Source organism: Salvelinus alpinus, chromosome 5, assembly GCF_045679555.1.
Source record: "Salvelinus alpinus chromosome 5, SLU_Salpinus.1, whole genome shotgun sequence".
Classification (NCBI taxonomy): domain Eukaryota; kingdom Metazoa; phylum Chordata; class Actinopteri; order Salmoniformes; family Salmonidae; genus Salvelinus; species Salvelinus alpinus.
Genome location: NC_092090.1, coordinates 71,951,083 through 72,058,898, shown reverse-complemented (window position 1 = coordinate 72,058,898; position 107,816 = coordinate 71,951,083). Strand labels below are relative to the sequence as shown.

At 41.5% G+C, this 107,816-nt stretch overlaps 2 protein-coding genes across 4 annotated transcripts; one reads left to right on the top strand and one right to left on the bottom strand.

Moving 5' to 3' along the window:
• Window positions 1-9,655: 9,655 nt before the first annotated feature.
• On the bottom strand, window positions 9,656-44,543 carry LOC139576702 (LIM domain kinase 2-like). 2 transcript variants are annotated; one of them, XM_071403049.1, is made up of 16 exons: window positions 44,203-44,543; window positions 35,109-35,205; window positions 29,040-29,175; window positions 23,367-23,476; window positions 22,728-22,916; window positions 22,187-22,292; window positions 21,484-21,698; window positions 21,155-21,341; window positions 18,671-18,757; window positions 17,755-17,886; window positions 16,926-16,982; window positions 13,847-13,912; window positions 12,903-13,080; window positions 12,729-12,784; window positions 12,363-12,520; window positions 9,656-12,131 (listed from the first exon to the last, which is right to left on the bottom strand). In XM_071403049.1, the coding sequence occupies exons 1-16, from the start codon at window positions 44,216-44,218 to the stop codon at window positions 11,927-11,929; spliced, it is 1,995 nt and encodes a 664-aa protein (XP_071259150.1). In that variant the 5' UTR covers window positions 44,219-44,543; the 3' UTR covers window positions 9,656-11,926. The 2 variants fall into 2 exon arrangements, with proteins under 2 accessions (XP_071259150.1, XP_071259151.1); XM_071403050.1 differs by lacking the exon at window positions 44,203-44,543 and adding an exon at window positions 33,892-33,972.
• A 4,681-nt stretch (window positions 44,544-49,224) lies between these two features.
• Window positions 49,225-107,498, top strand: LOC139576701 (sodium- and chloride-dependent GABA transporter ine-like). Of its 2 annotated transcripts, XM_071403045.1 has the most exons (13): window positions 49,225-50,012; window positions 54,012-54,146; window positions 74,771-74,981; window positions 80,521-80,653; window positions 84,401-84,535; window positions 85,513-85,616; window positions 87,781-87,905; window positions 92,686-92,798; window positions 93,176-93,316; window positions 95,949-96,048; window positions 97,348-97,448; window positions 97,650-97,820; window positions 104,389-107,498. In XM_071403045.1, the coding sequence occupies exons 1-13, from the start codon at window positions 49,772-49,774 to the stop codon at window positions 104,503-104,505; spliced, it is 1,827 nt and encodes a 608-aa protein (XP_071259146.1). In that variant the 5' UTR covers window positions 49,225-49,771; the 3' UTR covers window positions 104,506-107,498. The 2 variants fall into 2 exon arrangements, with proteins under 2 accessions (XP_071259146.1, XP_071259147.1); XM_071403046.1 differs by lacking the exons at window positions 49,225-50,012; window positions 54,012-54,146 and adding an exon at window positions 65,303-66,643.
• The last annotated feature ends 318 nt before the right edge of the window (window positions 107,499-107,816 follow it).

Below are 107,816 nucleotides of genomic sequence, written 5' to 3'. Positions count from 1 at the left end.
TGAATGTCAGGGATGCTCATTGAGAAATAGTGCATTTGATATCCAAGAAAACATGATCATGGGCTGACCCCCTGCTATAGCAATGGGATGTGTATCATTCAACGTTAATGAGAAGGGTGATTTTATGAGCTTTGGGTGAAGAGAGTAAGAGTCTGCTTGGAAAGGGGGAATTCATAGCCTTTTCTTATTTTCTGCTTTCTTTTTCATATTGAAGTGCGGCAGTTGGGTGTTAAGGGCTTACCAGAGAAAACAATGCTACTCATGTCCCCTGACCCTTTGGCTGTGCTAGGTCAGGTATGGGAGGGCATCTAGTATACAGTAGATGTATAGGATAGCCCTGTTAGACATCTGTGTTTCTCTGTCTGAAAGACAGTGTTGGAACAGATGTGTGGAGTAATGAATTAGCTTCAGAGAAAATTCATATGAGGTCTAAATCAGATCTGCAAAAGAAAAGGCAACATCTCCCGCTCGCTGAAGCTGTGGCGTTGCCTTAGCATGATGCATCTGAATGTATTGCATGGTTCCCCTGGTGACCTTTCTGTTTAACTCATCTTAAGTCTGTGTGACAGAAGCCAATATACAGTAACTACAAACATCAGCCATTCGTTGGCTTTACATGAGACAGACTGTATCGTTCCTCAGGTTAAGGAGTGACAGGAAAAGGGAAGCCTCTTTTGAAAATCGAAGAGACAGTTTGTTCTCAGGACAAAATGCAGCAGCACTGGCGTGAAACAGAATACCGCTCAGTCTGTTGTCTGGCTAGAACCAGACAGATCCTGTTGAATGACGCCTGGACAGAACAGAACAGTCTTTTGTTAAGGGTTGATGCCTGTGACATTAGATTGAATTTAGACCATTGAATTATGTGTCCCAAATGTTTGGGCAAGCAGTGGAGCAAAGTAAAAGAGTGTAAAGAGGATATATAAGTCCAAACCTTTTGAGGTAACCTAAGATATGTACAGGATGGTTTAACTGCTTAATAAGTAGTCTGTCACATTTTGAAATAGGATGCTGAAAGTAATGCCACAGAGTTGGTTAGAAAATGTAACGTATCATCAGAGTCATTGATTTCAGCACAATCTCTTTTGTTGGGATGAAATGTAATATCTTTCTGCTTTACATGGTTGCTCTATTGTTCTGCTAATGCAACCTTGCATCACTCCAAATGGTATTTTGTGATGAGACTATTCATCTTTCAAATGGTTGAAAATCATTCTGCATCACTGGTTACTTCTCAATCATTGTGGTTCCTTAATTTTAGTGCAGTGTTTTGTAAATATAATTTTCTTCACTTTTGCAATGCATCAAAGTACTGTTGCTCCTCATTGGAGGTTAGTACTTGTATTTGTATGTTTGGCAGATTTTTACTGCTGTGACTGAAATAAAACTGATTTTCAAAAAGATGAACTGCATTCTAATTCCTCACCCTTAAAGGGGCAATCCGGATTTGAAACAATAACAAAGTGGATTCCCCCCACCTCTGTGGGGATGGGCCTGGAGAAATGTAACCACTCTCGAATTCATAGACAGAGCTATCATGCAAGGACTGACCAAGATATACAAATTATGGGCCAATAGAAACCAAGATTGGCCACTAGATTATAGCCAGATGATCTCTCCTTAAACCATCAATATGCTCTAAAATCCCCCACACAGTTGATCTCAGTTGCAACCATCATCCACCACCGATTTACCACTTCACAACACGGATATCGGCGTTATCTTGTCCTGATTGCTACCAACATCAATTACGCCCTCTGGTGGGTATTATCAGAACAATTTGATTTTGCTATTTTAACTGACTAAGTGCTGTTTATCTATTTGACAATAATTCTGTACACTGAAATAAAGTATTTAATTTCGTCGTTTACCACAACAAATCTTTATGAATGGAAAAGTCATGGTGTAGGATTCATTTTTCATTTCAAATGTATGTAATCCATTAATGGTAATTTCTTATCAAGAAGGGAAAAGCCAGGAAATATTCCTGAACTGTAGGCTACACATTTGACATTTGAAACTAAATTGTGATTTAGTTGTATTTGGAATCAAATTATATTGCATTGTAATATTGTGCGGATAGTGGAGATTATTTAATTAAGTTATGTGTAGAACAATGTGATAACACTCAATAGTGAACCTTCATAATTTCGTTTAGGGCTACTGTACGAAATAGTATTTAGGCCAGTAGGCCTAATGTAGCATATTGTAGCCTACTTCATTGAAGAAACAATGTCTGAAATATGGTAGGGAGAGTAATTTCTTATTATATGGAAGTCGTTATCCAAAGAAACAGATGCAAAGAGCTTTGTTTTAAAATTATATTTAAATTGTCTATCACACCCGTTGCTGCAATCCATATCACTTTCATTTACAATGTAATTTATTAAAAGTTGGTCTTCAATAACTTTATTTTCGCAGTCATAATCATCGTAATTGACAGGCTACATTTTCCAATATTATTTCAGTTATATGTCACAATATTCCATTTATCTTTTTCATTTTCAATTTCGTTGTTCCTGATGCACTACATGACCAAAAGTATGTGGACACCTGCTCGTCGAACAGCTCAATCCAAAATTATGGGCATTAATATGGAGTTGGTCCCCCCTTTGCTACTATAACAGCCTCCAGTCAAGTTCTTCCACACCGATCTCGACAAACCAATTCTGTGTGGACCTTGATTTATGCACGGGAAACAGGAAAGGGCCTTCCCTAAACTGTTGCCACAAAGTTGGAAGCACAGAATTGTCTAGAATGTCATTGTATGCTGTAGCGTTAAGATTTCCCATCACTGGAACTAATGGGCCTAGCCCGAACCATGAAAAACCACCCCAGACCATTATTCCTCCATCACCAAACTTTACAGTTGGCACTATACATTGGGGCAGGTATCGTTCTCCTGGCATCCCCCAAACCCAGATTCATCCGTTGGACTGCCAGCTGGTGAAGCGTGGTTCATCACTCCAGAGAACGCGTATCCACTGCTCCAGAGTCCAATGGTGGCGAGCTTTACACCACTCCAGCCGACGCTTGGCATTGCGCACGGTGATCTTAGGATTGTGTGCGGCTGCTCGGCCATGGAAACCCATATCATGAAGCTTACTTGTTGGAAAGGTGGCATCCTATCTGAGAGAGATTGCATGGAGATTGCATGGTTGTGTGCTCGATTTTATACACCTGTCAGCAACGGGTGTGGGTGAAATAGTCAAATCCACTAATTTGAAGGGGTGTCCACATACCTTTGTATATATAGTGTAGGATGTTTCTTCATTGGGGTGAGAATACTGAAGGCAGACAATGACCATTTCCGCTGTCAGAGAGGAAGAGCAGCAGAAAATCTGTTTCTGTCCAGCAGATGGCATTTTTCCATTGCTTCGCCCACCAAGCAAGGAGACCAATGAGTGTCGAATTTGGTCAACAAAACAATAAATGGCTTATTTGCCATGTGAGGTTTATTTGATCAAATTTCGTAATTTCAAGTTTCGTAATGCTTAAGTTGTGTACTGACATAAGTAGGACACGTGGCATCCCGGCAACTTTGAGAAAAAACACTTTATATCAGAGTTGTCTGATGCATATTCATGCATTGAGGCTTGTAGATAGCAGATAGAACAATGAGACAGAACAATGAGACAGATATTTCAATCGGATGTATATATATGAAGCATCCGTTTGGCGTTTCCACCCACTACCAAATATGGTGGTGAGAAGAAGCGCAGTGGCCGGCAGCGGGAGGATATTAATTTTGGCTGACATTCTGCACATTTTCTCATCGATGAAACATTTGATTTTAATACAGTTTTTTGTTTCCAAAACTAGAATCTGTTAAGAACAGAGTGGACAAAATATTATTGTTAAGGAGTGCAATAGCGAATTAAGCTATTGCACACGCGCACATCAGAGGAGTGGCGCAGCGGTCTAAGGCACTGCAGCTCTGTGCTAGAGGTGTCATTACAGACACCCTGGTTCGAATCCAGGCTGTATCACAACCAGCCGTGATTGGGAGTACCATAAGGCGGCACACAATTGGCACAGCGTCGTCCGGGTTTGGCCGGTGTAGGCCGTCATTGTAAATAAGAATTTGTTCTTAACTGACTTGCCTAGTTAAATAAACAAACGATTGTCTGTTTTGGGTTAGTTATACAAATCTTTGGCATCTCTCTCCATTGAATACAGGCGGTTGACGTCAACAACCTTCATCGAATATTTAAAAAAGGATTACAATAATGAGATGTATCCACTAATGCAAAGAAAAGATAGGCGAGAGCTAAAGCAGCAGGTTAGGTGAATTAACACAGCAGGTTAGGTGAATTAACGCAGCAGGTTAAGAGAATTAGGTTAAAGGTAGTAAAAGGGTTAGCGACAATGTTACAGTTGTCAACAACTGTTGTCCCCAACGCGACCACTAGATGGAGCGGTAGGCCTACTCTATATCGCCACAGCGGTAGAAATATATACAAATCATCTGTGGAGACAAATCATTAGTATTGTAGCGACCCAGATGGTTGTGTTGTACCTACCAGTACCCAGTGTTCGCGGGGTCCGACATGTCAATCAACCTGCTATCTGCCAATCACGGGAATGCCTGGAATGTTCTGATGCCGGGCATCCTGGCGGTTGGCGGAGTGGCGTGGAGGGGGGTTGGGCAGGGGGATGGAGCATTGGAAGTTAAGACCAGGTTTAGCCTTTGTTCTCTCTCTTTACGTCTGGGCTTCACAAGAGAAGGTCACGATTGGCTTGTGGGTTATCTTTCATTTATTTGGCGTGGGCTACGGCCAAACTGTAGCCTGTGTAAAGTTGGTTTAATAAACCGTCCATTCGTAAACTCAATCCTCTGGACAGTTGTTCTTTTATGATCTAGTCAGGTCATTACAGTATCATAACACCGGTTTTACACAATGGGTAACTGCGTACGTGAAGTGTCTGAAAGTGGGCGTTGCGGAACAAGTGGGGTTATTGAAACATAACAGCTGAGCTAATTGGGCAGATTTTGTTTGGCTGCTTCCTTGTAGCGTTTTAGCTAAACCGGTTAGGATAACTAATGTATCAGGTTAGGAGAATGAACGTGGCAGGTTAGGAGAATGAACGTGGCAGGTTAGGATAATTAACGTGGCAGCTTAGGATAATTAACGTAGCAGGTTAGGATAACTAATGTATCAGGTTAGGAGAACTAAACTAGCAGGTTATGAGGTCGAGGTTAAGGTTAGGAAAAGGGTTAGGCTTAGCTAAAACGCTACATGAAAGCAGCAAGCAGCCACGCAAAATGGTCTTGAGTGGCAACCAATCTGCCCAATTAGCTTTTAGGTTTCCATATACCCACTTATGTTGATCCTCCCACTTATTTTGCAACCGCCACTTTCAGAAGCACTCCACATAAGCAATTACCCATGACTCGCTTGACACCGTTACAGCATCAGATCAGCAGAGTATACTATGAAGCAGAGGCGATTTCAGCATTTAAATCTTGGTGGGGCAAAAAATACAAAACACATTCATTGCACTATAACGGTGACAAACGGTGCCCACAAACTGTTAGGGCCTACATAAAGCTATCCTAACAGCAGTCCCAACATCTTACCACTGCTACACCTGGCTATCAGCGGAGCCTTGTCTGGCAGCGAAACAGTTTATTCAGCCTCATTTACTGTCTTTAAAAAAAACATAGCTGATATGGCTGACTTGCTTAAACAAATGTGGTTTCTAATGACAATTGAGATGTACAAACTATGGAATAAAGGGACGACAAGCAGATAAGAGGCAATCCGTAATTTCGATTAAGACATTAATGAGCGAGCTAGGACGGACATAGGTCACTATAACTATTTGTTTAGCACTTTTGAAATGTACAACGACAGAATTCAGAACATGGGCCGTTCTTACAGTGTTCTCCCTGTACACCAAGTCAGAACCGTAGGATAAATAAAGTGGGCATATAAGCAGACAATGAAAGCTCTTACAATATTCGATGATTACATTTCTCTAAAACAGGTTAAAGGCTACATGTGCACCACCAAGTCAGAACAGTAGGTGAAATTAAGAGGGGTAAATTGACCAAATTATTAGGGTGAGGCACATGGGCTACTAACATTGTTCTACACAATATACACTTAGTATTACTTTCTTAGCTACAGTATACATATCTCCCTACATAATTTATGCAGCAGCAATAGCATACAATACATTTTTGGACTCACCTTGTTGTGCTGTGCCCACTTGAATAAGAAGGTGGCGCGGCGATCCTTCGTGGGCAAATTTTGTCATCAAAGTCTGGCATTCTCTGGATTTATGGTGCTTCAAAACAACTGGGAACTCTGAAAAAAACAAGGTCGAATCATGATGACGTCATTGATCTTCAGGTCGTAGCTTTAGAAAGAGGCCGGATTTACAATTCCGATTTGGATGACCGTTGAAAACATATTTTCTCAGTTGGAGCTCGTTTATTCCCGACTGCTCAGGTGTCTTGAACTCATTGAAGTCAAGTTTTCGCAATTCCGGGTTAACAGTTGTTTTGAGCGTGGCACAAATCATGCTTCATTGACAGCATGGCCAATGTTGAATGTTTATCATTTTAAACTTGGAAAAGAGCCAAATAATCCCAGATTTGAGACTACACAGCCACTCCACTGAATAGCAGGCTAGTGATTGCTTTGCAATGCTTGCAGTTAGCCACTGTCAGTGATTCCTTCCAAACCACTCATTGTTGAATTTGCGATTTCAAACTTGTTGTGTAATGTTTTAGTCCAATGGCCGATGCGCATCGATACGTTTTATCTATAATTTCTCTTCATTATTTCTCTTCATATGACAAGGATTAAAAATGATTTGCCAGTAGATTGTCGACTTGATTCATGATGATGATGACTGCTAGCTAAGATTTTGAAAGTATGATATTGACATGATCTGTCCAATCAAAGCTACTGTACATATAACGTGATTTGACGTCATTTTATCTGTGGTCTTCTTGTATGGGCACTTCTAATGTAACTCTATGGCAGCACCCAAGGGGTTAGAATTTTCTAGCTCTACCCTTAGACTTGGCGGTGACGTAGTGTCCCCATGAGTGACAGAACACTGAGCCAATCATGGTGCAACGCTCTGTATTTTCTGCTGGCTTGCCCCACCACCACAGAAAGCACTGAGCTAGGCTGAAACACCTGCATTTTGGAGCTGCCTTACTCAAGAAAACAAAAAAGAGACCATGTTTGTATGCGGCTTAATTAACTCAATAATATATATATTTTTTACATTGTTTGCAAACTGATGTGTGACACGTATTAATGCCAAAATAACATACAAAACAGGCAAGCCCCCCCAATTTTTCCCCCTTTTTTAATATTTTTGGGCGGTTGCAAAAAATGTGATGCTCGTCTGCCCTGAATGACGGGTCAGACATGCAACACATGATACATTTCTGAAATCCTCAAGATGTTTCCTGATCACAAACAAATGATGTCGATATCGTATTCACAGGAGTCATAAAAATACGTCAACCAAGTCAAGGATCAGTAGGATAGTCAGTTTTATGAGGGAATGTTTGGCAGCATGAGTGGAGGAGGCTTTGTTTGCGAAATAGGAAGCCGATTCTAGATTTAATTTTGGATTGGAGATGCTTAATGCGAGTCTGGAAGGAGAGTTTACAGTCTAACCAGATACCTAGGTATTTGTAGTTGTCCACATATTCTAAATCAGAACCGTCCAGAGTAGTGATGCTAGATGGGCGGGCGGGTAGCGATCGTTTGAAGAGCATACATTTAGTTTTACTTGCATTTAAGAGCAGTTGGAGGCCACGGAAGAAGTGTTGTATGGCATTGAAGCTTGTCTAGAGGTTTGTTAACACAGAGTCCAAAGGGCCAGAAGTATACAGAATGGTGTTGTCTGCGTAGAGGTGGATCAGAGAATCACCAGCAGCAAGAGCGACATCATTGATGTTTACAGAGAAAAGAGTCGGCCCGAGAATTGAACCTTGTGGCACCCCCATAGAGACTGCCAGAGGTCCGGACAACAGGCCCTCCGATTTGACACGCTGAACTCTGAGAAGTAGTTGGTGAACCAGGAGAGGCAGTCATTTGAGAAACCAAGGCTGTTGAGTCTGCCGGTAAGAATGCTGTGATTGACAGAGTCGAAAGCCTTGGCCAGGTCGATGAAGACGGCTGCACAGTATTGTCTTTTGTCAATGGCGGTTATATTGTTTAGGACTTTGAGCGTGGCTGAGGTGCAACCATGACCAGCTCGGAAACCAGATTGCATAGCAGAGAAGGTACGGTGGGATTTCAAATGGTCGGTGATCTGTTTGTTAACTTGGCTTTCGAAGACTTATGTCTGCCCATAACAAACCCCACCACCACCATTGGGCACTCTGTTCACAACGGTGACATCAGCAAACCACTCGACCACATGACGCCACTGACTGGAATAGTTGAAACCAGGAATCATCCGTGAAGAGCACATTTCTCCATTGTGCCAGTGACCATCGAAGGTGAGTACTTTCCCACTGATGTCGGTTACAACGCCAAACTGCAGTCTGGGCAATACACTGGTGAGGACGACGACAGTTTGGGTTTGCACAACTAAAGAATTTCTGCACAGTTTCATCCGCTGTATGGGTGGCTGGTCTCAGACCATCCTACAAGTGAAGAAGCCGGAGGTCCTGGGCTGGTGTGGTTACATGTGATATGCGGTTGTGAAGCCGGTTGGACGTAATGCCAAATTCTCCTGAAACGTTAATTTCTCTTATAGTAGAGAAATTAACATTCAATTCTCTGGCAACAGTGGACATTTCTGCAGTCAGCATGCCAATTGCACACTCCCTCAACTTGAGACATCTGTGGTATTGTTTTGTGTGACAAAACTGCACATTTTAGAGTGGCCTTTTGTCCCCAGCACAAGGTGCACCTGTGTAATGATCATGCTGTTTCATCAGCTTCTTGATATGCCACACCTGTCAGGTGGATGGATTATCTTGGCAAAGGACATATTTTCACTAACAGGGATGTCAACAAATTTGTGCAAAAACATTTCAAGAAATAAGCTTTTGTGCATATGAAACATTTCTATGATCTTTTATTTCAGCTCATGAAACATGGGATCAACACTTTACATGTTGCTTTTATATTTTTGTTCGGTATATAATGAAAGGCTTATTCAACTTTAAGGAAATGTCATTAAAAGAAATTGCCGTTCCTTCACCTAAAACAAAATTGCACTACACCACCTTGTACCACGGAAAATGTTAAACTTGTAAAAACTGTAGGTACAGATCTTTTGTTTTGTCTCATGGGTTTCATAACTACGTCTTTAAAAACAATTCAATAATGATGAGACGGAATACAGAAATTCAGTTCAAACATTTATATAGAACGTGATCATCTAAACACATACATCCCCCATGATGCTCTGCTGCACAATCCCAATTCACCACAACTCTCTCAATTTAAAACGTAATTTAGCTGAAACCTGCTATTCCTGTTAAGAGAATGAGTCATGCTCACTGGGAATTAAATTAGACCATCGGAGACGCAAAGTTACACACTACCACCCTCTAGTGGTCATCTACCTCCATTTACAAGGGGAGGGTAGGATTCCAATGTGTGCCACTGAAGTAAATAATGTTGTTTGTAAAGTTAGCACTTTAGGCAAAAAAATAAGAAACTGCTTTCAAAATAGTATTGTTTAATTCATTCAACACTATGGTGATATAAATGATAGTGGTTACAATTTGTACAAGTCAGTACCATAGAAAGATTATGCTATCAAACAAACCTCCCAAAGTTTTTATTAAATCTTCATATTGTACAAAATGTCTAAACAAAATATATAAACCCTTGATTCTCAGATAGATATATACATTTCTTACAGCAAACATCACAAAAACAAATAAATCCAGTTTTTTTTTATTTATACAAGTCACTTTTTAGTAAGTTGTACAATGCCTTTGAGAGCAGAGCTCCATTTACTACACATGTTCAGTGTCTAATCAGCAGCTGAGATTCTGAAGCACATACAGAGCTGTGTTGAGTAGTTATTAAAGCCAAGTGCAGTCCAAATTCTGTTTTTCCTGTGTTTTAAATAATTGTCCTACAGCTGCTGAAATGAACACAGGAAGTGTGAAAAAATTTGATCAATATTATTTCCTGATAGTTGCTGGTTGAAAATACAATCTACACAGAACCTTCTAATCAGCAGGTTTGCATGGGTGAGAGTTTCAGCTTTCCATGTTGACGTCATGCAGTAAATTGGTTAAATGAGTTCCAAACCTCTGCCAATAACAGCTAGTTTCTCTCCCCACTCAGACCACTCCCAGACAGTTCTAGTAAAATTCTTGCTTGAGAAATAGTTTAGCTAAAAAGCAATCTTTGCCCATTTTAATGGAATTATATTACAGTAAGGTATTTAATTGTTACCCAGAAATGATTTGATATAGAAACGGCTGCATTGGACCCTTAACAACAAGCACCAGGTACCGGTCCGATTCTGAAAGTGTGCTGGCTTAGCTACATGTGAAAACACTATTCATTTCATTCTATAAACGCCAAATCAGTCAATAGCTCTAAAAATCCCCAAATCACAATTCAATTAAAATCTGTCCATGACTGCACATGAACAGATAAACAAAGTCATATGTAGTTAATAAAGTGGAATGAAAACATTTAGTTAATGGTAAGAAAATCTATACACTACCATTACTACCCTCTACAGTAACTTGAAGTCAGTAGATGCCCCATAAACCCTCCACTGACAAAGGCATCAGCATGCTTTAGCTTGGCTGGTGGCTAGTCGAAGTCGGCTAGGCGAACCGAATAAGTGTGCTCGCATACTCCCTTAAAAAGACCTTCGCTTGAAAAACAAGAAAAAAGCGGCAATAGTACCGCTTGTCCATTTTGAGATGCCGTAGACAGTATGCACTTCATCAAAATAGTTAGAATGAATCTAAGGTAACTCAAGAAATCTGTCATTAATTTTGATGTTTTTGCTTAGGAGATCTTAGTTGCACAATTTGACATCTAACTAAGATGTTTGGAGCTGTATTTCTTAATGACAAAATTTGCATGAAAACGCGTCGTCTCTCATTGAATGACAACAAAGACTTTGACTACATTTGACCAATCACATCCGAACACCTGAAAAAACCCTCACCAAAGTGCAAAACAAAAACGTCACAAAATGTCATAATATATATGCACAAACTCTTCCGAAATGTTTTGGCTGGAAAGCATGCGGACGCCTTAAGACTAAAGGATGAGTGCACATGATTACACTTAACGGTTGTAGAGTGGATCTGAGCCCATCAGTGAAGCTTGAAAGTTCCCTCTAAAATCAAGGACCTCAGAGTCCCACCTCAAGGTGAAGCACTGTTCGACAACTATTTTTCTGGTCGGTGAGCTCATAACATTCATTTGACACAGCTCCACATATTTCTCTGACTGATGTGACTTGGCCTCCTCAGAGAGAGTGTTCGTTTCGTCCTTAGACGTGTCCTCCTGATGGTTAACAAACTTCACTCCAAACGCCCTGCCTTGCGTTAACGCTGAGCCAGTCATCAATCAAGCCAGTCTGTCACACATCTCTGTTTTCTCTGCTGCTGCCTGCCTGCTGAAGGAGTCTTCTCATGGGCTGGGTCTCATCTCTACATTCCACACTCAGCAAACTTCAACTTCAGACCAACCCCAAAAAAACAACCCAGTGAAAAACACAACAGCTTACACGTGGGGATTGATATTAAATGCTGTGGAGAGATTACTCTCAATATGATTCCTCCTTTTACAGAGACAGTGAACCACATAACATGTTCTGGTAGTATGGTAAAAATAGATGTGTACCCTGCATGTTTGGGTTTTTTGTCCAGTTCCCAGATGGCACGAGTTAGGTCCGTCTTCCCCACTCCTCATCCAGTGCAGCAGTCCAGACGGTGGTCCTGGAAGGTGGGCTAGGTGCTGTTGTCAGCCAGGCTGGGATTCTCAGCAGGGGCTGGCGTTGGGGGTGTGGACTGGGACGGAGAGGAGCTGTCTTTGGGGGGGTGGAGTCGACACAGTCTCTGGTGCAGCTCTTCCAGTTCGGCTGGCAGAGGGATGCCCATCTCCTGGTTGAGGTACAGGGCTTCGAAACAGTCCTCCAGCTTCTGGGAGGCAGGCCTGGGGAGGGAGTGGGGGGAGACACAGGGGGGGTTAGAGGTTACAACCAGGAATGTAGCTAGGCAGGCAGGTCAGGATGAGGGAGTGTCCCTGGGAAGGCAGCCTGAGCCTTCAATTATAGAATGTTTTGTAAACATGCCTACTATAGCTGTTGTCACTAGCATACAAATAAAATCTAGATAATACAACAGACTCAGCGTCAAAAGCCATAAGATACTGTATAAAACTCACCGGTTTTCGGGGATGAGGTCACAACAAGCCACAGCCAATGCAAAGAAAGCTTGTGGGCAGTCAGCAGGGAGGAACTTCTCCATGAACTTGTCTACATTGAGGCCAAAGTCATAGGTCCTTGGAAGGCACTCTGGGTCGGCATTCACCTGCCCAATAATCTACAACAGAGAGAGTTAAGAATGGATCCACACTCCAGATTACATTATCTGACTAACACTGTGGACAAATCAAACTGATGAAAATGATACTGAAACTATATTAGCTTAACTTTGAAGCACAAAATGTATCCTTCAATTCAACATACAGCTACCTCAAAGCCTAATACTGTCAATATAAAAAGCAAAACTTTAAAAATGGCATTCTTACCTCACAAAGCACAATTCCAAAGGAGAAAATGTCCACCTTTTCATCATAGCGTTTACCTGAGGATGACAAAATGGAAAGTTGATTAACAGACCAGCATAGAGTGAATAAAGACGTGTTGAAGTGACTGATCTGTGTGATCCACAGCTCCAAGCTGGGTCGTCCTGCTCTGCTCACCGTTCAGCATCTCTGGAGCCATCCAGTAGGGGTTCCCCACCACTGTGTAGCGCTTCTTACGGTCAATGCGCCTGAACACTCTCTTCTTATTGGCCAGCTTCTCAGGGGGAGGGTGCTTGACCTTCTCCTCCACCATGAGCCGGGATAGGCCGAAGTCTGCCACCACCACTGTGTTGTCCTAAGGGAGGACAGGGGTTAGAAGTCAGAGGTTAAGAGCATATGAAGTGGCAATGTAACAGTGGTGGGTGTTTTGTTCATACCTCAATCAATATGGGTCAACAACAAAATATAATATTGTTCAATGGATTTTGCTTGTTGTGTGTAAAGTCATTGACAAATCCCCCCCCCCCAAAAACACAATGCAATATGACCAGAAATGTGTATCAAATTTAAACAATGAGTTGTCTTCCTGTATATAACGACACTGAACTGAGACAATTATACAGATGCCACCTCATTGGAAATAACAGACAAGACTCATTACACCTCATTGAGTGTTGCCATACAGTGAAAGATCTGTGAAGATCTATATAAGCCTGTACTTTACTACTTACACAACATGTTGTTGTAAATTGTGTTCGGCTGCTACAATAGAACCTAGCTCTACCGGACCCTGGCCTGTATCGACAAGACCGCCCTGGCTCAGTAACAGACTCCTGTCACAACAACAAAACATGCTCCAGAACACCCTGCCCCCAGGCTCATCGGAAAAATAACCTACAGTACGCCCAAGGTACATCTAGCTTTAACTGTTTAGGAGCCAAACACTTTGGTATAAGAGAGAAACAATGACTTCATGATTCATTTGAGATAATGAGGCTGGATTAGTATCTTTATGGTGTTTCTGTAAATGAAAATCAGGAAAAATTTAAAGGGATCTCTGCTCCTCTATATATCTATCTCTGAGTCTGCATGCAATGTACAATTCAGGACAGGTCACCTACCAGTTTCACCAGGCAGTTGTGAGAGTTAAGATCTCTATGGATGATGCTCATTGAATGCAAGTAGGCCTGAAATAAAGAAGAAATATGAGTCAAACAAACCAATCATCCACAAGGGGAAGCAAACACACCATATTAGAGACCGAAACTTCATCATTTGACAATTCCTTAAGTGGGAAAATATAAACATGTTTTTGTTGCCCCACATAGTTGTGTTTCTGTGGAAAAGGAAAAGGAATTAGGATTACTATCAGCATTGAGCTGGTCTACAGGGAAACATGCAGGCCAGGCCTGCCACTGTTGGCTAAGACAGACAGTAAGGTCTCTGGAGCATATGGTTGGTCACTGCCCAGCCCCAACCACTCCAGTATGACCCATGAGCAAGGGCAATCCCTGCCTCAAGTAGGCAGATTTTAAAATATTGATGTCACAAATGTATCATTTGCACAGTTCTTTATTAAAATATGTAATTATTTATCACCTTGACTGTGTAAAGGTGGGATATACACTACCGTTCAAAAGTTTGGGGTCACTTAGAAATGTCCTTGTTTTTGAGGGACAAGCAATTTTTTTGTGTCCATTAAAATAACATCAAATTGATCAGAAATACAGTGTAGACATTGTTAATGTTGTAAATGACTATTGTAGCTGGAAACAGCTGGTTTTTAATGGAATATCTACATAGGCGTACAGAGGCCCATTATCAGCAACCATCACTCCTGTGTTCCAATGGCATGTTGTGTAAACTAATCCAGGTTTATAATTTTAAAAGGCTAATTGATCATTAGAAAACCATTTTGCAATTATGTTAGCACAAATGGACAAAATGTTTAGCTTTTCTTTCAAAAACAATGACATTTCTAATTGACCCCAAACCTTTGAACGGATATGTATAGTATTTTACAACAAAACATGATTATTTGTCTCCGAAATTAAAACGTCAAGGGCTAGATTCCAAACAAATACAGTGCCTTCAGAAAGTATTCACACCTCTTGACTTTTTTCACATTTTGTTGTGCTGCAGCCTGAATTTAAAATGTATTAAATTGAAATGTTGCGTCACTGGCCTACACACACAACACCCTAAGTCATATGGAATTATGTTAAGACATTCTTTTATAAAAAATAAATAAAAAGCTAAAAGTATTCAACCCATTTGTTATGGCAAGCCTAAATAAGTTCAGGAGTAAACATTTGCTTAACAAGTCACATAATAAGTTGCATGGACTCACTCTGTGCAACAATAGTGTTTAAAATTATTTTCTAATGACTACCTCATCTCTGTACCCCACACAATTATCTGTAAGGTCCCTCAGTCGAGCAGTGAATTTCAAACACAAGATTCAACCACAAAGACCAGGGAGGTTTTCCAATGCCTCACAAAGAAGGGTGCCTATTGGTAGATGGGTAACAATAAAAAGCAAACATTAAATATCCCTTTGAGCATGGTGACGTTATTAATTACACGTTGGGTGGTGTATAAATACACCCAGTCACAACAAATATACAGGTGTCCTTCCTAACTCAGTTGCTCGAGAGGAAGGAAAACGCTCATGGATTCACCATGAGGCCAATGGTGACTTTAAAACAGTTACAGAGTTTAAAGACTATGATCAGAGAAAACTGAGGCTGGATCAACAACATTGTAGTTATTCCACAATACTAACCTAAATGACAGAGTGAAAAGAAGGAAGCCTGTAGAACAGGGATCATCAACTAGATTCAGCCACGGGACAATTTTTGTTCTTGAGCGGATGGTCAGGGGCGTGTGAATAACGTAAACTCACTCACTTTTGTACATCGCCTTGGTCTGTACAATTTACCTTATTTTAGCGCCCCAAAAACGTAATACTTCCAGATCAACTGTAATGTCAATACCATTGTACAGCACAATTTCTCCCCTTTCCAACAGAATCAATTACATGCCCCCACGCTGCCCATTTCTGCATGATTCAAGAAGGCAATGAGCCCCGTCGGGTCTTTTTAAAAATGGCGGGTGGGGAAGCGAAACTAATGCGTGATAGTGAGAAGGAGAGATGTTGTGTGGGAAAATTGCTTTTTTTCACTCGATCTATCCAACTTATCACCTTATCGCCTCTAAAATGTAAATAAAACACCATAAAGAGTTTATATAATGTGTCATTACATACTTATTTGAAGGTTTGTGTCGAATTTGAATCGGGTTTTTAGGGCGGTGCTAAAGTGATCTTAGAAGTAAACAGCGGCTTTGAGAATGATGAGCGCATGCAATGATGACGCAAAAAATGACTAGGTATCCCCCCTTACCCCCGTCACTGTCCATTTCTTGTTTTTAAAGGATGAGAGAAGTGCTACACCTGGTGGAGAGAGATTGTAAGACAGAAATAGTTGCTTTATGCGTGCTGTACGTTAAGGCATGACACGTCACGATGTAACGGAGGGGTTCGTTTTTTCAACTTTTCTCCAATACTATAGAGCCATTACCATGTCAATCAAAGCTTGAATAGAAACGTAGTTCACACCCCCGATTTTGAAGTCAACACAGTCGCTACAGTCCCATTACTTTTCTTTGTACCCTCGTTTGAATGTTGCGGTTACGCATATTTGTACGGAATGGGGTGAGTTTACGTTACTTATGTAAATGAGATATTTCTGCATTTCATTTACAATAAATTTGCCAAAATTTCTAAAACATGTTTTCACTGTCATTATGGGGTGTTGTGGGTAGATGGGGGAGGAAAGAAAATCAATTTAATACATTTTGAATTTAGGCTCTAACAACAAAATGTGGAATAGGTCAAGGGGTATGAAAACTTTCTGAAGGCACTGTACATGTCTGTTATTTAACAACCTCATTCCATGATTAGATTGGGGGGGGGGGGGGGGGAACTACACTTTCATAACTTCTTTAAACAAACATTTCTGTAAATGGATACATAGCATTTTGGAATGAAACACTTCAGGTACTGTACCTTTAAATGCATTGTGTTAAACTACCACCATACATATTGGAGGCTAGTCCAGCTGAACAAAAAGCAGCCAGTGTCTATATGGACAGTGTTTTACCGCTAATGGTAAATATCCCTGGAAGGCGCCAACTCACCATTCCAGAAGCAATACCTTTAGCGAAGCTGACCCTCTGCTCCCATGGAAACTGGTCCTATAACAACCCAAAGAAGAAAGAACTAAATGAATAGGTCTGCTGGTTGACATGCCAGCCAGCCCACCACTGAGCCAACAGCCTTTATATGAGGTCAAGCGAGTCCCAGTCCCAAACAGCACAGGCCCTTAAAGGATACGTATTTTTTTTTTAACAACCAAATCTCAATTTTTTATGTAAATGGGATTTTAGGGTCCAAACACCTTTTCTTTGCAATATCACTTGTTTTTGAGAAACTTACCCCAAACAGTGACTCACTTCCTCACCCTCGTTGTGCAGTATGGGGGCCCTGAAATACGTCCTACTAGAAACAGCAAAACTCTCGTTATAGTGATGCAGGTCTTAAGATGTTGTATGGAATATATGTTGCGGATAAAGTTAGGAATGACACCATTTCATGTGTATAACATCTAAAAGACCCGCATCAATATACTGAGAGCTTAGCTGTTTCCAAAAGGACGTATTTGGGTGTTTTTGGAGCCCATGTTAATATTTTTACAGGCCCCTATACTGCACAACAAGAATGAGGAAGTGATTCGCTGTTTGGGGTAAGTAAAAAAAAAAAAAAAAAAAAAAAAAGTGAAATCACCAAAAAGGTGTCTTGACCCTTCTATAACATACCATTTATATAAAATATTTAGATTTGGTTGTAAAAAATTACTTTTCCTTTAAGGAAAACACTAACAGCAGACCCAAGGCCAACATTAATGCTATTTTGGAGCAGTGGGAGAGCATAGAGAGAGTGAAGTGAATTTAACTAGTTGAAACACACCATGTCTCTAATGAAATCCTTCAGTGTGCCTCCCTCGATAAACTCGGTTATTAAATTCAGCCTCTTGTCCTTATATAGCACGCCGATGAACTTCAACACGTGGGGATGTTCCAGACTCCTCATCACTTTGACCTGGAGAGAGAGAGGTATGTTTGCAAAATGCATCATACAGGGAGGATTTCTGTATTTTGAAAGTTACATATCTTGAAAACTTGATTGCTGACAAGCAAAACATTTTGGGACCATGTCAATGAACTAATGAAACAAATACCAAAATATAGTTTTTAGGTGGAGTTTTCCTTTAAAGCCCCCACCATGCAGTCTTTGTAATTTTATTTTCAAATCATCACTGTATGTCTATTAAAATCACTGTGTGTTTATTTAATGAATATAACTCCGAAATATATTTTTTTCATTTAGAGCCTCCTTTGGCCCTTGAAATGCTCAGTCTGATCGTGTGGGCAACAGGAAAGAAATGTGAAGATATTTACATACACATCCCTGATTGGTTGATAGGATGGTCTAGAGCCCACCCCCTTACCCATATGTACAGGCATTGGTCTTTTATAAGCAGATCAAATTGTGAAGACATGATGTGGGTCAAAAGTTCCATCCCACCAGAACATAATGAAACTGCAATTTTTTTCTTCTTCCAAACAGCTCTTACACAAGGGCATTATCATAAACACAATGTAATGGTGAAAATTATCACCACAGAAATCAGTTTCCACATTGGAGATATTTTATCTTTGCAAAAAAAATCTGAAAATCTGAGGACTAGAGCAAATGCATACAAAAATAATAAGGTTGGCCTAAAGGAATCCATCTATGAAGCAAATACAGGGACATTTGGCAAGCTCTCATTTGTGGGTATAATAAATCACGGCCCAATGTATAACCAGATTAGTCTACTGACCTCCTTTAGAAAGGTCTTCTGGGTCTCCTCATCACAGCGAATCAGCTCCTTCATCACCATCACCTCACCAGTGGCTTTGTGGGTCACCTGTCAAAATGGAGAAAAACATTCAAATTTAAAATACAAACAATGCAACAAAAAAATACAACAAAAAAATGTGTGTGTTAGAGTGTGTGTGTAGAATAAGGCTGTAATGTAACAAAATGTGGAAAAAGTCAAGGGATCTGAATACTTTCTGAATGCACTGTATCTGCTGCTGTTAGAGAAGCTTCCGATGGAGAACACTCTGGGTTCTATTAGAGAACTCTCCAACCACGGGATGGCAGGTAAAGCCATAGCAAGTGAGTTTCTTCAATAACAATTTATGATCATTAACATCAAAGGCTGCACTGAAATCTAACAGAGCTCCAACTATCAATTTCTTTTAACTATGGCTGACCCCATATAGTCGACTGGTCGATTGTTTGGTCGATAGGCTGTTGATTGAGATTTCTTTTGTCGAGCAGTCACAAAAAAACTAAATCATGGCACACCTGTCTCAGTGGATGAATCCATTGCGGAAGCCACGGGAATGGAATGGTCCATCACTAAGACAGGCATCGGTAACATAAGGCATGCGTGCCGCGAGGCTATTTATTTGCCTTGGCACACCAAGCAAATTTAGAAAATAAGTGAAATTGCATTGGTTTTCCATAATTGGCTACTCCTTTGAACCTGACACCGTTTGTGAGAGTATTCCTTAGGCCTAGAGTATTGTGTCTTGGGTAGGCCTATAATTTAAAATGTTGAGTCAAGAAGGGGAGTGTGGCTTAGATGCACAAGGCGCGTCTCTCTCCAGATTGAACTATCCCACCAATTCATGTACATTCAATGTTTCATAACTTGTTTGTGTCTATCAATTCACCATTACATATAACACCAGTAGTACATTCACCGTTAATTCCCATAATTTCTAATCTACAATGTTTGTTTGGTTACGGTAATTTCTGTTAATGCATTCAATACATTATTATTACAGTCGTTTACCGTTCTCATTGTCGGAGTGGACACCTTGTTTGCAGAGCTCACAACCTATGCTACACTTGCAAGACAGAACTTTTGGTTTATTTCATTCTATTTACGAGTTTTGTCAATTTTATTCATTGTATTTTGTTTGGAGCACTCCTGTCAATGTTGAGTAAGGACACACACCTGATTATGCAGAAGGCCTAGCCTGCGCGTAAAATGTATAAATGTACCCATTTGGGGATCTCTGATTCTCAACTCACTACCATTAATGAGCTGTGTAGCTTCTTAAAGTATGTTTTTCTACACCTCAAACAGCAAGTAAACAAAGTTTATTTTACATCAAATTAGAATGACAATAGTTCGTCAATTTATTAGAAAAATCTTTCCAGCGCTCTCCCTTTCAATCACGACAAGCCTCAGCGTGAAAGGGAGAAATGTCAAGCTCTGACCCAGTGGAAACTTCATAAAATACCTGATTACTTCTTATACGTTGTGCAAATACTGCTCTCTGTCCAGAGGTCACTGGCATGGGAAACTGAGTGCCCAGAATAGTTTATACAATGTTGCAAGTTTGCTAGCGCGAGCTGCCGGGCCATACCCAGGTGATAGTTGATACTAACTTTCACTTTCATTGCAGACAGGCAGGCAGAGTAGAGAGATTCATGCGATTGAAGAACATGAACAAACCTGCATGCGTAGCCAATTTGATTTAGTGGCTATTTATTTATATCAGGATATTTTCTACCTGCAATATTTGTATTGTTTAAAAAAAATTGTATTGGTGTTACCTAGTTAGCAAAATAACAAAAACACATTATTATAACTGAAATTAAACGGTTCCACGAAAATTAGCATATGAAAATCATAACTGGCACGCAGATCAGAAAAAATTGTGAGGGGGGGCTCTTGATCTCTGGCTCCCTCAAGTCATTTGTGTCTTAATCATTTCATCAAACAGTGTGCTTAAAGCATCAGACAAGCGCAGTGCATAGTTGAATTTATTAAAACACACAGGGTGTGAATGTATGGAAAAATGCACATTTAAAAATGTAGACCAATCGATTGAGTCGAAAGAACAGACGACTCTCAATTGACCAATACTTTTTTTAGGTCGGGACAGCTTTACTTTTAACCAATCAGCTGTTATCAGAGTCAGTGCAGTACACGTTGAGTGCCCTTCTCTATAAGCATGCTGAAATTCAGTAGTTAACTTGTTCTCTGAAAAATAGCATTGTATTTGGTCAAACAATTCTCTCCATCAGTTTACTAAGAACAGGCAGCCAACTGATTGGGCGGTTGTTAGATCCAGCAAAGGGTGCTTTACTATTTTTAGGCAGTGGAATTACTTTAGCTTCCTTCTACGCCTGTGGACACATGCACTCCTTTAGGCTTTGGTTAAAGTTATAGCAAATAGGTATGGAAATACAGATTGAGATGTGTGTGGAAAAGATGTTGATTTTTGAGTGAAAAGCTGACCTTGATAGCCTGGCCAAAGAAGCCCTTGCCCAGCACCTCTCCATGGATGAGGTCACAGGGGCGGAATATGCGATGAGAGCAGCTGCTGGAGGAGCGCAGGGATTCAGAGCGCCCGATGTCCCGGGTCAAGATAGGGTGTTCCTTAGGGGAGGCTGGCCCAGGGGACTTACAGATGCTGTTGCTACGCCTTCCATTAACAGAGAGGAACAAAGGTCAGTAAGACATTGATCAGGTTCTACTGGAACAAATTATAAATAATTTTGTATCTCTCAATTTTTCCCCCAATGCTTAGACTCTCTCTCTCCCAAGGTTGGCTGGTTAAGCTGTACCTTAGAGACCTCCTCTTTAGGGTGGCATCATCCACCAGATCTGTCCTCTCCAGGACACTGTCAGAGGGCGAAGACAGGCGCATGCGGGAGGTGGCGGGGACCCCCAAGCGGTTGTGCGAGGACCCAAGTCTGAGCCTTTCCAACCGCTGCCTGACTGGATCATACTCTATGAGCAGATGCAGCGTCTGACTGGTCCGATGAATGAGGTCCTCCACCTGAAACACAAATCAATCAGAATACATAATCTGCTAGGCCAAAGTCCTCTCTGACATAGTAACATGAGCAAGCAACACTAATGAGAGAGGTATTGGTGTAAGGCCTATACAGAACACGGGATGGAATTAGAACTAGGCAGGGTTCCAATGAGAAAATGATCTTGATTCCTGACAACGCGAAGAGCTATCAAACTGACATGACTTGAATGAAGCCAAATCATTTTAATTGGAATGCACCTTCTTGCAAACAGGAAAGGTGGGAACTAAAATGTAATTAGTGAATGCACCATTGGAATGAACATGGTTGAGTGAGGTGTGTGGTGAGATTGTGTGTTCGAGTCCTTTCAGATGCCATCCTCTCCCAGCTAAAGAATGTTTAAATGAAGGCAGAATGAATGGAATGCAAAGATCACATGTTCCGAAATCTATTTTAGAGTAACAGTAACAAATACTTATGTAATAGGTCACATTTTATACATGCAACTCACCTCTTCCTCCATCAGTGTCCCCACTGGAAGACCATTGATCTCCAGGATGCGGTCACCAACATGGATGGCATTCCGAACTTCCGGGCTGATATGCATTCCTCTGACCCTAAGACAAATACAGCACATAGACATGTCAGTTTGGAGCACCAGTATCAGAATGAACTATGACTCCATATAGGTCTGTCAAAGGAGAGCTGGTTCTGTTGACCAATCAGCAGTAAGCACCTGGACAATACAGAGGTGGGTGTGTCCGTCTGTCCACGACATCTAGTACATCTATCAGCTAATGAGAGACTCCTTTGGCTGACCTGGATCAAGACTATAATAAACACCAACGTAAAGAGATGTGGGATTTAACTATTCAATCCAAATGACATAATCTTATTGGTAATGTACACATATCTGTACCAGGGACTAATGCCCTGTTATTTCAGCAAACCTATAATCAGTTACAGAACACGACTCACCCTGTCCCACTCAGGCCTAGATAGTCAAGGGTGTACAGATTCACTAGTTGTGAGTCACAGTTAAATCCACTCACTCTTTGACTTGAACGCTAGCGGAGCCGCTGGCAACGTCTCTTAGGACAGAGACAGAGAAGCCCCTCTTGCTGTTGGTGGCAGAGGGCATGGAGATGAGGGTGACCGTGTGGGGCAGAGAGTCCAGGGCCGAGTCGGCCGAACGCTTCTCCAACACGGGCGCCAGGACTACCTGCTTATAGCACTTCCCACTACACCGAGAGGAGGAGAGAGGAAACAAGGAATAAGGGGTATTGTTGTGGATAATTACATTTTTTTAAGTATTCAAAAGTGTTCATCAGTGTTTAAACATCAAAATATTCTACTTTCTTCCAACTTCCAACTTCCTTTACCTACATCTGAGTACTTTTCTGCAAAATAATTTCCCTTTGGGGAACAACAACGTTTTATTGGAGAAAAATATGAAGAGAAGGAGAGAGCAGGAAGGAGGGGTATGGAGAGAGTCAGACTGTAGAGGGGACTCAGGTGTGACAGACGCACCAGATTCCTAAAAGATCAAGCCGAAAGAGTGATGTTGACTGTTTGCAATAACATCACATTCCCTAGTTGCCTCTATCAACATCTGACTTAACACCATACTTACAGACTCTAAACAAATAAAACCAACAACTCTGAGCAGTAGATAGTAAAACAACCCTCACCAGTACAGCTTGGATCGCTCCACCAAGGCGTAGGTGTCTCTGTCCTCGATGACCACCTTGCAGCTCAGACATACAAAGCATTCTGGGTGATACTTGTATTCTCCAGCCACCTGGAAGAACAGATAAAGGTGAGTTTGTCTCCTGGCTTTGATCTTTCCCATGGTGTTCCAGGTCCAAGCAGAGAATTCTTCAGGGTGATCCTGCTGTGCTGAGCTGTACACTGTGTGGTGTTCTGTGTTGTCCCGTGTTGTGTGCTAGATGGTGTTGTGTGTACTGTCCTCTCTTTGTCACAGTAACAGCTGCTCCACTCTCAGCCTGTCTGGAATCTGCTATGATGTCATCTACCTCCCAGCTCCCAAGCCCTGCCTTTTCCAATCACAGCACACCTCTTGCTGACACTCACCTCACCTCACACCCTCACTAACTTTCCTCACACCCTCGCTTACTCATTCCCTTTCTATCTACAACTTACACACTCCCAATCTGTTGGTCCTGCGCTCATGCTAAATTAAACAACTTATCCACTATGGCTGTGAATTGCCACGGACTTCACGATACGATATGTATTGTGCTTCTATACGTTTCACAATTTATCATGAATCTATATGTATTGCGATTCGATACAGCGATTGAATTGCGATTCAATGTTCCAAACATAGTGCTCACTATACTGTATGTCTCCTCTGCAGAGGGACAAACGAAAGTCATAATAAAAATGAGTTTTGATAAGTCATGGGGATTTTTATTTTTTTAAGTGCTGAAAACATGTTAGCTCAGCATTTAAGAAGAAGATTGAGGCCAAGATATAGGAGGAGAAATACTGAAGTTTTAGCGCAGGTACAGCCGACTTGCTAACGTCAACGACCTAGCAAAAACGACCCTTTTTTGAGGGGAGAATCAATATAATATCGTCAAAAATAAAAAAATGTTTTTGCTAAACTCTACTGTATAGATTTTTTACCCGATCCCCAGTATCCACCCCCTAAAGCAAGGGACAAGCACAAACAGGGCCTGTGCCATAGCAGAGGTTCCTGTGGTTATACGGAAAGTATTCAGACTTTACTTTTTCCACATTTTGCTACGTTACAGCCTTATTTCTAAAATTGATTAAATTAATCAAACATCCTCATCAATCTACACACAACACCCCATAATGACAAAGCACAAACAGGTTTTTAGAAATCTTTGCAAATGTATTACAAATAACAAACAGAAATAACTTATATACATAAGTATTCAGACCCTTTGCTATGAGACTCGAAATTGAGCTCAGGTGCACCCTGTTTCCATTGATCATCCTTGAGTTGTTTCTACAACTTGATTGGAGTCCACCTGTAGTAAATTCAATTGATTGGACATGATTTGGAAAGGCACACACCTGTCTATATAAGGTCCCACAGTTGACAGTGCATGTCAGAGCAAAAACCAAACTATGAGGTCAAAGGAATTGTCCATGGTGCTCCGAGACAGGAATGTGTCAAGGCACAGATCTGGGAAGGGTACCAAAAAATGTCTGCAGCATTGAAGGTCCAAGAACACAGTGGCCTCCATCATTCTTAAAATGGAAGACGTTTGGAACCACCAAGACTCTTCCTAAATCTGGCTGCCGGCCAAACTGAGCAATCGGGGGAGAAGGGCCTTGGTCAGGGAGGTGACCAAGAACCCGATGGTCACTCTGACAGAGCTCCTCTGTGGAGATGGGAGAACCTTCCAGAAGGACAACCATCTTTGCAGCACTCTACCAATCAGGCCTTTATGGTAGAGTTTCCAGACTGAAGCCACTCCTCAGTAAAAGGCACATGACGGCCCGCTTGGAGTTTGCCAAAAGGCACCTAAAGGACTCAGACCATGAGAAAGAAGATGATCTGGTCTGATGAAACCAAGATGGAACTATTTCACCTGAATGGTGGTGGCAGCATCCTGCTGTGGGGAAGTTTTTCGGAGGCAGGGACTGGGAGACTAGTCAGGATCGAGGGAAGGATGAACGGTACAAAATACAGAGAGCTCCTTGATGAAAACCTGCTCCGGAGTGTTCAGGACCTCAGACTGGGGCGAAGGTTCACCTTCCAACAGGACAATGACCCAAAACACACAGCCAAGACAATGCAGGAGTTGCTTCGGGACAAGTCTCTGAATGCCCATGAGTGGCCAGCCAGAGAGCGGACTTGAACCCCATCGAACATCTCTGGAGAGACCTTAAAATAGCTGTGCAGCGACACTCCCCATCCAACCTGAGCCCTTGAGAGGATCTGCAGAAGAATGGGAGAAATTCCCCAAATACAGGTGTGCCAAGCATGTAGGGTCATACTCAAGAAGACTTGGGGCTGTAAACGCTGCCAAAGGTGCTTCAATGGGCCTCCCGGGTGGCAAAGTATTCTAGGGCACTGCATCGCAGCGCTAGCTGTGCCACCAGAGACTCGGGGTTCGCGCCCAGGCTCTGTCGCAGCCGGCCGCGACCGGGAGGTCCATTGGGCGACGCACAATTGGCCTAGCGTCGTCCGGGTTAGGGAGGGTTTGGCCGGTAGGGATATCCTTGTCTCATCGCGCACCAGCGACTCCTGTGGCGGGGCCGGGCGCAGCGCGCGCTAACCAAGGTCGCCAGGTGCACGGTGTTTCCTCCGACACATTGGTGCGGCTGGCTTCCGGGTTGGATGCGCGCTGTGTTAAGAAGCAGTGCGGCTAGGTTGGGTTGTGTTTCGGAGGACGCATGGCTTTCGACCTTCGTCTCTCCCGAGCCCGTATGGGAGTTGTAGCGATGAGACAAGATAGTAACTACTAACAATTGGATACCACAAAATTGGGGAGAAAAGGGGTGGTAAATAAAAAAAATAAAAATAAATAAAAGGTGCTTCAATGAAGTACTGAGTAAGGGGTCTGAATACTTATGTAAATGTGATCAGTTTTTTATTTTTAATACATTTACAAACATGTCTAAAAACCTGTTTTTGCTTTGTCATTATAGGGTATTTTGTGTAGATTGAGGGGGGGGAAACAATTGAATCCATATAAGCCTGTAACATAACAAAAAACGTGGAAAAAGTCAAGGGGTCTGAATATTTCCCAAATGCACTGTAGCGTTTGGCCAGTAACTGAAAGATCGCTCGTTGGAATACCCAAGTCGACAAGGTGAAAAATCTGTTGATGTGCCCTTATGCAAGGCACTTATCCCTAATTTGCTCCAGGGGCACTGTGCTACTTTGGCTGACCCTGTAAAACAACACATTTCACTGCACTTTTCTGGTGTATGTGACAATAAAACCTCAACCTCTCCCTCAATTCTTTCTTTTTAAGGCTGGGCGGGCAGCTGGAAAACCTAAATATGAGGCCTGGAGAGTGTGGGAAGATAATCTACAGTATTTAAACTAGTCAGTGTTAACAGACTGCAGTTTCATGGGAGTATTAAGAGTTCCAGGGGAGTCTTAAGACTGTTGTGCCAAGACACAAGCTCTTCCCCAGATGAATTCAAACAGGGATAACTTATAAGGAATGTGAAGATATTCATGAAAACCTGTAGTCTTTGAAGTAGGATAACCTTTTCCATTACCCCCCTGCTGTTCATTGTATGCTGCTATGAGTAAGAGTGTTGGGAAAGGATATTGTTGCTGTTGCAGGCTGCAGTGAGATTAGGCTGGGTGACGTAAGCCATGTGTGCATCTGTGGCTGTGCCTCCCACCCTCCAGGCTGGAGCATTACCACACTGACCCCAGTCAGAAACAGCCTGAAGGAGCCACAGCTAGACACACATGGCTGCGTCATAGTCCATAGGTGGCTGTGTGTGTGCAGGCTCTCTCAGAGGGGAGGCTAGGCTAGTGTGCGTTTGTGTGTGTATGACCTACATGACTCCAGAGGAAATGTCTCATACACAACACACGAGTTCATTTTCCCATCTCATCAAAATAAAAGGGAACAAAAGAAGGATCTTCAAAAGTGATCTAATTTGAGAGGATTTACAACGTGTCAGAACTGTAAAACCGAGAAGAAAAAAAATGGCATGACACAATCTCCTAATTAGGAGAACAAAATGCAGTTGTGTGCCGTAGCCTGCCCATCAAACACACAACGGTCATAAGTAGCTGTCTGCTCCACACTGCTCTCCTCTCCTGAGAGACCCAACATCCATCCGATTTTACGCCGTGTTGGTTCGGCTGCTATCTAAGAGAAGCCTGCCAATTCAACTCTGCCAGAAATACTTGGCATCTCGCTTTCAGAGCCAATGTGGCCAAGAACAAATAGAAAGGCCCATTGTGTGTTTTGCTTACTGGCAAACTTCTTGCTCTAAAAAAAGAATCATTTTGGGACCCCCCCTTTAATCCAGTTGAAGAGAAAGCATCTTTTTGTGACCAGCAATTGTTTGTGCCAGCAGCAGTTTAATTTAGACCTGAATTAAATTGGGCCAATAACACTGTTAAAATGAAGTTCCCCAGCACTCCAACCCCATGCATGAGGCATGGGCATTCCATAGCACTGATGAAACAACAAGAAAGCTAACCGATATCCAGCCTTCAGTAACTCTTCCATAGCATAACCATGAGCTCATGGTCTAATCCTGGAAGATAAACATAGATTTGACAAACGCAGTCGAGCTTAACCATTCGAACCTTCCCTTAATAACAGATAGTCGATCTTTCAAAAACCATCCCCAGTAAACAGTGTGGTGGTCTGGTGGTGCACTGTGCATAGTATCCATTGCCTTTCCACCGCAGTGGACCGAATCAGGTGATGGACTAGCTCCATGTTCTCTGCTTTCACCCCAAAAGTTGTGCTGGGGGAAGTGAACTGTGGAGACTGTACAAAGAACAGAGCAGGGCCATGATGGGGGACCTAACTAATACACACAATGTGATGGGGAACCTAACTTCCACAGATACAGAGAGGTCCAGTCGGCTATCATCCAAAGCAACCAGGATGCAAAGTATGGCTGCTCTGTGTGGGTGATTACTTGTTGAGCCATAGCCCAGCCCCCATGACCTCTTCTGTACATAAGTATTGACCTCAATCACCAAGGAGATGTTTGTTACAACACAGATGAGGGGCAGGGGACAGGGGTAAAGCTGACAGTTCCCTAAATTTGTGTACATTAGAGGAAAAACAGATCCTATTAGTCCACAACCCCCTGAACTCACATCAGAAGAACAGTGATTCACTGTGAACTGGTGTTATTTGAGTATGGCCCTACACATCTAACCTCTGAATACAATGGTAACCCTGACAGTGAATTATTATTCAAATAGTATATAATGTACAGCTTTGTCATTGCCTGGACACAACCCTTAGCCGTGGTATATTGGCCATATACCACAAACCCCCGAGGTGCCTTATTGCTATTATAAACTGGTTACCAATGTAATTAGAGCAGTAAAAATAAATGTTTTGTCATACCGGTGGTATACGGTCTGATATACCACGGCTGCCAGCCAATCAGCATTCAGGGCTGGAACCACACAGTTAAACACTGTCCTCTTCATGTTCCATGAGATTTAAGTGGCCCAAGCTAGAAGCCTACTGCATCATAATACCTGATACTCTGGATCCTGGGCAAACCAGGGTTCATCTTGATTTCACACAGAGATAGCGCGGATCAGACTGAGATTATATGTGTGTGTGGAAATGACAAACCTTAGTGTCAGCGTTTACTGACAAGTGAGGTGAGGAGGATGGAGCGGGGCAACTTACCATGGCAGGTCCAATCATGAGCAGAGAACAGCCGTGACACAGCTCCCCAAACTTCTCCCAGTAGTGTTTACGGCAGTACAGTTTGCCGTTCTTCTCATAGTACCAGTTGGTCAGGTGGTCACAGCACTCCGAGCACCTGTGGATGGGAAAACACTTCATGACCTCTGCAGGAAATGAAGGGAGTAGAGTGGACAAACAAATCCTTTCAGCGGAGACCATATCAAGCGCAAAGCAATCTGTTTCAAGGCGAATCAAAGGAGACTCACTACAAAGCCTGGGTGCATCATTTCAAAGACAAGTTGACAATCTCAAAGGCTTGTGTTAGATTCCTGAAAGATTCCAATTGAGCAGAGAGTCCACTCTCAAACAATGGAGGAGTCTGTGAGCGTTCACGTATTGACTGAGCTGAGAGATTTGACATACACCTATAGAAACAAATAAACAAGACACAAAGCTAGAGCAGAAATACCTAGCAAAAGACCCTGAAAGAAAACAGCATTTGACAAAGACAAATATGCTTAGTGTGCGATCGAAGTCAGGTAACATTGGAAATAGTTTAACCAACGCCCAAACAGTTAACCAGACTTGTCTGTACACTTTCCCTCAACCAAACCTCAACCAACAAAGTGAGTGTGGAGGTGAAAGTATCCTTTAATGAGAGGAACTGGCACATTAGACACAGTGCAGCAGAAGCCATTCATCGTGTGAGAAATTACACTGGTGAACATAATACTTTCCACTCCCATGTTGCACTGGAGTGCAGCGGTTGCTTCAGGCCTTTCTTTAGAATGACGGTATGTACTCGTCTCTGATCGTCAGGTACGATGAAGAAGTAGGCTACCTTGTTCCTGAGACATGTCACGTCTCATTGGTGTGCTCCAGCACAAGGTGGGCAACACTGAGAACAGTGTCTACCTGAAGGATGTGGTTTCAGAGAAGAATGAAGCGATAAGCAGGAGACGTTGGGAAACGATGGTCATTAACCTGGTACTAAATACCAGCAACCAACACCAAACACTGCCCTCAGCCCTCCCCCTCCACAACCACATTCCAGCATCTTAATGTGTTCCAGATGTTTCTGGAGAGGCTGCAGCACCTTTCTGACAGAAACCCTGACAACCATCTACAGCCCGGTGAAGGGGTATCAACTTCAATTGTGGTTAATACAATGATTAGACCAATTATCCTGCCATGCCACTACTCAAGAGCGGATTGATCCACATCCTTGACTGGAGTGAAACTTGGCAAAATCAGGCAGAAAAGTAGGAATGTTAGTTAGGAATGCTGAAGTTGCAGAGAGAGCACCTTCAGGCTATGAGCGCACCTTCCGAAAGTTTCACAGGTTATGCAAAATGGTGGCACCAGGTTAAGCTGTGTCAGGCACACAATCAATTCTACACCTCTGTCAAAGAGATGAAGCCACTAAACTGGCAACCCACTTACACAGACAGCTCCCTGTGAAGAAGAGGTTGCCAGTTCTGCATACTGACTGATATTTATATGGAGAACAGTCGGTACACTGGCAACAGACAAACACTGAGGTAACAGTCTTAACAAATATGCTAACCACCTGCCGGTCTGGGGATTTTCTGTAGTTTTGCCCACTGCTGGCCTGGGTCTGTGGATCACAGTGATCTCTGAACCCTGCAATAGCGCTAATCCCAATTGATCAGCCTTTGGAGAGACAATCCACTCCTGGAGATTAGGAAAGTCAATTCCCTTTTACAATGGTTCATTCTTTAACACATTGTTTATTACTGGGTAAACCTTACAGAGGTGGTTAATAGCTTCTGGTACATTGTGTGAGGAAATGCAGCCGACACACATAAAGGAAAGCAAGAATAGGTAAGCAGGAAAAGAGTGAAAAAGAGGTTTCCGGGCCTTCCTGTGCACAGAGGGATGATGTGGAAAAGCAGGGGTGGTCTGAAAGGCTGTCCAGATAAAGATCAACATTCTGACAGAATGTTGACGAGACCATACACCCCAGTTACAAAACCAGACTAAACAAGTGACAAAAAAGGAACTGCATTTTAAAAACACTAGTCTTTTTCCTCCTCTGTACGCTCCTCTGTGAGCAACAGTTTAGTCTGCTAGCCAATCTGTGGTCAGTAGTAGTGTCCTACTGTATGTGATAGTAAACCTGAATATTGCCTGTGTACTGTACTCACTGTATGTGAGTATTTGTGAACAGCCCCTCTGCAATCATTGTGAGTGTTTTTATAACAGTCACGGAAACAAACAGAAACAGGAGGCAATGCCAAAATACACTGACAAACACACACGCGACAAGTGTGAAGAATGTCTTGCCTCAGACAGACGAGTCTCACAGGGGCTCCAGGTATGCTGCAGGGAAACCAACTTTCACTGTAAAACTGAACAAAGTAACCTTGGCTGGTCCCTGTTGAGTCACTGCGTCCTCCCTCCCTGTCATTCCAAAACAACCCAATACCTCATGAGAAACATTGGTTTGTCAATCTCAGTGTAGGGAATGACAGATGACTGTGTAATCTTCAGTTATGTCCCTGAAGAAATAATCTTTGTTTTGGTCTTTAGACTATCTGACCTTACAAACATCTCAATCGGCAGAGTAAACAACACTGGTGCCATTTCTTATCCAAGGGGAAAAAAAAAGAGAAAAATCTGTCTCAGGTGAGAGGAAGGACTGGTCCTCCAACAATGCTATGAACAAACACCAATGGGCAAACATTACTTATTCCATTTCCTCAATTCCACTATACCTGTGGAAGGCCAACTTTAATACCTTTTGTTGGAGTGTACTAGAATCCATACTTTAGTTTCTATGATGAAAACTGACACTAAGCACTAGGACTATGGGGAAGCAGTGTCGTAGTAATGCAAACAAGAAACACTAGTTCAAGATGCCATAACACGGAACTTAACCTGAAACCTCTCAAACTTGATCATATCTATTAATGGACTGCATGTACAACTTCAATGTTAGCCAACTAAGATCCGATTTAATAAGAGCATATCAAGAACACAATAGCACACATTGCACTCATGGTTGGTATTGGTCAATGCAGGTCTGGCTGATATCAAGGGACTCATGAGTAACCAAACCAAAGCAAACCAGCCAGAGCAGTGGCCACCAGATCATTGGCTAAGTGAAAGCACATTTTCATTTCAGAAGGCAACCAATGTGAACAGAGTGTAACAGTTCAAGTCAAACACATCAACGTTACATTATTGGACCCCACAGACAATTAACAAGGAGAAAGTACTATCATTATGACTTGAGCCAGAAGGCTTCACCTCTTTTAGAGGACTAACATCGACTCATAAAGGACAGTCCTTTGGGACAACCCAAAATCCAGTTTTCCCTGGGAAAAACAAAGGACTTTGTGCAGTGTCGGGAGCAGCGGGCCCACGACTCTGAATCGCTGTCTAGGAATGCGGCAGCGGGGCACATACTGTCTAGTCTTTACCTATACATTTGTCTGAATGTCAGCTTTACTGGAACAGGGATAACGTCAGCCTTTCACAATGCTGCACAACTTGGGGGAGGTGCAGGACTGTGTGTGCACAATAGAACGGAGCAGGGGGTAACATGGAAAAGGAAACTACTGTAGTTGCTTTAAAGTTTCACAATGTCCCACACGGAGAGTGAAAGGAATTCTGTACTCCATGGACAAAATTTGAGTACAACATTTTACAAAAACAGGATTTTTTTTGTCTCAAATTACCAGAAAACGGGCAGATTTGGGGCCAGGGGGTCTGACTGCTGAGGGCTAAACTCCAGCACACTTGGCTGAGCGTCAGTACGGTAGTCTGGCTCGATGGAGGTTTATCCCAAAGCAGATGCTCCATCTAAAGAGTTAATTTCACAGAAAATGACTGAGGTGGTCTTGGGCAGAAACAGAGAAGGAGGAGGGGGAGAGAGAGACAAAGGGGCAATTCCACGGTAACAGAATGACTCAGACTGATTTTTCTATTTAAAAGGTTTGGACATCACAGTACAGCAGAGCACAGTACAGCACAGCAGAGTACATAACAGTAGAGTAAAGTATCGTTCAGTACAGTAAAATATACTGTACTCGTGTGCTCTACTGTACTAAACTCTACAGTATTGTACTGACCGATACTCTACTCTTCACTGTACTATACTCTACTTTTCTTTACTGTACTGTCCAAACTTGTGAAACAGACATCTATGACTGGTTAAAATTTGGACTGACCAAATTGCAACTTTTCAACGTCCATGGACGTCCGGTGTCGGTCAGTGCTCAGCGGGTGAGAGGGCTGGTTACAGTAAATGGAAAGAGGGGGCTCATGGGTAGGTGTCAGTGATATTAATGAGAGAGAGGAGATGAGAGGGAGAGAGAGAGTTACCGATTTAGTAACAGAATGACTAATTTTAAATCATAAACCAAATTTTATCAGTAAAATCAATAACAAATTAGTAGGTCTACCTTGTTACTTCTGTGAACTTCCATTATCCTCCCTTTTCATGAGGGAGAGAAATGTGAAATTTGACTTTGTGCTAGATGTTCTCTCAGACCCCTTTTCCATATGTTAGACCAGAAATCAAAGCCTTTACATAATCAAGATTTTTAGGATGGAAAATGGTATGGATGTTCTCCTATGAACTTCGCATGTTAAGTTCTCATGGGGCTTTTTACATGGAAATTCCCAGACACAGACTGACAGCCAGAGAGCGAGAATTGCACAGCTCTATCAAGGACTTGGCTTTTGAACTGACACAAGGTTCCGTGGTTCTATAAAAGAGCCATTATAGAAACATAGAAAGAGACCCAAATCCTGGGTTATATAAGGACACTGTTGCTGAAAAGCTTTGTTTGAAATTTGAGTGCTTGGGCTAAGGAACACTCACAGATTTCAAGCCCCTTCTACCCAAGGGAGACGTACTCGGAAATGATATGACGTGAATTTGGCGTTCTCTTAGGATTTATTCCTTAAAAAAAAAGAAAAAAAGAAGACTAAATTAATTTATTATATTCAGGGGGAATTCAGAGCTCTAGAAAAACAGCTCTACTTTATTCAGTTCCATTCATCAGTTCTATTCTTTAATTTGTGTTACGTCACATTGTGTGCTGGATGGGCACAGTGAGTGTCAGAAATACACTCCCTCTCCTCATTATATGAACAGAGCTGCTGTGACTCTGCCCTCAATCCCAACTTCCCATTCCACAAAAACGCTGTGGGGCGCATCATCATCTAGACCATGACTCTTGGACTGCTTATCTAACTGAAGCTCCATCATATCTATACATTCTCTTCTGGGAAAAGAAAACCTGAGTGATCGTATTTCACAAAGAGAGCTTTGGGAGCTAAATGTTTTTGTTTGTTTGAGCGTCTGTACATAGGTCCTATCGTATTGACCTCTGTTCAGCCCAAGTCTAGAGGGTTATCACTGGAGGCCAGGGACCGGAGAATGCGAGACACTCTCAATCCTGACAATGACTAAGCCACAGGACGAAGAGAAACTGCCAGGGCCAAAGTCCACAAGGCCGGAGAGAGAGGTGGTGGGATCCTCTGTGTCCCTGTGACCCATGCAAATTCATGTGCGAGTAATGCCTCATGTCTATTATTTTCCACCTTTAAAAAGGCAAAAGGATAACAAATATCTACCACCTCAAAGTTGTTAACTTGTTGTACTAACTTCTAACTACAATGGTTTGAAGAAAAAAAAGTAGAATGGTGGTATCAGCAAATGGGATTTCAGTGACTAGATTTTCAATAAGTACTGTAATGGAGTTCTGCGTTACTGTAGAATAGTTTGAACACTGAACAGAGACATTCCTGCCGAAAATGATGATAAAACATTCCACAGGACAGGTAGAATTCTGTAGGGCTACCCACAAGTCCATTTCTAAACATGTGCATACAGTTTTTCACCCCAAAGAGTCCCTGAAATTGTCAAAAGCTGTATGTTGACCAGCAAAACAGTCCATTGTTGACTTCAATGCTGCTTATTTAATGTCAAAACAGTTCTAATGCGTAGTGCAGACAGCATGTGATTTCTACAATAAATTGTCAATTAAATAAAAGTGAATATAACTGAAATCCACATTTAAAAGTATGACTTACTGAAAACAGGTATTGTGCCAAGTTCCTTGCAGAACCTTCACATTGAATGCATCTTGAATTGCTCCTCCGCAACCCGCACAGTGGCATCCATGTGTACCTGTAGGGTTCAAGGATTTCATTAAAGGAAAAGCATACTCCATCCATCCATAAAACTAAAATCACTGTAGCAACGAATTTCTGAATATGTTTTGTTGACTGAACAAAGGTGTGACTCATACATGTGAGTCATGATGTTGATGTGAGCCATTTCCCCTCAGGAGGCTGAAAATAATTGTCATGGGCCCTCAGATCCTCAAAAAGTTCTACAGCTGCACCATTGAGAGCATCTTGACTGGCTGCATCACCGCTTGGTATGGCAACTGCTTGATATTTGACTGCAAGGCACTACAGAGGGTAGTGCATACGGCACAGTACATCACTGGGGCAGCGCTCCCTGCCATCCAGGACCTCTATACCAGGTGGTTTCAGAGGAAGGCCCTTAAAAATGGTCAAACACTCTAGCCAACCAAGTCATAGACTGTTTTGCTACTACACAGCAAGCAGTACTGATGAAGTCTGGAACCAAAAGGACTCCTGAACCCCCAAGCAATAAAACTTAAATAGTTAGCCAAATAGTCCGTGTAGCTATCTGCATTGACAATTTTTACACTATTCTGACTCATCACATACGCTGCTGCTACTGTTTATTATCTATCCTGTTGCCTAGTCACTTTACCCCTACCTACGCTACATGGCCAAAAGTATGTGGACACATGCTCGTCGAACATCTCATTTCGAAATCATGGACATTAATATGGAGTTGGTCTCCCATTTGCTGCTATAACAACTTCCACTCTTCTGGGAAGGCTTGACACTAGATGTTGGAACATTGCTGCGGGTACTTGTTTCAATTCAGCCAAAAGACCATTAATGAGGTCGGGCACTGATGTCAGGCGATTAGGCCTGGCTCGCAGTCGGCATTCTAATTCATCCCAAAGGTGTTCGATGGGGTTGAGGTCAGGGCTTTGTGCAGGCCAGTCAAGGCCAGAAATTGGACAAACTGACTAGTTGCAAAAGTGGCATTCTATGACGGTGCCACGTTTAAAGTTACTGAGCTCTTCATTTATGGCCATTCTACTGCCAGTGTTTGTCTATTGAGATTGCATGGGTGTGTGCTCGATTTCATACACCTGTCAGCAACGGGTGTGGCTGAAATAGCAACATTCACTAATTTGAAGGTTGGTCCACATACATTGATCATATAGTGTTTATGTACAGTTGAAGTCAGAAGTTTATATACACTTAGGTTGGAGTCATTAAAACTCGTTTTTCAACCACTCCACAAATTTCTTGTTCACAAACTATAGTTTTGGCAAGTCGGTTAGAACATCTACTTTGTGCATGACACAAGTCATTTTTCCAACAATTGTTTACAGACAGATTATTTCACTGTATCACAATTCCAGTGGGTCAGAAGTTTACATGCACTAAGTTCACTGTGCCTTTAAACAACTTGGAAAATTCCAGAAATTTGTGTCATGGCTTTAGAAGCCTCTAATAGGCTAATTGACATAATTTGAGTCAGTTGGAGGTGTACCTGTGGATGTATTTCAAGGCCTACCTTCAAACTCAGTGCCTCTTTGCTTGACATCATGGGAAAATCAAAAAGAAAAATCAGCCAAGACCTCAGAAAAATAATTGTAGACCTCAACAAGTCTGGTTCATCCTTGGGAGCAATTTCCAAATACCTGAAGGTACCACATTAATCTGTACAAACAATAGTATGCAAGTATAAACACCATGTAACCACCCAGCAGTCATACCGCTCAGGAAGGAGACACGTCATCTAGAGATGAACGTACTTTGGTGCGAAAAGTGCAAATCAATCCCAGAACAACAGCAAAGGACCTTGAAGATGCTGGAGGAAACAGGTACAAAAGTATCTATATCCACAGTAAAACGAGTCCTATATCGACATAACCTGAAAGGTCGCTCAGCAAGGAAGAAGCCACTGCTCCAAAATCGGCATAAAAAAAGCCAGACTACGGTTTGCAACTGCACATGGGGACAAAGCTCGTACTTTTTGGAGAAATGTCCTCTGGTCTGATGAAACAAAAATGGAACTGTTTGGCCATAATGACTATCATTATGTTTGGAGGAAAAAGGGGGAGGCTTGCAAGCCGAAGAACACCATTCCAACCGGAAAGCACGGGGGTGGCAGCATCATGTTGTGGGGGTGCATTGCTGCAGCAGGGACTGGTGCACTTCACAAAATAGATGGCATCATGAGGAAAGAAAATGATGTGGATATATTGAAGCAACATCTCAAGACATCAGTCAGGAAGTTAAAGCTTGGTCGCAAATGGGTCTTCCAAATGGACAAAGACCCCAAGCATACTTCCAAAGTTGTGGCAAAATGGCTTAAGGACAACAAAGTCAAGGTATTGGAGTGGCCATCACAAAAAGCCCTGACCTCAATCCCATAGAAAATTTGTGGGTAGAACTGAAAAAGCGTGTGCGAGCAAGGAGGCCTACGAACAAACCTGACTCAGTTACATCAGCTCTGTCAGGAGGAATGGGCCAAAATTCACCCAACTTATTGTGGGAAGCTTGTGGAAGGCTATCCGAAACATTTGACCCAAGTTAAACAATTTAAAGGCAATGCTACCAAATACTAATTGAGTTTGTAAACTTCTGACCCACTGGGAATGTGATGAAAGAAATAAAAGCTGAAATAAAAATCACTATTATTCTGACATTTCACATTCTTAAAATAAAGTGGTGATCCTAACTGACCTAAGACAGGGAATTTTTACTAGGATTAAAATGTCAGGAATTGTGAAAAACTGAGTTTAAATGTAATTGGCTAAGGTGTATGTAAACTTCTGACTTCAACTGTACATACATACCACCCTCAATTACCTTGTACATCGACTCGTACTGGTACCCCGTGTTTATAGCCAAGCTATCGGTACTCATTGTGTATTTATTTATCATGCTATTATTTTTCTTTGCATTGTTGGGAAGGGCCTGTAAGTAAGCATCTCACTTAGTCCACACCTGTTGTTTACGAAGCATGTGACAAATAACATTTTATCTACTCTTTTTGCATAGTCACATTTTTCTTAAGAAGATAGGGAAATACCTGCAATTCGAAGTAATTGCAAATACCATGGTTATAGGGGTACAGTTTTTTTTTGTCGCTGTGTTTTTCTAATCCACAATGTACAGAAAGTATTCACACCACTTGACTCTTTCCACATTTTGTTGTGTTAGACTGAATTTAAAATTGATCAAATGTTGATTTTGTGTCACTGGCCTGCCTACACACACACATGCTTTTAGAAATTATGCTTTTAGAAATTTTTTACAAAGCTGAAATGTCGAGTCAATAAGTATTCAACCCCTTTGCTATGGCAAGCCTAAATAAGTTCAGGAGTAAACATTTGCTTAACAAGTCATAAAAAGTTGCCTGGACTCACTCTGTGTGCAATAATAGTGTTTAACATGATTTTTGTATGACTACCTCATCTCTGTACCCCACACATACAACTAATCTGTATGGTCCCTCAATCAAGCAGTGAAAAGAAGGGCCCCTATTGGTAGATGGGTAAAAATAAAAACGCATATATTGAATATCCCTTTGAGCATGGTGAACTTATTAATTACACTTTGGATGGTGTATCAATACACCCAGTCACTACGAAGATACAGATGTCCTTCCCAACTTAGTTGCCGGAGAGGAAGGAAACAGCTCGGGGATTTCACCAGGAGGCCAATAGTGACTTTAAAACATTTAAAATAGTTTAATGGCTGTGATAGGAGAAAACTGATAATGGATCAACAACATTGTAGTTACTCCACAATACTATCCTAAATGACAGAGTGAAAAGAAGGAAGCCTGTAGAACAGGGATCATCAACTAGATTCAACCGTGGGCCTATTTTTTTCTTGAGTGGATGGTCAGGAACATAATTACAAATCATTTGTAGACTGGAAATTGACTGCAAGAAGTCCAAACATTTATAATATTTGACATTTTATTTGAAAATGTCTTACATTTGTTTACGATCACATCTCTCTCTTATGCGTGGGAATACTTGGGAACAGAATCCTTAAATTAAAATAACTTGGAGCTGATTTCCTGGTGTTTTTACAGTCTTATGTCCCCCCTCCCCCCAAAAAATAAAATAAATAATAATAATTAAAACTTGGGGTGCCAAATACTAGCACAAAATTGGGGAACCCTGCTGCAGAGAATAAAAATATTACAAAACATGCATCCTGATTTTAATAAAGCATTGAAGTAAAACTGCAAAAAAATGTGGCAAAGAAATTTACTTTATGTCCTTTAGACAAAGTATTATGTTTGGGACAAATCCAACACAACACATCACTGAGTACCACTCTTCATATTTTCAACCATGGTGGTGGTTGCATCATGTTATGGGTATACTTGTCATCGGCAAGAACTAGAGAGTTATTTAGGATAAAAAGTAATGGAATAGAGCTAAGCACATGCAAAATCCTAGAGGAAAACCTGCTTTCCGTCTGCTTTCCAACAGACACTGGGAGACAAATTCACCTTCCAGCAGGACAATAACCTAAAACTCAATGACAAATGTACACTGGAGTTGCTGTTCCTGAGTGGCCCAATTACAGTTGACTTAAATCTGCTTCAATGTCTACAGCAAGACTTGAAAACGTCTGTGTAGCAAGGATCAACAACCAACTTGACAGAACTTTAATATTTTTTGTTTTTATAATGTGCAAAAGGCTCACAGCTATAATTGCTGCCAAAGGTGATTCTAACTTGTATTCTCAAGGGCGTGAAATCTTATGCAAATTAGATATTTCTTAAAATAAGTTTTCACTTTCTCATTATGGGGTATTGTCTGTAGATGTGAGAATAATAATATATATATATTTTTTAAATGTAGGTAGTAACAACAAAATGCAGACTGTACCTCCGACTACATCGTGTCGCAGTCAGTCGATACTTGCAAAAATGTGAATTCTTAAAACGCTTACCGTGTACCTATGTCTGTCCTGTGTAAAGACGTGCTTTTCTTTGTTTGCTGAAATCCGTAGTTTGGGATTTCTTTTATGTGATCTGTCAAACTATGCCCCATAATCCACTGTTTTCCAATGGAGTAGGAAGTTACGACTTCAAGCGGGCAATACCTCTTGTAGTCTTTACTGAAGACTAATCTCTTCAGTAGGTCCTACGATTGAGTGTAGTCTGGCCCAGGGTAGCGTAGGTGAACGGCAAGGCACTGGAGCGACGAACTGCCCTTGCTGTCTCTGCCTGGCCGGCTCCCCTCTCTCCACTGGGATTCTCTGCCTCTGACCCTATTACGGGTCACTGGCTTACTAGTGCTCTAGTCACTTGAGTGGGTTGAGTCACAGACGGTTTTGCGCCCCCTTGAGCTTGTGCGGTGGAGGAGATATTTTTGGGCTATACTCAGCCTCGTCTCAGGGCAGTAAACTGGTGGTCTGTTGATATTCCTCTAGTGGTGTGGGGCTGTGCTTTGGCAAAGTGGGTGGAGTTATATCCTGCCCGGTTGGCCCTGTCCGGGGGTATCGTCGGACGGGGCCAGTGTCCCCTGAACCACCCGTCTCAGTCTCCAGTATCTATGCTGCAATAATCTATGTGCCGGGGGGCAAGGGTTAGTCTGTTACATCTGGTGTAATTCTCCTGTCTTCTCTGGTGTCCTGTATGAATTGAAGTATGCTTCCTAGGATTATGCCTCAGGAATACCTGGCCTGATGACTCCTGGCTGTCCCCAGTCCACTTGGTCGTGCAGCTGCTCCAGTTTCAACTGTTCTGCCTGCGGCTAGGGAACCCTGACCTGTTCACCGGACATGCTACCTTGTCCCAAACCTGCTATTTTCGACTCTCTGCCGCACCTGCTGTCTCGAACTCTGAATGCTCGGCTATAAAAAGCCAACTGATATTTACTCGTGAGGTACTGACCTGTTGCACCCTCTACAACCACAGTGATTATTTGACCCTGCTGGTCATCTATGAATGTTTGAACATCTTGATAACAATCTGGCCTTAATGGCCATGTACTCTAATAATCTCCACCCGGCACAGCCGGAAGAGGACTGGCCACCCCTCAGAGCCTGGTTCCTCTCTAGGTTTCTTCCTAGGTTCCTGCCGTTCTAGGGAGTTTTTACTAGCCACCGTGCTTCTACATCTGCATTGCTTGCTGTTTGGGGTTTTAGGCTGGGTTTCTGTATAGCACTTTGTGACATCTGCGGATGTAAAAAGGGCATTATAAATACATTTGAATGATTGATTGATACTTGTACCCGTGCTTGCCCTGATTGTTAGAGTTGTCAGTTGGAATTGGCAGAGATCCTGAAAATGGAACCTTGGCAGAGGTTCAGAAAATTCTACTTTTATCAAAAACTACAAATTTCAGTAAACAAAGAAAGGTGCCCTTTACACTGGACAAACATTCGACAGCGACTCGATGTAGTTGGGGGGTACAGTTCGCCCAGACTCGTCGCACCTCACCTCCATTGATGTGATGTTCATCGTGGAGTTGAGAAACTCTGCTACTGTTTTTGTAGAACATAGGGTGACACAGGCTGTTTACATTATAAAGTTATAAAGTTAGGGCTATAAGTGATTCTCAAGTAACAAGGAAAACTTTCAGACAAGCCTGCGCATCATTCTTAAACAAGATCTTTCATTGAGCTATTCCCAAAGTTTTGTTCTCACAAAAGCCTGCACCCACGACGCTTCCATTCCAATAGAGAGCAATAGTAATGTCGTCTTTTTGTAGGCACTAACTCCGCCATGGCTCGCTGGCCAAAGCTTATGGTGAAATTAATCCTTTTTGGGGGGATAAACGCCAAAAATAAGGTTTGTGGTAAACACAGGCTTAGGAGATCTTATATGTTTTGTTCTAGGAGATAATCTTCATCAGCTGAAGTAAAATGTTCATAATTTTGAAGCATTTATATAAACAAAACAAGCACATAAAGGCTTCATAATTCATAAAGGTAAAGTTAACTTACTGAAGAGATCTCCTAAGCCTGTGTTAACCTCAGACCCTATTAATTTCCCCCATAGGAATGGCTGAACAAACCAGGGGTAACTCGTTTCCGTTTTTTAGGACTACAAGCTGGGATGAAAACATTACAACCGTTTACTCATAAAAAAAAAAAAAAATCTAATTTAGCAGATGCTCTTATCCAGAGCGACTTACAGTGGCGCTTGCAACGCCAGGGTTGTGAGTGCATACATTGTCACACTTTTTCATACTGGTCCCCCATGGGAATCATACCCACAACCCTGGTGTTGCAAGTGCCATGCTCTACCAACCGAGCCACACGGGACCTACTTCAAATGTAAAACACAAACAAGAGTTTCTATTGAACAAATTCAGGTAGGTCCCTCCCTGTTTCCTCTGTTTGCTTCTTAAAAATGTTTCTGTAATGAATACACCCCTAGCAAGCTCTATGTAATGAATATGGTGGGAAAACTTAGGGATTTAGAATTGAGTGGGCGCGTTCGAGCAGCTCACTTTTGTCAAGTCGGTGACCTTTCAAAGTGTGTTGCATTATGGGGATGAAAATTGTCTGACTTGCGCCTAAATGTCGACTGCATGAACTTTACAACAACCATGTGATCAATGGTCATGAGGTCGACTGCAATTTTCTGCAGTTGCCCCTCACCAGCTGCAACTTGCAGCCATCACCTGCATTGTGGGAGGCAATAACTGTCAACCAATCATTAAAGTGTTTTTGTCTGACCCACGCGATCAGGACGTGACTGAAACAGGAAGCAACTTTGCCGCAATGTATACAGTGTACAAATGATTGACATTTGAGTCCCTCTCTCCCTAATTGATAGTACAATGTACACACATATTTATAGTGTGTGATATGGAGACATGTTTATTTCAACATTACAAAGAAAAGCTTATCAACAATGGCAACACTGCCATGTTGCACTGAGCCTTGCTGTTGGAAAACCAATCAGTGTCTGACTTTCGGCTGTCACAGATGTACCTCCCTCAACTTCCCTCCTCGACTTTCATCTGAAGTAGGTTGCTTCCAATTAGGTATATAAAACCTGGATTGCTGATGCTATGTATTGGCCATTGAGATACTTTGAAGCCACCGGTTGGCAATAATGGCACTCCCCAGTAGAAGCAGTACTCCATAGGAATTAAAGGAATTATACAGTATTTCAAAGAAATGCTTCAAGGACAAATTACATGAATTTAAAAAAAACAATTGTAGTGAGGACAGTGACATTAGTAATCTCAAAAAAATATACTTTAAGGAAAATGTTTACATATTTTGTATTTTTAGCTCACATAATATAATTTAAAAGTATGCATTAAGGTGTCTAATAGAATAAATGTGGCAAAAACAAATGTAGATATTAATAAATGCATTTCTATAGCTTCCAAAATATTTTTTACAACGGTGGGGGAGTGCCAAGATGGAGGCAAGGTGGCTTCAACACAGCGCCCCCATCAGTAATTCTAGTGTATATATAAATTATTGGTTGCTTCAGCTTTACCACTCAAACAAGCCCAATGAATCCAAGAAGCTAAATTTAAGTTTGAGTAAAATCTTATTTCTTCATATTTCAACAGTTTACAGCAGGTATAAAACGTGCAGCAAAATTCTAGCTCCCTCAACAATGCAGTAACCTACATTAATCAATAACAGTAAAGTCCAAAATAACAAGTAATAGGGGTAGTATTCATAGTAATAATTGACTATATTTACAAATATAAAGTGGGTAGTGAATTGGACTCGCAGTAGAATACATAGTATAATTCATCATAATCAGCTTTACTTTGATGGCAGAATCATTGCCGTAGTTAGAAAGTAACTATGCATGTCATGATGATCAGATACATTGTAGCAAATTCTCATTTGACGTAAACACTACCAGGTCGAAAATTGACCAAGTCCAGAAAATAGTGCGTCCCCCCTACTGGATGTAACTATGGCTTCCCTTTACACACCAAGTATTTTTTTTTATATACCAACAATATATTTTTTTAAATCCACATTGTTATCCACATGTAGGCTAAGCTAATTGACAATTTAATGGGGGAAAAAAGTTTAGACCGCTCACCTTCCAGTTCCTCCATATAGCTAATTTCTGTGTGTCGTCGATTTTTTTTCTTCTCAGAAAGTTCTCATCGTGATCCAGCATGAGTTACAATGGGGTGTTTTCATTCTACGCATCCAAAAATCTTAAAATCCAGTTCTAGGGAAATTGTCCGCTAAATCCCGTCACATTTTCCAAGGAAGGTTAATATCACAGCTCTGTTTTGCAGTAGCCTAACTTTGTTAGCAGGATAAATGACGTCATGCAGTTGAAATTCCTGTACGGAGACCGGAAGGAATCAAACAGCAACACCTGGAACAGGAGAAAATAATTGGAGAGCCCACAGGCCAATATCCCCTACTACACTGAAACGGGAGCACCATCTACTGTCAAAAAGTAGGGATCTCAATTTATTTCTCCACACAGGATAGCTACTATTCTACGGTTTGGTGGAGTGGATACATATACACTACCTTTCAAAAGTTTTAGAACACCTACTCATTCAAGGGGTTTTCTTTATTTGTACTATTTTCTACATTGTAGAAATGATAGTGAAGACATCAAAACTATGAAATAACACATATGGAATTATGTAGTAACCAAAAAAGTGTTAAACAATCAAAATATTTTTTATATTTGAGATTCTTCAAATAGCCACCCTTTGCTTTGATGACAGCTTTGCACACTCTTGGCATTCTCTCAACCCAAGCAAGTCTCTACATGATTCCATATGTGTTATTTCATACAATGTCGAAAATAGTACAAACATAGAAAACCCCTTGAATGAGTAGGTGTTCTAAAACTTTTGACCTGCGCCCAGTTTTTCATAAGTTATCTTAAGTTAGGCCCTAATCTATGGATTTCATGACTGGGCATGGGCGCAGCCATAGGTGGGCCTAGTCCCACACACTTGGGAACCAGGCCCAGGCCCAGCCAATCAGATTTAGTTTTTTTCCCCACAAAAGGGCTTTATTACAGACAGAAATATGCCTCAGCTCCCCCTCAGACGATCCCGGAGGTGAAGAAGCTGGATGTGGAGGTCCTGGGGCTGGCGTGGTTACACGTGTTCTGCGGTTGTGAGGCCTGTTGGATGTACTGCCAAATTCTCTAAATCGACGTAGAGAAACGAACGTTCAATTCTTTGGCAACAGCTCTGGTGGACATTCCTGCAGTCAGCATGCCAATTGCACACTCCCTCAAAACTTGAGACATCTGTGGTATTGTGTTGTGTGACAAAACTACACATTTTAAAGTGGCCTTTTATTATCCCCGGCATAAGGTGCAACTGTGTAATGATCATGCTGTTTAAATCAGCTTCTTGATATGCCACACCTGTCCGGTGGATGGATTATCTTGGCAAAGGAAATGCTCACTAACAGGGATGTAAACATTTGAAAAAAATAAGCTTTTTATACATAAAGAACATTTCTGGGATATTTTATTTCAGTTCATGAAACATGGGACCAACACTTTACATGTTGCGTTCATATTTTTGTTCAGTATATCTGGATTTCACCTATCAGATAGGATTAAAGGCATAGAAATAGAATGAATAGAACAGGAGTCCCCATTCAAGTAAATTATCTGTCCGTTCTGTTCATAATTTTTTTAATGCATTTATTCCTCTAGATAGACATAACTTTTGAAAAACTGGGCCAAAACACAACTGACACTAGCCAACCAAAATGGTTAACAATCACACTGAATACCTTGTAACTCCAAACCAAGCCGCTAGAAGAAGCCATTGTGAGTCTGTGGCACTTTTTGGTAGATCGCTATATAACAATAAAAATCAATCTACCCCTACCCAAGTGATGTTTGTTTCAATTAATTAAGGTCTTATCAACATTTTTATAATGAAACTAGTTAATTTATTATTCAAATCAAAGTTTTGGTCACATACAGTACACAGATTTGCAGATGCTATTTCAGGTGCAGCTAATTGCTTGTGTTTCTAATTGTGTTGTATTACTGAATGAAACTGAGGAGATGCACTCAAACCAGCCTTTGTGATTTAACTTACGTTATGTTAACTACATTACTTTAGTTGACTGCTTTGAGCAAAACTTGAATATAATCTAACATATTCTAGAAGCCTATTGTTTGTGTATGACTTTTATTTATTGTTCACTTGTTTTTCAACAATGTCAGGTACAGACAGGGACGAATGGGGTAAGACACAGGGGGTAAGAAATAATTTGAACATCACAGGTATAAATTCCCACTGTGACCATGATAAAATGCAATGTGAATTGTGATGTACTACTGAATGAAACTGAGGAGATGCACTCACACCAGCCTTTGTGATTTAACTTATGTTAACTACATTACTTTAGTTGGCTGCTTTGAGCAAAACCTGTATGTAATATAATCTATTCTGGGAGCCTAGTGTGTGTGGAATATTTTTGGACCATTGGCTTCCCTGAAAACAGGTACTGACAAGAGGAGCAATACGAGTCTGTCAGAGGTCGTCATGCTGATGGGGATGGTGATGTTGGCTTTGGTGGTCCACACAACGAAGAAGCAGGTGTCCCTTCCAGTGATGTGGAACTGACCTTCGACCAGTAAGAATCGTCTTCACGGAGGCTGTAAGACCCTTTCTCCTTGAAATAGAAATTCTTCGACTTGACTGCCTCTTCAAATGGTAAGGTCCCTTGCGCCATTGGGACACATGACCTCCACCACGGCTGTGGTGCCCACCAGACCATCCAGTGAGGCACCCAGGATCCCAGATCTCGTGACCTAAAGCCCTAACTCCTGCACACCCATCCCTGTAGCCATTTGCCTTGATGCCTCACTGGATGGTCTGGTGCCCTCCTCGTCATTATCTGTGCCCCACTATACAGACACCCCATCCAACGACTGATCTGAGGACCCTTTTTAGCAACGAAGGAGTAACACGCTTGGCCCTAACCACTGCTCCATAATTGCTGGCCGTCAACCTCCCTCTTCTCATGGTTGGGGGTTGGTGCGCGGTCCAACTGTTGCCTGCCGTATAGCCTTCTGTGCTCCACCAACAGCGCCATCCCAGCCAGGATGCCTGCATACTCCAGGTGCCCTTGTTTTTTAACAATGTCTGGTACAGACAGGGATGACAGAGAGGGTAGCGGTTTTTCCTGGTTCAGGTTCAAGGATAATTTGAAGTGTTTGTAAAATGAACTATGTGAAAAATGAATGGTGGAAAGACAATTGGAACCATTTCCGTGTTTGACCACTATGTTTTCAAATCAAATCAAATTTTATTTGTCACGTACACATGGTTAGCAGACGTTAATGCGAGTGTAGTGAAATGCTTGTGCTTTTAGTTCCGACCATGCAGTAATATCTAACAAGTAATCTAACAATTTCACAACAACTACCTTATACACAAGTGTAAAGGAATTAATAAGAATATGTACATAAAAATATATGGATGAGCGAAGGCCGAACGGCATAGGCAAAATGCAGTAGATGGTATAGAGTACAGTATATACATATGAGATGAGTAATGTAGGGTATGTAAACATTATAAAGTGGCATTGTTTAAAGTGGCTAGTGATACATTTATTACATCCAATTTTTAATTATTAAAGTGGCTAGAGATTTGACTCAGTATGTTGGCAGCAGCCACTCAATGTTAGTGATGGCTGTTTAACAGTCTGATGGCCTTGAGATATAAGCTGTTTTTCAGTCTCTCGGTCCCAGCTTTGACGCACTTGTACTGACCTCGCCTTCTGGATGATAGCGGAGTGAACAGGCAGTGGCTCTGGTGGTTGTTGATTAATAAACAATGCCATGCTGGTGGGTGGTACCAATCAAATAAAACCCAGCCTTCAATTAAACATAAGCGGGAAATTATTTATACGAAATTTCATAAGACACGCCATTGGCACAAATTTGCATGAAGCAGGCAGTTCGGTTACAACTCTGACTTATTGACTTGCATCATTGTGCAACATCATGGGTAAACTCTGGCCATCTTTCAACTCGAAAAAGTGGATTTCTAATGGTGTGGACGGTTAACCTGTCCCAGTTAATATATCCCACTCTTTCTGAATTCACCCTATATTGAAATCTAAAACCATAAGATCTCTTTGTTTCTGGGTATTACTGATAATTGATTTCCTTAGATAGTGAGGCTTGTTCCTCCAAATAAAATTATTAAGAATCGCATCTAAATCCTTTACAAATCAAGCGATAATGAAAGATAATCCACTGAAAAGGTTTGATTTGAGTGTTTACACAGGCAGCCCAATTCTGTTATTTTTTTTCACTAATTGGTCTTTTGACCAAACACATGCAATCTTTTCAAGTCTGCGCTTTTCAGAGCTGATCTGATTTATTAAAAGACCAATTAGTGAAAAAAATGGGTCTGCCTGTGTGAACGCAGCATTTAAAACAGTGACGTCAGACATCGCACCAATGGTTTATATATACACTTGATGATTTATAAGGGGCACTGTTTTGAAGCCCCCGCGCCTCCATCTTGGCACTCCCTCACTATCGTAAAACACATTTTGGAGCTATAGAAATGCATTTATTAATGTCTCAATTCGTTTCTGCCACGTTTATTATATAAAAGACCCCTTAATGCAACTTTTAAATTATATAATGTGAGCTAAACATACAAACAAAACCTGAAAAAATATATTAAAAAAACATTTTCCCTAAAGTATAATTATTAGAGACTACTAATGTTACGGTCGTCTCCACTACAACAAAATAAAAATAGAATGTAATTTTGTAAATACATGTGACACTTAATTGAAATACTGTGGAATGTCATTCATTTTAAGGAGGACTGTGCCTACGGGGTAGAGCCAATATGGCCGACCCGTGGCTCCAGAGCCTGTCAATGGCCAATACATAGCATCAGCAATCCAGGGATTATATACATAATTGCATCACACTCGACTCAGACCAAATCTTAACTTTAACCACACTGCTAAACTTATGCCTAACCCTAACCTTAAATTAAGACCATTTTTGTGTTCATTAATTTTGACTGCCAATTTGTAGTTTGTGGCTGTGGTAACTAGTGGAAACCCACAACAAGGGCTTCGCTAGGAAACTACGGCACGTTGGGGCGGGATCCCGATTTTTTTTTATGACGGTACATAAGCAGGTAGAATGACATTTTTTAGGTCAATGTTTCGGTGGGTTCATTGAGATATAATAAGAACGGGTAGGTTACCGGGAGTTTAGTGCATATTATCCTGCATGTGAATTGATGGTAAATCGGGGCATTAGTTGTGATATGTCAGGCAGTCGTCGAATGAGGTGTCATCTGATGCCTACAGTAAGATAGCGCACGTTGTAGGCTAAAGCTAGTATACCAATATAATTGTGTTTCATAAGGGAATTGAGTTGTCCAGATTGTCTGTAGCCTATTTGGTTTAGACATTTTAGTCGTGCGGCTATTATATATTTCCTGCTATAGGCTTTGTTCATAATATTCAGTATTATCCTACTGATTTATTCTGTTATAAAGATTCTCGTCACACTTAGCCTATTGATTAAGCTGAACATTCGACTGTTATCTGTTAGTAAGTGGCATAATAGCCCATAACTTAATTGAAATTGTTGGTGAGAGTTAAGACTATTACACTTTACAATGGGAGTGGGGTCCGAAAAGACATCATCCACCACCAAGGCGGTCTACAAAGAGGAGACTGATATTGCTTTGAAAGCACCCTTAAACGTAGATGCTATGTTATCAAAGAAAGTGGGGCACGCGACAGCAGAAAGAGCCACCTGGGGTTGCCGCATTGAGTTCGTCCTCGCGTCAGTGGGGTACGCGGTGGGACTTGGGAACGTGTGGCGCTTTCCATACCTCTGCTACAGGAGCGGTGGAGGTAAGCATGTATATGTGGAAGTATAAATCCAGAAAGATTTTTCGGTTTGTTTAATTTAGAAATGAGTTTAATTACTGAGCACAGTCACATGAAGTTTGCAATCCTGTTTGTTGCAATTTTTTATTGCAACATACACATGATCAGTGCAGTGAAATGTGTTGTTTTACGGTGTCAGCCATAGTAGTATAGAACCCCTGGAGCAAATTACGGTTAAGTGCCTTGCTCAAGGGCACATCAACAGACTTTTCACTTTGTAGGCTTGGGTATTCAAACTGGTGACCTTCGGTTACTGGACCAACATTCTAACTGCTAGTCTACCTGCCAACAGGTATGAGCAATCTATGATGTAGCCTACATAAACTTTACTTGTGGTGTATTTGCCTTTTGGTTGAACAATAGCCTTACTAATTTAAAAAGGAGAAGCCTTTTCACTATGCAATAACAAGGTTGCTTTCAGAATAAAGATAATGTGTTAATTTATGTTGGATGTTTGTTTCTTGAAGATGTATGACATTTTGCTTACTTGCTGATTTTAATCTTACTTGCATGCCTTTTATAGAATATAGGATTGAGCCAAATGCTGCCATATGGATTCTGTTTTTAATAAAATGTTGAAACTTGGATCTCAGGGATTCTATCTGCCCCATCCTCTGAAATGCACCGCAAAGGAAGACTTTCAGGTTGAGATTAAGGTCAAGATGATATTAATATAAACTGGACTTCTTGAAGGAGCCAGGAGACACACGACTAATTTTGCTGGGACTGTCTTGGAGTGGTCTAAGTGGGGAGGGGAAAACTGAAAACGAGCTGTTATTGGCAGAGGTTTGGAACTCTTGTTTGTATTGTTCTATTAACGAATTATCACCAGGCAGGCAAAAACTCTATCCCAAACTCTATCTTTTCGAACAGATCTTACACTAAAATTATATGATAATTTTCACAGTATTATTCAAACCACATAGGTGGAAATATATATATATATTTTTTTGTATTTATTTTATTTAACCTTTTTTTAACTAGGCAAGTCTAACGAGGAAATACAACAGAACACAATCATCACAATCATCAGTGTCTGTTGTTTGGGAAGGTCTGATGTTTTGCCGTGTCACACATGCCTAGATCTCAGCTGTGCCAGATGTAAGCCAAGGCAATGCAAAGTCATGATGATGATGATGCAACAGTAAAGGACCAGTGCAGTCAAAAACGTGACTTTTCTATGATATATATATATATATATATATCATAGAAAAATCACGTTTTTGGTTCAATTCAATTGAAATTGTTTTTGATTCAATTGAAATTGAAATCCTTTACTGTAAAGGACCAGTGCAGTCAAAAACGTGATGGTCCTTTACTGTTGCATCATCATCATGACTTTGCATTGCCTTGGCTTACATCTGGCACAGCTGAGATCTAGGCATGTGTGACTTGGCAAAACATCAGACCTTCCCAAACAACAGACACTGATGATTGTGATGATTGTGTGACTTGGCAAAACATCAGACCTTCCCAAACAACAGACACTGATGATTGTGATGATTGTGTTCTGTTGTATTTCCTCGTTAGACTTGCCTAGTTAAAAAAAGGTTAAATAAAATAAATACAAATAGTTTACTTCTTCTCCTGCTTTGCCAGGGACCTCACTGTATAACAAAAATGTGCTACCTTGACAGATACCATCACACTGGTTTGCTCAGGCACTTAGAAGGCACTAAATTAATCTGGCATTCATTCACATCCCTGGTTTATGTAGCAGACATAAATTGGATTTATAATCTCGTGGGGGAATTGCCTCTTGGTCTAATGGTCAAGATGTATGTTTCTCCTGTGAGGAACCAGGGTTCAGATCCTGTCTGTGACAACTACAATAAGGGGTCTGTATCTCATTCCCTCACCCGAGAGCTTAAAACAAGTATAAGGACATTTCTAGTTGTAGTATAGGGAATTAAGACTGTCTGTCTTGGTTTTATTACAGTAAGACATACCATGTGTTGCCTATTCATCCTCCTTGGTGTTAAGCTATCTGTCATGGTAATTACCATATATGACCGTTTCCTGGGCTAGCAGTCCAGACCTCTATCCAGTTACTGAGATAGGGTGGATCTGCTCTGTAAACGGAGATGCTGTATTAGTGGTAGTAGTAGACAATAGTTGATGGTGCACTGCCTGGGTCGAGTTTCAATTGAATTGAACCAACATTGAGAGTTCATTGTTTCTTGTATTTGAGTGCTAGCAAAGCAACTTCTCTAAACCCATGATCACTACTGAGTAGGGCTGGGAATTGCCAGGGACCTCACGATACGATATTATCACAGTATTTAGGTGCAGGTATGATTTATGTATTGCGATTTTCACGATTCTATATGTATTGAGAATTGATGTTCCAAACATATTGCTCACTATATGTCTGCTGCAGAAAAGACAAGAGAGCATGAGATCTGTCATGGAAATAAGTGCTGAAAACATGTTGGCTTACTATTTAAAAAGAAAATGGAGAACAAGCTATAGGATGAAAAATACCAGAGTTTTGGCACAAGTATAGCAGACTAGCGCCAGCTAACGCTACCTACAGTAGCAAAAACAGAAATCGATAATTGGAGTCAAATATCAATGTAATATCATCCCAAAATTATATTGCGATATGTAACTATATCGATTTCCCCCCCTCCCCACACCAGTGCCATGGATCTGGGGGGGGGCTTGGGCCTCAGGCCTTGAAAAATACAAAATTCAACTGATTGAAAGTATAAGGGGATATCAGTGAGAAATGCCGTGGTCAAGGCTACGACGGCGCCAGTGCAATGAGTGGAGCTTACTCAGGTGTTCAAAAGCGCATATCACGGGCCTCCTTTGCTCTGACATGCACTGCCAACTGTGGCACCTTATATAAACCGATGCCTTTCCAAATCATGTCCAATCAATTGAATTTACCACAGGTAGATTCCAAGTTGTAGAAATATCTCAAGGATGATCAATGGAAACAGGATGTACCTGAGCTCAATTTCAAGACTCATAGCAAAATACTTAAATATGGTAAATAAGGTATTTGTTTTTATTTTTGTATAAATTTGCAAAAATGTCTAAACCTGTTTTCACTTTGTCATTATGGGGTACTGTGTGTAGATTGAGGGGGGAAAAATTATTGAATCCATTTTAGAATAAGGCTGTAAGGTAACAAAATGTGGAAAAAGAGAATGGGTCTTAATATTTTCCAAAGCCGCTGTATCTTGGCACGCATCATTCAAGACTAAGTTTAAGTTGTGTGCAGCGCAATGGACCTACAGGCCGTAGTGAAAACATTTGCACACAAAAAAGGAGGACTTCAGGAGACCGGGGAGTCTCTCTTGTTGGATTTGATTTCATTTCATTTACCTTGAATATTGCAGCCCATTTGTGTAGGCGATAAGCCAGACAAAATCCGCTGAGTTCAACAATAAATAATGGCTGAATTTATCCTCAAGCCGACTACTTTTTTTTCTCTCATTGTTTGGCTATGTGTTTCATGTGTCATTTAAAAAAAGTGTATAAATAGCAGCCAAATACAGTATATAGCTATAGATTGTACACTGCAGAATGAAACAATCCCCACTAAGCTAGTGATTTGAGGGTGGACTGACTGTATTATTTGGCATTAATAGACTGGTTTCACAACAACTTTCTATCCAAGCTGGGAGGTAGCGTGAGGACGGCTCATGTCATGCAGGTTCAAGTAGCCTATACAGGACAGTTGTATATTAAAATAAAAATATATATTGGTAGTTGATTAGTATGTTGCATCAAACATTTATTTTACAATCAGCAATGTTTGAATTTCCAACATACGTTATTGCCACCAGCCAGCAATTTGTGACACTGTATAGCTTTGTGAAATGTTAGGCTTAACAAACTCCGACCTTGCGGGGATCCAGAGAAACTGCAAATAAAACAAGACATTTATTGTTTATCTTGAACACTTCTTGTGTTACTAATCTATTTGGCTCCATATCTCCCTTCGTTTAGGTGCCTTTCTCATTCCTTACTTTCTGATGCTGTTTCTGTGTGGCATCCCCCTTCTCTTCATGGAGTTTGCTATTGGGCAGTACACCCGTCTGGGACCGGTGCATGCTCTAGCCACAATCTGCCCCTTGTTCAAAGGTGAGTGATATCCACAGGCCTATGGTTCCCAAGACCTCACACATGTTTAACCTTTATCCACCATTTTCTGTTGGTTTTAGTCAACCTGGAAGAGTCCAGCAAAGAGACAATGATATTTGAATGAGCGCATATGTACAGTTGGCCTACTTGGCACAGGTAAAGGGATTAACATGTGGAGGTTCAGGTTGCTCCTTTGTTCAAAAGGGGAAGGGTTTAATAAACTGTTATCAGGTTCCGGTGTTACTCGACAATGTCATATGACTCAAAATTGGCTTTAAACAATAGTCTACATCTTTGTTGACATGTTATCAATTATTTAGACATTACACATGAATAGCCTATTGGGTTTATACTAGGTGTTCACAGAATAAAATAATAATAGAAAGATTTATGCAATTAACTGCCACTCATAAGTATTTACACTATACCACCCATGCAATAATTTTGCACCATTACTTTCACCCTTAAGTGTTCTTCACTAATTAACTTTTTTTTCGAAAACAAGGTGCACCCTGTTGTTTAGCTCTAATTTAAGCTCTCCTTCCCACGTTAGAGATTCCTGCCCATGTGCTACAAGTTATAAAAGGAATGGCCTTTGTACAAACAGTCCTTTATAAATAAGATGTTTCTTAAAAGCTGTGCTTGTTCACAGCTTGTTTTTTTTTTTCATCTGTCACATGTTCAGTTTCATACCTACTGTTCATGGGTAACACTTCATGTGTTATACATAAGCTTTCCAGTACACATAGTGTCTGATGGATTATTTTTAAATGAACTATTTCCAAATATCATTATTAGTATGGATAAAGCCTAAATCATTGTTGTAACTTGTTATGGACGTTTATCACACATCATAATGTTTTACGTTTTCTTTTGCGTTAACGTTGATCTGAAAGGCTTATTGATGCCACTAGAAATTAAACGTTACCAATAATGTACATAGTATTATGTAACAGACCCATCCTTATAGACCAACTAAGGAGAAATGTGATGAATTGTATCAAGTAATTCTTTAAAGTTTCAGTTTATTTTGGTTAGATGGGTTTGCACCTGTTATTTTCTGAAGTGAATAAAATCATATTCCTTCTTAACCTCATGTTCAATGTTTTATGTTTCAGGCCCCTCTGAAAAGAACAGGTGCCAATGTGAAGTAATACAGAGTAAAATCCACATTTGTGAGATTTTTTTTTATCCGTGACAATTAACTGTTGGCCAGTCTTCTTTCCATCTAGTTAAATAGTACACTGACATGATGTTTGCCCATTTTGGCTTCACTTCACAGTGAAAGGAGTGATCCTACAATGTGGGCCTAATTAGTTCAAGAGGAAACCTGTCGTGTGAGTGTACTTATGCCCAGTTTGGTTTGGTATTATAAGGTGATGTGCTGATAAACAGGAATCCAAGTGCACAGGTTAAAAAACATAGACTTAACCTTCCCACTGGGCACAAACTGCCCAAACTATACGTTGACAAACTTAATTTGTCAACGTATAGTGATGTGGAAAATACATTGGATTTGAAAAAAGTAATCAACTGTTTTGAGGGTGACATTTTAACCACTGGATTATGTCATCATGGTAATCAAGTTTCTACAAAGACAAACCTTGTATAAAATATGTTGAATCTGTACCTTAAAACAATGTACTGGAGAATTGATTTGTCTACAGCTACCCTCTGGTCTTCTATCAAGGGTTTTAACCAAGCCCAGCCCTGCTTAGCTAGGATATTTTTCACTGACTATTACCAATGTGCTATTTTGACAATGACTGTTGTGAAATCTCCACATAAAAACTAAATAGATTCACAGTCATTCCAAGGAGTAGGTCTAACAGAGCAAATTAATCATCAATGATGCCATTTAGGCCTATATAACCTTTGCAAAGTCATCAACAGCTATTGTTTGAATTCAACCCAGTATTCAACAAACAAAAGGCCTAGCGAAATGTAATGATATTTAGGGCTCAATTCAATCTAAATATCAGGTATCACTGAAGCGTTACAGATTTCCCAATTTGATATTTCCAATGGAGCCTACTTACAGTGCCTTCAGAAAGTAACATTCACTGTCTTCTTGGTTAGCAACTCCAGTGTAGATTTGGCCTTGTATTTTGGGTCTCCAGTGTCTGGTGGAAAGCAGACGGAACCAGATATTTGGTTTCTTTTTTTATCCTGAAAAATTATTACAAGCATGCCCATAACGTGATGCAGCCACCACTATGCTTGAAAATATGGAGAGTGGTCCTCAGTAATGTGTTGTATTGGATTTGCCCCCAAACATAACACTTTGTATTCAGGACAAAAAGTAAATTGCCTTGCCACATTTTTTGCAGTATTACATTATTGCCTTGTTGCAAACAGGATGCTTGTTTTGGAATATTTTTATTCTGTACAGGAGTACCTACAATGTTGATCCATCCTCAATTTTCTCCCTCATGGTGAAATCCCTGAGCGGTTTCCTTCCTCTCCGGCAATTGAGTTAGGAAGGATGCCTGTATCTTTTGTAGTGACTGGGTGTATTGATACGCCATCCAAAGTGTAATGAATAACTTCACCATCCTCAAAGGGATATTCAATGTCTGCTTTTTTAAAATATATTTTTTTACCCATCTACCAATAGGTGCCCTTCTCTGCAAGGCATTGGATAACCTCTGTGGTCTTTGTGATTGAATCAGTTTTTGACATTCACTGCTTGACTGAGGGATCTTACAATTATCTGTATGTATGAGGTACAGAGATGAGGTAGTCATTAAAAAATCATGTTAAACACTATTGCACACAGAGTGAGTCCATACAACTTATTACGTGACTTGTTAAGCACATTTTTACTCCTGAACTTTAGGCTTGCCATAATAAAGGGATTGCAAATGTATTGACTCAGGACATTTCAGCTTTTAATTTTTAATTAATTTGTATACATTTTGAAAAACATTTCCACTTTGACATTATGAGGTATTGTATGTAGGCCAGTGACCCAAAAAATCAAAATGTAATCAATTTTAAATTCAGGCTGTAACTGTAACTTTTTCCACTCAAAATGTGGAAAAAGAAAAGTGGTGTGAATACTTCCTGAAGGCTCTGAATGCAGCATTCACTGTGAATGTGGTCTCCGCTAACAAGGGAACATAGCCTTTAAATTCCGATCAACTGAAGTTCAGCATTACAGCGTGATGTTGCGTTGATGTCAACACAACCAAATATCAACATTTGAAGGAGATCCCACCCAGGGATGTACTGTAACTACGCCTTGGATAGTTCCATCTGTGCCACTGACAGTCTGCCATAATCCAATTTATAAATTATTAATTTGCAGAAAAAATTTAATTAATGTCTCCATCTCAACCAAACATCTATGTTAAAGAATGTAAAGTGCATTTAAAATTTGATTTGATTTAGTCCTATTCTTTAACTTAGATTTTTGGTTGAGATGGAGACGTGCAAAAATAACAAAATATCTTACGTTGTATTCTCATTTTAACCTTATGCTTTTAAGTGGTTGAAAGCGCATTGATAGGCAGTTGGATGACAACTAAACCAAACATCTGACATTGTCAGAGTTGAAAAGAAAAAGCCACATCTCAGACTGGCCAATAAAAATAAAATATTAAAATGGGCAAAAGAACACAGACACTGGACAGAGGAACTCTGTGGACAAAAAATTGGCTTTTCTTTCAAAAACAAGGACATTTCTGTGACCCCAACTTTTGAACGGTAGTGTAGGTTGCAATCTCATTGATCAACGTCTCAACCAAATATTACCCAATTATCCACTTTGAAATGACATATTGTGCCCAGTGGATTGTCCTTAAATTCAGGTTAAGAAGTTGGGATGTAAGTTAATGTTTGCTATATCAACAGTACATTTTATGGCATTGGCATCAGTATCATCAATTATTAGAACAATGTCAATAGAAGTAACACCAATGCAGTGGTTTTCTTCGAGGGGTAAGTTGTTTAAACATGTTGCACAAAGCACCACACAAGCAGTTTGCTGTTTAGGGTGACAATGTACAAACAAATAAGACCAACCTCAAATTGTTTCAGATTAATAAACACAAAGTTTATTAATAGTGAATAATAATTTAGCACAACATTTTCAGGTTATACTGTAGTTCCACTTCACTTTGAACTATTTGTCATGATATAAATTTCATGGTGCAATTCAATAGAATTGTTCATGCAAGTTTGTGGCAAATGACATTTTTCTGTTACCTTGACACATCCACACTATGTTATCCAACCTAATCGCTGAATGTGTATTAACATTATTTTATTATATTATTATTTTATGAGCTGACAAACTGTTATTAATGGTAATTACAGGTGCCATGTTTTCCATATTTCTTACACTTGCTTCATGGCAGATAATTGAAGTGAAGTGTTTGTATATGTTCATAGTAGTTATAGTAGGTTGGCTTCTGTCAAACTATCTTTCACATCTCGTTGATTGATTGATTGAATAGGGGGATGGGACTTCCGCCATGATTTGAGGGGGCCGTGTCCAGTTGTAATTAAATGAGAAGCAAGTGGTTTCACCCATGATTTGGGAGGTTGGTAATTAGGTTTTGTTATGTTTAATTAAGACTCTATAATTAGGTTTGTGTGGGTGTTGTCTGTGATTTAATGTCTGTTTATATCATCTGACGTAATGCTAGGTAGAACTTGACCCGGGAGTCGTGATTTATGACTCCAGATGTCAAATCTGGGATTAGGGACTGATTTCTATAGAAGGATGTTTGTACTCACAAAAAGATAGTTACACATGTTAACATATGTAACATTTAAAATATTATTACATTTGTAAGATAATTGAAGATCTCTTGCCCATATGAATATAATTCTATCCACTGACGCTGCAGACAACAGTTTTCAAGAAGTTACATTGGTGATGGAAAATGTCTGATGTTCAAAGATCTACATCATCACACGGGATACATTAGATCACCCGCATAAGCCTTTGCGAGGGTTAAATCTGCATAAACATTGTTGATTCGCTGTTACCTTAAGACAAGACAGGCCCTCTCCCCCTCTGTAAATAAGGGGTGGTGTGTCTTGACTTGTAGCTGTAGCCTGGTTGTGAGTTTGGGTGGTAGATGTAAATAGGGAGAAAGGGGGTGACAGGTGAAAGTAGATATTGTCTGATAGTACCAATTTGATAACCTTAAAGTCTGGTTTCACAGAATTGATTGATGTACTATAAACATATTACATTTAAAATATTATTCGATCAGATTTTTAAGATGACAAAGGATCTCTCACACACACAATTATATCCACTGATGTAGCATACATCCATTTTCTAGAATTATGGTTTACATTTTTACATCCCATACACTAATACTAGTAGATCGGGGGGGGGGGGGGGGGGTAGATCAGCTTTAATATTGCAGATTGTGGCTTCTATCAATTCAATTGTCTGCATAATTCACAAGTGCAAATCAATACACACTTAGGTTGGCGTCATTAACTCGTTTTTCAACCACTCCACAAATTTCTTGTTCACAAACTATAGTTTTGGTCAGTTAGGACTTTGGTTAGACAAACTATAGTTTTGGTCGTTTATCTACTTTGTGCATGACACGTAATTTTTCCAACAATTGTTTGCAGACAGATTATTTCACTTATAACTCACTGTATCACAATTCCAGTGGGTCAGACGTTTACATACACTAAATTGATTGTGCCTTGGAAAATTCTGTAAAATGATGTCATGGCTTTAGAAGCTTCTGATAGGCTAATTGACATAATTTGAGTCAATTGGAGGTGTACCTGTGGATGTATTTCAAGGCCTACCTTCAAACTCAGTGCCTCTTTGCATGACATCATGGTAAAATCAAAAGAAATCAGCCAAGACCTCAGAAAAAATTTTGTAGACCTCAACATGTCTGGTTCATCCTTGGGAGCAATTTCCAAATGCCTGAAGGTACCACGTTCATCTGTACAAACAATAGGACGCAAGTATAAACACCATGGGACCACGCAGCCATCATACCGCTCAAGAAAAAGACGCATTCTGTCTCCTAGAGATGAACGTACTTTGGTGCGAAAAGTGCAAATCAATCCCAGAACAACAGCAAAGGACATTGTGAAGATGCTGGAGGAAACGGGTACAAAAGTATCTATATCCACAGTAAAACGAGTCCTATATCGACATAACCTGAAAGGCCCCTCGGCAAGGAAGAAGCCACTGCTCCAAAACCGCCATAAAAAAAAGCCAGATTACAATTTGCAACTGCACATGGAGACAAAGATCATACTATTTGGAGAAATGTCCTCCGGTCTGATGAAACAAAAATAGAACTGTTTGGCCATAATGACCATCGTTATGTTTGGAGGAAGAGGAGAGGCTTGCAAGCCGAAGAACACCATTCCAACCGTGAAGCATGGGGGTGGCAGCATCATGTTGTGGGGGTGCTTTGCTGCAGTAGGGACTGGTGCACTTCACAAAATAGATGGCAGGAAAATTATGTGTGTATATTGAAGCAAGATCTCAAGACATCAGTCAGGAAGTTAAAGCTTGGTCGCAAATGGGTCTTCCAAATGGACAATGACCCCAAGCATACTTCCAAAGTTGTGGCAAAATGGCTTAAGGACAACAAAATCAAGGTATTGGAGTGGCCATCACAAAAAGCCCTGACCTCAATCCCATTGAAAATGTGTGGGCAAAACTGAAAAAAGCGTGTGCAAGCAAGAAGGCCTACAAACCTGACTCAGTTACACCAGCGCTGTCAGGAGGAATGGGCCAAAATTCACCCAACTTATTGTGGGAAGCTTGTGGAAGGCTACCCAAAATGTTTGACCCAAGTTAAACAATTTAAAGGCAGTACTCTCAATTAGTATTTGGTAGCATGTAAACTTCTGACCCACTGGGAATGTGATGAAAGAAATAAAAGCTGAAATAAATAATTCTCTCTCCTATTATTCTGACATTTCACATTCTTAAAATAAAGTGGTGAACCTAACTGACCTAAGACAGGGAATTTTTACTAGGATTAAATATCAGGAATTGTGAAACACTTTAGCCAAATACATTTAAACTCAGTTTATGTAAACTTCCGACTTCAACTATATAAATTATATATATATCATTTTTTAAATAGCTAACATTTCGATAGCCATAATAAATAGGTTTGCTGACAGTGGACAACCTTGTTTTACTCCACTAGACAGTTGTTAATACTTTCTGAGAAGCAGCCATTATTTACTATTTTACAACTAGGGTTACTATACATAACTTTAACCCATTGTATAAGAGATTGTCCAGGCCCTTTATATATAAATTCCAGTCGTACTTTATCAAAGGCCTTTTCAAGGTCGGCTATGAATACCAGACCTGGTTCCTCAAATGTGTTCTATTGTTTCTAGTACTTGTCTTATATTATCTCCAATGTATCGTCCATGTTAAAAGCTGTATGACTAGGATAAATCATATCCGACAATACCTTTTTTAATTCTATGCACTATGCATTTTGCTCGAATTTTGGCATCACAACAAGTGTAAGGGGTCTCCAGTTTTTTACCATTTTTATTGGAGTAGTAATAACATCTTAATAATGGTAGTTTGAGTACAATGAAAAAATGTGTTATGCCTCAACTGGTATACCATCAAGCCCTGCAGTTTTCCCGGACTATAAGTCTTTAATTGCATCTAGAAGTTCATCCTCTGTAATTAGGCCTTCACATGAGTCTGTACCTTAGTTAAGTGCAATATATGTTCTAATACCGTATCCAAACCGTCCACGCACCATTGTGCCCAAATAGATTTTTGTCCCCCCACACCAAACACGATCACGACACGCAGGTAGAAATATCAAAACAAACTCTGAACCAATTGTTATTTTGGGGAAGGGTCGAAAAGCATTAAACATTTATGTCAATTTAGTTAGCTAGCTTGCAGTTGCTAGCTAATTTGTCCTATTTAGCTAGCATGCTGTTTCTAGATAATTTGTTCTGGGATATAAACGTTGAGTTGTTATTTTACCTTAAATGCACAAGGTCCTCTACTCTGACAATTAATCCACACATAAAACGGTCAACCGAATCGTTTCAAGTCATCTCCTCCTTCCAGTCTTTTTCTTCTTTGGACTTTATATGGCGATTGGCATCTAACTTTCCTAGTTACCACGACGACCGACCGAACTCAGTTCATCTTTCAATCACCCACGTGGTATAACCAATGAGGAGATGGCACGTGGGTATCTGCTTCTATAAACCAATGAGGAGATGGGAGAGGCAGGACTTGCACCGCTTTCAGTGTCACAAATAGAACTGACTTCTACTTAAGCGCTTGGCAACGCAGACGCTCAATGGCGCGTGCGAGCAGTGTTGGTGCAATAATTTAATAACATGTAACACGCAATGTGAGCGGTGTGGTCAGCATGTTAAGGTAAGCTTTAGTGTAGCTTAACTTCTTCCAGCGTGAAGTACAGTACCAGTCAAAAGTTTGGACACACCTACTCATTCAAGGGTTTTTCTTTATTTTTACTATTTTCTTCATTGTAGACTAATAGTGAAGACATCAAAACTATGAAATAATACACATGGAATCATGTAGTAACCAAAAAAAGTGTTAAGGATCTCAAATATAAAATATATTTTGATTTGCTTCAAAGTAGCCACCCTTTGCCTTGATGACAGCTTTGCACACTCTTGGAATTCTCATTGACGGTCCTCATGAGAGCCAGTTTCATCAGAGCGCTTGATGGTTTTTGCAACTGCACTTGAAAAACTTTAAAAGTTCTTGAAATTTTCCATATTGACTGACCTTCATGTCTTAAAGTTAAGATGGATTGTTGTTTCTCTTTGCTTATTTGAGCTGTTCTTGCCATAATATGGACTTGGCCTTTTACCAAATAGGGCTATCTTCTGTATTCCACCCCTGCCTTGTTACAACACAAATGATTGGCTTTAACGCATTAAGGAGGAAAGAAATTCCACAAATTAACTTAAGGCACACCTGTTCATTGAAATGCATTCCAGTTGACTACCTCATGAAGCTAGTTGAGAGAATGCCAAGAGTGTACAAAGCTGTCATCAAGATTCTACTTTGAAGAATCTCAAATATAAAATATATTTTGATTTGTTTAACACATTTTTGGGTACTACTTGATTCCATATGTGTTATTTCAAAGTTTTGATGTCCTCACTATTATTTTACAATGTAGAAAATAGTAAAAATAGAGAGAAAAACCTTGAATGAGTACGTGTGTCCAAACTTTTGACTGGTACTGTAATTGGTAGCTTGGTAAAATATATGTTCAGAGTACTTTTCTCCTAACACTGTGTCACGATCGTCGTAACTTTGTAGAGAGGACCAAGGCGCAGCGTGAGAGAAATACATCTTCTTTAATGAAGACAAACAAAACACTTACAAACGAACATGAAGCTAAACAAACTACGTGCACACATGCAACATAGACATAGACAATTACCCACAATAGCCTAATGCCTATGGCTGCCTTAAATATGGCTCCCAATCAGAGACAATGAATGACAGCTGTCTCTGATTGAGAACCATTCAGGCAACCATAGACATACCTAGACACCTACACTCAACACAAACCCATGCACTCTACCCATAACCCCCTATACCATACAACCACCCAAGACGAGACAAATACACAAACATCCCCCCTGTCACACCCTGACCTAACCAAAATATTACAGAAAATAAAGATAACTAAGGCCAGGGCGTGACACACTGACTATATACAGTATATAACATGACTATCTTACAGACCTTCTCAAAGGCTCTCAACTTAGCATACATACCTAATTGTCTGTTGATGGGCCCCCAAATTGTATTCAAACTGGTTGGGTATATTTAAGCCCTAGAGCACTTGTTTTTGATTTATCATTATGAGGTATTGTAATTGACTTAACTAACTAACGTTAGATTGAAAAGTTGTTCACTACATCCAAACTACTTTGACAAATTATCACATCTAAGTCTGAAATGTCGTAGACTACAAATAGCAAGAACAGATCACTCTGGAGTCCAGTGTAAATTTAGCAGCTCTGATGCCGAAAGATAAAGGACATTCTTTCCCACTTCACACATTTTATTTTAGCGACAAATAAAATAGTGTATAGCTTCAGTAGTTATCTACACCGCTACGTGGGGGAAAAAGTCATTAACTACTGAAAACACTACCAAAATTTGAATTTAGTTCAACTACCACCAAGCTACTGCAAACTGTATTTAAATGACTAATATTAGTGTATGGGATGTAAAATAATCCTTAATTCATGAAAACAGATGTATGCAGCATCGGTGGATATAGTTGTGTGAGAGAGATCCTTTGTGATCTCAAATCTGATCTAATAATATTTTAAATGTAATATGTTAAATGTGTGTACACATACCCTTATATGCATTTGACCTTTTGAGGTTACGTCATTAATCAATTCTATGTGAACCCAGACTTTGAGGTTATCAAATTGGTACCATCCGACAATATCCACTTTAACATGTCACCCCCTTTCTCCCCATTTACATCTACCACCCAGACTCACAACCAGGCTACAAGTCCAGACACACCACCCCTTAATTACAAAGGGGTCTAGAGAGGGCCTGTCTTATCGTAAGGTAACAGCGAATCAACAATGTTTATGCAGATTTAACCCTTGCAAAGGTTTCTCGGGGTGAGCTACTGTATCCCGTGAATGAAAAGATCATTCAAAAAAGTACCCCAACCTCCCTTATACCAATTTCTCTCCAACTTTTCACCCTACCTCTGTTGGGATAAGTGGTCTATTCACTTGATGGTTACTGGCAGGACTGAGTTCCTAACATAAGCTTCACTGACGGCAATGTGAAAGATGTGATGGTCTTTGAATATCTGACATTTTCCATCACCAATGTAACTTCTTGAAAACTGTTGTCTGCAGCATCCGTGGATATAATTATATTCATATGTGCAAGAGATCTTCAATGATCTTACACATTTATTATAATAATATTTTACATGTTACATATGATAATATGTGTAACATAATCTTCTTGTGCAAATACCCTTCTATAAAAATCTGTCCCTAATCCCAGATTTGACATCTGTGGTCATAAATCACGACTTCCGGGTCAGGTTCGACCTGACATTATGCCATATGATATGAAAATACGTCAATCACAGACAACACCCAGACAAACCTAATTCACTCTAACTTATAGTCTTAATTAACATAACTAAACCTAATTACCAACCCCTTCCAAATCCGTCCCCCACAAACCGGATGTTTACAATGGTTGTAAATCTCATCTCATTTCATTTACCTAATTTGATTACCTCTGGACATGCCCGCCTCATAAATAAAGGCGGAAGTCCTGCCTCCTCAGTCAACAAGGTTTGAAAGATAGTTTGTCAGAAGCCACCCTACAATAACTACTGTTCATCATGGTACATTTCTTTGAATTACAGAGATTCCCTAGGTTCTGATTCTGTGAAAGCACTCATTTGGCATTTTGCTGGACTGTGGTAGTAGGAACACACGTTATCCTGAGAAACGCCTGTACTGCATGCTTGTTTAATCAATTATGTGTATTGTATTGAATAAAACATCTGTCACAAAACCAAATGATTTCAGATGCTGTGTTGATGGCTGAGACCTTGTACAATTTACATTGTAGTGCCTGAATTAGTTTCTCAAATTCTTTGGCCCATGCTTTCTGGAAGAGTTGTTTTGATCAAAATCTACTACGAAACAGTTGGGGCTACGTTTTTGAGTTGACACATGTTAAAATTACTAAAGGAGTGAAATGGTGTACATTCTGAACATATAAAAGTAGCAAATTCTAATCTTAATTTGGAATCAAATATGGGTGATTCAACATGTGTTCTTGATATTCACAGATTCACAACATATTGTTTTTATCAGAAAAAAACCTGGCACATTTACTTTTGAAACATGAAATAAGCTTATAGGATCAGAGTCAGTGGCTCCCAACAAATCCCTTCAAAGTCCTCAGTGTTTTGAGAGAAGAGAGCACAATATGTTCTATTTCTAGTGTCAACTGCAGGGTACTACTCTCCATCTAAGTTAAAGACTTCAAACTTTCTGCCTGGATCTCGTTTTGCAGTCCAGTAGGGACACTGTTAGATAATACAACTTTCACTATTTAGAGAGTTGAATATGTTTCAAATCATACTGAAGAATTCTGATTGGTTAAATCCAAATGCCTTTGAACACCAAATGGCCTCTGACTCTGGTAGTCTGGAAGATTGCACTATTTTTGACCATGGAATGTGTGGATCTACAGAACACTAGCGGTCACCTAATTCTCCCTCAACGTACAAGGCCCAGCCATCAACAGCCATTGCTTATCTTGGGTTTGAATCAATAAGGTATTCTGTCACCTGTTCTAACTTAAGACTTTTCTCCATAGTTTTTATCTCCTCAAAGACAGAGATAGTCTACCCGGTCAAAACTTTTGGGTCCGTCCCTTGATTTATCGCTCATTTCAGCCTGGTAATGGCTCTGTGCTAAGCGAAGGCCAAAAGCAGGTAGTTCTTTCTGTATATATCTTTTTAATTTATATTACTATGCCACACATAGTAACTGTGATATTTCTGTCATCAGTTCTCCCAATCAATTCCCCACAAACTTCTCTGCTCAACCAACACAATTTTCACTCTGGACTAATGCCTACAGTATACTTACTCAGTAGTATATGAATGTATCATTGTAAAATCCTCTACCCCATTCCTCTCCTGACCCACCATTGTACCTTTATCTGTGGGTTGTATTTGTAATGTAATTTTGTAATTCCATAGAGTAATATACAATTTGTCACTTTTGTGGTTGAGCTTGGATACAGAATGCAGCATATTCCTGTTGACCCCTAATGTGATTCTTTTCCACATTCTATTCCACATGGCCTTGTGGATTTTATCATACACCAAACTCATATTCTCATATTCTCACATTCTATACAACTACGTCTTTCCAGTTTCACAGAGGCTCAAACTGAGCTAACAGTTCTTCCTTTGCTAAATGCTTTCCTATGTCTAAAAACCCTCTGGTTTGGGCACACATGTTGTATTTTATTTGTTAGACCAAGATTTGCTTTGTTTTATTTATACTTTGAGTGGCCTCACGTGTACTGTATGTTTTGACTGATTGTCTCCTTGGTATCCTGGTGTCCCTGAGATGTGTCTTGTAATTCCTCAGAGAGTTTGTCTAAGAAGGCCTACCCAAAATTTGATTGATAGTAATACATAGATGAATCTGAAGGTATAAATTCTTTGAGAATAAATTTGAGTTCTTTCCCAGAATAACGAGACAAAAACAAGTTCTTTATACATTCAAGATACTTTTGTGTATATAGTGTATGTGGACACCCCTTCAAATTAGTTCAAATCATTGTACTCTGGCGCAGTAGAAACACGTTCTCTGGAGTGATGAATCACACTTCACCATCTGGCAGTCCGATGGAGGAATCTGGGTTTGGCGGATGCCAGGAGAACGCTACCTGCACCAATGCATAGTGCCAACTGGGAAGTTTGGTGGAGGAGGAATAATGGTCTGGGGCTGTTTTTAGTTCCAGTGAAGGGAAATCTTAACGTTACAGCATACAATGACATTCTAGATAATTCTGTGCTTCCAACTTTGTGGCAACAGTTTGGGGAATGCCCTTTCCTGTTTCAGCATGACAATGAGGTCCATACAGAAATGGGTTGTTGAGATCGATGTGGAAGAACTTGACTGGCCTGCATCGAGCCCTGACCTCAACCCCATCGAACACCTTTGGGATGAATTGGAACACCGACTGTGAGCCAGGCCTAATCGCCCAACATCAGTGCCCCGACCTCACTAATGCTCTTGTGGCTGAATGGAAGCAAGTCCCCGCAGACTTGCTTCCAGTGGAAAGCCTTCCCAGAAGAGTGGAGGCTGTTATAGTACCAAAGGGGGGACCAACTCCATATTAATGCCCATGATTTTAGAATGGGTTGTTCGATGAGCAGCTATCCACATACTTATGGTCATGTAGTGTATAATAACTCTAATCAAGATATTTACAATCATAATGAGAGGGATCATGAAAAGGTAGGAAATAGAATGAAAGACAAGAGACCTCAATATATCTGAATATTTAAAGATGTGATAGTCTGTTGTCCTTGGCTCTGGTTAGGCCGCATGGAGGTGAACAAAGGAAAGATGGCAGTGTGTCCTCATTTGTCTTGAGTTGAGGGGTTCCTTGGTGGTGGTTTCTTGCTCCTTTCCTCTGAGTTTGGATGGTTCCTCGTGGACTGCTACTTTGGGGTTTGTCCCTGCTTGTTCTACCTGATGGCTCTTCCTTTGAGTTGCAGAGGCTGTGCTCTAAATGGTCTTCTCCTTCTTTCTTTGAAGAAGATTAGCTTAAATGAAAACTCCATCAGAGACTGTTTAGTGCATGGGCTCTTCCGTCCCAATTTCTATGAATGTACTTTTCCTAACTTATCAGTTTACCAGTTCTTGCCATTTAAGGCGAAGGTCCTTCCTTATGGTCAGCCTACTGAAGATGGAGGTTCTTCTCCCTCATCGAGGAAGGTCCAGCAGGATAAGAGGCTAAAAGGGGGAGACAGCAGGGTCCTTTTGATAGTCCTGTGAGGTCACATGGTATCTACCTGGGTGTGAAGGGCCACTTTTCTGACCCTTTGTCTTAGAGAGAGAGTAGAGTGCGCTTGGAGGAAGGAGCTCGGTAGTTCATAACAGTTCAACATTCTAGACAGACAGTAAAAGTACGTTTAGGGCTCCCGAGTGGTGCAGCGGTCTAAGGCACTGCATCTCAGGGCTAGAGGCGTCACTACAGACACCCTGGTTCGTATCCAGGCTGTATCACAACCAGCCGTGATTGGGAGTTCCATAGGGCAGCGCACAATTGGCCCAGCGTCGTCTGGATTTGACCGGTGTATGCCGTCATTGTAAATAAGAATTTGTTCTTAACTGACTTTCCTAGTTAAATAAAATGTTCATCATTGTTCAACATACGACATTAAAATGACATGTCGCTACAATGGCATGTAAAACGCATGTAAAAAATGCACTGTTAATTCAATCTGGTGGAACCTGTTCTTCTTCACTACAATCAGATGCCCAACAACAAAATAGGCACATAGGTCATGTCAGGTGAAATCACCATGACTTAGCAGCTTTGCAGGTGCAGTAGCAGAATCTACACAGGGAGACTTGGGTCATGAAAAGGTTAACATTAACACAAAGGGTTAACATTTGAATAATAGGTGTACAAGTAGCATTGCATCAGAAGAGCCTTTGTGTTTCTCAAATTGTAAACCCAGCCAATTGGGTTTTCCTTGCTGGCAATATCATGCCAAAATATATTGCAATGTTGCTGTAGTGAAAGATAGAGATCGGCTACTGGACTAAAGAATGTGTTGGCTTCTGAGGTTCCCTAGCTTTAGATGAGTAAATTGAGAATGTATTTTACCTGCTTTTACTTAGTTATTTCTTGACAAAATAATGATAACAGTAACTGTACATTTGGAGATCAACCCCTGATCCCTTACAATTCACATTATTATTGTATTGCAGTACATACAATTAAGCAATTCTTCCAATGCTTTGGACCACTCCCACGGCATTCTTCCTCGTCTGCAGTATAGCGGCGCTGGGTTGTTATTGAACACTGTAGATTAAACTCATTTTGACAGGGAGAACGCAAACACCATTACGCCACTCTGGGTGTGTTAGGATGAGCCAATAAATTAGCGTGAAGGGAAAGAGCAAACTCGGGGATGGATGACAAAAGAAGAGGCTTATGGTGTACCACGTGTAGTAGTTCCAACTGATCCGGGAGATCAGTGGGGTTAGATTGGGCTCCATCATTGTGTTGACATAGGTGTTTTCCAGCCCACCCCTCCATATTGTCAGCAGCATTCCATAATTCTTTCTCTGCTAACAATGCCAAAATATTTTGTTTTCTTTTGTGAGGCACCAAACATGACCTGATCTTAATCAAGATGGCGCCGTATTGGATGTCCGCCTTTTTGCAAGCTCCGACCCAACTTTTACTTTATTTTCACTAAATGTATCCACTATCATTTCTTGCAATTACTTTGAACATCAAATCGGCAGTTACATACCTCAATTCCGGCTTCGACTTCGACTCATCTGCCCTGGGCTCTTTCTGTAATTCCAACACAATGTTCGGGCTACCCAAGAGGAAATGCTGGCATTACAGAGGCAAGAGACATCCTGGAGAGATTAAGGCGAAGGGAAAACCGGCCACCTCTTCCCTGCATTTTTTTACTGGCCTAAAATGGATGACCTCAGATCGCGGATTAGCTACCAATGGGACTCTAGAAACTGCAATATTCTCTGCTTAGCATCCATCAACACGTCTCCTTCACCACTAGGGGCGATAAAGGCTTAGACCACTGTTATTCTACCCACAAGGAAGCATACAAGGCCCTCCCTCGTCCGCAATTTGTAAAATCAGATCATGTATGTTTCCTGTTTACAAGCAGAATCTCAAACAGGAAGTACCCGTGACTCGTTCCATTGAGAAATTGTCACCCAGAATCAGAGGTTATGCTACAGTACTGATTTGTTAGTGCTGATTGGAATATGTTTTGAGACTCCACAGATAACATCAACAAGCTAACCACCTCCGTCACCAGCTTCATTAGGAAATGCATCGACCACGTTGCTAACCCCAATCAAAAGCCCTGGATTAACACTGAGGATGACACTAAACTGGGGCGGCAGGTAGCCTAGTGGTTAGAGCGTTGGACTTGTAACCGAAAGGTTGCAAGATCGGATCTCCGAGCTGACAAGGTAAAAATCTGTTGTTCTGCCCCTGAACAAGGTAGTTAACCCACTGTTCCTAGGCCGTCATTGAAAATAAGAGTTTGTTCTTAACTGACTTGCCTATGTCACACATCAACTCCATCTCAGACACCCTAGATCCTCTCCGATGTTCATACCGCCCCAACAGCTCCATAGATGATGTAATCTCAACTGCACTTCACATGGCCCTCACCCACCTAGATAATATGAATACTGTACCTATGTGAGAATGCTGTTCATTGACTACAGCTCAGCGTTCCAACACCATTGTCCCCTCCAAGCTCGTCACCAAGTTTAGGACCCTGGGACTGAACACCTCCCTCTGCAACATGGATCCTGGACTTCCTGATGGTCCTACCTCAGGTAGTGAGGGTAGGCAACATCACCTTCGCCACACTGACCCTCTACACGGGGGCCCCACAGAGGTGTTTGCTTAGTCCCTTATTGTACTCCCTGTTCACCCATGACTGCGAGGCCATGCACGACTCCAACACCATCATCAAGTTTGCTGACGACACGACGGTGGTACTGTAGGCCTGATCACCAGCGACGATGAGACAGCCTACAGGGAGGAGGTCAGTGACCTGGCAGTGCTGTGCCGGAACAACAACCTTTCCCTCAACGTTTGTAAGACCATGGAGCTGATCAGCGTCTACAGGAAACGCTGGGGTGAGCACGTCCCCATCCATATCGATGGGGCTGCAGTGGAGCAGGTCAAGTTCCTCTGTGTCCAATTCACTTTTGTGTGGCGAAGGTGATGTTGCCTACCCTCACTACCTGAGGTTGGTGTGTGTGGACTTAATGGTCCACACACACCCGCACAGTCATGAAGATTGCGTGACAGCGCCTCTTCCCCCTCAGGAGGTTGAAGAAGTTTGACATGGGCCCTAAAATCGTCAAAAAGTTCTACAGCTATACTATTGAGAGCATCTTGGCTGGCTACATCGTTGCTTGGTATGGCAATAGCAGCGCCCTCGATTGCATGGCACTACAGAGGGTGGTGCGGACAACCCACTACATCCAGGACCTCTATATCAGTAGATGTGAACGGATGGCCCGGGAAATCGTTAAATACACCAGCCACCCAAGCCATAGACTGTTCTCTCTGCTTCCTATCCCCAATCCATAAGACTGCTAAAAAGTTAGCCAAATGTCTACATGGACTATCAGAGTTGACCCTTGTGTTTTTTATTTGATTTATGTTTTTGCACTGTCTACGCACACTCACAGGGCCCTACATACTCACACACACTGACACTCCAACACACACACTCACTTCATAATTTGCTCACACACAAACACACACACATAATATGCACATACATTTATACTGACTCTACTCCAGGGGTTCCCAAACTTTTTGGGCCCACGACCCCATGTTGATATTTGACAATTCTCGGAACCCCAACAATGTGAAAAAAATGATGTAATTAACAGCCAATGTTTACTTTTTTATTTGGTGCTATGGCAGTCAATTAAAAAAAACATTCCAACAGTATTTCTGATTGTCTTCTCAACTCACATACTTTTAATGTAAGTAGTTGACCGTCATTTGCAAATTAGTCTGACATAATGTATATCTCACCACCACTAATGAGATGGGTGTGCTTGATGCATGTCACGTCGAAGCTTCTCAAAGTCAGGGGGCTTGGTCGACAGTGCGCGCCTCATCTCTGCTGTCACATCCAACCTGGATCGATATTTGGTTTAAATGCAGACGAGAGCTCTGAATCCAGCTTCACACAGATATGAGCTGACAAAGGCTACCATGAGTTTTATGGTGCTTTCAAGAAACTGGGAAAAATACGAGGTCAAATCATGACGTCAATGATCTTCAGGTCGGAAAGTCTGAGCATAAAAAGAGTCCCGAGTTGGAATTCCGAGTTGGATGACCTTTCAAAAAGTTTTTTCCCACTCAGAGCGTGCATTTTTTTGAGTTCGGCAGGGTATTATTCCCTTTGAGTCAGGAACCAAAACTCCTTTTTAGTGACCTGTGAATGCATTCGGTCACATGACAGCTCGATCAGCTGTTCGATTTGCCAATGTGCTCCTCTGAGCGATGGAGGTGAGCAGTCATCACTCGTATGGGACAGTTACGGATGCTGTTTTCTGTTAGAAATATGCTCAGCCGAGGGAAGGGGGCATGATTCGCTTTTGAAAGACTCTCTCCAATAAGAATTATTTCCTCTGAATCCACTGATTCAGTCATTCATCTGTAGAATGTCTTTGTATTTCCCCTGCAAACTTCCGTTCAATTTGTTCAGTTTTCCAAATATGTCTGTTACATTTTCGTTGGCTACACAGAAAATGTATTCATTACACACAGTCAACCAAGTATTTAATTATTATTATTTTTTTTTAAACCATTGTGAATGACAACAGTTCCCCTCTCAATGTGAAAAGTCTTTCCAACACTCTCCCCTCGATAACCACCAAGCCTCAGTATTAAATAGAACATTGTCATGCTCTAGATCCCCGTCTGTGCCACCATTCCATCCCATGAAATCTGTTTTTTCGTCAATACAGCCACAGCACACTGAACATCCTCTGTGCCCTTTCATTCTCGTGAGACGGAACAGGATGTCTTCAGGAATAGCATCCCCAACATGTATAGCGAACAAAAGCAATAGATGGGCATCTTAGCCATCAAAGCTAACATCCATTTGGAGAGCATAAGCTGGGCGAGTTGTATATATACATATTGTGTTTTAAATATGTATATATATAAGTTGTGCTGTTGTTGAAGGACTGTGTCGCAAAATAAATCCCAACTCAATATATCCACAGATGCCAGAAGGCCTGGAACAGGATGTCGATATATGACTCTTCTTTAGTTCCCACGAAATAGTGAAATTATTCTAAGTTAGGAACTGCTGGCCTACAGTATTTAGTTGTGATCCGGTTATGGCCAATGTTGCATTCCCTTCCCACCTCTGTTTTTTATGGTTTGCATGGTTTTGAATGGGTCCTGTTACTGAACCTTTTTGAAAGAAATATTAGAGAAAGCTGGGCTGAGCTGTCAAATTCATTCCATGTAGGGCCTAGTGTCTGCTGTTTTTTTAGTTTTTTCCTTTCAATTAAGACATAGACCTCCAAGTGAGTGGAGTTCTTTACTAATTAGTGACCTCAATCAATCAAGTACAAGGGAGGAGCAAATACCCACAGACACTCGGCCCGCCGTGGAATGAGTTTGGAACGTGCTCTAAGGACTTATTTTTCTTAAGCTTGGCCTTTCCTGGAAAGTGTTTGTTGGATTGCACACTCAGCGGGTCGGTAACAACCACATCTAGTTTTCAGGGGAAATGGAAAGAGAGCCTGTGACGCGACATCTGCTTTTCGACGCGACTTCCGCTTTTGAGCGACATTCCATCTGAACCCCTCCTCGACATTTAATGGATTGGTTGAACAGTGCAGAAGAGAACCTTCCCCGACCAGAAAGATAGAAACGCTGCTCAGGCATTTATTTTACGCCTGCTATGCTAGTTTAGTTGGATTGTAGCAACATGCATGTCTAAAACCCTACCATAGCAGCTATTCATCTTTCTTGGAACCTCACATTCTTGCTGGATGAATTTATCTAAGTACCACACTAACTGGAGGTGTACTTATTTTGTACAGAATCTTTAAAAAAAAACTTTGTCCACAGCTAATTGTTAATGGAAGCACTACCATTGTTGTTTACCCAGGCCTACCTTTACAGATCCACATACAGTCCAGTACACTGCCAAAGGAGGTCCATACACAAGAGACACCAGAGGAGAAAGTAGCTACTGCTGCTTGGCCATCACCACTGTAGGAAAGGTATCTTACTTTGTCCTCTGTGCCTCCCTGTTGCTCTACAGGTGTGGGCATTGCCACAGTTGTGATCTCCTTTGTGCTCTGCACCTACTACAACGTTCTTATGAGCTGGGCGCTCTACTACTTCTTCAACTCATTCCGAGCCATCCTCCCCTGGCAGACCTGCAACAACACCTGGAATGCCGTGGGTAACTGCTCCAGCGGTTTCCCTGGAAATGCCACCCACCTGCAATCAGCCAGTCAGCAGTACTTTGAGTAAGCACTGACCAACTGGGCACAAACTGGTTGACTTGACGTTGTTTCATTGTAATTTGTCAACGTATTGTGCCATGGAGTCTGTTTTAAAATACATTGGATTTGCAAAAAGTAATCAACGTTAACTGTTGTTTTGGGTAAAACTTCAACCACAGGATTATGTCCTAGCAGCAGTTACCCATTTTCAACATTGACAAACCTATTGTATTAAATATGTTGAAATTGTCCCTTTGAAACAACGTCAGATCTTCAAATGTTATATCCACTATCAAAAACATGAACATTAGGCTGGGCAGCACCTCCTACGGAAGAGTTGATCTACAGCTATTAATTTGGTCTCCCATCCAGGGTTTTAACCAAGCCCAGCCATGCTTATATTTTATATCTGTCACTGACTACTACCAATGTGCTATTGTGAGAATGATTATTGAGTGGCCTCTTAGCAACAGTGAATATATTTAGTTATTATCAGTCATTCCAGAAGGGTAGGTTTAACAGAGCAAATGAAATGGAACCATAGTTTATAAGTCATATCACCAATGATACCATTTAGGCCTATATAGCATTTGCAAAGTCATCAGCAGCTATTGTTAAACTAAAAATAAACAAATATAGTCCTATGGTTTCAAGCTTTTCTTGACTTCAAATGTAATCTTCAAGTGAATCATTGATATGATGGATTCACATCTCTATCTCAACCAACAACCTAAGTTAAAGAATAGGACTAAATCAAATCAAACTTTATTTAAAGTGCATTTAAAGTTTGATTAGATTTAGTCCTGTTCTTAAACTTCAATTTTTTTTGTTGTGATTGAGATGGAGACGTGAATCCAACAAATAAATTATTAATTTGTAGACAAACTGGATACTGAATTGTGTTTGGTTGTCAACACAACTAAATATCAACCTTAGAAGGAGATGTATCTTCTGCTTGGATAGTTCCATCTGTGCCACTGACTTGGTCTCTCTCTTTTTTTTGTTGTCTATAAATGAATAATTTATATGTTGGATTCATGTCTCAATCTCAACCCCAAAAATCTAAATTAAAGAATAGGACTAAATATAACTTTAAATGCACTTTAAATAAAGTTTGATGTAATTTAGTTCTATTTTTTAACTTTGATTATTGGTTGAGATGAAGATGTGAATCCAACATATAAATTATTAATTTATAGTCAAACTGGAATTTGATGACTTTTGCAATACAGTTAATTGCCTATTATCTTTACGTCTCCAACTAAACCAAAATTAAAAGTTAAAGAATAAGATTTAAACCAGTGGCTGAGATCAAACTTTTCAAGCATTAGATGTTCTTTAAATGTTAACATTTGGATTCATTGTCAACCAAACACAATTCAATAATATTTTTGTAATGCAGTAAATAGTGTAAAGTTAGGGCTATCTTACAAACTAATGTAACAGTAGTTATTCAACCGGAGTAACACATCCATGGCCACATTTTGAGGTTAGTGTCACGTTCCTGACCTGTTTTCTCTTGTTTTTGTATGTGTTTAGTTGGTCAGGGCGTGAGTTGGGGTGGGCATTCTATGTTTTGTGTTTCTATGTTGGGTGCAATGTGTTGCCTGATATGGTTCTCAATTAGGGGGCAGGTGTTTTACGTTTCCTCTGATTGAGAACCATATTAAGGTAGGCTGTTCACACTGTTTGTGTGTGGGTGGTTGTCTTCCGTGTCTGTATGTCTACCACACGGGACTGTTTCGTTTGTCGTTCGTGTATGTAGTCTGTTCCTGTTCGTGCGTTCTTCGTATATTGTAAGTTCTCAAGTCCAGGTCTGTCTACATCGTTTATTTGTTTTGTAGTTTGTTAAAGTGTTTTCGTGTTTCGTCTTTACTTTAATAAACATCATTATGTCCACATTCAACGCTGCGTTTTGGTCTGACCCTTACTCCTCCTCCTCATCCGAGGAGGAGGAATTAGACAGCCGTTACAGAACCACCCACCAAACAAGGATCAAGCAGCGTGAGAGGAACCAGCAGCAGCGGTCAAAAAACCAGGACTCGTGGACTTGGAAGGAGATTCTGGACGGAAAGGGACCCTGGGCTCAGACAGGGGAATATCGCCGCTCTTTTGAAGAGAGGGAGGCAGCTAAAGCCCAGGAGCGGTGGTATGAGGAGGCAGCAAGGAGACGTGCCTGGAAACCAGAAAATAAAAAATAAAAATAAAAATAAACCCCAAAATTGGGGGGGGGGCGGCTAAAAGGGAGTGTGGCGAAGTCAGGTAGGAGACCTGCGCCTACTCCCTGTACTTACCGTGGAGAGCGAGAGTACGGGCAAACACCGTGTTACGCAGTAGAGCGCATGGTGTCTCCTGTACGTGTTCAGAGCCCGGTGCGGTACATACCAGCTCCTCGTATCGGCCGGGCCAGATTGAGGATTGAGCCGGATGTCATGAAGCCGGTCCAACGCATCTGGCCACCAGTGCGTCTCCTCGGGCCGGCTTACATGGCACCAGCCTTACGCATGGTGTCCCCGGTTCGCCTACATAGCCCGGTGCGGGTTATTCCACCTCCCCGCACTGGTCGGGCGACGGGGAGCATACAACCAGGTAAGGTTGGGCAGGCTCAATGCTCAAGGGAGCCAGTACGCCTGCACGGTCCGGTATTTCCGGCGCCACCTCCCCGCCCCAGCCCAGTACCACCAGTGCCTACACCACGCACCAGGCTTCCAGTGTGTCTCCAGAGCCCTGTTCCTCCTCCACGCACTAGCCCTGTGGTGCGTGTCTCCAGCCCATTACCACCAGTGCCTACACCACGCACCAAGCCTCCTGTGCGTCTCCAGAGTCCTGTACGCACTGTTCCTTCTCCCCGTACTCGCCCTGATGTGTGTGCCCTCAGCCCGGTACCACCAGTGTCGGTACCACGCACCAGGCCTATAGTACGCCTTGAGAGTCCAGTGTGCCCTGTTGCTGTTCCCCGCACTAGCCTGATGGTGCGTGTCCTTAGCCCGGTACCTCCAGTTCCGGTACCACGCACCAGGCCTACAGTGCGCCTCAGCCGGCCAGAGTCTGCCGTCTGCCCAGCGCTATCTGAGCCATCCGTCTGCCCAGCGCTATCTGAGCCATCCGTCTGCCCAGCGCCATCTGAGCCATCCGTCTGCCCAGCGCCGTCTGAGCCATCCGTCTGCCCAGCGCCGTCTGAGCCATCCGTCTGCCCAGCGCCGTCTGAGCCATCCGTCTGCCCAGCGCCGTCTGAGCCATCCGTCTGCCCAGCGCCGTCTGAGCCATCCGTCTGCCCAGCGCCGTCTGAGCCATCCGTCTGCCCAGCGCCGTCTGAGCCATCCGTCTGCCCAGCGCCGTCTGAGCCATCCGTCTGCCCAGCGCCGTCTGAGCCATCCGTCTGCCCCGAGCCGTCTGAGCCTTCCGTCTGCCCCGAGCCGTCTGAGCCTTCCGTCTGCCCCGAGCCGTCTGAGCCTTCCGTCTGCCCCGAGCCGTCTGAGCCTTCCGTCTGCCCCGAGCCGTCTGAGCCGCTCGTCAGTCAGGAGCCGCCAGTCAGCCAGGATCCGCCAGAGCCGCCAGTCAGCCAGGATCCGCCAGAGCCGCCAGTCAGCCAGGATCCGCCAGAGCCGCCAATCAGCCAGGATCCGCCAGAGCCGCCAATCAGCCAGGATCCGCCAGAGCCGCCAATCAGCCAGGATCCGCCAGAGCCGCCAGCGAGCCATGAGCAGCCAGAGCCGTCAGCGAGCCATGAGCAGCCAGAGCCGTCAGCGAGCCATGAGCAGCCAGAGCCGTCAGCGAGCCATGAGCAGCCAGAGCCGTCAGCGAGCAATGAGCAGCCAGAGCCGTCATACAGTCATGAGCTGCCCTACAGTCATGAGCTGCCCTCCAGTCATGAGCTGCCCTACAGTCATGAGCTGCCCTACAGTCATGAGCTGCCCTACAGTCATGAGCTGCCCTCCAGTCATGAGCTGCCCTACAGTCATGAGCTGCCCTCCAGTCATGAGCTGCCCTACAGTCATGAGCTGCCCTACAGTCATGAGCTGCCCTACAGTCCGGAGCTGCCTCTCTGTCCTGAGCTACCTCTCTGTCCTGAGCTACCTCTCTGTCCTGAGCTACCTCTCTGTCCTGAGCTACCTCTCTGTCCTGAGCTACCTCTCTGTCCTGAGCTACCTCTCTGTCCTGAGTTGTCTATATTTAGGAGGGGCCTTGGTGAAGGTTCCTGGACCATGGTCGGGGGCGAGGGTCGCCACTCACGGGACGCTAAGGAGGGGGACAAAGACAATGGTGGAGTGGTGTCCTCGTCCTGCGCCGGAGCCGCCACCGCGGAGAGATGCCCACCCAGACCCTCCCCTTGAGTTTTAAGGGTGCGCCCGGAGTTCGCACCTTGAGGGGGGGGTTATGTCACGTTCCTGACCTGTTTTCTCTTGTTTTTGTATGTGTTTAGTTGGTCAGGGCGTGAGTTGGGGTGGGCATTCTATGTTTTGTGTTTCTATGTTGGGTGCAATGTGTTGCCTGATATGGTTCTCAATTAGGGGGCAGGTGTTTTACGTTTCCTCTGATTGAGAACCATATTAAGGTAGGCTGTTCACACTGTTTGTGTGTGGGTGGTTGTCTTCCGTGTCTGTATGTCTACCACACGGGACTGTTTCGTTTGTCGTTCGTGTATGTAGTCTGTTCCTGTTCGTGCGTTCTTCGTATATTGTAAGTTCTCAAGTCCAGGTCTGTCTACATCGTTTATTTGTTTTGTAGTTTGTTAAAGTGTTTTCGTGTTTCGTCTTTACTTTAATAAACATCATTATGTCCACATTCAACGCTGCGTTTTGGTCCGACCCTTACTCCTCCTCCTCATCCGAGGAGGAGGAATTAGACAGCCGTTACAGTTAGCCTAATGTAACTATACATTTATTTTTATGTGATCATAGAACGCGTGCATGTTCAAGATAGCATGCAAAGATAGCAGATTCTTGAACAGCATTGATCACTTGCACTATGTACTTTGTCATGTGGTTGTGATATTAGATGAAGCACAGTGATAATCCATTAAGTAATTGTGTTAATACAAAATATCTGACATTTTATTCCCATTTGATCTTTGTTGTGCATTTTAATGGTTGAAAGCGCAGCAATAACACATTTAGATGATCACTAAACCAAAAATCCGACATTGTTTTACCATTGGAATTTGGTTGTATTTTTAGATGGTTGAAAGCAGTAATAACACATTGGGAATTCAACAAACTTCTGGCTGTCTTTTTGAGTTGGTTAATAAAGGTTGAAATCTCATTGGGAATCTTCATTTAATATTTTTTTTATTGACGTAGTGGTAGGGCCTGAAAGTCGCAGACATGGGTAGGAGTCAGGACTCTTGTGGTTATTGTTATAGCTTGTTTTTATCGCAGAGGGTTTGTACTCTCTTTGGGTAATCATATGGTGAGAAAAGTAATGAAACCCCCAAGTTGGATGTGAATTGGAGCAGGACAGATTACTGTAAAGTCAGGGATTTTGTGTTATTGAATGATAACAGTATGATAAGCTATGAAGGTTTCTTTAGCTTTGTTTCCCATCCTGACCCTTCCTTCCTCAGTCACAGGCTTCTGGAGATAACCAACGGTATTGAGGATGCAGGAGGACTACGCTGGGAGCTGTTTGGCATCCTCATCCTGGCCTGGGTCATTGTCTACTTGTGCATCTTTAAAGGCGTCAAATCCACTGGCAAGGTCAGAGTGCATTCTATTCCCTCACAACAGAAGCTACTTATTGTTAGTCCTCCTCAGAGCAGTACACTCTTTGAAAACAGTTGCTATCTAGAACCTGAAAGGGTTATTTGTTTGTTCCCATAGGATAACCCTTGTTGGTTCCATGTAGAACCCTTTTGGTTCCATGTAGAACCCTTTTGGGTTCCATATAGAACCCTTTCCACAGAGGGTTCTACATGGAATCCAAAATGGTTCTACCCGGAACCAAGAAGGGTTCTCCTATGGGGACAGCCGAATAACCTTTTTGTAACTAAGAGTGTAGATTATTTAGTGGTTGTAATTTGTGGTATAGTTTAACTGAAGTGTATAGCTGCTGTTTCATTTGAAATGGTTGCACTCACCAGTGATACTCTTAGTCCTTAAATGTATACGTTTAGAACTTTTGTATACTCTCAGGCTGTCTCGTTAGTGGCTGTCTCGTTAGTGATACATGTTTAAGGGTTTTCCATTGCCTTGTGTGGCCTACATTGTTGGTAGGAGTGGGAGGAGCACTGATGGTTGTCAAATATCATGTTTCTCCTCCTGGAGTTCAGAGGAGACAGAATCTGTTCCACCTCTGTTGTTTCATACATTTTCTTTTACGTTTTGATCAAAAATATTAATGTGTTAACTCCAAACTGTCTATTCGATCAACTAACATATAAACTACATGACCAAAAGTATGTGGAACTTCTTATTCCAAAATCATGGGCATTACTATGGAGTTGGTCCCCCCTTTGCTGCTATAACTGCCTACACTCTTCTGGGAAGGCTTTCCATGAGACATTGTAACATTGCTGCGGGGACTTGCGGCATTCCAGAGTCGGCATTCCAATTCATCCCAACGGTGTTCGATGGGGTTTAGGTCAGGGCTCTGTGCAGGCCAGTCAAGTTCTTCCACACCGCTCTCGACAAGCCATTTCTGGACCTTGCTTGTCATTGCTGAAACAGGAAAGGGCCTTCCCCAAACTGTTGCCACAAAGTTGGAAGCACAGAATCGACTAGAATGTCATTGAATGCTGTAGCATTAAGCTTTCCCTTCACTGGAACTAAGGGGCCTAGCATGAACCATGAAAAACAGCCCCAGACCACTATTCCTCCTCCACCAAACTTTGCAGTTGGGTCTATGCATTGGGGCATGTAGCGTTCACCTGGCGTCCGCCAAACCCAGATTCGTCAGTCGGACTGCTAGATGGTGAAGCGTGGTTCATCACTCCAGAGAACGCGTATCCACTGCTCCAGAGTCCAATGGTGGCGAGCTTTACACCACTCCAGCCGACGCTTGCCATTGCGCACGGTGATCTTAGGCTTGTGTGCGGCTGCTCGGCCATGGAAACCCATTTCGTGAAGCTCCCGACTAACAGTTTTTGTGCTGACGTTGCTTCCAGAGGCAGTTTGCAACTGGGTAATGAGGGTGGCAACCGAGGACAGACGAATTTTGCGCACCTAAGCACTCGCCGGTCCCGTTCTGTGAGCTTGTGTGGCCTACCACTTTGTGGCTGAGTCGTTGTTGCTCCTAGACGTTTCCACTTCACAATAACAGCACTTAAAGTTGACCGGGTCAGCTCTAGCAGGGCAGAAATGTGAGGAACTGAATTGTTGGAAAGGTAACACCGTCATAGGATGCCACGTTGAAAGTCACTGAGCTCTTCAGTAAGGCCATTCTACTGCCAATGTTTGTCTAAAATGTTATGCAACTGGTGTGCCCGAAATAGCCGAATCCACACATTTGAAGGGGTGTCCACATACTTATGTGTATATATAGTGTAGCTCTGACAGACATTCATATTCCACAAGGCATGCAACTAAAGGTCTCTTCATAGTCCCTAAAGCCAAAATGAATTCAAGGCAAAGCATGGCACTCCTTGCCATCTCAAATCTGAGTAAGCAAGCTGCAAAAGTAGCTTTAAAAAACAAATAAAACAGCACATCACAGCACAACACCTCTGAATTAAATAGCTGTAGCATCTCCCTCCCGAGCACAGCTGGTGTTTGGGTTAAAGATAAGATATGCCCTTGGCATCAGGATATCAGGGCCTACTCAGAGAAAGCAATTGTAAGCAAAGCCTCAGAGTAAGGGCATCCTGCTCCATATTATCAGATTACTGATGTTAGTCAGTAGAGCAAAGTTTTATTGAAGTGTATTCTTATTTTGTGTGTGACTGGTGGGTGCTGCTGGGTGTGAGTGTGGTGCGGGGGTTGAATATGGAAATGCAAAACCGGAGGAAACTCCATAAGATAACCAGAGGAAACTCCATATCGAGGAGACTTTATTCATTTTATGAATAAATCCAAAGGCTAAGCACTATACCTTAGCTACCTCTTTACGGGCAGTAGACTGAAAACCATTACACTTTACCACAATTATCCCTTTATGGGTGGTAGACTGTAGCACAGCAAATGTTTAGTTCATTTCTATGCACAATACAGGGCGAAGGACGTAAGTGAACCCCATCTGATGATATGATGACTCTGTTCAATTTATTGGGTGAAAACTGTGGTTAAAGCCTTAGATGGAGGAATTAGTATATTGGACATTGTTGTTTTATTACTCCTGTATGAGAAGACCTAAATAATCGTCAGTGTCACGCCCTGACCTTAGAGCCTTTTTATTTCTCGAATTTGGTTAGGTCGTGGTGTGATTTGGGTGGTCATTCTAGTTTTTCTATTTCTTTGTTGGCCGATTATGGTTCCCAATCAGAGGCAGCTGTCTATCGTTGTCTCTGATTGGGGATCATACTTAGGCAGCCTTTTTTCCCACCTTTAGTTTGTGGGATCTTGTTTGTGTGTAGTTGCTTTCTGCACTGCATGTAGCTTCACGTTCGGTTGTAAGTTTATTATTTTTTCCTGTTCCTCAAAATAAATGATGTACGCTTACCACGCTGCACCTTGGTCTGATTCTTCCGTCAACGAACGTGACAGTCAGTGACATTTATAGCCGCGGGAAGTAGGGGTGCTGAGAGTGCTGCAGCACCCCCTGATAAATCAGAATTTATATATTTAGTATTTATTCTTTCCACAAATTGAGTGCACTGGGGCTTTATTATTCCTGTATGATAAGGCAATAATAGTCGTAAGTAGCACAGGGAGAAGAAATGATCTATTACCCGTATATTAATGTAATGTATTGTCATTTTATGTAGTTCTGTCCTTCAGCTGTTGTCACGCCCTGACCTTAGTTATCTATGTTTTCCTTATTATTTTGGTTAGGTCAGGGTGTGACTAGGTTGGGTATGCTAGTTTTGTCTTGTCTAGGGTTTTTGTATATCTAGGGGTTTTGTAGGTCTTGGTATATATATGTCTATGGTGGCCTGATATGGTTCCCAATCAGAGGCAGCTGTTTATCGTTGTCTCTGATTGGGGACCATATTTAGGTTGCCATTTTCCCATGGGTATTTGTGGGTTCTTGTCTATGTGTAGTTGCCTGTTCAGCACTCATTTGTATAGCTTCACGGTTCGTTTTGTTATTTTGTTAGTTTTGTTCAGTGTTCATTCTTATTAATAAAAGAAGAATGTACGCATAACACGCTGGTCCTTGGTCTCCACCTTTTGACGGCCGTGACAGCTGTAATTGTCTTAATGTTATGTGTTTTGTGTGGAGCCCAGGAAGAGTAGCTGCAGCTTGGTTGTAGCTAATGTGGATCCTAATAAAATAAGAAATAAATACAATACATTTAATCTAATATTATGCTTACTGAATATTTTTTCTTCTCACTCTCTGTGCTTTAGGTTGTTTATTTCACAGCCACGTTCCCATACTTCATTCTGTTCGCCTTGCTCATCAACAATGTCCAGCTTCCCGGGGCCAAGAATGGGATGCTCTACTTCCTGAAGCCAAAGTGGAGCAAGCTGCTTGAAGTTCAGGTCTGACATATTGTAGGAGAGGATCAATGAGGATTAAGGGGTGGTTTCCTGGACACACATTAAGCCTACTACACTCTTAGAAAAAATGATTCTTTGGCTGTCCACATAGGAGCACCCTTTTATGTTCCAGGTAGAACCCTTTTGGGTTCCATGTCAAACCCTCTGTGGAAAGTGTTCTACATGGAATTCAAAAGAGTTCTACCTGGAAACAATAAGGGTTCTTCAAAGGGTTCTCCTATGGGGACAGCCGAAGAACCCTTTTAGGTTCTAGATAGTGTAACAGTATAACTTTAAACCGTCCCCTCGCGCAAACCAGGGACCCTCTGCACACATCAACAACTGACACCCACGAAGCGTCGTTACCCATCGCTCCACAAAAGCCGCGGCCCTTGCAGAGCAAGGGGAAACCCTACTTAAGTCTCAGAGCAAGTGACGTAACTGATTGAAATGCTAGTAGCGCGTACCCGCTAACTAGCTAGCCATTTCACATCCGTTACACTCACCCCCCTTTCAACCTCCTCCTTTTCCGCAGCAACCAGTGATCCGGGTCAACAGCATCAATGTAACAGTATAACTTTAAACCGTCCCCTCGCCCCGACACGGGCGCGAACCAGGGACCTTCTGCACACATCAACAACGGTCGCCCACAAAGCATTGTTACCCATCGCTTCACAAAGGCCACGGCCCTTGCAGAGCAAGGGGAAACCCTACTTAAGTCTCAGAGCAAGTGACGTAACTGATTGAAATGCTAGTAGCGCGTACCCGCTAACTAGCTAGCCATTTCACATCCGTTACAATAGCACCTTTTTTTCTAAGAGTGTAGTCTTGGACAACATTGAAAAAGCATTTTAGTCCAGGATTAGGCTTAATCTGTTACTGGGAAACGACCTAGAAGTGTATTTGTGTTGTTTTACAGTATGAGTAAAGAAGTTGTGTCCCTCTCTCACCTTTATCCGCTCACCTCTGACGTTCTGCAGGTGTGGGTTAACGCTGCAGCCCAGGTATTCAACTCCATTGGAATTGGATTTGGCTCCATGATCTCCATGGCCAGTTACAACAAGTTCAACAATAACATCCTTAGGTTAGACATGCAGTCTCCTATTCCAACCACTACAGTACCACTTTGTCTTTACCATGATTGTCCGCAGATCCACAGTGTAATTCTATAGTTAAAAAATAATAACTGCCTCTCAGTAGTGGTGCGTGGGTAAAATCACTGGGGAAGCCAATTTTGGGGGAAAAAGCCATATTACAACCTATGTGTTTTGATAATTTCGTTGTTTGCTCTATAACATGTTAGTTCATATGCCTTGACAATGTGATATATAGGCCTAGGCCGAAACAATAAGAAGACACATTGGCAGAATAAATTTAACCACACCTTTGTTTCATCACAAAATCAGAGAGCAACATCTGTCCGGTGGAGTCCACAAAACATATTGCACGTGACAAACAGTTACATAACCTACAGCATGGTCAATCAGCTTAATGTTTCTGACATTTTTGGACTACTAAACAACTATTGATTTAGAACACTGGAGAGTTACTGCAAGTCACAAAGAAAACAGGAGTGGCCTCCATTATTCCAGCACCTTTGCCCAATCATTAAATCACCTATGCTTAGTCTAATAAATACAGTGACAACTAAAAGAATCCAAAAACAATTTAGTCCATTCAACGTAAGCTAAATATCATGTGGCTGTCCATGGGACTGATTTGTGTGTGTGTGTGTGTGTGCGTAAGTAGAAAAAACATGTTGACTCAACCTACTTGTAAAGAAACGCCAATGCCATCCTCATCTCTCATGTTGCTGAAACGGTCTTTGACACTGTCATACAGTACACATTTTTAGTTTTTGTTGTCCTAAGGTACCTGGCTAAAATACTTGCTCGCTAGCCTAGCTTCCTTTCATGGACAATGATTATCCAGCTAGTTAACATTAGCCTACTACGTCTAGCTACATATTGAACTTCCATCCTCTCCGGCCAGGGGCACAATGTATGAATTTATGGTTGGATCAGAATCACAGTTATAATCATTGGCCAGTAAGGAGAATTACGTAAGTAAAACCACAAGTCCAAATCTCCGTTCGTAGCTAATTTAGTAAAGGGACAATTTTACCTAGCTAGCTAGCCGCCGGAAGACAACAACACAACGTAATGCATCAAATTTTCTTTCTGTCAAATTACATTTGGCTTGATTTGATGTGAAGCCAAATCCAAACAGGCTTCCCATGATACTTTTATTTTTTTTGTGCGCCAGGACCATCTCACTCAGTTTGGCTCAACGCTGATCGGCTATTGTATAAAGAAAAATATCAACTGAGGCCAAATGCTCACTGGCTTCCCTTGCATTCAATGCTACGGGTGGCATCAATATCATACTAATTTTGACCAGATGGCATCAGAAAAAGTGGCTACACATACAGAGACCGAGGGAAGCTGTTTCGCTTGCTCGGATGCTTTCTCCGGTGAGATACATTCAGCCTCTTGTGAATTGAGAGAAAATTATGGAACACAGAGACGAAAGATACATTATTTTATTTTGTTTTGTTTTTTTTGTCAATTTTTTGGGGAAGCCTGATTTTCCCTTGGCAACCATGAAGACGTCCCACTGCTGCCTCTCATGGTGACTAAGAGTAGTTAACTGTGTCTTCTCAATAAGTCCCACCATATTTTGTACATCCACAGATCCGTTAATACATTCCCGATTTGTGACCTTAAAAATGTGCCATTGTACACTGTAGTGCTGTTGCCCATGAATGGTATCAATAAAAATTTAAACACAAAAGATCCCTGTGTTTGCATGTAATGTTATCAATGACTAAAACCCCTCCATACATTCTAAGGGAGGCACTGCTGCTCCTCCTTTTTAAAGTCATATCTAGTTCAAATCAGTGTTATTCTTTCTTAGTTCTGTGAGAATAGCTAAATAGACGTAGCATGTGCGATGAGGATGTTGTTTTGCGGACTAAAAGGGTATTTCAGAATTGAGAACACTTAGCTTTGACGAAGGCGTAAAGCCTCAGTGGAACTGGTTGATACACAAGTGCTTGGTTACTCCTCAGAAGCAACCAACCATGTTGCTTGTCCCTGGCCAGTTACTGTAGTTACTCACCACAGACTGTCCTTCAAACCAAATGGCTAGTTTTAGCCCTCAGAGCTAAGTGTTCTCCTTAGAGATCCACTTGACTATGATACATCCCATCAGTCTGACTGTTGTGTTTGTTTTCTTGTTTCCCCTAGGGACACATTGATTGTCTCTTTAGCTAACTCGGCCACCAGTATCCTGGCTGGCTTTGTGATATTCTCAGCAATCGGCTACATGGCTCATATCCACAACCTCCCAGTGGACAACATCGCCACAGATGGTAAGTACTTCCTGTTTAAGTGGGACTTCTTTGATTGCTGTTCATCCATCTACTTCAGTGGAGGCTCCTCAGAGGAGGAAGGGGAGGACCGTACTCCACAGTGAATTTCATAAAAATATATATTTTTAAACATTTAAAAAGTTATCCTTTTTAGATAAAACTATACTAAATATAATCACGTCACCAAATAATTGACTAAAACACACTATTTTGCAAATAAAGGTCTACAGTAGCCTCCACAACACTCTGTAGGGTAGCACCATGGTGTAGCCAGAGGACAGCTAGCTTCCATCCTCTGGGTACATTGACTTCAATACAGAACCTAGGAGACTCATGGTTCTCACCCCCTTCCGTAGACTTACACAGTAATTATTACAACTTCCGGAGGACATTCTCCAAACAATCGGAGCTAGTGCAGCATGAACTGATATGTTGTCCACCCAATCAAAGGATCAGAGAATTAATCTAGTACTGAAAGCATAAGTTACAGCTAGCTAGCACTGCAGTGCATAAAATGTGGTGAGTATTTGACTCAAAGGGAGAGCAAGACAATAGTTGAACATTCATAGGCTAGGTTGTAGCAACCTCATGATGGGTATAGGGAAAATGTTAGTATCATGTGGTAGCCTAAACCTATTGCTGTTACATTGAACTGGGTTAATGGAATATGAATGACAATCATCCAAATGCTGTAATAGAAATAAAGACATTCTCATAAAAAAAAGATGTCCTCCCTCATGTTAAACTGCACTGACCGCCACTGATCAACTTATATGACTCTTTTATTTCCAGAGTAGCTATTTAATGTCTAATTGATGGGTTATCTCCTAAAACTTCCTCATGGTCCAGGGCATCATGATTCATCACATTTATTTCAGCACTAAGTTTGTAAATACCTTGAATAGTGTTAATTTGTCATAGTCAATAGGTATTGATTGACCAAACAACTCCTCCCATCATTGACAGATGTTTAGTGGGTATGTAGGGAAGGAGGTCAAACATGACCCATGTCACTTTGAAGTATACACATATTGTGAACTCCTGGGAATGACACCCATAGAAGTCGAATTGAGTTCAGAACCAACACCTTCCTCCGTTTATTAGTTCCCTGGAAAACTTTGGAGTTGAGTGTTGCCTCCATCCCATGGGGGAAAACAAGAACACAGAGTAGAATACAAAGGGATTCATTCACAAGGATGCACTTTTCTCTGGGATGCCAGAGTGGAAAACTACAGCGTTTGCAGTGGGTGTTTTTGTAGAGTCCTCCCTCCCTACCCAGCAGGCATACGGACAGACGGATGGACAGACAGACGGACAGAGCTCAGAGGCCTGGGCCAGGATGCATCAGACTGGTTGCATCCCACTAATCTTGTTCACTTCCCTTTGTGGATTTGAAAGAAATGACTGGTACATGGAAACTCCCTCCCTCCCTCCAGCCAATGCCAACACCAATCTAATAGTTTTACAATTTTGGGGAGAAAGTAGATTATACACTCACTGAGTGTACCTGGGTGACCAGTTAGCATGCCAGTGAGACCCCACTGGGCACACACTGGTTGAATCAACGTTGTTTCCATGTCATTTCAATGAAATTGACCTTGAACCAACGTGGAATAGCCATTGAATTGACCTCTATGACCAGTGGGACCACTGGGTTTCCAAAGTAATTGATATCATGATGACCCATCTAAAGATGTTTAAATCAACAGAACAGTTATTCTATTCTCAGTCTTATCCTAAGCTGTGACTCAAGGAATTTCCCCAAAAGTCGCTACCTGGGATTGGGTGAAGCTCCAAAAGTAAACACAAAGTTTTAAAACTATAAAAAAATCTGCAAACCACAGACACATTAGTGTCACTTCTGTCTTGTGGAGTGGGTTGTTTTTTCCCTAGTAAATTGAGAACATGACGCAGTCCGGAAATGAGCCTTATTGAAGTCTTGCTTTGCCCCTTTTTAGTTTTCTCTTTCATTCTCTCTTTTTCTCACTGCAAGTGATTATTACTGGCTCAGTTGTATTATGGTTAAGTAAGTAGTTATTTCATGAATGAGAGTGTCAGTCTTGATGGATAACCAGGACAGAACGTAGTCACTTTAAGTAAATAAGAAATAAAATATTAACAAGTCTGTGTGATGATCTATTTACAAGTGTTTGTATGTGTATACAGTAGAACAGAACAGTTCTCTGAATAGTTTTGCTGATTCACTTGGATGTCTACAACTAGGATTTATTTCAACAAAAAAACAAAAACAATAATAAAGAGATAATAATTCATTCATAATTCATTCATAATTAAGATATACAGTACCAGTCAAAAGTTTGGATACACCAACTCATTCAAGGGTTTTTCTTTATTTTTACTATTTTCTACATTGTAGAATAATAGTGAAGACATCAAAACAATGAAAGAGTTAAACAAACCAAAAAGAGTTAAACAAATGAAAATATATTTGAGATTCTTCAAAGTAGCCACTCTTTGCCTTGATGACAGCTTTGCACACTCTTGGCATTCTCTCAACCAGATTCACCTGAAATGCTTTTCCAACAGTCTTGAAGGAATTCCCACATATGCTGAGTACTTGTTGGCTACCTTTCCTTCACTCTGCAGTCCAACTCATCCCAAAGGGTTGAGATCGGGTGATTGTGGAGGCCAGGTCATCTGATGCAGAACCATCACTCTCCTTCTTGGTCAAATAGCCATTACAAAGCCTGGAGGTGGGTTGGGTCCTTGTCCTGTTGATAAACAAATGATAGTCCCACTAAGCCCAAACCAGATGGGATGGCGTATTGCTGCAGAATGCTGTGGTAGCCATGCTGGTTAAGTGTGCCTTGAATTCTAAATAAATCACTGATAGTGTCACCAGCAGGGCACCATCACACCTCCTCCTCCATGCTTCACGGTGGGAACCACACATGCAGAGATCATCCGTTCACCTACTCTGCATCTTACAAAGACACATCGGTTGGAAACAAAAATTTCACATTTGGACTCATCAGACCAAAGGACAGAATTCCACCGGTCTGAAGTACATTGTTTCTTGGCCCAAGAAAGTCTCTTCTTCTTATTGGTGTTCTTTAGTAGTGGTTTCTTTGCAGCAATTCAACCATGGCCTGATTCAAGTCTCCTCTGAATAGTTGATGTTGAGATGTCTGCTACTTGAACTCTGAAGCATTTATTTGGGCTGCAATTTCTGAGGCTGGTAACTAATGAACTTATCCTCTGGAGCAGAGGTAACTCTGTCTTCCTTTCCTGTGGCGGTCCTCATGAGTCAGTTTCATCATAGCGCTTGATGATTTTTGCGACTGCACTTGAAGAAACTTTCAAAGTTCTTCAAATTTTCCAAATTGACTGTCCTTTATGTCTTAAAGTAATGATGGACTGTCATTTCTCTTTGCTTATTTGAGCTGTTCTTGCCATAATGTGGACATAACACTTTTATGGTTGCTACATGATATATTGACTACAATATGTGCTATTTCATAGTTTTGATGTCTTCACTATTATTCTACAATGTAGAAAATAGCAAAAATAAAGAAAAACCCTTGAATGAGTAGGTGTTCTAAAACTTTTGACCGGTAGAGAGAGAGAGTGTGTGTGTGTGTATGTTTTACACACACAATACTCCATAAAGACAAAGCCAAATCAAATTGACGGTGCCATGTTGAAAGTATCTGTTTATTAAAAATAAAACATTTACATAAGCATTCAGACCCTTTACTCATGACTTTGTTGTGAGCGATTACTACCTTGAGTCTTCTTAGGTATGACGCCAAAAGCTTGGCACACCTGTACTTGGGGAGTTTGTCCCATTCTTCTCTGCAGATCCTCTCAAGCTCTGTCAGGTTGGATGGGGAGTGTAGCTGCACAGCCATTTTCAGGTCTCTCCAGAGATGTACGATCAGGTTCAAGTCTGGGCTCTGGCTCAAACACAATTGAAATGAATGGTGAATTAAACTTGGATTAGCTTAAAGTGAACTTCAGGTGAAACAGCAAAACATCTAATTGTTCACACGGTGTATTAGGACCTTTTGGAGAAAGTAAAGTAGGGATTAACCAGTGTGCCTGCCAGGCTCTGCTTATGAGCACCTGCTCAGGCTCGGCTCAGTCCCACATATGGTCTCAGATACCGGCTTTGAAACACACAATTGTCTCACTGCTGACTGACTATTCTACACCGACTGACATCTGGTGTATGGAAACTCAAGAGATTTGGACTCTAAATTTCTATTGGCAAAAAGAGGATTTTGACATAATTGGCTTTAAAGTTCCAAACCCTCACTGGTTTGAATGATGTCAGCAATTTTTGATCTTGTATTCTTTTGAACGTAACAACATAAATTGGGCTATTTAGAGTACTAAATATGTAAAGAACATTGAATAGAACAACTCAATTTTGACAAAAATGCAGAGAACCTTAGTCCCTAGTTCTCACATTATTGACTAGATAGTTTGTTCTGTGAGTGTGAAGTAATGGTGGTATACAGTCAGGTGATTGTGATGTGTTCAGGACATTCTATATGATCTGGCTCGGTTTCATTCCCTTCATGATTGTATAAAGAGCACGTCTGTGCTCTAAAGTTTTTTGTTATGTCAAATTACTGATGTGGTCAACTGCATGAATTATTGAAGTATTTTGAGGGTGGAAAAGGTGACTCATTTACATTGTTTTGTTATTGAATGCTTTGACTTCCTTGTTTAGGTTGAGAATAACCACTGGTGTCATTTATCTGTAAAATGTTCTCAACAAAGTACCATTCTATGGTATGTTTGTGTGCCACAGGTCCTGGCTTGGTGTTTGTGGTGTATCCAGAGGTCTTCTCCACTATGCCTCTGCCACAGTTGTGGGCTCCTCTGTTCTTCTTCATGCTTCTCTGCCTGGGACTGGACAGCCAGGTTAGACACATACAACATAGCTCATGAACAATTACAATACTTTTTTAATTTATGGTTTGGAGAGATCAAGACAGAGGAGGGAAGAAAGGAAGTGTAGAAATGCCTGACCAGGGAATTGAACCCTGACTGCACATGTACTCTGGAGTCGGCAGTGTTACCACTCAACCAAATTCTGGTACAGGCGGTGCTTGTGCATTTTATTGTTGTTTTTTTTTATAGCAAATACAGAACAGAATCCACAGGAACCAATTCTACCTCTAAGCTGAGAGAGAGCGATCAACATTTGCTGTATTTACATCACACTACCCAAAAACAGTCCCCAGTCTCAAACCCAGATCTCAGTGTAAATGTCCACTGTGCTGTGCTGTGCCCTGCAGTTTGCCATGGTGGAGGTGGCGGTGACGTCCATAATAGACGGCTTCGGCCCTAAGGTGCTGCGTGTCCTTAAGAGACAGGAGGTCATCGTTCTGGCCGTCTGTGTTATGGGCTTCCTTCTAGGCATTCCTCACATCACTAAGGTAAGGTAATCCTGTCAGATATATTTACTATTTACGGGTATCTCCCGGGTGGCGCAGTGGTCTAGGGCACTGCATCGCAGTGCTAGCTGCGCCACCAGAGTGGCGCCACCAGAGTCTCTGGGTTCGCTCCCAGGCTGGGCTGGGTTCGCGCCCAGGCTCTGTCGCAGCCGGCCGCAACCGGGAGATCCGTGGGGCGACGCACAATTGGCATAGCGTCGTCCGGGTTAGGGAGGGTTTGGCCGGTAGGGATATCCTTGTCTCAGTATGTAAAAATGTAATAAAATGTATGCACTCTACTGTAAGTCGCTCTGGATAATATCTCTCTCTCATTCTAAAATGGATTAAATTATTTTCCCCCCCTCATCAATCTACACACAAGACCCCATAATGACAAAGCAAAAATAGGTTTTTAGACATGTTTGCAAATGTATTACAAATAAAAAACTGAAATATCACATTTACATAACTATTCAGACCCTTTACTCAGTACTTTGTTGATGCATCTTTGGCAGCGATTACATCCTCGAGTCTTCTTCGGTATGATGCTACAAGCTTGGTACACCTGTATTTGGGTAGTTTCTTCCTATTCTTCTCTGCAGATCCTCTCAAGCTCTCCTGTTAGATGGGAAGCATCACTGCACAGCTATTTTCAGGTCTCTCCAGAGATGTTCGATTGGGTTCAAGTCCGGGCTCTGGCTGGGCCATTCAAGGACATTCAGAGACTTGTCCCGAAGCCACTCCTGCGTTGGCTGTGTGCTTAGGGTCGTTGTCCTGCTGGAAGGTGAACCTTCGCCCCAGTCTGAGGTCCTGAGCACTCTGGAGCAGGTTTTCATCAAAGATCTCTCTGTACTTTGCTCTGGTCATCTTTCCCTCGATCCTGACTAGTCTCCCAGTCTCTGCCGCTGAAAAACATCCCCACAGCATGAGGCTGCCACCACCATGCTTCACCGTAGGGATGGTGCCAGGTTTCCTCCAAACGTGACGCTTTGCATTCAGGCCAAAGAGTTCAATCTTGGTTTCATCAGACCAGAGAATCTTGTTTCTCATGGTCTGAGAGTCTTTAGGTGGCTTTTGGCAAACTCCAAGTGGGCCGGCATGTGCCTTTTACTGAGGAGTGGCTTCCGCCTGGCCACTCTACCATAAAGACCTGATTGGTGGAGTGCTGCAGAGATGGTTGTCCTTCTGGAAGTTTCTCCCATCTCCACAGAGGAACTCTAGAGCTCTGTCAGAGTGACCATCGGATACTTGGGCACCTCCCTGACCAAGGCCCTTCTCCCCCAATTGCTCAGTTTGGCCAGGCGGCCATCGCTAGGAAGAGTCTTGGTGGTTCCAAACTTCTTCCATTTAAGAATGATAAGAGGCCACTGAAACTAAAACTAAAACTAAAAGCATTGTATTTGGAACAAAACACTCACTAAACCCTAAACCTCAACTAAATCTTGTAATAAATAATGTGGAAATTGAGCAAGTTGAGATGACTAAACTGCTTGGAGTAACCCTATTGTAAACTGTTATGGTCAAAACATATTGATGCAGTAGTAGCTAAGATGGGGAGAAGTCTGTCTATAATAAAGTGATGCTCTGCCTTCTTAACACTATCAACAAGGCAGGTCCTACAGGCCCTAGTTTTGTCACACCTTGACTATTATTCAGTCGTGTGGTCAGGTCCCACAAAAAAGGACTTAGGAAAATTGCAATTGGCTCAGAACAGGGCAGCACATCTGGCCCTTGGATGTACACAAAGAGCTAATATTAATAATATGCATGTCAATCTCTCTTGGCTGAAAGTGGAGGAGAGATTGACTTCATAACTACTTTTATTTATGAGAGGTATTGACATGTTGAATGCACAGAGGGTTCTGTCTAAACTACTGGCACACAGCTTGGACACCCATGCATACCCCACAAGACATGTCACAAGAGGTCTCTTCACAGTCCCCAAGTCCAGAACAGACTATGGGAGGCACTCAGTACTACATAGAGCCATGAATACATGGAACTCTATTACACATCCAAGTAACTGACGCAAGCAGTAAAAGGAGATAAAAAAAAAAAACAGATTAAAAAACACCTTATGGAACAGCGGGGACTGTGAAATAACACTGGCACAGACACATGCATACACACACAAACACACGATAACATACGCACTATACATACACATGGATTTAGTACTGTAGATATGTGGTAGTGGTGGAGTATGGGCCTGAGGGCACACAGTGTGTTGTGAAATCTGTGAATGTGTTTTAATGTTTTTAAAATGGTATAAATTGCCTTAATTTTGCTGGAACCCAGGAAGAGTAGCTGCAGCAGCTAATGGGCATCCATAATACATACGAATACCTGAGCTCAATTTCGAGTCTCATAGAAAAGGGTCTGAATACTTAAGTAAATAAGGTATTTCTGTTTATTATGTTTAATACATTTGCAAAAATTTCTAAAAACCTGTTTTCGCATTGTCATTATGGGGTATTGTGTGTAGATTGCTGAGGAAATGTTTTTATTTAATCCAATTTAGAATAAGGCTGTAATCTAACAAAATGTGTAAAAAGTCAAGGGGTCTGAATACTTTCCGAAGGCACTGTATTTCGTTTTTTATCTGTACACGACTAAAACGACTCTGTCTCCACAGGGGGGCATGTATGTGTTCCAGCTGATGGACCACTACACTGCTGTGGTGTCGCTCATGTTCCTGTCCTTCTTTGAAGTCATCGCTGTCTGCTGGGTTTTCGGTAATACCCAGCCCCTTCTTACCCTTATGATGACATTCAACAGCCTGGAAATAAATTTGGTCTTACAGTATTTGATTACATGTAACATCCTGATTAAGAGTTAGATCTTACAGGACTTTATTTATACAAGAAAAATACACTATATATACAAAGGTATGTGGACACCCCTTCAAATGTGTAGATTCTGCTATTTCAGCCACACCTGTTGCCAACCGGTGTATAAAATCGAGCACATAGCCATACAATCGTCAGAGACAAACATTGGCAGTAGAATGGCCTTACTGAAGAGATCAGTGACTTTCAATGTGGTACCATCATAGGATGGCAACTTTCCAACAAGTCAGTTCGTCAACGGCTCAGCCGCGAAATGGGAAAACACACATGCTCACAGAACGGGACCGCCGAGTGCTGAAGCGCGTAAAAAACGCCTGTCCTCGGTTGCGACACTCACTACCGAGTTCCAAACTGCCTCTGTAAGCAACGTTAGCACAAGAACTGTTCGTTGGGAGCTTCATTAAATGGATTTCCATACCCGAACAGCTGCACACAAGCCTAAGATTACCATACGCAATGCCAAGTTTTGGAGCAGTGGATACGCATTCTCTGGAGAGATTAATCACGCTTCACCATCTGGCAGGCCGATGGATGAATCTGGGTTTGGCGGATGCCAGGAGAATGCTACCTGCCCCAATGCATAGTGCCAACTGTAAAGTTTGGTGGAGGAGGAATAATGGTCTGGGGCTGTTTTTCATGGTTCGGGCATGGCCCCTTAGTTCCAGTGAAGGAAAATCTTAAGACTACAGCATACAATGACATTCTAGACAATTCCGTGCTTCCAATTTTGTGGTAACAGTTTGGGGAAGGCCCTTTCCTGTTTCAGCATGACAATACCCCCGTGCAAAAAGTGAGGTCCATAAAAAAATGGTTTGTCGAGATCGGTGTAGAAGAACTTGACCTGCCTGCACAGGGCCCTGACCTCAACCCCATCGAACACCTTTGGGATGAATTGGAATGCCGACTGCAAGCAAGGCCGAATCGCCCAACATCAGTGCCCGACCTCACTAATGGTCTTGTGGCTGAATGGAAGCAAGCAGCAATGTTCCAACAACTAGTGGAAAGCCTTCCCATAAGAGTGGAGGCTGTTATAGCAGAAAAGGGGTTACCAACTCCATATTAATGCCCATGATTTTGGAATGAGATGTTCGACGAGCATGTGTCCACATACACTTTGCTCTTTAAACAGTATGTACTGTATTTCTCGGAGTTAATTTAAGTATTTAATGCAATGCGTTTTTGCAGGACTGCGGCGGATTACCATCATGATCAAGAGAATGTTGGGAAAGGCTCCCAACATCTATTTCCGCTCCTGCTGGATGGTCTTCTCCCCTGTGCTGGTCCTGGTGAGTGCTATGGCTGACTGATGCTGAGGAGGAGTACAATTAGCATAATTATGATGGTGATGAGGATTGAATGTGTTTTCTATTTGTGTTGTTTTACTTTTTGTAGTCTTTATAGTAGTGATTGTCATAAGGCTTAGAGGTTTCATCCAAGTCTAACCTGCTCCATGTGAGATTGTTTGCCTCTCCTGTCCTCTCCTGCAGTGCATTCTGATCTCCAGCATCATCCAGTACACGCCAGCTCGCTATGGGAAGTCATACACATACCCTGTCTGGGCAGAGGTGGTGGGCTGGGGAATCTCCCTGGTCTCCATCGTGTGGATCCCTCTGGGAGCCCTGCAAGAGATCTGCAGAAATAAGGGCTCACTGCTGCAGGTGAGCGTTCTTTCAGTAAACCAAAACAAACACACATACTGATACTTACAGTGGGCTCCAAAATTACAGGCACCCCTGACTGGCAATGCACAAACAATACTTAAAAAAATATAAACAATTTAATTATAGAGATAAACTCAAAATGCCAACATGTGAGAAATACTGTACCTTTGTAATGTTTCAATGGAACCCACCAAAATCATACAATTATTTAATACAAAATACATTTCACCAAATCAAGGTTTCATAATTATTGGCACTCCTCATTTAGTACTTAGTGCCACCACCTCTGGCAAGGACAACAGCATGGTCTTTTCCTGTAATGTTTGACAAGGTTAAGGAACACATTTGGAGGGATTTTGGACCATTCCTCTATGCAGATCCTTTCAAGATCCTTCACATTCTTGGGTTTGCTCTTATCAACTGCCCTCTTCAACTTAGCCCACCGGTTTTCGATTGGATTGAGGTCCGGCGACTGAGATGGCCATGGTAGAACAATGATTTTGTTGTCACAGAACCATTTCTGTATGGATCTTGAGGTATGTTTTGGGTCATTGTCTTGTTGGAAAGTCCACATACGGCCAAGTTCCAGCCTTCTGGCAGAGGCAACCAGATTGTCAGACAAAATTGCCTGGTACTTGGTGGAATTCATTATGCCATCAGTCTTAACCAGCGCCCCTGGACCTCTGGAATTAAAACAGCCCCAAAACATCACTGACCCACCACCATATTTCACCGCGAGTATAAGGTGCCTCTCCTTGTATCTATCTCTGTTTCGACACCAAACATGCCGATGCTGTATCTGACCAAAACGTTCAATTTTGGTCTCATCTGACCAGAGCACCTTCTTCCAATCATAATTTAAATGACGTTTGGCAAACTCCAAGCGCTTGCGTCTGTGTCTTGGGGTCATTTGGGGCTTTCTTCTAGCAACCCTTTCAAAGAGCCTTTGGTTGTGGAGGTCGTGTCTGATGGTGCTTTTTTAAACCTGGTGACCCCAAGACGCCACCAAGGCCTGCAATTCTTTCACAGTGATTCGTGGGGATTTTGTTGCTTCTCTCACGATCCTCCTCCCTATCCCTCCTCCCAAAATGCATTTGCGTCTTCTACCCGTGAGGTTTTCAACTGTTCCATATCTATTTTTTAAATAATTCCCCTGACAGTGCTCAGTGGTATATTCAATCGTTTGTGGATCTTCTTGTAGCCATTACCAGATTTATGAAGGTCTACGACCATCTGTCCCTTCTGAACTGCAAGTTCTTTTCTTTTCTTCATGTTGTTGGATGACAAAGGGATATTGCATGCGTTCCCTAATTTTTATACCATAGCGAAAAAGGAAGTGATGTAATGGCTCAATATAGTTCCTTAACACTTAGATACACTTAAATAAGTGAAATTGAATTCCTGGTTTAATTTTGGTAGATGTTATTTACAATAATCTTTAAGGGTGCCATTAATTTTGAAACCTTGATTTGGAAGACATTGATTTTTAATTAAATCAATAAATTATTTTGTTGGGTTCCATTGAAACATTAATAAAGTACAGTATTTTTCACATGTTGGTATTTTGAGTTTATCTCTATAATTATATTGTTTATATTTTTTTAAGTATTGTTTGTGCATTGCCAGTCAGGGGTGCCAGTAATTTTGGAGTCCACTGTACATAAATATAGCTCACAGATACTATTGTAGCATCATGCATACATACTCTACTTAAATACTAGTACTCACTCGTATGTATGTATGTATGTATGTACAGTGGGGAGAACAAGTATTTGATACACTGCCGATTTTGCAGGTTTTCCTACTTACAAAGCATGTAGAGGTCTGTAATTTTTATCATAGGTAAACTTCAACTGTGAGAGACGGAATCTAAAACAAAAATCCAGAAAATCACATTGTATGATTTTTAAGTAATTAATTTGCATTTTATTGCATGACATAAGTATTTGATCACCTACCAACCAGTAAGAATTCCGGCTCTCACAGACCTGTTCGTTTTTCTTTAAGAAGCCCTCCTGTTCTCCACTCATTACCTGTATTAACTGCACCTGTTTGAACTCGTTACCTGTATAAAAGACACCTGTCCACATACTCAATCAAACAGACTCCAACCTCTCCACAATGGCCAAGACCAGAGAGCTGTGTAAGGACATCAGGGATAAAATTGTAGACCTGCACAAGGCTAGGATGGACTACAGGACAATAGGCAAGCAGCTTGGTGAGAAGGCAACAACTGTTGGCGCAATTATTAGAAAATGGAAGAAGTTCAAGATGACGGTCAATCACCCTTGGTCTGGGGCTCCATGCAAGATCTCACCTCGTGGGGCATCAATGATCATGAGGAAGGTGAGGGATCAGCCCAGAACTACACGGCAGGACCTGGTCAATGACCTGAAGAGAGCTGGGACCACAGTCTCAAAGAAAACCATTAGTAACACACTACGCCGTCATGGATTAAAATCCTGCAGCGCACGCAAGGTCCCCCTGCTCAAGCCAGCGCATGTCCAGGTCCTTCTGAGGTTTGCCAATGACCATCTGGATGATCCAGAGGAGGAATGGGAGAAGGTCATGTGGTCTGATGAGACAAAAATATAGCTTTTTGGTCTAAACTCCACTCGCCGTGTTTGGAGGAAGAAGAAGGATGAGTACAACCCCAAGAACACCATCTCAACCGTGAAGCATGGAGGTGGAAAACATCATTCTTTGGGGATGCTTTTCTGCAAAGGGGACAGGGCGACTGCACCGTATTGAGGGGAGGATGGATGGGGCCATGTATCGCGAGATCTTGGCCAACAACCTCCTTCCCTCAGTAAGAGCATTGAAGATGGGTCGTGGCTGGGTCTTCCAGCATGACAACGACCCGAAACACACAGCCAGGGCAACTAAGGAGTGGCTCCGTAAGAAGCATCTCAAGGTCCTGGAGTGGCCTAGCCAGTCTCCAGACCTGAACCCAATAGAAAATCTTTGGAGGGAGCTGAAAGTCCGTATTGCCCAGCGACAGCCCCCAAACCTGAAGGATCTGGAGAAGGTCTGTATGGAGGAGTGGGCCAAAATCCCTGCTGCAGTGTGTGCAAACCTGGTCAAGAACTACAGGAAATGTATGATCTCTGTAATTGCAAACAAAGGTTTCTGTACCAAAAATTAAGTTCTGCTTTTCTGATGTATCAAATACTTATTTCATGCAATAAAATGCAAATTAATTACTTAAAAATCATACAATGTGATTTTCTGGATATTTGTTTTAGATTCTGTCTCTCACAGTTGAAGTGTACCTATGATAAAAATTACAGACCTCTACATGCTTTGTAAGTAGGAAAACCTGCAAAATCGGCAGTGTATCAAATACTTGTTCTCCCCACTGTATGTATAATACGAATTGTATTCGTATTAGAATTGTATTATACATACATACATTGTAATCGTATCATACATACATACATACATACATACATACATACATACATACATACATACATACATACATACATACAGTCGAGGCCAAAAGTTTTGAGAATGACAACAACAACAAAAAAATTATCACAAAATCTGCTGCCTCAGTTTCTATGATGGCAATTTGCATATACTCCAGAATGTTAGGAAGAGTGATCAGATGAATTGCAATTAATTGCAAAGTCCCTCTTTGCCATGCAAATGAACTGAATCCCCAAAAAACATTTCCACTGCATATCAACCCTTCCACAAAAGGACCACATCATGTCAGTGATTCTCTCGTTAACACAGGTGTGAGTGTTGATGAGGACAAGGCTGGAGATCACTCTGTCATGCCGATTGAGTTCGAATAACAGACTGGAAGCTTCAAAAAGAGGGTGGTGCTTGGAATCATTGTTCTTCCTCTGTCAACCATGGTTACCTGCAAGGAAATACGTGCCGTCATCATTGCTTTGCACAAAAAGGGCTTCACAGGCAAGGATATTTCTGCCAGTAAGATTGCACCTAAATCAACCATTTATCGGATCATCAAGAACTTCAAGGAGAGCGGTTCAATTGTTGTGAAGAAGGCTTCTGGGCGCCCAAGAAAGTCCAGCAAGTGCCAGGACCGTCTCCTAAAGTTGATTCAGCTGCGGGATCGGGGCACCACCAGTACAGAGCTTGCTCAGGATAGGCAGCAGGCAGGTGTGAGTGCATCTGGACGCACAGTGAGGCGAAGACTTTTGGAGGATGGCCTGGTGTCAAGAAGGGCAGCAAAGAAGGCATTTCTCTCCAGGAAAAACATCAGGGACAGACTGATATTCTGCAAAAGGTACAGGGATTGGACTGCTGAGGACTGGGGTAAAGTCATTTTCTCTGATGAATCCCCTTTCTGATTGTTTGGGGCATCCGGAAAAAAGCTTGTCCGGAGAAGACAAGGTGAGCGCTACCATCAGTCCTGTGTCATGCCAACAGTAAAGCATCCTGAGACCATTCATGTGTGGGGTTGCTTCTCAGCCAAGGGAGTGGGCTCACTCACAATTTTGCCTAAGAACACAGCCATGAATAAAGAATGGTACCAACACATCCTCCGAGAGCAACTTCTCCCAACCATCCAGGAACAGTTTGGTGATGATCAATGCCATTTCCAGCATGATGGAGCACCTTGCCATAAGGCAAAAGTGATAACTAAGTGGCTCCGGGAACAAAACATCGATATTTTGTGTCCATGGCCAGGAAACTCCCCAGACCTTAATCCCATTGAGAACTTGTGGTCAATCCTCAAGAGGCGGGTGGACAAACAAAAACCTACAAATTCTGACAAACTCCAAGCATTGATTATGCAAGAATGTGCTGCCATCAGTCGGGATGTGGCCCAGAAGTTAATTGACAGCATGCCAGGGCGGATTGCAGAGGTCTGAAAAAGAAGGGTGAACACTGCAAATATTGACTCTTTGCATCAACTTCATGTAATTGTCAATAAAAGCCTTTGACACTTATGAAATGCTTGTAATTATACTTCAGTATTCCATAGTAACGTCTGACAAAAATATCTAAAGACACTGAAGCAGCAAACTTTGAAAATTAATATTTGTGTCATTCTCAAAACTTTTGGCCACGACTGTACATACATACATACATACATACATACATACATACATACATACATACATACATACATACATACATACACCCTCCCCAACCTGGTCTCAGAGCATTTCTTATTATTCTGTACGAAAATCCGAGACACTCCATTTAGTATGATATGTTACGTTTCGTATGGTATGTATTTGTGGATGTCCAAAGCTCATTTCGTATATGTTACGAATTACAATTCGTATTATATTTTACAAATTTGCAAAACGTACAATATGTTACAAACCAAGACAGTTGTGTAGAGGGCACGACAAAACCTTTCCCCCTCAGGAGACTGAAAACATTTGGCATGGGTCCCCAGATCCTCAAAAGGTTCTACAGCTGCACCATCGAGAGCATCCTGACCGGTTGCATCACCGCTTGGTATGGCAACTGCTCTGCATCTGACTGAAAGGCACTACAGAGGGTAGTGCGAACGGCCAAGTACATCACTGGGGCCGAGCTTCCTGCCATCCAGGACCTGTATAATAGGCGGTGTCAGAGGAAAGCCCATAAAATTGTCAGAGACTCCAGTCACCCAAGTTATAGACTGTGTTCTCTGCTACCGCATGGCAAGCGGTACCGGAGCGCCAAGTCAAGTACCAAAAGGCTCCTCTACAGCTTCTACCCCCAAGCCATAAGACTGCTGAACAATTAATAAAATCTCCACCGGACAATTTACATTGACACCCTCCTCCCTTTTGTACACTGCTGCTACTCGCTGTTTATTATCTATGCATAGTCACTTCACCCCCAACTACATGTACAAATTACATCAACTAACCTGTACCACCGCACACTGACTCGGTACCGGTTCCCCCTGTATATAGCCTTGTTATTGTGTTACTTTTTATTATTACTTTTTATTTTAGTCTACTTGGTAAATATTTTCTTAACTCTTCTTGAACTGCACTGTTGGTTAAGGGCTTGTAAAGTAAGTATTTCACGGTAAAGTCTACACTTGTTCTATTCGGCGCATGTGACAAATAAAGTTTGATTTGAAATTCTAGCTAGCTGGCTAAAGTTAGCTAGGCTAGGGGTAGGTTTAAGTTTAGGAGTTAGGATAAAAGGTAGGGGTTAGGGTTAGCTAACATGCTAATCAGTTGAAAAGTTGCAAATTATCCAAAATGCTAAAGTTGTCCATGAGGAAACTCGAACTCGTAACCTTTGGGTTGCTAGACGTTTGCGTTATATGCCAACCTGTCCTCCCAACCAACCACACTACTTTAGTTTTTGCCTTAAGTAACCATCTGTCTAATGTAACCATGCCAAGCGTAACGTATCATACTAATTTGAATGTCCTGGATTTACTATTTCTATGTTACGTTTAGTATACGAGACCAGGCTGCGCACACACACTGTACTGATACTGTAAGTTTTATCCCACATGGCAGTCATATAAATAACAAAAGTGCAGTCCGGGCATCAGCAGACACCATAAGAAATTAAATTATTTATGTGATTCTTAACTTGTTCTTCTGTATATTCTATGTGCCCCCAGAGAATAAAAACAGCTGTGACTCCTACAATAGAGTTGGATCCTGTCAACCATCTGCCAGAGGAGCAGAGCGAAGACACACCGGAGTCTGTTTCCTTGTTTATCATCACTCCTCTGTAAACACAGCCAGTATGTCTAAGTGTTTGCGTGCGTGAGTCAGTGTGACTGTGAGTGTTCTATTGGGATGGGGAGGTGTGGGTTGTTAGGTAGTTTAGAGTTTATGTAAATAGCTTTTTTATGTATTTTACCCTTGTCCCTCTGGTAATCTCTTCAACCAACTCCTCTCCCCCTGGACATAACATATTTTGTCTCCGAATTTGATTTTGAAATCCATGACCTCAATGGTCCAGATAGATCTTTGGCTGAGTAACTCTTTGAACCAACATCGCCATCTTGTGGCTGTTTCAAAGTTTTTATTCACACCGTGAGGTTCATTTGAGGCTCATGTGAATAGTGAACTCAGCGATTGACTGAACAACCACCAGGCTGGTCTAATATAGGAACATGCATATGATATTTATTCCTCTCCTAGAAAGATAATATGCAATTAGATGTATGGCGGTTATATGTTGTGCCTTTTACTGATAACTGTAAGGAGAGGAAGCACTGCAGTGTTGCCATGACCAGTGGTGTAAAGTATTTCAGTAAAAATACTTATGTTTTGTTTTTTGGGTATATGTGCTTTACTTTACTTTGACAACTTTTACTTTTACTTCACTACATTCCTAAAGAAAATTATGTACTTTTTACTCCATACATTTTCCCTGACACCCAAAAGTTCTCATTACATTTTGAATACAGTACATAGCAGGACAGGAAAATGGTCTTGTTCACACACTTATCAAGAGAACATCCCTGGTCATCCTTACTGCCTCTGATCTGGCGGACTCACTAAACACATGCTTCATTTGCAAATGATGTGTTGATGCGTGCCCCTGGCTATCCGTAAATTAAATTAAAAAAAATAAATTGGTGCCATCTGGTTTGCTTAATATAAGGAATTTTTAATTATTTATACCTTTACTTTAAATTTTGATACTTAAGTATATTTTAACAATTACATTTACTTTTGATACTTAAGTATATTTAAAACCAAATACTTTTAGATGTTTACTCAAGTAGGATTTTACTAGGTGACTTTTACTTGAGTCATTTTCTATTAAGGTATCTACTTTTACTCAAGTATGGCAATTGTGTACTTTCTACACCAGTGGCCATGACATCTGTTAGTGGGGAAAGTCCAGGGTTCTGTCATTATTTATCTGCTTTATTACACTTGAATGGACATGGTATCGTTGAAGTCTTAAGGGTTCTGGTTGGAGTTTTCTATTTGAATTGCTCTGCCACAGTCTGGGCCTTTGTCGTATGTCATGTTTGTTTGCAACAATGACAATTGGAGCTCAGCATTACCAGGAGTGCCTTTAGTCATTAAAAGATCCAATGACATTGGAAGTGGCATTGGACTATACGACTGAATTTACAGTGGGGTCTCTTTGGAGGGGTCACAGAAATATATAGACGGTGGGTTGTTTAGCAACAAAACCAATGCATGCGCAACTGTGGAGCAAAACAGTCAGGTTGACTTAGAATCAAAGGATTGTTGACAACATGTAAACTATATTTCCTCTCCAAATCTTTATTGAAAACATAAATACATTTGCACAATGAGCACTTGTTGTCTCTCAAATACATTGTTACATTTGTAATTTTAGCCATATTAGCATAGACGTGACAAGAGTAAAACACCTCAAAACAAGACATGGTATCAATACACAATGATCTAAAACGAGCTTCTTGTCATTGTTGCTAGCTATCTGACCGTCCAAAATCATAACAACACACAGACTTCTGCCCCATCGACACGCGTGTGTAATTTGTGACGTTGTCAGCTAACCCATTTATAAGATCAATTTGGTATAGTGACTAAGTGTAGATAACTTTGCCACTGGCCTTGTGCCCTGTATCAACATTTTTCTTTTTTTTGCATGATCAATATTTGATGAAGATACCCCCCAAAAAATATCATAGAGTATATCACCAACCCAGGTTGAGTATAATTTACAAATGCACAAAATATATATTTTAGAGGCGTGTTTAATCTCTTTTGATATAAAACAAGATCCTATTCAGTTTAGTGAGCTGTTAAGAGTGCATTTTGTTTTCACAAATTACAATGAGTAAATGTGGGAAGGTGTTTCACCTGTGCTGGCCCAGGTGCTATATAAGAGTGGGTGGCCCAGTGCGCCAGTGGTCTTGAAAGACGTAAAGGTTTAACACCTCTAATTTGGGCTCCTTAGTTGAGTTCGAGACGAACAATACTTTATCTGATCTTACCTGTTTTTTTGTTTTGCTCCACCTTTTTGGTTTGCGTCCTGTCTTTAAGTTTGGTGGGTTTTTCTTTTTGCTTGCCTCTTCTTGGGCAAATTTAGTGGGCACTTATGGTGGATGTCTTTTAGGTTCCAGTTGTTGCCCAGTCAACTTTCAGTGGACACCCCCATGAGTGTCTTTCAGAAACGACTCCTAAAATCCCACCTGTTTTGGTTGTTGTCAATGACTCTTTGTAAGTTCCCGCTTCTGTTTGAGCGACATTATTTGGTTTTCTTTCTGGGGAATGTAAAAGTATACTTTCTCTCTGGATGGTTTTCTTTTATAGATAAGGATTTCACCTGGATTCCATGTTCCTTATACTCTAGCAATGGTGTCGGATCAGAGATTAGTAGACATAATGTTGAAAACATGTTGAGTCTTTGTTATATTGGCATCTCAAAATATTTTAGTTTTAGGTTTCTGCTGCTTATTCTTTTTAATTGTTCTCATGTACCTTACATTTAGACCAAATATTTACATGTATTTTAAAATGTAGTTGTTTTTGTATCAAGCAAAAGGGTTTATGGAATAACAAACACTATTTCTGCATTAACTCTGTGATGCCTTTTAATCTAATGGTATAAATGTTTATGCTCATTATGCTTTTGAGATAGCAACTGTCTCCTTTTGAAATTTTACACAAGTTTGATTTGTTTCTTTCTTACTCTCTTAAAAAAAAATCTGAAACGTGTTTATTGTACAGTGGTATGTGTCAATAAAGAACATTATTGCCAAATAGGCTTGGTTTTCATGAGCCCTGTCAATTCATCAATAATGCATCCGTTATGAAGAACATAACACTAGATGGCAGCATAGTGCACACAGTAACATGCAGCTCAGGTCAGTGGTTTGTTGCCACCAAGGCCAGTACAAATGTCTATGATTCGTCATTACAAGCTAGTTAAAACTTATGTTATTGAAATTTGGAAAATGTATCAATTTGACGTTTTTTTAGCTGTGGTGTTCTGCAAAACTCACTCAACCACTTTGTCACTTGTATACAGGTGATAACTACCAGCTAGTGTTTATACTCATAACAAATGTCTAGCTGTAATTCTATAGTA

Bases quoted from the DNA above. Each gene is read 5' to 3' on its own strand.
- LOC139576701 (XM_071403045.1), top strand. From the start codon at position 49,772: ATGGGAGTGGGGTCCGAAAAGACATCATCCACCACCAAGGCGGTCTAC. The intron at 92,799-93,175 runs GTTAGACACATA...TGTGCCCTGCAG, and splicing joins GCCTGGGACTGGACAGCCAG to TTTGCCATGGTGGAGGTGGC. The intron at 93,317-95,948 runs GTAAGGTAATCC...CTGTCTCCACAG, and splicing joins GCATTCCTCACATCACTAAG to GGGGGCATGTATGTGTTCCA.
- LOC139576702 (XM_071403049.1), bottom strand. The intron at 21,342-21,483 runs GTACAGCTTAAC...TGTTAATGGAAG, and splicing joins CTAAAGAGGAGGTCTCTAAG to GCGTAGCAACAGCATCTGTA. The intron at 12,785-12,902 runs GTGAGCAGAGCA...TGTCATCCTCAG, and splicing joins GGCTCCAGAGATGCTGAACG to GTAAACGCTATGATGAAAAG.